This window comes from Ranitomeya imitator, chromosome 2 (genome assembly GCF_032444005.1).
Source record: "Ranitomeya imitator isolate aRanImi1 chromosome 2, aRanImi1.pri, whole genome shotgun sequence".
In the NCBI taxonomy this organism is placed as follows: domain Eukaryota; kingdom Metazoa; phylum Chordata; class Amphibia; order Anura; family Dendrobatidae; genus Ranitomeya; species Ranitomeya imitator.
This window is the reverse complement of record NC_091283.1, coordinates 181,550,464-181,694,642: the sequence shown is the minus strand read 5'-3', so window position 1 is coordinate 181,694,642 and position 144,179 is coordinate 181,550,464. Positions and strand designations below refer to the sequence as shown.

Genomic DNA, 144,179 nt, shown 5'->3' with positions numbered 1-144,179 from the left:
ACCTTTGCCTCCCCTGTTGATGCAGGGTGGGTTAAGTTCTGAAAAACTTTTTTTTTTCCTTTCTTACTACTTTTAATGCATCATCTGGAGTGGAAGTCTCAATATCGGATCTCATTGACATTATTGCCTCTTTCAATTCAGATTTAAGGCCGGACATCAAAGCTACTACAAAAAGGTGTGTATAGGCTTTATTTTACAATAAGAATCCCAGATCTTTAAATACTACCATAAGAAGCCCAGTCCAGGACACATTGGTGCCCCGGGGCCAAGGGACACAGGGCCTACAGTCAAGAGCAGAGGCCCAATCCCCTGGGTAGGGACCACACCATCCAGCAGGGAGCCCCCCCGTTCCAGACCACCACCCTTTCTCTATCTGTCCCTCTAACACACCACCCCCAACCACCCTCCCAGCTCCCTCCCGCACCACAAACATCCAGCTCTTGTCATAGTAATAGACAACTTTCCCCCTTCAACGCAACAAAAACAAATCCGAACTCACCTTCTCTGCCAATCCCCAATCTGCCATACATCAACCACTCAACCCGAAGCAGGTGAATCCTCCACCAATCCCCCAACCACACCGACAACCAAACGATCCCCCACAAGCCTCCCTCCAAAACAAGACACCACACTTCACCCCAAACCCACAATAATTCTTTCTACTTCAATACAACATTGTACTATTGCACATACTACACAAGGATAGAAAATTCCGAGAGGACGCAGCGACTCGCCCCCTCCATACCAGAAACACAGAGATAAGAATTTACAGCATTCCTCAACACAAAAGAAGAAAGGCACAGCGCAGCTGTTTGACCTACCCCTCCCATCGGATATTTTGGAAATCTACACGCAGAAACAGAATACAGCAGTTCTCAGACTTAATTAATTTCTACAAAACCTTCATCACACAATTCACATGCCAGAACACCTTAGAAAAACCAATGATTGAGAATATTTTCAATATTTTCCTGCATTCCTGACAGAGTTCTTTCCCCGTCTTTGGGCTAAAAATATCAGATTCATCACACACACGGAAACTGATTCTACTTTAGAGCTAAATATCCTTACTTAGTTGTGCACAATACCAGAGCAGCTGTATTAGTTTTGTTCCACTAGGTTTACATGTCCCCCTCTGGGACAACCCAAAAACGCGGTACTCAGCGAAAGGAGGAGGGCGTTTCAAACTTTCTCTCCGGATACCTCTAGAAATATACATATATATCTATATATTCCTGAGTTACGCATCCTACCCATCTTCGATCACCTCACCGCGCCTGATTCTAACAGTGATCAGGAATTCAGGATATTTTGACTATAAAGAGAATTTAATCGCTGGTCAATCCGGGGTGTCCGTCCCTTATGAGGTACGGTTCGAGCACTGGGCTCCCAACGGAACTACACCTCTATATGATTCCACCCAAGAATCACCCCACCATCGGGGACAAACCTCAGATCCTCTTTGCAGCAACAAACACAGGAAAACCACACCAAACGGTCAGTCTGAACAGTATAACTGCCAACTTACCGTGGTTGTTGTGGGGGATGATCAGTCCCAATTTTCCAGTGCCTGTGTCCGGTCCGAGGGTCCTTTGTCCTGTTGTCCTCCGGGGGGTAGAGGCGTTCCTGTTTGGGGCCCCACGTTGGGCGCCAACTGTTGAGGGAGGATCTAAAGTGATCCTTCATGGTTAACTCAGTGATTTCCAAATTAATCTACAGGGTGTTGCCGGCAACTGAAAATGACCAGACGGAGACGGATGCCTCTCAAGCAGATCTCTGGGCCCCCGTTTATTGTCTATGACTTTTCATAGTCATAGGAATTATACTTCAACCAATCAGCATAAGAACACGTTCACAGTTCTTAACCTATAAGAATGCAGGAACAGTCTGTACGTCAAAGTCTCGTAGAACAATGCACCCTCAGTCTCATGTCCTGGCAGATTGCAACAATCAAGGTCTCATCAAGGTCTCATAACATCTGTAAACTTTAGTCTACTAACAAAATTTATATTCAAAACAACAAAATGGAGTCGAAAAGCACAAAATGGAGAATCCTTCTTAATTTGTTCCTTCACAATGATACTGTCCCTTCTGGCTAGATGGGGAAAGTGTAATGAGGCTGATAGACCCTGGGAGTAGTGTCTTGAGGATCCCTCCTGAATGTTCTGTGTCGCCTGGAACAGGGTCTAGAGAGAATGGCTCTGGTGGGGACGTTAAAGGATATTTGACAGCCTACCTATACATTGACGCGACTGAAGGGTCCACATACCACGAAGTGATGGTAGTCCCGGACTTACTTTATCCTATGGTAATAGGTCGAGACTTGGAAGCCCTGTGGGATTGGTGGTTAACAGGAAAAGTCTCTGTACAGATAATATGTATAGGTGGTAAAAATATGGATAATGCGTCCCCTTGAGTTGACAGTCCCACGTTAGGCATGACCAGAGGAAAGGTTGTGTCTGCCCAACTTACTGACCTGACGTTACCTGAAGTATACCACAATATGACTGATGGTGTGATAGTTAAAAAGAGTGGAGTTGACACCCAGATAGAGAGAGACTTGGAGGTTCACCATACTGTGGGGTGTGACACAGACTCTGGGGGTGACACTGACTCTGAGAAAGTAAGGGAGTACAGTAAAGAAGAACCCCACAAGAAGTGCAAGTCCTCCCATCGCCGGAGGAGCAAGGGCCACAAAGAAGTTGTTCAGGTGACTCTGGCTGATAATAGAAGGTCTGGTACTTCTACCTCCCAAGTGAGTTCTCTTTCAGATGCTGAAGAGATCGGGAAGGAAGGCGACGTGTCATTGCTCGTAGCAACCGATAGGGACGAATATGGTGAAGGCTCCAGAAAACCTGATGTGGAAGAGCTGGGGTACTCAGATACCCAAGAGAGGGTTGACACTGACAGTCTTGAGTCCGAGGGTACAGAAGTGGAGGAGGCCACCAAAGGAGTGAGGCCTGAAGCAGATACCTCCTCGAGTGATGGAAGCTCAACCAATCCAGAGATTGGAAGAAGCGACTTAAGGAGGATCTAGGAGACCGTAGAAGCCCGTATGAGGAGCTTTGGAGACGGGCTGCTGAGTGCCAAGTGGGTGGCTTGGAGAAAGAGGTGTCTGAGCTCAGAGGTCACCTGTCAATGTGGCAAACTGTGACCAAGCCCCTAAGGGAAGATGTGGAAGTGCTCAGAGAAGCAATAAGAGGTCCTCTACAAAAGAAAGAGGTGGTAATGAAGCAGAGCTGCCAATTCACATCTTGGCGAAGCCTCATGCAGAAGACAAAGCTGAGGAAGAGTTGATGCTAAAAGCAGAACAAGACAGTCACCCAGTCATGGCAGATGTCTTGATGGAAATGTTTGAGGCAAAGCGGGAGCTGTCCATCCATGAAGAGAGTGAGTCTTCGGCTCTTCAAGTTCATGATAGTGTTGAGGGAGGATCTGAAGTGACCCTTCACAGTTGACACAGTGATTTTCAAATTGATCCACAGGGCGTTGCCAGCAACTGAGAATAACCAGACTGAGACGTATGTCTCTGGGGGGATCCAGCAGATCTGACCCCCGTTTATTGTGTCGCACTTCTCATAATCTTAGAAGTTAGGGTATGTACACACGTAAAAAAACGGAAAAAAACGCTAACATCTGCACAAAAAATGCGGAATGCATTCTAAATGATAGGATGCATAATGTTAGCATTTTTTGACCGGATTTATAGCGTTTTTATAGCGAAATTCCGCAAAAAAAACGCTAAAAATCCTGACGTGTGCATATACCCTTATACTTCAACCAATCAACATAAGAACACGCTCACAGTTCTTAACCTATAAGAATGCAGGAACAGCCTGTACGTCAAGTTCCCATAGAACAATTTATCTCAAAACAGCAAGATGGAGTCGAAAAGCACAAAATGAAGCCTGTTTTAATTTTGCTTAGTTTAACCTTTCACAATAGAGGTACCTGAAGAGGTGCGAGAAGCATGTACCAGTAAGGATGTGCATGAGGCCTTTAAAAAGGCGGTCAAAATGTGTGGGGTGCACTGGGCACCAGAGACTAAACATTTGGTGATACTATCGACTAGGGAAGTCACAGTGAAGTGGGTGGCTATCCTGAGGAATATGCACCTACAATACCTCCACAGAAAACGGATGATCCTGTTGAGGAATAAAGAAGCCGCTCGACGTCTGGAGCGTGCAAGGAAAGCTCAAAGTCGGCTGGGCTTGGTGGAAGACATAGTGGAAGTACCTAGAAATCTGGTGGGGAAAGTACCATTTGTCATTGTTGGCTCAATGGAAAGCCTTAGGTATATGCGAATGCTTTTCCAATATCGGGTGAAGTACCTGAAAGAAATAGAGCAGCTAAGACTGGACCCACTGCAGGTTAATAAACAGCTGCAGGACATAAGGTGGCAGCTTCCTTCAACCCAAGGAATAAGGCACAAAAGGGACCCTCCAAATAAAGCAATGGCTGACCGCCAAAGACGTGAGAGAGAGAGAGACAATGAAGTTGACTATCTGAAAGTGTCAGTTCTACTCCCAGTACAAGACTAAGGGACATGAACAGTAGCAGACGTAGTAACGAAGGGTCAGACTCGGATCAGTCACTAGGCACGATTGGACGGTGGACGCATGACCGCAACAACCGTGGGTGGCGGCCATGGAAAGAAAGGTCACGTGAAGGGGCGCACTTGGAAAGTGTGGTTACTAAAGGTCTGGTGACACAGACAAACTGTGACTTAAGGGCCAAAGCTCAAGTCCTACATGTTGACCGCTGGGGCGGAGAAAACCTAACAAGGGTGTGATGTATGATGCTCAAAACCAACAGAGATGGTTCTCTCGACCGGTAGGGCAAGGTAATGTGCGTGACCTGTCTCGAGACCCGAGGTGTATGACAGGTGTTCAACCCCACAAGTTTGAACAGAGGGGGGTATGTGATGCAGTGACCCATGCTGCAGCTAGGGGGCGCTGTATGTGCTCCTCAGGATACGCATGGAGGCGTAACTGTAATGGTGATAATGAGATAGTGACTGGCATTATTGTAAATGGCCGGTATGTGTCATAGAGGGAGTCTGTCCTGTAAGCCAATAATGTTGTTGTTCTGGGACCTGTAGTCTCACAAGTATTTGTATAGTTGTAAAGGGAGGCTTACAGGGTTAGTTGGAGAGCTGGGCGGGACTGACTAACCACACACCTCCCACCAAGGGAAGGGGTTACAGGTACATAATGTGACCATGGTGTGGTCACATGGTGGAGAGTGTTTGGATTTGTTTGGTCCATGTGCAAGGTCCTGGAAGCCTATGTGTGGGGAGTAATATCTCCCTGAATAGCACGTGGTGGGGCTTTGGCACTGAGTGGCCTGTGTGTTGGACGATCCCAGTTGGGGACCGACATCCTGAAGAGCGCACAGAGAGGCCATGTGTGAGCGGAGTCGGTGACAGCACTGAGTTGGGGAGCTACTGACCTTCGGAGGGTTTGGACTGTCGTGAGTGCCCTGGTTGCAAGGACAGTAATCCCCATTAGGCTGCTTACCAGGAGTGTGGACTGACAAGGAGTCAGCATGTGGAGCAGGAGCTCCAGAAAGGTAACTCCAGATAAAGGGGTTTCTATGAACTGTGCGGTCACCCACGGCAACTGGTCAAAGGAGGACCAGCTTTGTTTAGAGACTGTAATTTCATGTCGTGATACTTTGTGAGTAGACATTGATATGGTGCACGGACATCCCAGGGAACTAGTTAGAGGAGGACTGGCGGGTGTAGTGTCTGAACTGTGAGTTAAAGCCGTATATGAAGTATCGGAGTTAAAATATTTATAATGAATCGTGCATGACTCGGTTTATGCTGCATAAAATAAACCGCATGGACTGTTTGTGTGAGAAACCCGTTCCTGTGTGCCTGAATATCGTGGCCAATTGAGTGTCCCCCAACACACTCAGTAAACGCTATCTTACAACACACATATACACACATATATACACATATATGCACACACAAATATATATATATATATATATATATATATATATATATAGACTCATATACACAAACCTATATACAAACACTCATGTATTCACACACATATCCTTCTATATTATTTCAAAACACTCTTTTTCTTTTTCGGTGATTACTTTGTATCTCCATTCATACTGCACCCACATACACAAATGATACACCACTTGAAAAGTAAACTTGCCTCCTTCAGCAAGAAAATAGCCAAACAAACCACACATCCACAATGTGATCACAAAATACAGTTTAAACATTAATTTTCATAAACCTACAGTAAGGAAAAATGACCTGCAGGTGGCACCACACTATCCCAAAGCACACTACCACAAAGCTGCTTACAGACATCACAAAAAAAGACATCACAAACAAATTCTAACATTTGCCTTGGGGGTTTTCCAGCTTGCCGAACTGCTTGCCCAGGCAATTTCAGGAACATTGGAGGATTGCACACTTCACTGCAGGTGAATCACATATGCAAGCACATTTGTAAACATGCACTGCCTATTCAATTGCACACTTACTCCGTTCATACTCCACCGATACACACAAATGATAGACCATTTCAAAGGTCAAATTATCTGCAGGTGGCATTTGCCTTGTGGGCTTTCCAGCTTGCCGAAGAGCTTACCCAGCCTATTTCAGGCAAATTCAAGGATTGCACACTTCAATGCAGGTGAGTCAAATATGCAAAAACATTTGTAAACATGCACTGCTTTTTCGGTGATGACTTCACCCCACACACAAATAATACACCATTTGAAAGATAAACTTGCCCCCTTCAGCAAGAAAAGACACAAACAAACCACACATTCACGATTTGATCAATACAGTTTAAACATTCATTTTCAGAAACCTGAAGTAAAAAAACAACATGCAGGTGGCACCACGACCTCAAGTTCATGATAGTGGTAACATGTCTTTGATATTACCTGCGTTTATTTGTGAAAAAAACGGAAATTTGGCGAAAATTTTGCAATTTTCCAACTTTGAATTTTTATGCCCTTAAATCACAGAGATATGTCACACAAAATACTTAATAAGTAACATTTCCCACATGTCTACTTTACATCAGCACAATTTTGGAACCAAATTCTTTTTTGTTAGGGAGTTATAAGGGTTAAAAGTTGACCAGCAATTTCTCATTTTTACAACACCATTTTTTTTAGGGACCACATCACATTTGAAGTCATTTTGAGAGGTCTGTATGATAGAAAATAACCAAGTGTGACACCATTCTAAAAACTACACCCCTCAAGGTGCTCAAAACCACATTCAAGAAGTTTATTAACCCTTCTGGTGCTTCACAGGAATTTTTGTAATCTTTAAAAAAAAATGAACTTTTAATTTTTTTTCACAAAAAATTTACTTCAGCTCCAATTTGTTTTATTTTACCAAGGGTAACAGGAGAAAATGGACCCCAAAAGTTGTTGAACAATTTGTCCTGAGTACCCCGAAACCCCATATGTGTGGGTAAACCACTGTTTGGGCGCATGGCAGAGCTCGGAAGGGAAGGAGCGCCGTTTGACTTTTCAATGCAAAATTGTCTGGAATTGAGATGGGACGCCATGTTGCTTTGGGGAGCCCCTGATGTGCCTAAACATTGAAACCCCCCACAGGTGACACCATTTTGGAAAGTAGACCCCCTAAGGAACTTAGCTAGATGTGTTGTGAGAACTTTGAACCCCAAAGTGTTTCACTACAGTTAATAACGCAGAGCAGTGAAAATAAAAAATACTTTTTGTGGAAAAAAAAATGACCTTTAACATCCAGTTTTGTATTTTCCCAAGGGTAACAGGAGAAATTGGTCCCCAAAAGTTGTTGTCCAATTTGTCCTGAGTATGCTGATACCCCATATATGGGGGCGAACCACCGTTTGGGAGCATGGCAGAGCTCGGAAGGGAAGGAGCGCCATTTGGAATGCAGACTTAGATGGATTGGTCTGCAGGCATCACGCTGCATTTGCGGAGCACCTGATGTACCTAAACAGTAGAAACCGTCCACAAGTGACCCCATATTGGAACCTAGACCCCCCCATGGAACTTATCTAGATGTGTTGTGAGAACTTTGAACCCCCAAGTATTTCACTACAGTTTATAACGCAGAGCCGTGAAAATAAAAAATAATTTTTTTCCTACAAAAATGTTTTTTTTAGCCCTCCAAATTTTTATTTTTCCAAGGGTAACAAGAGAAATTGGACCCCAAAAGTTGTTGCCCACTTTGTTCTGAGTACGCTGATACCCCATATGTTGGGGTAAACCCCATATGTTGGGGTAAACCCCTGTTTGGGAACACGGGAGAGCTCTGAAGGGAAGTAGCACTGTTTTACTTTTTCAACGCAGTTTGGAGAGCCCTGATGTGCCTAAAAAGTGCAAACCCCAATTCTAACTGAAACCCAAACCCAAACACACCCCTAACACTAATCCCAACCACACCTCAAACCCCAACTCCAACACACCCCTAACCCAAATCCCAACCATAACCCTAACCACACCCCTAACCCTGACACACCCCTAACCCCAACCATAACCCTAACCACACCCCTAACCCTGACACACCCCTAACCCTAATCCCAACCGTAAATGTAATCCAAACCCCAACCCTAACCCTAATGGGAAAATGTAAATAAATACATTTTTTAAATTTTTTTTATTTTTCCCTAACTAAGGGGGTGATGAAGGGGGGTTTGATTTACTTTTATAGCAGGTTTTTTAGCGGATTTTTATGATTGGCAGCCGTCACACACTAAAAGACGCTTTTTATTTAAAAAAATATTTTTTCGTGTTACCACATTTTGAGAGCTATAATTTTTCCTTATTTTGGTCCACAGAGTCATGTGAGGTCTTGTTTTTTGCGGGACGAGTTGACATTTCTATTGGTAACCTTTTTGGGCATGTGACTTTTTTGATCGCTTTTTATTCCGATTTTTGTGAGGCAGTATGACCAAAAACCAGCTATTCGTGAATTTCTTTTTTTTTTTGGGGTGGGGGGGGGTAGGGGGCGTTTATACCGCTCCGTGTTTAGTAAAATAGATAATGCAGTTTTATTCTATGGGTCAGTACGATTACAGCGATTACAGCGATACCTCATTTATATCTTTTTTTATATTTTGGCGCTTTTATACGATAAAAACTATTTTATATAAAAAATAATTATTTTTGCGTCGCTTTATTCTGAGGACTATAGCTTTTTTTATTTTTTGCTTATGATGCTGTGTCATGGCTCGTTTTTTGCGGGACAAGATGACGTTTTCAGCGGTACCATGGTTATTTATATCCGTATTTTTGATCGTGTGCTATTCCACTTTTTGTTCGGCGGTATGATAATAAAGCATTGTTTTTTGTCTCGTTTTTTTTTTTAAAGGTGTTCACTGAAGGGGTTAACTAGTGGGACAGTTTCATAGGTCGGGTCGTTACTGGCACGGCGATACTAAATATGTGTACTTTTATTGTTTTTTTTTATTTAGATAAATGTATTTTTGGGAATAATATTTTTTTTCCCATTATTTAGGATTATTTTTTTTACACATATAGATATATATTTTTTTTACTTCATAGCATCATGTTATGAGGTCAGATCACGGATCTGACACTTTGCAAAGCACTGTGTCAGATCAGCGATCTGACATGCAGGGCTGCAGGCTTACCAGCGCCTGCTCTGAGGAGGCGCTTGGTAAGCCACCTCCCTGCAGGACTCGGATGCAGCCCCGCAGCCATTTTGGATCCGGGGCCTGCAGGGTGGAGACACTCGGTACAAGGTGAGCACATCGCCTTGTACCGAGGGTCTCAGGGAAGCCCGTAGGGAGCCCCCTCCCTGCGCGATGCTTCCCTATGCCCCAGAACGCTGCGATCATCTTTGAGATATATATATATATATATATATATATATATATATATATATATATATAGATATATAATATATATATATATTATACACATATATATACAGGTCCATTTCAAAAAATTAAAATATCCTCAACAAGTTAATTTATTTCAGTTCTTCAATACAAAAAGTAAAACTCATATATTAGATAGATATCCAAGAAGCATCGTTTCTCCTTGCGGAGATCGACATGCTAAGCATGCCGAGATGAGGAGACTTAATGATGCAATGCTCCTCTGAGTAATATGCTAATTATGCAAATTGTCTCTTCAGAGAGGAAGAGAGCTAGAACTCTAGTGCCACCTCTTGGAAGGTAGCAATCCTGCAAGTCAATGTTGACCCTTTAACGAGAATTATCACATGACTTAGGATAGGAATCAGGAGCAAAATATAGGAGTGACTCGAATCATAATATATAGAAAAAAGTACAAATTTATTTAAACAAGTATTTTTTAAAAACACATAAGATATGATAAAGTTTCAGGATATACAGTATATGGTGATGTGCATACAGCAAGCCAATAACAAAGTTTTAACAGTAGTTATATATCAATTAGATATTAGTATAATTATACATATAACTTCAGCCCATTAAGAGCGGCAAAAGCAATGCGACGGACATCCAGACAAGGCTCTAATAAATATAAAAATAAGTACATATCATGCAATAATATAGAGCCCAGCCTTAATAACCACAGCGCAATATTATGTCATAGCAATTATGTGTAGAACGCTGACACAGAAGTTAAATTTTATGGTTGTGGCTATAGTTTGTAAACAGCGGCAGGGGCAGCGGGTAGAATCCAGCATATAGCTGGGTACAACAGCCCAGGTGGGCGTAAAATCAATACATGCTGTGCTATGCTACAGGGCCCTACATAACAAATAGTACGTGCAAATTGACATATAGAAAGCGCTTAAAACGATATCCACAGCACCGATGAAGTATGTTTATAGTTATGGCTATAATCTGCAGAAAGCGGCAGGAGTAACAAATAAGATCCAGCACAGAGCCGAGTGCAGCCCAAATGGGCATGGGATAAAACACGCTATGCCATGCTACAAGTGCTGTAAAGCAAATATGCGAAAATAGCACAAGGCACGTACTGGAATAGTATCCGCAATGCTTACCGCTGTGTGCACAAAGACCCTCTCTGGATGGTGAGAAGCCCGACGCGCGTTTCGTGTCCACGCTGGACACTTCTTCAGGGGGTATACTGAATCAGTATGGACGAGGACCTTTAGTAGTCATGGAGACGCAGCATGTGACACATCACAAGGTCTAAATAGACCAAAAGGAAAGCGGCATGAACGGCGCATGCGCGGTGCGTACCCCAGGTCCCGGCATGGTACATACCGGGCGTCACGCGTCACAGCGCTTGCGCAGGGAAGGGAGGTCCCTGGGCATGCGTAGGAGGCTAGAGATACACCAGGAACCATGTTGGATCCGGGAACAACAGCGCGCATGCGCACAGCCGCACAAACATATATAATCAGGTGATGCATACGATACTGATATGTCTATAATAGTAAAGACCAATCATATGTAGTATATATATTACATTATAAGGACACAGCAAACAAGCAGCAGTCACAATTACAAACATTAACAGAACATCTAAGGTGGTATTACATCCGGACCGCTAGTAAGGCGCTGTAGTTGTCCATTACATATTTTCGTTTAAAGTGACATGCCGAATATCTGGGGTGTTTGTGCAGTCTCCATGATGCGATGATAAAAAGGAACTCCAGAAGTGAAGCTTGACCATACATACTTATCACTAAATAGAACAAATAAAAATAAAAATAATTAAAAACAAACGAAAAAGTACACCATCGGGAGGGACTATGTTGAGCATTATATGGGCCAATGAGGAGTCGATGTGGGACACATATTTACAAAAATGAGGCAAAACTAAGAGACTCGTTTAGACCCCTCGGGGTCATGGTGTCAAGTATTACGATCCATCTGGATTCTTTTTGAGCCAGTATCTTTTTATAATTCCCACCGCAAATCCCAAGGTGGATGGCCTCAATCCCTCTCACTTTAAATGTAATTGGATCACAATTGTGATAGGCCTTAAAGTGGCAAGGGATGGATTTGAGTTCAGCAAAGTGTCCCGCACATGCTCACGTACCCTAATGCGCAGTTCTCTTGAGGTGAGACCAACGTATATCATGGAGCACCCGCATGTAGCGTAGTATATTACGTTGGTGCTACTACATGATATACGCTGTCGTATTTGAAATTGCCTCAAGCCGTCAGATGATTGAAAGGTAGAGCAGTGCAGGACATTTGCGCAGGCAAGACAGTGGCCGAGAGGGAAGCACCCAGGGGTAGGTCCCCTTGAGTTGAATGGATTCGCCACTTTTGGAACGTAGTGACTATTAACGAGTAGATCATTAAGATTTGTTATGTAGGGCCCTGTAGCATAGCACTTATGTACTTATTTTTATATTTATTAGAGCCTTGTCTGGCTATCCGTCGCATTGCTTTTGCCGCTCTTAATGGGCTGAAGTTATATGTATAATTATACTAATATCTAATTGATATATAACTACTGTTAAAACTTTGTTATTGGCCTGCTGTATGCACATCACCATATACTGTATATCCTGAAACTTTATCATATCTTATGTGTTTTTAAAAAATACTTGTTTAAATAAATTTGTACTTTTTTCTATATATTATGATTCGAGTCACTTCTATATTTTGCTCCTGATTCCTATAGTATCTATGGAGTCTGAATCGCCTTTCATGTACCGGGCTACTACTTAGTACCCCCACTCAATGGCATCTATCATGCACCTGGGTTTGTTTGTATACATAATGACTTAGGATAATAGCCAAACCAGAATCTCAATTTGCAGACACTGTGTTTTGGGGTACTGCCCCTCATCAGTGCAAAGCGGAGATCTGGCCGAGATGAGGAGACTTAAAGCCGCAATGCTCCTCTGGTTTGGCTATTATCCTAAGTCATGTGACAAGGCTCGTTAACCCCTTTCTGACATATGACGTACTATCCCGTCGAGGTGGGCTGAGCCCGTATGACCATCAACGGGATAGTATGTCATATGCTATGAGCAGCGCTCTCGAGGGGAGCGCGGCTGGGTATCAGCTGACTATCGCAGCTGACATCCTGCACTATGTGCCAGGAGCAGTCACGGACCGCCCCCGGCACAATAACCCCCGGAACACCGCGATCAAACATGATCGCAGTGTTCCGGTGGTGTAGGGAAGCATCGCGCAGTGAGGGGGCTCCCTGCTTGCTTCCCTGAGACCCTCGGAGCAATGCGATGTGCTCGCGTTGCTCCGAGGGTCTCCTACTTCCTTCTTGCTGCAGGCCCCGGATCCAAAATGGCTGCGGGGGGGCCTTCCGGGTCCTGCAGGGAGGTGGCTTACCAGCGCCTGCTCAAACCAGGCGTTGGTAAGCCTGCAGGCCTGACTGTCAGATCGCTGATCTGACACAGTACTGTGCAAAGTGTCAGATAAGCGATCTGACCCTATAACATGATGTCCCGCCACTGGGGCAATGTTATAGTGTGAAAAAAAAAATCCTAAATAAAGAAAAAAAAATATTGTTCCCATAAATACATTTCTTTATCTAAATAAAAAAAACAAGCAGTAAAAGTACACATATTTAGTATTGCCGCCTCTGTAACGACCCGATCTATAAAACTGTCCCACTAGTTAACTCCTTCAGTGAACACCTTAAAAAAAAAATAAATAAGAGGCAAAAAAACGCTTTATTATGATACTGCCGAACAAAAAGTGGAATAACACGTGATCAAACATACAGATATAAATAACCATGGTACCGCTGAAAACATCATCTTGTCCCGCAAAAAAAAGGAGCCACCATACAGCATCATCAGCAAAAAAATAAAAGTTATAGTCCTCAGAATAAAGCGATGCAAAAATAATTATTTTTTATATAAAATAGTTTTTATCGTGTAAAAGCGCCAAAACATAAAAAAGATATAAATGAGGTATCGCTGCAATCATACTAAACCGAAGAATAAAACTGCTTTATCAATTTTACGAAATGCAGAACGGTATAAACGCCCCCCCCTGTTATGATCTGGTGGCCTTGGAGCCGCATGGAACTTTCTCTGGAGTTGGTGGAAACTATACTGACCGCAAATCCTGAACTTAACACCGCAACTAGAAGTAGCCGTGGGGTGTGCCTAACAAATCCTAGACACCTCGACACAGCCGGAGGACTAAATACCCCTATAGATGGAAGTAGGAATTCTACCTTGCCTCAGAGCAGAACCCCAAAGGATAGGCAGCCCCCCACAAATATTGACTGTGAGTAGTAGAGGAAAGACACACGCAGGCAGGAAACAGGATTTAGCAAAAGAGGCCACTTCTAGCTAAATAGGAAAGGATAGGAGAGAATACTAAGCGGTCAGTATTAAAACCCTTCCAAAAAATATCCACAGCAGATGATACAAAAAATTCCACCATCTAACTAAAGATGTGGAGCGTATATCTGCAACTCCTGAGAATCCAACAAGACTGAGAAAACACTGACACAATCTAAGCTGGACAAGAGAAAACAAATGAATAGCACAAAATTATTAAGCACACAGCATGTGTGCCACAGAAACAAAAACCAAACACTTATCTTTGCTGAATTGGCAGCAAGGCAGGAGGAACCAGACAAAGATCCAAAACCTCCCTGAACCATGGACAACTGGCAAGGACTAATGTTTGTACAGATGGGAGCAGTGGTGTCAAGCAGATTATTGAGCAGTGTAGGTGCCCCCCAGGGAACGGTGCTTGCGCCCTTTCTATTCACACTGTATACTTCAGACTTTCAGTATAGATCTGAACTTTGCCACCTTCAAAAATTTTCGGATGACTCTGTGGTTGTGGGATGCATTAGGGGAGATCAGGGGGATGAGGAATATAGAAGGGTGGTGTCGAATTTCGTGGATTGGTGCAATGGTAACTATCTACAACTAAATGTTAAGAAAACCAAGGAGTTGGTGGCCAACTATAGCAGGATTAAGTTGGAATGCTTACCGATCACTATTGCTGGTCAGGAGGTAGAGCAGGTGGAGAGTTACAAATATTTGGGGGTCCATTTGGATAGCAAACTGGACTGGAGATGCCACTCAGAGTTTGTCTACAAGAAGGGGATGAGCAGATTGTATTTCCTAAGGAAACTGAGGTCTTTTAATGTGTGTAGCAAAATGTTAGAAATGTTCTACCAATCTGTGGTGGCAAGTGCCATCTTTTTTGCAATCACGTGCTGGGGTAGTAGTGTGCGGGCCTCTGATGCTAATAAGCTGAATAAGATTATTAAGAAGGCAAGTTCTGCTGTCGGCTGCAATCTGGACTCTTTTGGGGAGGTAGTGGAGAAAAGAACTCTGAAAAAGTGTATGGCAATTATGAACAATAATGCACATCCACTATATGAGCTATTCATGAGACAGAAGAGCACCTTCAGTAACCGGCTAATACTTCTGAGGTGTAAGAAGGAAAAATATAGGAAATCGTTTGTGCCAACTGCCATGGGAATGTACAACAATAACACTAGGGTTAAACCACCAAGGTGAATGTCTACTTATTTTTCTACATTTCAGTTCACTCGTTGTGTATGTCCTATTCTAATGTATAATGTATAATGTTCTTCTGTCAACTCCACTGTCATGTCAACTATGTAATTCCTTTATGATTTTTATGATTTAAGTCGTGCTGCTGTGATACCATAATTTCCCACGGGATCAATAAAGTGTATCGTATCGTATCGTAATCCTGCACACCTAAATACCCCAGTCAGAACTGCAATCAGCAGATACACCTGACCAGGACTGCAACTCAGGGACAACTGCATTACCACCTACAACCACTGGAGGGAACCCAAAAGCAGAATTCACAACAGGCTGAATCTTGAAAATCACTCCTGCGGGTGCCGAATCTTGAAAATCACTCCTGCGGGTGCCAAATCTCGAAAATCAGCCCCGCGGATGCCGTGTCTTGAAAATCACCGCCGAGGGTGCCGAATCTTGAAAATCACCGCTGTGAGTGCCGAATCTCAAAAATCACCGCCGCGGGTGCCGAATCTCGAAAATCACAGCCGCGGGTGCCGAATCTCGAAAATCAGCCCCGCAGCTGCCAAATCTCGAAAATCTACTCCGCGGCTGACAAATTTTGAAAATCACCCCCGCAGTTGCAGAATCTCGAAAATCACTCCCGCGGCTGCCGAATCTCAAAAATCAGCCCCGTGGCTGTCGAATCCTGAAAATCACCGCCGCGACAGCCGAATCTCGAAAATCAGGCTATGTGCACACGTTCATGTTCTCTCGTGCTTTTTCGTGGTAAAAACACTATAAAAACTCATTAAAAACACATACATTATGCATCCTATCATTTAGAATGCATTCTGCATGTTTTGTGCACATGATACGGTTTTTTCCGTGAAAAAAACGCATCGTGGTAAAGAGCAGCATGTTCATTAATTTGCAGATTTTCGGCGTTTTTCCCGCTATTCTATGCATTTGGGAAAAAACGCACACAAAAAACGCGTCAAAAACGCATGAAAAAACGCGAAAAAAAACCGCATGCGGATTTCAGGCAGAAATGTCCGTTTTTTTGTCAGGAAAATTTCTGCAAGAAATCCTGACATGTGCACATACCCTCAGCCCCGCGGCTGCCGAATCTCGAAAATCACCGCCGTGGCTGGCAAATCTTGAAAATCTCTGCCGTGGCTGATGAATCTCGAAAATCAGCCCCGCGGCTGCTGAATCTCAAAAATCTGCCCTGCGGCTGCCGAATCTCAAAAATCACCACCACAGTTGCAGAATCTCGAAAGTCAGCCCCGCAGGTGCCAAATCTCAAAAATCACCCCCGCGGTTGTCGAATCTCGAAAGTCACTCCCGCGGTTGCAGAATCTCGAAAATCACCCCCGTGGCTGCCGAATCTCGAAAATCACTGCTGCGGCTGCAGAACCTCGAAATGCACCCCCTTGACTATCGAACTTCAAAAACCACCCTCGTGGCTGCCGAACCTCGAAATGCACCCCCGTGATTGCCAAACCTTCGAAAATCACCCTCGCAGCTGCCGAACCTCGAAAATCACCCCCCGCCGGTTGCCGAACCTTGAAATGCACCCCCGCTGATGCTGAACCTTGAAACACACCAGGCACTAGGCAGGATGACTGGGCATCCTTGCTACCGTGGGCCGGGCTTGCGCTAAACAAAGCCGTGGCCGACTCCACTGGATAGACCCTATACCTCCTTAACTACGGCCAGCATCCGCGGGTTCCTATGCCTATGCCCGTGTCTTCCACCGATTCCAGGGTGGCAGACTGGGCTGTGGAGGCACGTGACATTTGGGACCGCACTCAGGATGCCATCAGGGCTTCCAAGGAGAGAATGAGGTCCTCCGCCGATGCACATTGGCGCCCCGCTCCAACCTTTGCTCCTGGCGACTTAGTGTGGCTCTCCGCCCGTAACATCAGGCTGCGAATTGAGTCCACTAAGTTTTCACCTTGCCACTTGGGTCCCTTCAAGGTCCTGGAACAGGCTAACCCTGTGGTCTACCGCCTGGCCCTTCCTCCACGCCTAGGTATCACCAACACCTTTCATGTGTCTCTTCTTAAGCCCATTCACATGTCCCGGTTTTCTGAGCCATCTGCCGGGACATCAGGTTCATCTACGATGATTATGAGGTGAACGCTATCTTGGGGTGTAAGGTGGTACGTGGCAAAAAAATTTTATATGGTGGATTGGAAGGGTTATGGCCCAGAGGACAGGTCCTGGGAGCCTGCTGAGTACATTCGGGCTCCGCAACTCATTGCTGCCTTCGAGCGTAGTGAGGCCCAAGGAGGGGGCCATAGGCGGGGGGTAATGTTAGGTGTCGAGTTCCCGCCGCTGCACAGGGTGAATCTCGAACCACCTCCGCTGCGGTCTCCCATTCTTCTCTGGCCACAGTGGAGCCTGCACAGCGGAGACATCGGTCCCAGTGTCTGGCTCAGGCAGATACTGTGCACTTGGTTACTTCTGATCTTCCAGACTCAGTCATTGTAACCAGCACTGTTCTGCGGCAAGCAGATGCTCCTGGGACAAAGTCCTGCTTTTCCTCTGCTAGGCATACCCAAGGGACGACCTCTCATTGGAGGTCAGGGGTCACATGCTCGGGTCCTGAAGCAGTTCCTATTGGACCACTAGGAAGGTCCTGGAGAGTTTCCTCTATTCATCCAGCAGCTGGAGAGCAGGTTGGCAGCTCTCAAGCGTGCAACCTCAGCTGTGGATGTTACTGCAGTAGCTGTTCAGGCTGCTAGAATGGCTGCAGCAATTTTGTCCACTGCCACCACTGTTCCGACCTTATCCCGCCTTCCACTGCCTGATAAATACTCTGGTGATTGCAAGTCATGTCGGGGATTCATGAGCCAGTGCGCAATACACCTCGAGCTCCTGGCAGCACGTTTTGCCACAGAGCGGGCAAAGGTGGGATTCATTATATCCCTTCTGTCGCACAGGGCGTTGGAGTGGGCTACGCCGTTGTGTGAGCACGACGATCATGTGGTGCAGAGTGCTCCGTTGTTTCTGAGCACTCTGAAACAGGACTTTTTAGGACCTCGAGTCACCCATGATGCGGCCCTCCAACTGCTGGTATTGACCCAGAGCTCATCAATGGTCAGCCATTTTGCCGTCCACTTCCGGACTTTAGCATGAGCTGGAGTGGCCAGATAAAGCCCTCATCCTTATATTTTGGAGGGGGCTGGCTGACCATGTGAAGGACGCTTTGGCCACCAGGGAGATTCCCACCACACTGGAGAAGCTAATAACTGTATCAACTTGCATTGACCTCCGTTTTAGCGAGTGGAGGTTAGAGCGAGCCCAATGTAGGCAGAGGTTTCAGCTGGCTCCCACCTTCGCCAAACCTTTGGAGTCTCCGGTCCGAGCGTCCGAGTCACTTGAGGCCATGTGGGTGACACGAACGGGATCAAAGTCCCGGACCGCTCGTGCACTCAAGGGGGGGTCATGTTTGCCGGCAGTCAGGACATCTTGCCTCCAGATGTTCCCAGCGGTCGGGAAAATGTCAGCGTCTAGTGGTTGTTGGAGGAGGTACACTAGACATGGCGACGTTTTCCTACAAACTGTCCTTCAAGGGGACAATTACCATAGGCCCATCCACTCTTACAGTCGAGCTTTGTGTAGATTCTGGGGCAGAGGGGAATTTTATGTCCTCTGCCTTCACCCAACGCCACGCAATACCCCTGGTGATGCTCGCCAAGCCGGTGACTGTACGAGTGGTGAATGGGTCTACACTGCCCTCACAAATAACACACCAGACCATCCCATTTTCATTATCTATGTCTCCATCCCATCAGGAGATTATTTCCCTTCTTGTTATTCCCGAGGGTATAGATGAGATTCTGCTAGGGACTATTTGCCCTATGTGGACGTATTCTCCAAGAGGGCTGCGGAGACCCTTCCGCCCAACCGCCCCTATGACTGTCCTATTGACCTCTTGCCTGGTGCAGAGCCTCCCCGGGGTCGAGTCTATCCACTGTCTCTCCCGGAGATGGAGGCGATGTCCCAATACATCCAGGAGAATCTGGCAAGAGGATTCATTAGGAAGTCAGTGTCACCTGCAGGGGCTGGGTTCTTCTTCATGCAGAAGAAGAACGGAGAACTACATCCATGCATTGATTACAGGATGTAATCACTGTTAAGAACGAATACCCTCTGCCTCTGATATCAGAGCTATTCGATAGGTTGCGGGGAGCGAGGGTATTTACTAAACTTGATAGGCAGGGTGCTTACAACCTGATTCGCATCCGTGAGGGGGACGAATGGAAGATGGCATTTAACACCAGGGACGGGCACTATGAATACCTGGTGATGCTCTTTGGGCTCTGTAATGCTCCTGCCGTTTTCGAAGACTTTGTGAATGATACAGTTAGGGCCAGAAATATTTGGACAGTGACACAATTTTCGCGGGTTGGGCTCTGCATGCCACCACATTGGATTTGAAATGAAACCTCTACAACAGAATTCAAGTGCAGATTGTAACGTTTAATTTGAAGGGTTGAACAAAAATATCTGATAGAAAATGTAGGAATTGTACACATTTCTTTACAAACACTCCACATTTTAGGAGGTCAAAAGTAATTGGACAAATAAACATAACCCAAACAAAAATTATTTTACTTTCAATATTTTGTTGCAAATCCTTTGGAGGCAATCACTGCCTTAAGTCTGGAACCCATGGACATCACCAAACGCTGGGTTTCCTCCTTCTTAATGCTTTGCCAGGCCTTTACAGCCGCAGCCTTCAGGTCTTACTTGTTTGTGGGTCTTTCCGTCTTAAGTCTGGATTTGAGCAAGTGAAATGCATGCTCAATTGGGTTTAGATCTGGAGATTGACTTGGCCATTGCAGAATGTTCCACTTTTTGGCACTCATGAACTCCTGGGTAGCTTTGGATGTATGCTTGGGGTCATTGTCCATCTGTACTATGAAGCGCCGTCCAATCAACTTTGCAGCATTTGGCTGAATCTGGGCTGAAAGTATATCCCGGTACACTTCAGAATTCATCCGGCTACTCTTGTCTGCTCTTATGTCATCAATAAACACAAGTGACCCAGTGCCATTGAAAGCCATGCATGCCCATGCCATCACGTTGCCTCCACCATGTTTTACAGAGGATGTGGTGTGCCTTGGATCATGTGCCGTTCCCTTTCTTCTCCAAACTTTTTTCTTCCCATCATTCTGGTACAGGTTGATCTTTGTCTCATCTGTCCATAGAATACTTTTCCAGAACTGAGCTGGCTTCTTGAGATGTTTTTCTGCAAATTTAACTCTGGCCTGTCTATTTTTGGTATTGATGAATGGTTTGCATCTAGATGTGAACCCTTTGTATTTACTGTCATGGAGTCTTCTCTTTACTGTTGACTTAGAGACAGATACACCTACTTCACTGAGAGTGTTCTGGACTTCAGTTGATGTTGTGAACGGGTTCTTCTTCACCAAATTAAGTATGCGGCGATCATCCACCACTGTTGTCATCCGTGGACGCCCAGGCCTTTTTGAGTTCCCAAGCTCACCAGTCAATTCCTTTTTTCTCAGAATGTACCCAACTGTTGATTTTGCTACTCCTAGCATGTCTGCTATCTCTCTGATGGATTTTTTCTTTTTTTTCAGCCTCAGGATGTTCTGCTTCACCTCAATTGAGAGTTCCTTTGACCGCATGTTGTCTGCTCACAGCAACAGCTTCCAAATGCAAAACCACACACCTGGAATCCACCCCTGACCTTTTAACTACATCATTGATTACAGGTTAACGAGGGAGACGCCTTCAGAGTTAATTGCAGCCCTTAGAGTCCATTGTCCAATTACTTTTGGTCCCTTGAAAAAGAAGACGCTATGCATTACAGAGCTATGATTCCTAAACCCTTTCTCCGATTTGGATGTGGAAACTATCATATTGCAGCTGGGAGTGTGCACTTTCAGCCCATATTATATATATAATTGTATTTCTGAACATGTTTTTGTAAACAGCTAAAATAACAAAACTTGTGTCACTGTCCAAATATTTCTGGCCCTAACTGTATCTTCCGGGATATGCTCTCCACCTTGGTTGTAGTCTATCTGGATGATATTTTCATCTACTCTCCAGATATAGACTCCCATCGACCTCCTACGGGCAAACTCCCTCTACGCCAAGTTGGAGAAGTGTGTGTTTGAGCAGGAGTCCTTGCCTTTCCTTAGCTATATCATCTCTGCCCAGGGATTGGCTATGGATCCTGCCAAGCTACAGGCTGTGATGGACCCCCATTCTCTCACTGCTTAGTGCAGCGCTTTATGGGGTTCATTAATTACTATCGCCAGTTCATTCCCCACTTCTCAACTTTGGTAGCTCCCTTGGTTGCCCTCACCAAAAAGGGAGCAAATCCCAAATTGTGGTCGGAGGAGGTCTCCAAGGCCTTCCTCTCTATTAAGTCCCACTTTGCTAGCACTCCCATTCTACATCGCCCCGATGTTGATAAACCTTTCATGATGGAGGTGGATGCCTCATCTGTCGGTGCTGGAGCAGTCCTATTCCAAAAGGATGCTCAAGGTCAGAAGCATCCTTGCTTCTTTTTCTCTAAGACCTTCACACCGGCAGAGAGCAATTATTCCATCGGGGACAGGGAGTTGCTAGCTATGAAGTTGGCTTTCTTGGAGTAGAGACACCTCCTAGAGGGGGCTCATTTTACCTTCCAAGTCTATACCGACCACAAAAATTTGGTTAACTTGCAGACTGCCCAATGGATAAATTCTTGCCAGGCTAGATGGTCCTTGTTCTTCTCCCATTTCCACTTCACTCTTTATTATCTGTCCAGGGAGAAGAACATCCGTGCTGACGCTCTCTCCCGCTCTGTAGTATCATCAGTGGAGGAGGAGCCTTGGTTAATTGTCCCTTCAGAGAGCCTGAGGACCGTGTGTCATGTCGGATGCTATTCACACTAGGGCGTCCGACAGACAGCAGTAATTCTGCATTCATCCACTATGCGCTCAGTGGTGCCGGCTAGATTTTATCTAGGTTGTCCAGGGTTAATCTAGCTGGTACTCGGATTGGAGGCTGGGTCACGCCCACGGCCTTTGAATAGTTCTTCTGAACTTTGGGCGTCGCCGATTATAGCTTGTGTCTTCTACCTGGTGATCTCGGTTCAGAGTGGTGGTCTTGGAGTGGAAATATCATATCTGGTGGTGTATGATCCTTTGTCATATTTCTCCTTCCCATATTTGTGTTTTGTTTTGCCCTGTGCACATTATAGTGTTTTCCTGAGTGTGTTTGCGGCATGGTGCGTTTTTGGTTTTTCCTGTCTGTGCTTTCTGTAGGGGTTGGTGTGAGGAATTATCACTGGGTGGAGGGTGGAGGTTTCAGATTAGTACTGAAACAGGAGTTAGGGTCAGGCCTGGCGGCCCAGACAAGCACACCATCAGTGTAATCTCTGGGAGGGGGACAGACAGGGTTTCCCTAGTCTGAGGGATATCGCAGGGGCCCGGGTTATTAGCTTTAGCCTACCTAGGCTCCCCGTGACATTATAATCGGCCTATATTTTTGTATTCCATGGATCCCGTGACTTCCATAACCCGCCAGTTGGAGGCGCTGTCCCTACAGGTCACTGAGTTGAAGGGGGCAGTTCAACAACAGGGTCTAGTAGTAGCTAATGTGCAAGCTGAATCCGCAGGTAGAGTTGCTGAGCCTAAGTTTCCTTTACCTGAAAGGTTTGCTGGGGAACGCAGTAAATTTGTTACTTTTCGTGAAGCTTGCAAACTTTATTTTCATATGCGCCCGATCTCCTCAGGTAATGAGGCTCAGCGTGTGGGCCTGGTGTTGTCATTACTCAACGGGGACTCCCAAGCATGGGCGTTTTCATTAAAATCTGATTCAGCTGCATTTAACTCAGTGGAGAGGTTTTTTTCTGCTCTTGGACTCATTTATAATGATCCTGACAGAATGGCTCTAGCAGAATCTAAAATTTGCGCTATCCGCCAGGGGGAGCGTATGGCGGAGGATTACTGTTCTGAATTTCGCCGCTGGGCGGTTGACACACAATGGAATGATCCCGTGCTGCGGAGTCAGTTTATTCATGGGGCTTCAGGAAGGGTTAAAAAAGCCCTCCTGATGTACAAGACTCCTGCTTCTCTAAAGTCCGCTATGAGTCTTGTTGTCCGCATTGATCGCTGTTTGCGTCAGGGGGAGCAAGAGATGCCGCCTATGGGAGAGGGCGTAGGTACACATGTGGTTGCTGCAGGTGAGCCCACGGAGCCTATGCAAATCGCAGGGGTGTCACATGTTAAATATCGAGCCCCTTTGCTCAGGATGCAGGGAGCCTGTTTTTGCTGTGGTAAAACTGGTCATTATGTTAATACTTGTCCTCTGCTATCTAAGAAAAGCGCAACGGCGGAAAACTACTAAGCTCAGAGGGTGTGGAGGAGGCCAATCTGAGCTTATGCATATCCTCCATGGTGGTTTCTCAATGCATGCTCCCTGCCAAAGTTATGATCGCTGGCAGAGAGCTGCCAATCACTGTTTTTATGGATAGTGGTTCTGCCACTAATCTCATTGATGAGGAGTTTGCGCGCACAGCCGGTTTCAGGATCGAAAAACTGCCTCATCCTATCCGGGTGGTTACCATCAATGCTGCTCCTCTCCTACAGGGGGAGATTACTGAGTTTGTGGCTGAGGTGAAACTCCACGTTGGGGTCCTACATTTCGACCAGGTTACATGTAGGGTACTCAGGAATCTTGCTGCACAAATGGCTTTGGGTTTCCCATCCCATGGTTATCTATGCACAACCCGGTGATTGACTGGAAAACTCAGGACATAATTCAGTGGAGCGAATTCTGCCAGGAGAATTGCCTGGCCACATGTGTGTCCGCTGTGACTCCTAGCATTCCTGAGTCACTGCTGGATTTCGCGGATGTGTTCTCAGAGAAGGGTTGCTCTGAATTGCCACCACATCGCCCCTATGACTGTACTATCAGGTTTAAACCAGGGGCCAAATTGCCGAAAGCTAGGATGTTTAACATCTCTGGTTCTGAGAGGCAAGCGTTAAAGGACTACATTGCTGAAAGTTTGAGCAAAGGGCACATCAGGCCTTCGTCCTCGCCGGTGGCAGCGGGGTTCTTCTTCACTAAGAAGAAAGATGGCGGACTACACCCGTGTCTGGATTTCAGGGAGTTAAACCAGATTATGGTTCGTGATCCATACCCTATGCCACTGATACCTGATTTGTTCAACCAGGTGGCAGGTGCTAAGTGGTTTACCAAGCTTGACCTCAGGGGGGCGTACAACCCCATAAGAGTCCGTCAAGGTGATGAGTGGAAGACGGCTTTTAATACTCCAGAGGGTCATTTTGAAAATTTGGTGATGCCATTTGGGTTGACAAACGCGCCTGCAGTATTTCAACATTTCATAAATGATGTGATCTCGCATGTTTTGGGGAAATTCGTTATTGTGTACCTTGATGACATTCTCATATATTCTTGCGACCGTGATACTCATTTAGAGCATGTCAGGCAGGTGTTACAGCTTCTCAGAGAGAATAAGCTTTATGCAAAACTTGAGAAATGTGTATTTTCGGTTCAGGAGTTGCCTTTTTTGGGTTATATTGTGTCCGCTTCTGGGTTTAAAATGGACCCGCTAAGGTGCAAGCGGTGCTGCGTTGGGAACGGCCTGATAACCTAAAAGCGCTACAGCGGTTCCTTGGGTTTTCTAACTACTATAGGAAGTTTATCAAAGATTTTTCTACCATTGCTAAACCGCTTACTGACATGATGAAAAATGGTACCAATTTCTCCGTCTGGCCTGAGGCTGCTGTGCGCGCATTTGAATTTCTTAAGAACAGTTTTGCTTCGGCCCCCATTCTGGTGCAGCCTGACGTATCGAAACCATTTACCGTGGAAGTCGATGCATCTGAGGTTGGTGTGGGGGCGGTGCTATCACAAGGCTCATCCTTGAGCGAGTTGCGTCCTTGCGCCTATTTCTCCAAGAAACTGTCGCCCGCCGAACGTAACTACGATATCGGCAACAGGGAGTTGTTGGCTATCAAGTTGGCCTTTGAGGAATGTCGACACTTTTTGGAGGGGTCGGTTCACCAGGTTACTGTTATTACCGACCATAAGAATTTGCTTTATTTGGAGTCTGCCAAGCGTCTGTCCTCCAGGCAGGCTCGCTGGGCATTGTTTTTCTCGTGGTTCAACTTTTTTGCTACTTACCGACCGGGGTCTAAGAACACTAAAGCGGATGCTTTGTCCAGGTGTTTTCCGGGGGAGAACCTCAGGAAGAACCCGTACCCATCCTCCAAAAGGGTGTAGTGGTCTCGGCTCTCACAACCGAGGTTGAGGCTGAGATTGCCGAGGCTCAGGAGGAGGTACCACCTGAGCTTCCCATTAACAAATCGTTTGTACCGCTCCATCTTCGCCTAAAGGTATTGGCGGAGCATCATGATGCTGTCCTGGCTGGCCACCCAGGGTTTAGGGGTACTTTGGAGTTGGTGTCACGTCGGTTTTGGTGGCCCAAAATCCGACAGGACGTGGTCTCATACGTGTCAGCATGCACCACGTGCGCTAGGGCTAAGACGCCCCGCTCCCGTCCTGCTGGCACACTACTTCCTCTCGAGGTACCCAGTAGGCCGTGGACGGAGATCTCCATGGATTTTATCACAGACTTGCCCTCCTCAGCTGGGAACACGGTCATCTTGGTGATTGTTGATCGGTTCTCAAAGATGTCGCACTTTGTGTCCTTACCTTCATTGCCTAACGCTAAGACTCTGGCTAAGGTATTTGTGCAGGAGGTGGTCAGACTTCATGGGGTCCCGTCTGACATCGTGTCTGATAGGGGTTCTCAGTTTGTGGCAAAATTTTGGAAAGCATTTTGCTCACAGCTGGGGATCAAGTTGTCACATTCTTCGGCATTTCATCCTCAGTCAAATGGTCAGACCGAGCGGATGAACCAAAATTTGGAGCGGTACTTACGCTGCTTTGTTTCTGACAACCAGGAGGAGTGGTCGACGTTCCTTCCTTTGGCTGAGTTTGCCATAAATAATCACCGCAAGGAATCTTCTGGGGAGTCTCCGTTTTTTTGTGTTTACGGGCACCATCCTCAATTTTATACTTTGAGTCGGGGGGCTCTTCCGGCGTCCCGGAGGAGGACCAGTTAGGAGCACAACTGTCATCAGTCTGGAGGAGAGTGAAACAGCGCCTGTTGAGCGTGGGGGCAAGGTACAAACGTGTGGCTGACTGTAGACGTGTGCCAGGTCCAGACCTGAGTGTGGGTGACTGGGTGTGGTTGTCCACAAAAAAGATAAGACTCAAAATACCATCCCTTAAATTGGGTCCAAGGTTTATTGGTCATTTAGGGTCACTGCCATCATTAACCCGGTAGCCTAGCGTTTGGAGCTCCCTACGGTATATAAGATTCACAATGTGTTCCACAGGTCTTTATTAAAAAAGGGGGTGGGTTCCGTGGACGCGGCGCCTATGCCACCTCCAGTTTTGGTGGATGGCAATTTGGAGTTTGAAGTCTTCAAGGTGGTGGACTCTTGAGTAGTGCGCCGCACTTTACAATACCTGGTACACTGGCATGGTTATGTGCCTGAGGAGAGGTCTTGGGTACCAGCCTCGGACATTCATGGGGACCGGCTGGTCAGTATGTTTCACCGCCGCCATCTGGACAAGCCGGGTCCTATAAGTAGTGAGGGCCCTGGGGTCCCTCGTAGAAGGCGGGGTACTATCATGTCGGACGCTATTCACACTAGGGCGTCCGACAGACAGCGGTAATTCTGCATTTGTCCACTATGGGCTCAGTGGCGCCGGCTAGATTTTATCTAGGTTGTCCGGGGTTAATCTAGCTGGTACTCGGATTGAAGGCTGGGTCACGCCCACGGCCTTTAAATGGTTCTTCTGAACTTTGGGCGTCGCCGATTATAGCTTGTGTCTTGTACCTGGTGATCTCGGTTCGGAGTGGTGGTCTTGGAGTGGAAATATCATATCTGGTGGTGTATGATCCTTTGTCATATTACTCCTTCCCATATTTGTGTTTTGTTTTGCCCTGTGCACATTATAGTGTTTTCCTGAGTGTGTTTGCGGTGTGGTGCGTTTTTGGTTTTCCCTGTCTGTGCTTTCTGTAGGGGTTGGTGTGAGGAATTATCACTGGGTGGAGGGTGGAGGTTTCAGATTAGTACTGAAACAAGAGTCAGGGTCAGGCCTGGCGGCCCAGACAAGCACACCATCAGTGTAATCTCTGGGAGAGGGACAGACAGGGTTTCCCTAGTCTGAGGGATATCGCAGGGGCCCAGGTTATTAGCTTTAGCCTACCTAGGCTCCCGTGACACCAGTTTCGCTAGAGTCTGTGCCCCTGGGCAAGACTTTTGTGCCATCAAATTTGCGACCAGAGGTTCTCTCTTGGGCTCACTCGTCCAGGGTGGGTGGACACTTTGGGACCAAAATGACATCTGAGCCTCTGGCAATGACGTACTGGTGGCCGCATATGGCCCGTGTTTTTGGAGACTACATTCGGGCGTGTAAAAAATTTAAAAAAACTGACTGTCACATCCAAACATAGACTAAGTGTGAACAGGTGCTGAACCTAGAGTCACCACCTCGTATACAGTTAAATAAATAAGGCAGCACGCTGCGGTGCCAAAACATGCAAACATGAAACATGAAAACTGAACTGCATTAGAAATATGAAAAAATGAGAGCGTTTAGCGCATAAATTGTCCAATTCATGTGTACCTGGTAGCCACATTAAGGCATCTCTCATATACCGGGACCTAGACTTTCCTTTCCTCGCTGAGAATAAACGTCTTCATCTGAATGGGAACCTACTGTGAATCCTCTTCTTAGACTAAAATCTCTCTCTCTCTCTCTGTGGAGGGGTAATAGCCACAGGTGTTTTAATAACAGCAAGACCAAGAGGTGGAGAGCTCAGTCAGAAAACTGACCGTCACATCCAAACATAGATTAAGTGTGTTAGGGTTAGCGGAACGCACCAAGTAAATATAGATGATGTTATTGGTGCGTTCGCAGCCCAGGGTCCACCGTGCAGGAGGAACCTGCTGCTAGTACTATACACGAACTCTGTTACCTCACAGAGTCGCTGATATAGAAAAGGACTGTGTCCTGTTAAGCTCACAGGAGAACACGGAAAACTGCTGAGCAGATAGCAGTCAGTGGTCACGTAGTCAGGAAAGCACACAACCAATTCCTCACCGGAGGAGCCGGTATTCTAGTGGCTTATTTCAGCCGGGCCCTGAGTACATGCAACCAAACTCCTGACCGGAGGTGCCGGTATTCTAATGGCTTTTACAGCCGACCCTGGCCACAGGCATACATGACCACACTGGCACAAAGCACATAAAAAGGATTAATACTAGCGCATGGCCGTGCGGTCATGCAAACCTTTTATAGCTGCAGCAACTACAGGACCTTCCCAGAAGGACCAATGGGAGGCTGCCACAGAACTGAAGCAACTTCAGGACCTTCCTAGAGGACCAATGGGAATTGCTGCAGTACCTGAGCATGTGACCCTTGATCTCCAATGAGAGATCTTACCCTGGGCATGCTCAGAAGGGGAAAAGTAGGACTTAGTCCCAAAGACGTCTGCTCGCCGCTGACCAGTACTGGCTGCAATGGCAGAAGCTGGAAAGGCAGCAGTAACCCTTTGCACAGTGTCAGACTGAGCGAGACGCTGGGACCGACGCCTCTGCTGAGTAGGCTCCACTGTGGCAGGAAAAGAATGGGAGACCGCAGCGGAGATGGCTCGAGATTCCCCCTGTGCAGAGGTGGGAACTTGACCCCTAACAAAGTGTGAACAGGTGCTGAACCTAGAGTCACCAACTTGTATACAGTTAAATAAATAAGGCAGCACACTGCAGTGCCAAAAACATGCAAACATGAAAATTGTACTGCATTAGAAATATGAAAAAATGAGAGCGTTTAGCGCACAAATTGGCCAATTCATGTGTACCTGGTAGCCACGTTAAGGCATCTCTCGTATACCAGGACCTAGACTTTCCTTTCCTCGCTGAGAATAAATATCTTCATCTGAATGGGAACCTACTGTGAATCCTCTTAGACTAAAATCTCGGGCGTGTGTCTCCTGCACCAAGAAGAAGTCTCCCCGACAACAGCCAGCTGGGTTACTTTACCCCACCGGTGGTGGACAGGCCCTGGGAGATGGTCGGGATGGACTTTGTGGTGGGCTTACCCAAGTCCCATGGCTGCACCATTATTTGGGTAATCACCGACCATTTTTCCAAAATGGTGCACTTGGTGCCTCTTCCACAGCTACCTTCTGCACGGGTCTTGGCAGCGTTATTTATCAAACACATTTTCCGCCTTCACGGTATGCCGGACAAAATTGTCAGTGACCGGGGTCCCCAGTTTACGTCTCTGTTCTGGAGAGAGCTTTGTCGTCTACTCAGCATCAAGCTGAATCTCTCTTCAGCATACCATTCCAAGAAGAATGGGTTGGTAGAGCGGGCCAACCAGACTTTGGTCACATATCTGTATCTGCAACATTTTGTTTCTGCCAGGCGAGATGACTGGGCATCCTTGCTACTGTGGGCGGAGTTTGCGCTGAACAATGCCGTAGCCGACTCCACTGGGCAGACCCCATTCCTCTACGGACAGCATCCGTGGGTTTCTATGGCTATGCCCGTGTCTTCCGCCGACTCCAGGGTGGCAGACTGGGCTGTGGAGGCACGTGACATTTGGGACCGCACACAAGATGCTATCCGGGCCTCCAAGGAGAATGAGGGTCTCCACCGATGCACATCAGCGCCCCGCTCCAACCTTTGCTACTGGCGACTTACTGTGGCTCTCCTCCCATAATATCAGGCTGCAAGTTGAGTCCACTATGTTTGCACCTCGCTACTTGGGTCCCTTCAAGGTCCTGGAACAGGCTAACCCTGTGGTCTACCGCCTGGCCCTTCCTCCACGCCTAGGTATCACCAACACCTTTCATGTGTCTCTTCTTAAGCCCATTCACATGTCCCGGTTTTCTGAGTCATCTGCCGGGACATCAGGTTCATCTACGGATGATTATAAGGTGAACGCTATCTTGGAGTGTAAGGAGGTACGTGGCAAAAAATGTTATTTGGTGGATTGGAAGGGTTATGGCCCAGAGGACAGCTCCTGGGAGCCTGCTGAGCATTCGAATGTAGCGAGGTCCAAGGAGGGGGGCTCTGGGAGGGGAGGTAATGTTAGGTGTTGAGTTCCCGCCACTGCATCTCGAACCATCTCCGCTGCGGTCTCCTATTCTTCTCCGGCCACAGTGGAGCCTGCTCAGCGGAGAAGTCAGTCCCAGCGTCTGAGTCAGGCAGACACTGTGCACTTGGTCACTGCTGATCTTCCAGACTCAGCCATTGTAACTGCAGCACCCCAGAGTCCTGGTTCGTTGCAGTAATGTTATTCTTCCACCAGGGGGAGTGATGTTACGTCTGAAGGCAATGAAGTAGATCTTCTGTCCAGGTATCACAGCCACACACACACTTCACACTCCAGTCCACCAGGGGGAGCAAAGGTTCTATCTACTAGGCCACTCCTCACACTTGGGTAAAAACTGGTGGGTTGGGGAGGAAGTTAGTGAGAGTTCCTGGCTAGGGACTGACAAGGGAAGGTCTCCAGGTCGAGCTGGCTGGAGTGATCTCCAATCAGATCCAGACTGCGGTCTGAGGAAGACAAGGGTACACGGAGCTGCGCCTGCATCCCATGCAGCAGCATCCCAGGAAAGGACACAAAGAGAATCAGAGGGAGACCAGCTAGAAGCAGGCTGCCTATTTCTGAAGTGCAGATCCGGTAGCCAGAACACCGAGGGAGTAAAGAGCTCTATGCCGTTACTTCAGAGACTGGCAGGACAGTTAATTCCACGTTAGCTGCCCGACCATTTACACAGGAGGCTCGGTGGCAACTTGTGGAGGCCGGGGCGTCTCTAGGGTCCCTATAAAAAGCCTCAGGCCACCGGTCATACGAATTTTGTTCTATCCGACCACGGGGAACAGTAAGAGGAGTAACAACAGTGAGAACCTTATTGGAGCTTATGCAAGTAGGGACCTACTGTATTACTGTGCGCTAGGGGAAGGCTATTGATTTCCACCTGGATAAGGGGACTCTGGATTTGCCTTCAGACAGGCCGGACTCTGCCTACCCTGTGGTCCCTACCCTGGACTGTGGATGCTGAAGCCTTCAGTAAAGGTAAAGAGACTGCAACCTTGTGTCCTCGTTATTCACTGCGCCTCACACCATCCATCATTTACTCACTGGGAAGCCTTGGGGATACACTTCACCTTTGGGAAGGTATACCATCTAGCTGCCTTAACATCACCCCAGTGGACCCCTAAGCAGCGTCGGTCACCCTGACCAAATACCACAGGTGGCGTCATGACCACTATCCAATAAACTGTTGTCCTTTTATTGGACGCCCCTCAAAGGGCCACGGACCGGGTCTAGCCACAGTGACATCCCCACCGACTACAGAAGGGCCCGAATCTGAGTACCCCATTGCCCTGACGTGGGGGCGCTCCATAACCAGCACTGTTCTGCAGTGAACAGATGCTCTTGGTACTAAGTCCTGCTTTTCCTCTACTGGGCATGAGTGGAACCTGTTGCTAGTAAATGGCGGCACTATATGGCAATATTACGCCTCAACAGACACTGGTTCCGTCACCTGGTTTGTATAAGAGCGAACTCTGTTGCTTCACAGAGTCGCCGGGATGAAAGATAACGCTGTACCCTGTTAACCTCACAGAGGATCACAGCTCTCTAATATAAATAAGCCCTCACCCAACCCGAGATCACGAAAAATAGAGATGCTACGGGTATCAGAAAATTGTGCTTTTTTTTTTTTTTTTTTTTTTAAAAAAAACAACAAAGTTTGGAATTTCTTTACGTCTTGGATAATAACCTAGACATGTTTGGTGTCTATGAACTGGAGAATCAAAATGGCAGGTCAGTTTTAGCTTCTAGTGAACCTAGCAAAAAAGCCAAACAAAAAACCAATGCGAGATTGCACATTTTGTTTTTTAATTTCACCGCACTTGGAATTTTTTTCCCCATTTGCTAGTACATGACATGCTAAAACCAATGATGTCCTTCAAAAGTACAACTTGTCCCGCAATAAATAAGCCCTCACGTGGCCATATTGACGGAAAAATAAAAAAGTTATGGCTCTGTGAAGGAGGGGAGTGAAAAACAAAAACGAAAACACCCCGGGTTGTGAAGGGGTTAACATTTCCCCAGCAAAATCCATTTTTGCTTCGTTTTTGGTGCACCTGTTAAAATGGTGTGAATCTCTGACAATATTGTTTACAGCTGTGACCTAGGAGTGAGAAATGATTACAGGGACATTTGCCATGATGTTCCCGTTTCATTTGAGCAGGGTTTAAATCATTTTCTGACCTTAAAAAGGACCCCCCCCGGGGGGGAATCATGGTAAAAATGCTCGGGTCTCCCACAGACTTACATTGGGCTTGTTGTTGTGTCCGAATACCTGAGTATTACAAAATTGTTCGAACCGAGCATTTTAGTGCTCGCTCATCACTACTCTCCAGATCTTCATGTTACCATTAAATGACCAGGTGTTGGGCAAAGCTGAAAATTAGACTCAGAGACCATTACCTTACTCCAGTCCTACATGGTCCAATCCTTATGGTCTTTGGCAAACTTCACCCTGGCTCTCCTTGATGAAAGGCTTTTTTCTAGCTTTACATGACTCGAGTCCTGCCTCTAGGAGCCTGATACGAACTGTTCTTGACATGCACTTCACCCCAGCTGCCATTTGCCATTCCTTTTGTAGGTCACTTGATGTCATCCTGTGGTTGCTTAGTGACATTAGAAGAAGATGACGGTCATCCCAGTCAGTGGAGTAGTTTTCGCCCTCTGACGATCTGTAGCTTCGTTGTCCCCAATGTCTGCTGTTTGACCTTGTTGTAATGGACTGCCATCTTAGAAATTTTAAGGATGTAAGCAACATGACGCTCACTGTGTCCCTCTGCTAGTAAAGCCAGAATTGAGCCCTTCTTTTACTCACTCAAGTCTTTTCTTTTCAACTCCTTTGGCATGGTTAAAAGTTATTTTTTCATTCCCATTACTTTGGGATATTACTAGCACTAGTTTTGCCATCCAGCTTGTCCTATTGCAAGAGGATTGTGAACACCACACCAGTGTTTTTTTTATACTTCCCTTCGTTAATAAGATTTGGTACAGGTGATCACCTAATCAGAAGCACATTAAAGTAGAATGAGGTGTACTCTGGTTGGAATTCAACTGACACTGGAATGGAAGTAAGACATGTAGAGAAGCTGATTTTTATAAAACTGTGCAGTGGCCTCTTAAATCTTGCCAGAGATGGAATATACACACATACGTTGGATTTTATTTTTTTTTCACCATTTAAATAAAAAAAAGAACCTAGACATGTTTGGTGTCCCTGAACTCGTAATGACCTGGAAAATCATATTGGTTCATCAGTTTAGCATTAAATGAATGCTAAAAAAAAAAAAATTGTGGAATTGCACCACTTTTGGAATTTTCTTGCCATTTTCCAGTACACAATATGGTAAAATCAACGGTGCCATTCAAAAGTACAACTCGTCAAGCAAAAAAAGCAAGCCCTCACATGGCCATATTGACAAACGTTATGGCCATGGGAAGAAGGGGAGCAAAAATGGAAATGCAAAACGGAAATACCCCTTGTTCTTAAACCCCTTAAGTGATAGGAGACAGAACCATATTGCTGCCAACTCATGAGCCGAACTTCCTACACAATAGATGATGCCGTTAATTTGAACCAACATCCGCCATCGGGTCAGGGAATATCTCTACAACACTGGAGTGGGGGAAAATCAAAGTCTAAAATACTGCAATGTATTAAAGGGAAGGTACCACATTTGTAGATTAATAAATCAATTAAATGTAGCATAGCATGCTGTTATAACCAAGTTTTGAATGCATTTGAAACATTTTGTGTATTATAGGAGTTTAAAGAAGGCAATAGGGGCTGACATCTTGCTTTCACAGTAGCAGCATGACCCTTTCAGTGTCATCATACGGCACTCCATGTTATAGGAGATTATTATTATTTATTATAGCGCCATTTATTCCATGGCGCTTTACATGTGAGGAGGGGTATACATAATAAAAACAGGTACAATAATCTTGAACAATACAAGTCACAAGTGGTACAGGAGGAGAGAGGACCCTGCCCACGAGGGCTCACAATCTACAAGGAGATAACAGATGGATGGACACCAACCCTATCTATTGTAATAGAACTGTCACTTCTGTGAACTGGGCACACCTCTGTGGGCTGCACAATTCACAGTAGTGGGAGTGTTCTGCTGCCATATTCATGGAGCCCTCGGATCTGCGAACATAAGCAGTACTGCTTCCAGCAGAACAAATCCTAGATTGATGCCTGATGGGAGTAAAACGCAGGAGAAAAGCAGAACAGGGTCATCAAGGAGGAACAGTGTACATTAGCATTATCGGAGGAGGAGCTGTCAGATGCTCAGCAGGAGTTGTGATTTATCCCTTCCTAAGATAAGGAGCTCCAGGTTTGCAGTGAACAGCCAGACATCGTGGAGAGGGGGTGAGAGATACATGTAATCTGGATGGGAGAGACAGTGACTGCTGGTGATAGCAGATCACAGGGCAGTCACCCACAAAAATGGCACTGCCCTGTGATGCTACTCTTCATTCTGCCCCAGGGATGCTAGGCCACCCAAAAGGTGAAGAAAATGGTGATGCCAGCCGTTACTGCCCCAATTTTCCAGCTAACAGTAAATTGGTAAGTCTTACTATAGCTGCTCGAGGTCTAAAATGGAAGATGCTCCCCCTAGTGAGATATAGATAGATATATTTTATTTTTTTAAAGAAAATCTATAATATTTTTCAAAAAGAAATGTTTGCAAACATTGCATTAATGCATTTGAATTACTATTTTAAGCTTAATTTCACACACACAAAAAAAAAAAACTACAAGAAAACTGGTGGCACCTTCCCTTTAAACATTTTAAAGCAAAATTGAGTAAGGTGAGAATCTAGAAGACATTTATTTAATATAAAAGTTAAAATCATCATCTTTAGACGACAGTCTCATTCACCGGGTGCAGAATACATTGAAAAGACTTTAGGGCAAGAATCAGACAGGTAATACTGCACAAGAGTGGTGGTCCTCCTCTTTTATGATGTCATTGAATGGTTGATTGAAGCCCCGCTACGCAGATTATAACGTGGAATCTAAGGAAAAGGAACCACAGTAAGACCTCACATGGGGCCACAGACCACATAAGAGTAAGTGCCACCTAATGGTGGCTGCCAGCAGAGCACACATTCAACTCATTTGCAAGCCTCCCGTCTGAACCCAACCAATCAGACATCCTTTCCATGGAAGCCCTTACTGGTGGCTGGGTGACGGGGATATGGTAGACAACTGGCTCCGTGGATCTAGAGCTCTTCCTCCGACTGCAAGTGCGTGATCGAGAGCATGATCGCCTTTTTGGCGTACTTGTAATTTGTGCTGTGGAAGAGAGAACAGTTTATCCTAGGTGTACTAGAACAATGTGCAAAACCAGTACATTTAATACATACTGTTTATAGTCTTAGGTTAGACATAGGTCTGCATAGGAGCTGTATACACAATACGGTCAAACACACTTCTAAACAAACTTTGTAAAAAGTGGATATACCCTTTCAATTTTCATTCAGGGGAGTAGGAAAATATTAAGAGTTACTCCTCACCGAGTTGCTCGCTGCACATAGACTCCCTCATGCTGTCGCTCACTGGAATATTCTGAATAAATGATGGATCAGGAATCCCAGAATCTTCAAATATCAAATCTTCCTTCAGAAAAACTTTCTCTGAACATTGCGGTTTGTTGAGCAGTTTTTCTACAGGAGGAAGGATAACTAGTAGGATAAACTGCAAAGGTAAAGGCATTTTCTAATTTTCACAACTAGAATTTAAGCCACAGATTTTGCAGATTTGTAGGTTTCAAAGAATTGGGCAAATTTTATGTTGTGCCTGGCATCCAGCTGAAGTTCCATATGGGAGGAGCACAGAGTTCTGTCCCAGCCAATCAGCATTACAGGAAGTGTTCTGAACAATGCTTATTGGCTACAACCAACTGAGGCTCTTCCTCTAGAATTTGCTCCTCCCAATGTCCATTTCAGTCAGATGCTAGGGAAGGAATACAAGGTCTGCAAAGAAAGCTTTTCCCTAAATAAAGAATATTTGAGATATTTTCCCAGTTAGTACATAAGCTAATATGTCTTGCAATTTTTGATCAGTGGGGGTTGAGGTAACGACACTACCTGCTTCCCGTATAATGCTCTGTAGCTCGGCTTTAGTCTCATGAAGTCCATGCAGCACTTCCAAGCTCTCCTTCTGGACATCCCGATATTTAGCAGAGACATAAAGGAGAACCAGTAATCCAAGGCAAACCGAGATCTTTCTTGACATTCCAATCCAGAAGGTGACACTTTCCTGGGTGCAGATTAGGAGATGACAGATCAGAAGCAAAAAATAAATGATTAGAAGTTTTTGATTTAATCCTGCAAAAATTTCCCTCACCGCCTGGTCATAGCTGGGTGGGGAGCCTCCTAATATAAACGAGCAGATCATCCTCTCCATATAGACATTCATCGCTACCAGACCAAAGAGAACCAGCCTGTGGGAAAAGATCAGATTCGCCATGCTGCAACATAGGTGGTGCCAGTGTAACGGGGAGGTCCGGATTACCTGGCACCAGCGGTGCGCTGGGTCGATGTCACTAAGAATACCACTCCGCAGCTCATTAGATTGTACAGGAAGGAGTAGAGGGTGTGCGATTCTCCCACCACAAACTGGTGGAGGTAGGTGATCCGGTTAAAAATTTCAGAGAAGAGGAGGCGCTGCTCGCTGGCTGACTGCTGCATTTCTTCAAAGGCTTGTCTGACACCTAGAAAAGAAGGATGAGCGTAAACCCAAAGTGTCTGAATGTTGTATCATTTTACCTAAGTGATGAGCGGCATTGGCGAGGTAAAAAATTAATATCTTAAGACAATCATTATCCTTGTGCAATAGGTGTAACGACAATGATGCCAACAAGAAGGGGGTCTAACGAGCGACCACAACCATGGTGTGGGGTAGGGGGCCCACCGATGCCATTTTCACATGGATGTGCATGCAAGGATGCACATCCAGGTGAAATGTATTGTGACAGAGACCTTCAGGCTTCATGCACTGCAATACACCCCATCGGCAGTGGCTTGCCAGTGACGTGCAGCGCATGACAGCAACATCATGCGCCGTCTATGCCAGAACACCGATGTCAGATGTCAGCTCCTGACCAGTTACAGGAGAGGATGTTGAGAGGTCTGTTAGAATGGGGTGTTTCTTTTTATTATAGATGTGCTGGAGGAGACCAGTGGCCCAGGATGTGGATATGGCTCTAGTCTGGGGCAGGGAAGTTTACTACAAAAAAGGAGCCAGTACAGGGGACATTAATACATGGAGGGTGAACCCTTTTTTTTTTTTTAATATATATAGGCTTTAGAATGCTACAAGGGCCCATACATCTAAGGCAACAGGCAGCTGGAGGCCCAGGTCCAAATTTTACATTAGGGCCAATTGAACTCTAGTTATGCCACCAAAGTGTCCCCATGTGCAGGGTGGTCCTCATACTGTATAGGGGCAAATGTAAGGAACAGTCCTAAATGTTCAGGTGTGGATGAGAGCCCAAGATGGCTGAAGTTCTGGCTTTACTGCAGGTCCAGTCTCTGGAACTAATGGCATTATTGAATCTTTGGGTCTCCACGTCCGGACCGGGACTTACCATCCCAAGTTAATAATCATTTGGAATATATTTCAATATCAAACTGTGGGGTCAAAATTGATGGAGTGTGTGGTCATCGCACGACAGACACTAACAATGCCCGGAAGAGCTCAGTGACTACAGTGACTAACAATGCTGTCACTAAGGGTCCTTCACCTTGGCCTTAAAAATAGTGCAGCCCGCAGCTCTATCCCATCAAATACGATGGACTATAGGTCAAATGCATTCAGGAGATCCCCCCCCCATGTATGACCCCTGGTTCAGTTGGGTTCTGTATAGGTTTGTTTGTTTTTTTACTTCACCAGAATAATGTGAAAGGATTCCAAGATCCAAGCTCCATTGTTCCTGAAACAATACTCCAATCTGCTGGTGGCGGCTGCAGGAAGCCAGGACTTAGGGGGCAGTGTGGTGGTCTGGGCCCCAAAAAAGTTATTAAGTGTCCATTTCCCCCACGGTGTTCATTTGGGACAGCTTTAAGCTACAAACCCATGGTGGACTCCTGAAGGGTTTTCTTCAGCAGGTGGCCGTTGCGCAGGATCTGCTCCTGTGACTTCAGGGTGGCGTTCTGAGCGTGCATCATTTCTTCCGCCATCAGGTTGGTGGTTTCCAGTTGTTTGGCCACACTGTCTGAATTCACCGTCAACCTGCAGGAAGTACAAGACTTCAGAGGCAGCGAATAGAAGTGGGGAGGACGCATATTCAGGAGGCAGCAGAATGCAATGAAACATGCGCCGGTAGATTTTGAGAAAAGCAATTAACTGAAATGACCAACAGCAGTTATCCGAGGAGCAGATGACGGCTTTTAAAAATGCAGAAAAAAAAAACAATCACCACAAACACACATTGTCAGCAATTTTATATCAGCAAGAAAATAATAAATAATAGAGCATTATCTCCTCAGCTTTCCAGCCCAACATTTTTGACAAGATATCACATACACAAGCAAAGCAGATGTCATGCAAAACCAAAATGGACCACAAGATGGCACTGAAGAGCGGATTCTCTTTTCCTAAATTATTCAGCCCATCACTGCTAGGTTCCAAATTCACATTTCCAAACTATCAGATTATGAGTTTATAATAATAATCTTTATTTTTATATAGCGCTAACATATTCCGCAGAGATGTGATCATTAATACCCCAAAAATTACCTTATTTTGCTGCATGTCACGGGACAGACCTATAGAGATCCTGTCTGCCATAAGACCGTCTCCATATGTAACAGCCTGCTGAGAGATCCCTTTCATTTGAATTATGCCCCATCCAGTACATTCCTGTATGGCCCATACATACAGTACAGAAGGATGCCCAGACAGTAGTGCTGCCATTTGGCAAATAACTACAGTGGTACGAGGGTGACAGCGTCACATACCTGAGGATGATGTCCTGGGTCCTCTCCTGCCACAGCTCATTCTGCAGGTAGTAGCAGATGCTGTGTGTGTGGGTGAAGAACTCCGTGTACGCATTAAATGCCGCAGTATCCATATTGCGTGTACATTCCTGCACCGTGCTCCGCTCTGTACAGATGGGGAACGCTCGCCCCGACCTGTAGAGGACACATGCCACACCTTTACAGATTATTCCCAATTATATGCGGCATAAGATTAACTTATACCAGCAGGTAAAAGAAACTAAAACTAACCTCTCCAAGTGACAGTGGGTGAAGGCCAGAGCTATTCTGCTCTGCTCCTCCTCATTGAGTTCCTTGCATCCCACATCCACTTTCCGCAGAGCTCGTCGCCAGCAGTCTCCATAGCGGGGATGTTGAGCGAAGTTCTGCAGCAGTTGTAGCTGTGTCCTCCCCTTCTCTATGGCACTGGGGTCTGGATCAGATCTGGTGCTCCACAGAGCGAGGGCAGATAATAGCAGTAGGGAAGTGGGAACACTGCAGCCGGCCATGGACTCTCAGATGACAGAAGCTTGTGAGGTGATTATAAGCTGCAACCACAGAGGTGAAGCATTGGGAGAAGCAGCACCAAAAGGTTCAGGTAATGCAGCTGGATTATAGGCCATGGTATTCCCCTGTATTATTGCTTCATGACTTACACAACAATATGCAAGTGTGAACAGATCCATGCAGCAGGTGATTCCCATACGTGATGGCATGGATGGTAATTCGGCAGGTAGAGCGGAAGACCTAGGGCCTTTCACATGTGTTGGATTTAACATTGATGAATTATCACCAGAAAAAAAAAAAAGTGTGGGCATGGTGGGGTGGGATGACTCAGTACTACTGCCACAGAGTCTCCCGTCCAGTAGCGTAGCTACCGGGGGGCAGAGGGGGTTGTCACCCAGCGCTCTGCTGTGCGCGTCGATACAGTTACATTCTGCAGCAGAGCAGGGAGAATCGATCTCCCCGCTCTTCCGCCAAGCCGCTATGGGGCCCCTGAGCAGGAGGAGGGCCCGATGCCAGCAGTTGGCCCCTCGCCGTCATCGGATGATCAGCTGTACCAGCATTTAGCAGATACAGCTGATCGCATTGATTGGAGAAGGAGCGCTGCGCTCCTCCTCCCATCATCCCCCTGTCAGTGTCGGCGTCCGACGTCGCCAAAACTGACAGCGGGCGCGATGACGTCACTGCCTAGCGCCCGCTGTCAGGAGATCAGCGGAGCAGCACAGGAACCAGGAAGAAGAGAGGCGAGTTGTTTTTTTTTTTAATGGGTGCTGCTGCCTTTTTACAGGGTCTGCCTATCAGGGTGCTGCCTCATTACAGGGTCTGACTATGGGGGTGCTGCCTTATTACAGGGTCTGACTATGGGGGTGCTGCCTTATTACAGGGTCTGACTATGGGGGTGCTGCCTTATTACAGGGTCTGACTATGGGGGTGCTGCCTTATTACAGGGTCTGACTATGGGGGTGCTGCCTTATTACAGGGTCTGACTATGGGGGTGCTGCCTTATTACAGGGTCTGACTATGGGGGTGCTGCCTTATTACAGGGTCTGACTATGGGGGTGCTGCCTTATTACAGGGTCTGACTATGGGGGTGCTGCCTTATTACAGGGTCTGACTATGGGGGTGCTGCCTTATTACAGGGTCTGACTATGGGGGTGCTGCCTTATTACAGGGTCTGACTATGGGGGTGCTGCCTCATTACAGGGTCTGACTATAGGGGTGCTGCCTCATTACAGGGTCTGCCTATATTACAGGGTCTGACTATGGGGGCTGCCTTATTACAGGGTCCGCCTATATTACAGGGTCTGCCTATAGGGTTGCTGCTTTATTACAGAGTCTGACTATGGGGGTGCTGCCTTATTACAGGGTCTGCCTATGGGTAGTGCATTATACTATATTGTGAACTATTTGGTGCATTATGCTACTGTATATGGAGGCTATTTAGGGGGCCATCATACAGTATGGAGATTACAGTGTGGGGTCATTATACATTGTTGGAGCCATTAAACAGTTTGGGGTCTACTAAGGGGTCAGTATACTGTGTGGGTGGTACTACACAGTGAGGGGGCATTATACTGTGTATAAGAGAGCATCATGCCATGTAAAGGGGAGCTGTACAGGGGGGAGACTCAGGACATTATTAAATGTAAAGTGGGCATTTATTGTTATAGGGGAACTCAGGTTACTGTGGCTATCAAATGGGCACACAGGGCAAGATTACTTTCTAGGGGGCAAAATATGGGCACTGTTTTCTAGGGCACTTGCACCCAGTATTACTATATTATAAAGGGGTGCTTTAGAATTTAGAGGGCACAGAGAACCACACAGCAGGTGCAGTAATAGGGTCAGATACGGCAGCAGCAGCTCAGTATTGGGGTATCAGGTGCAGTAATAGGGACACAAACGGCAGCAGCGGCTCAGTATTGGGGTATCAGGTGCAGTAATAGGGACACATACGGCAGCAGCAGCTCAGTATTGGGGTATCAGGTGCAATAATAGGGACACATACGGCAGCAGCGGCTCAGTATTGGGGTATCAGGTGCAGTAATAGGGACACATACCCCAATACTGAGCGGCTGCTGTCGTATGTGTCCCTATTACTGCACCTGATACCCCAATACTGAGCTGCTGCTGCCGTATGTGTCCCTATTACTGCACCTGATACCCCAATACTGAGCGGCTGCTGTCGTATCAGGTGCAGTAATAGGGACACATACGGCAGCAGCAGCTCAGTATTGGGGTATCAGGTGCAGTAATAGGGACACAGCAGCAGAGGCTCAGTATTGGGGTGTCAGGGGCAGTAATAGGGACACATACGGCAGCAGCGGCTCAGTATTGGGGTATCAGGTGCAGTAATAGGGTCACATACGGTAGCAGCGGCTCAGTATTGGGGTATCAGGGGCAGTAATAGGGACACATACGCCAGCAGCGGCTCAGTATTGGGGTATCAGCAGGATGAGGAGTTTGTGCAGGTTAGGAATAGAGGTTAATGGCTGGAATATGAAGTTAAATGTGTCTTTATTGTATTCTCTGCAGGTGAGTCGTTGCTGGAAGAAGTTGTCATGTCGGTCTGGGCCAGATGGAAAAGACGGGAAAAATAAATGATTCCATCAGAAAGGATGTCAGCGGTAAGACATTATCTGTAACCATGCTGTTATCTCTTATATGTTCTGATGTTCTGTAGGGCTGGTATCTACCACTGACCATATGGCGGTAATATCCATATTGGTCGTTATATAGAGACTAGATGGTGGCCCGATTCTAACGCATCGGGTATTCCAGAATATGCATGTCCACGTAGTATATTGCCCAGCGACGTAGTAGTCAGCACAAAGCCACGTAGTATTCAGCACAAAGCCACGTAGTATATTGCCCAGACACGTAGGTATATAAAACTGCCCACGCAATATTTAGCAGTGTGTGCACCATATCCCTGATAAAAAAAATAATTAAAATAAAAAGTAGTTGTATACTCACCCCTGGGATCCAGCGAAGCTGTGCGATGCGGCCGCCATCTTCCGTTCCCAGAGATGCATTGCGAACTTACCCAGATGACTTAGCGGTCTCGCGAGACCGCCAAGTCTTCTGGGTAAGTTCGCAATGCATCTCTGGGAACGGAAGATGGCGGCCGGCGCGAGCGCATCGTCCGACGGCGGAAGGTGAGTATAGCAGGTTTTTTGTTTTTTTTTAAATTATTTTTAACATTACTTCTTTTTACTATTGATGCTGCATAGGCAGCATCAATAGTAAAAACTTGGTCACACAGGGTTAATAGCAGCGGTTACGGAGTGCGTTACCCGCGGCATAACGCGGTCCGTTACTGCTGGCCTTAACCCTGTGTGAGCGGTGACCGGAGGAGAGTATGGAGCGGGCGTCGGGGACACTAACTGCGGGGAGTAAGGAGCACGCGCCGGGGATACTGACTGCACCGCGGGGAGTGTGGAGCGGGCGCCAGGGATACTGACTGCACCGCGGGGAGTATGGAGCGGGGAGTATGGAGCGGGCGCCGGGGATACTGACTGCGCCGCGGGGAGTATAGAGCGGGGAGTATGGAGCGGGTGCCGGGGACTCTTGCGCCGCGGGGAGTATGGAGCGGCGCCGGGGACACCGACTGCGCCGCGGGGAGTATGGAGCGGCGCCAGGGACACTGACTGCGGGGAGTATGGAGCGGCCATTTTCTTCCGGTCTGTGCCCGTCGCTGATTGGTCGTGGCTGTTTTGCCGCGACCAATCAGCAACTTGGATTTCCAGGACAGACAGAGACCGCGACCAATGAATATCCGTGACAGACAGACAGACAGACGGACGGAAGTGACCCTTAGACAATTATATAGTAGATTATCTTGAGTAACAGTGCGGTCATCTGCTGAGGCTCTCCTCCATAAGGTGCGTCACCAAGTTGTGATGAAGGTTACCTGGTTAGGGGTTCACTCAGAAGTTTCGCCCCCCCTGAACCAAAACCCTAGCTACGCCTCTCCTCCCGTCCCCACCCCCGCACAATAGTACTGCATCCCCGAGTCTCCTCTCACCCCCTACACACAGTAGTACCACTACCCCGAGTCTCCCCTCCACGCAGTAGTATCGCCACCTGTCTCCTCTCCTCCCCCGCACAGTAGTACTATCCCGAGTCTCATCCCCGCACAGTACTGCCACTTCGAGTCTCCTCTCTCCTCCCCCACACACAGTAGTACTGCCACCCCAAAATCTCCTCTCTCCCGCCGCACAGTAGTACTGCCACCCCAGTCTCCTCTCCCCTGCACAGTAGTACCGCCACCCTGAGTCTCCTCTCCCCCCGCCCAGTAGTACTGCCAAGAGTTCCCTCCTGCCCCCTTACACAATGGGGCAACAACACTATGATTATGTTTACGATGGTGGAGCACAGTAATTACCTTGGTTGGGGGCTTACTCTGTGTGTTCCCCCCCTTCTTGAGCCAAACGCTTTGCTATCCCACCAGCCCTTTCTGTTTTTATCATGTCCCCCTCCACACCACCCATTTTAATAACAGCTACTCTAAGGGTATGTGTACATGGAGCGCCCCCAGATGCAGGGCCGCGGGTTACTCGGTACCGGTCCTCTCTGTCTCAGTTCTTAGGTTGTCACGGTGGCTGGACCCGGTCCGTGACCCTGCTAAGGGGCGTCCAATAAAAGGGGTGATGAAAGTCGGCTAAGGTTTCGTGACGCCACCTGCAGTAATCGGTCAGGTCGACCGACGCTGCTCGGGGTCCACTGGGGTGATGTGATGGCAGCTAGATGGTTTACCTTCCCTTAGGTGAAGTATATCCCCAGGGCTTCCCAGTAGTGTAGGTGGCGATGGTGTGAGGCGCAGTCAATAGCGAGGACACAGGGTTGCAGTCGCTTTACCTTTTACTGAAGACTTCGGGATACTCAATCCAGAGCACTGCTAACAGGGCTGGCTGAGACCGGCCGGTCTGAAGGCACATCCAGAGTTTCCTTTGCAGGTGGAAATCAGTGCCTACCACTAGCACCTGTGTGTTGTAGTCCTTCCCTGCTGAGCATTCGGGATAGTCCTCACACCTTCGGTTTTTGTTCTTTCTTTTTCTCTCTCTCTGTCCCCCAAGTTTATCTGGATAGGACGCACCCGTTTGACGGGAAGGCTCGGAGCTATTCCGGGACCCTAGAGACGCCCCTCTCCACGCTTGCCCCCTATGTCTGCTTAGGTCATGTATGGTAGACAGCCAACCTATAAGCAACTGTCCTGCGGTATTTGAAGTAAGGCATAGAGTCAGTTACTTCCTCGGTGTTCCAGTCACCGGCTACGCGCCTCAGTAGGATGTTGCCGTTCTCGGGGCACGACTCCTACTGGCTCTCCTCTGTGCTTTGATCTCGTTTCTCACTTTCCACAATATCCTTCTCTTCGTGTCCTTTCTAAGGATACCGCCACAAGGTAGTGCAGGCGCGGTTCCGTCACCTTCTACTCTTTCTGCTAGGCCCCTGTCAGGAACCCACCCCTGACAAGTCCTCCCTGGACTCTCCCAGGCTGCGTTCTGTTCTAACTTCCTATCCAACCCCCAGTTTTACCAGTGTGAGGAGTGGCCTAATACATAGTGCCTTTTGCTCCCCTTGGTGGCCGGAGTGTGAAGTGTAATGTGTGACTGTGATACCTGGTCAGGTGAACTCCTTTAGTGCAATCAGACATAACATCACTCCCCTTAGCGGCAGAGCGACATTACTGCAACGACCAGGACTCTGGGGCGCTGCATACACGTTGCGGATTTCCTGCGGATCCGCAGCGTTTTTTGAGGTGCAGAAACGCTGCAGATCCGCAAGTGATTTACAGTACAATGTAAATCAATGGCAAAAAGAAATGCTGTGCTTATGGTGCAGTATAATCTGCATGGAAAACACAGCAGATTCAAAAAAGGACCATGTCAATTCTTTGTGCAGATCTGCTTCGTTTCTGCACCCACTGCATAATAGAAATCTGCAGGGGTAAAAAAAGGAAGAAATCCGCACAACAATCTGCAACGTGTGCACATACCAAAAAAAGGCGCAGATTCTGGCCTGCGTTTTCTGACAAGAAATTCAGAATCTGCACAGAAAATTCCAGTCAAATCTGCAACATGTGTACATACCCTTAAGGTTTTGCTGCTTGAAAAATTTTTTTTTTGGGGGGGGAAATGCTCAAAAAAATGAAGATAAAAACACCTGGGGTTTTGAAAAAAAAAAAAAGTGTCTCACACACACAACTTTTCCAACACTACTCAAGAAAAGAAAAAGTCCAAAAATCAGTGAACATTTCCTAGAGCAGTTTGCACTTGGGAGAACTCCAAGTTTTGTTTAAGCATTAAAAAAAACTGTGACCATCACCTTACCGGAGCAAGGTGTCACCATTTTTGGGGGATTCTCCCAGACATTGCAAGATAGTGGGAAGCGGCTTGTTAGATGGAAGGGCCGGGGGCGCCCTAATAAACTGGTCACCGTGCAACTCCCCAGAATGCTTATATACCCAGCCTATTCTGACCATACATTTAATTTTTAACAAAAGGAGAGAGAAAAACAAAAATCTAAGAAATCAAACTTCAGTACATTTGCAAAATGTGAGTTCAGTCCCCAAACATTGCATTACCTCCTCTGTACTGATCCACACAGGAGCATTGATCCCGGCACCTGCTTCCATCCCATCAATTAATGCACTTCCAGCCCCACCCAGCTCAGAAACCTCATTGCTTCATCTAGAAAAGGTTTTTGCATCTTGGAAAAGAAATAGTTAAACACATCTGAGATTAGAAAAAAAAGGGTCTGCAAAATGTTTACAGAAACAGCGCCACTCTCCTCCATGGACTGATCTGGTATTGCAGCTTAGCCTCATTTATTTCAATGGTCTTGAACTGTAATACCAGACCGAGCCTGTGAACAGGAGTGGCGCTGTTTAATTTATTCGATGAACAAAAAAGGAAGTGGAGGGCACCATCAAGGCATAATAGTAATACCGAAAAACAGGGGGTCAACCCAAAGAAAGACATAAATGGGATGCAAGATACAAAGAAAAAAAGAGCGTCAAGCTATAAATAGGGGACCACCACTAGAGTATTAACATAACTATACAAAATATTTTATTAGTCAACCAAAAAACAAACAAACACCACACTATTAAAAACACTTAAAAGCCAAATAAATCATGGGTTCCACATAAGGAACCACCCCCCTGGACATGGAAATGATGGGAAACAATGTGCAAACAACTGAAGAATATATGTAAAAGATATATAATAGTATATAGACAGCAACAATAAAACTGTCATAAATACCGATGACAATAATCCGACTAGCAAAATATGACAAGTACATAAATTACATATTGAGACATGACACAGCTAGCAGAATAACTGGCACTAAACTTCAAGTGATGTGCAGACCATGTGTGAATAAATTCTAGCTACTAATCCACATTTTGAACATGATAAGATAGAGCAATATACATACAATTACATAAATCACACATGGAGATATGGCACAGATCACAGCATGGATGGCACTAGACTTCAAAATGATATATAAACCATGTACAAATAAATTCTAGCTACTAGTCGGCATTCTAAACATGACGGGACATCTATATACATAATTGTCTAAGGGGTACTTCCGTCTGTCTGTCTGTCCTTCTGTCACGGATATTCATTGGTCGTGGCCGCTGTCTATCATGGAAATCCAAGTCGCTGATTGGTCGCCGCAAAACAGCCACGACCAATCAGCGACAGGCACAGTCCAGAAGAAAATGGCCACTCCGCTCCCCGCAGTCAGTGTCCCCGGTGCTCCACTCCCCGCAGTCAGTGGCCAGCGCCGCTCCATACTCCCCGCTCCCGGATCCACATCAGCTGTGGAAAAAACGGCATGGTGGCGAGAGACGGCAGACATGCTGGCGGTTTTCCAGACGCCGGAAGTGGATGCAAGCAGGGGAGTACCAAGATGGCCACAAACGACGTCACCGCGCATGCGCGAACGCTAAGTTCAGGAATACAAGGTTACATGGTGGAGTAGAAAGATGGCTGAAAAGGTCATTACTGCGCATGCGTGCGTACCATACCATGGACCTTCAATTTACGGAGCACAGTTCCAAAGGGACTTAATGAAGAAATGTTCTATTATATATTTAATGTACGCATGCGTAGTTTTCCCCATTCAAGAGGCCCTTCATTACTCCTCCTAGTCATCTCTGCCTCCTCCACGGGCGGAGTATGGTACGCATGCGCAGTAATTCTACTTATATACTTATTTGACCGTGTCATTGATGTATTTTTTAGGCACACTTTTCTATGTATAAGTGTACTATATAGTCTCTGGGCATTTCTAGTGGGCTGTACATTGTTCTTATTGTTACATTCCTAGGGAACAGTTGACTTAAGGTACCTTCACACTCAGCAACTTTACAACGAGAACGACAACGATCCGTGACGTTGCAGCGTCCTGGATAGCGATCTCGTTGTGTTTGACACGCAGCAGCGATCAGGATCCCGCTATGACATCGCTGGTCGGAGCTAGAAGTCCAGAACTTTATTTCGTCGTCAGGTCGGCGTGTATCGTCATGTTTGACAGCAAAAGCAACGATGCCAGCAATGTTTTACATGGAGCTAACAACCAGCGAGAACGATAAGTGAGGCGCCGTTACGTCACAGGATCGCTCCTGCATCATTCTGGAGCTGCTGTGTTTGATGTCTCTACAGCGACCTAAACAGCGACGCTCCAGAGATCGGCTTGTTGTCTATATCGCTGCAGCGTCGCTGAGTGTAACGGTACCTTTAGGCTGCCGTCACACTAGCAGTATTTGGTCAGTATTTTACATCAGTATTTGTAGCCAAAACCAGGGGTGGGTGATAAATACAGAAATAGTTCATATGTTTCTATTATACTTTTCCTCTATTTGTTCCACTCCTGGTTTTGGCTACAAATACTGATGTAAAATACTGACCAAATACTGCTAGTGTGATGGCAGCCTTAGGCCGGTGTCACACTACCGTGTTTCACGGACGTATGAGAGGTGCTGAAAATACAGATTGCATATGGTACAATGCTTCTCTATGCCCCAGCTCCTATCAGCCGTATTTTACTAATCCGTATTATACGGGCTTCTACGGCTGTAGAAAATCGCAGCATGCTGCGTTTGTCACCGTATTGCGCAAAAAAATCGCCAATGAAAGTCTATGGGGGCCAGAAAAATACGGATTACACACGGACCAGCAGTGTGACTTGCGAGAAATACGCAGCGGTGTTGGAAAAGCCGGCAATTCAGTGCGGTGTACAGTAAAATCACACTGACAGCTTACAATAGAATAGGTAGAATAAATGTGTACACATAGAATAGGGGTATATATATATATATATGTCAGTGAGACACATATATGTATATATATTAATATTTCATACAGCGCTAGATAGCTTAAAAGCCGGTAATTCAATTGACGGCTTTTGCTATCTCCTTCACAAACCCGACATGATATGAGACATGGTTACATACAGTAAACCATGTCATATTCCCATTTTTTTTGCATATTCCACACTACTAATGTTAGTAGTGTGTATGTGCAAAATTTGGGCGCTCTAGCTATTAAATTAAAGGGTTAAATGGCGGAAAAAATTGGTGTGGGCTCCCGCGCAATTTTCTCCGCCAGAGTAGTAAAGCCAGTGAATGAGGGCAGATATTAATAGCCTGGAGAGGGTCCATGGTTATTGGGCCCCCCTGGCTAAAAACATCTGCCCCCAGCCACCCCAGAAAAGGCACATCTGGAAGATGCGCCTATTCTGGCACTTGGCCACTCTCTTCCCATTCCCGTGTAGCGGTGGGATATGGGGTAATGAAGGGTTAATGTCACCTTGCTATTGTAAGGTTACATTAAGCAAGATTAATAATGGAGAGGCGTCAATGATGACACCTATCCATTATTAATCCAATAGTCTGAAATGGTTAAAAAAAAACACAAACACATTATTAAAAAGTCTTTTAATGAAATAAAAACACAGGTTGTTTGAATATTTTATTATCCTGGTAATCCACCTGAAGACCCTCGCTCTGTAACAAAGAAAAAATAATAAACCAACAATATACATACCTACCAATGATCTGTCATGTCCCACGACCCTGGACCCTCTCCAGGCTATTAATATCTGCCCTCAGTCACTGGCTTTACTACTCTGGTGCCCACGCCAATTTTTTCCGCCATTTAACCCTTTAATTTAATAGCTAGAGCGCCCAAATTTTGCACATACACACTACTAACATTAGTAGTGTGGAATATGCAAATGTTTACTGTATGTAAACCATGTCTCATATCATGTCGGGTTTTGGAAGGAGATAGCAAAAGCCGGCAATTAATTACCGGCTTTTAAGCTATCTCGCGCTGGATGAAATATTAATATATATATAAATATATATATATATATATATCTCACTAACATATATATATATAGACAGTACATATGTTTTTATTATTTTTTGAGCACATGGATCCCTTGTATATCCGTATGTCGGTTTTGCAAGCCTGCGAGAAAATCTCGCAGTACGGATGCCATACGGATTACATACGGAGGATGCCATGTGCAAAATACGCTGACACACCCTGCCTACGGAGGATATACGGACCACTATTTTGGGGACTTTTCTGCATATTACAGCCATATATTACGGACCGTATTTTTATACGCTGAGTTTGATGCCGGCCTTAGTCTGACTCTAGTTGCTCAGCATATATCTATATTATGTCCCGTCATGTTTAGAATGCCGACTAGTAGCTAGAATTTATTTGTACATGGTTTATATATCATTTTGAAGTCTAGTGCCATCCATGCTGTGATCTGTGCCATATCTCCATGTGTGATTTATGTAATTGTATGTATATTGCTCTATCTTATCATGTTCAAAATGTGGATTAGTAGCTAGAATTTATTCACACATGGTCTGCACATCACTTGAAGTTTAGTGCCAGTTATTCTGCTAGCTGTGTCATGTCTCAATATGTAATTTATGTACTTGTCATATTTTGCTAGTCGGATTATTGTCATCGGTATTTATGACAGTTTTATTGTTGCTGTCTATATACTATTATATATCTTTTACATATATTCTTCAGTTGTTTGCACATTGTTTCCCATCATTTCCTTGTCCAGGGGGGTGGTTCCTTATGTGGAACCTATGATTTATTTGGCTTTTAAGTGTTTTTAATAGTGTGGTGTTTGTTTGTTTTTTGGTTGACTAATAAAATATTTTGTATAGTTGTGTTAATACTCTAGTGGTGGTCCCCCAGTTATAGCTTGACGCTCTTTTTTTCTTTGTATCTTGCGTTTAATTTATTGGAGAGATTGGAGCACAAATCTCCCTTCCCTGCTGGATGCACTGATGTCCATTTGCCTTGTCTCTTCCAATGTCGCCCCTTCTGCTCCGCTTTTACTAATCCTCCTGTGACTTTGTGTCATTAGTTACTGCAGGTCTGGATTATATTCATGTACCAGGAAGCCCAGCATGAACAAACAAGGCTTAATTCCCACACACAAAAAATAAAAGGGTGCTAGTAAAAAAAAAAGCTGTTCCTTTTGTTTTAGGAATATAGGGTCAATCAGAATCACTGAGGACCCCGGAGGATACAGCGAGGTGTAGTTATGCCGAACCTTCTGCATTTTTCCCATTTTTCCACATTGGGGCCACATTGTAGGATGTTTATTTATTTGTCGGCCACCTTGTACCTGACACTTGCACGGTCGTCAATGATTTCTCTGTTCTTGGAAAAGAGGGAAGAAAAATAAAATGGCGCTCAGTGTTTATGCTGCGAATGTCTGCTGCGCTCCCAGAGATCCTCAGGTTACAATGCAGGAAGCCGAGGTGTAAGGATCATACGGAGTGGAGGGCGTAGGGGGCCGCATCACATTCACACAAGAAAAAGTTAAAGGGGTCGTCCACTTTTACATCAGGGTGCGAGCGAAAAGTGACCACAAAGAGCGTCTCCCACTCTGGAGGACCAAACAGGTCCACGTGTTACAAGGACCACTGATTTCAATGTGCACTGTGTAATGCTTCAATTCTCCTGCGGGGGAGCTGTAGGGACATTGAATACTTGTATTCTGGGCTAAAAAGACCTTTTGCAATTAGGTTTTATTAAACATTTCACACCATGTGGCTTATACAGGCTATTTGTTTCACTGCACATTGTTGGCCGCAGAATGATTTAACTGAGACTCTGTCAGTGAGCTGGTTCTTCTTTATCTTCTTATCTGTCTTTTATTGATCTCTACTCAGCTGGTTTAGGAATACAATCCACATTAAACAAAAGCTGAATTTTCATGTGTTCATAAAGTATCTGAGAAACACCGTGTCAGAACGAGCTCGCTGACAGATTCTCAGTAAACTCATTCTGCAGCCATTAATGAGAAAACATAAATCAAGTCTTAAAAGCCAAAACATACAATTTTTTTTAATGGAACCTGATTACAAAAAATATTTTAGCCCAAAATACATGAATTTTATGTAAATAAAAAAAATATTTTCAAAAGGTGTTTGTATCTTTTAAAACATATATTGTAAAGCCTTAAAGGGACATTTCCATATTGGGAATATATAGTAAATCAACATCTATTCTTGGATTTCCATCGAGAACTGAGTCCTGTCTTAGAACTACAAGAAATAAAAAATGAATGGACATGTTTGACTATCCATTTACTATTATGGTAGTTTCTAAAAATTATTGTGCAGGGGAAGCAACGGAGAGGGGACACAAGACACCGCCTGTGCAGGGGAATCTCTATTCATGTGGATTCAATACATCACATACTTCCTGCAGTTACCACTAGGGGGAGCTCATTGCATATGAACATATACAGATAGTATTAAATTGGGATCTGTAAGAGTTTGAATGCAGTGAGCTCCCTCTGGTGGTGTATGTAGGTATCTGCGCTGTCACAACCATCAGTAGAAGTACGTTACCGTATAGTTACATCTTTAAGTTTATTTCAACCCTGCCGTAAAATAATACACACACACACACACCTCACAAAATTAGAATATCATCAAAAAGTTGAATTATTTCAGTTCTTCAATACAAAAAAGTGAAACTGATATATAGAATCATTGCAAACAGAGTGATCTATTTCAAGTGTTTATTTCTGTTAATGTTGATGATTATGGCTTACAGCCAATAAAACCCAAAAGTCATTATCTCAGTAAATTAGAATACTTTATGACACCAGCTTGAAAAAATGATTTTAACATCCGAAATGTTGGCCTACTGAAATGTATGTTCAGTAAATGCGCTCAGTACTTGGTCTGGGCTCCTTTTGCATCAATTACTGCATCAATGCGGCGTGGCATGGAGGTGATCAGCCTGTGGCACTGCTGAGGGGTTATGGAAGCCCAGGTTGCTTTAATAGCAGCCTTCAGCTCTTGGTTTTAACCTGCGAGACTCGGCTGTATCTTGCTGTGTGTGATCCTGGCCTTAGCCAGCATAAGTACATGTGGGGGTTGCCTGGTTGCTAGGGAATTCCCACATGTAATCAAGCTGGCTAACAGATGTAAATCATTCAGCTACGGCAATGAAAACTAAATCTCAGAGCACTAAAGAATACCCGGAGGTCAGCCGAGCATGCTCGGGAAATCTCGAGTAACGAGTATATTCGCTCATCACTATTTGTAATGACTCTATCTAATATAGGAGTTTCACTTTTTGTATTGAAGAGCTGAAATAAATTAACTTTTTGATGATATTCTAATATTGTGAGATGCACGTGTATTTCATTTGGGCACAGAATGGGTTATAGCTTCTTGTGACCAGCAGGGGTCACTGTTGCTATTACTATCTCAGTATATAGGAAGAAGCGCTTGCTGTTCATGAAAGACATCACAACAATGTGGGACTCGCTTTATTAAGATATGGAACACATTTTTGAGTCTATATCAGGGGTGGCAACCTGCGGCACTCCACCTGCTGTGCAACTACAACTTCTTATATGACAGACATGCTGGGACGTGTAGTTCCCCAACAACTGGGAGTGGCGCAGATTGTGCCCCCTGGTCTATACAATAAAAATATATTTTTTAATGAAGGGTTCACTTACTTACTTGTTGGTCTAGTTATGATGCATTTTCCCATCCCCACCCTCCCCCCAAAAATGGTCTCATTCCTTTATGGAAGCGGGTCTCCAAATCTGTGGATCAGGTCATGCTGGGAGTTGTAGTTCTGCAGCCTCCCGAGGTTGGAGACGACTGCTGTACTGTATAGGACCTCATTCATTCTCATTATACTTTTGCTTTACATTTTATACATATTAACACTTCTCTCATATACATAGACATTTTCGTGTTATGATACAGTTATCTAAATCCTGCGGCTTTGCGGATCCTCCTGCCAATACGTCGTCAGACGCCAGTCCTTTAGACAAAGTTCTGTCCTTGAAACAATTGTCAGATTATCAGACTCTCTGGATTATGGGACGCTGTATGTAGTGATTGAGCAGAGCTGAGTTTGTCGATGTAGCAGAGTTGCTGATCACATCAGCAATCATAGGTTCAGTTCCCATGTTGCGTGGTACGGCATTCTCCCCCAGCGTAATCGTACCTGTTACATGTGGATTTTGCAACAAATTTCATATGGTGAAACCTGAGTTGATTCTGCACCAAAAAATGCTTTTGTGCTGATTTCACACAAAAAGGGACATTTGGAAGAGATTCAATTTAAACTCATCCACTTTACTGGTTCTGATGCTGTGGATTTTAGGTGAGTAAAATCCGCGTCTAAAATCAGCACCAAATACACAGTGTGTAAACCTAGCTATAGGGTAAAGGTAGGCTCACAGGTTGGTGTGGATTTTCCTCACAGATTAGCATACAGAAAATCCACGGAAGACCGAATTCAGATGTCCGTATAGCAAGGTCCGGGTGCAGCCTGGACGAGGGTGTCCTGACCCGACCTCTACAGTTCAGTAGGCAGATATGAGGACTCTCAGTCGGTCCGTGCATCGCACTCTGTACTGGGACGCGATATATGGACGTCTGAATTCGACCTAACACAGCACCAGATAAGCAGAAAACACAAGTGTGGAAATTAACCTGCGGTGTGGATTTAAAGATCTGCAGAATGTCAGTTTTTTTGTATGTGGAATCAGCACAGATTTTGCATTTTACAATGGAAAATGGGGAAATCCGCATCAAATCTGCAACAAAATCCAAAGCAAAATCAGCACGGATTTTGTCTATAGAAAAATCAGCCCCAAAACGCAACTTGTGATTTGGCTCTATGTCTCGGTTCACATGTTGTTTATTGGTGCAGATTTGCTGGACTTAACATAAAATCAGCAGCATCAGCAAAAGTGGTTGAGTTTTAGTTTTATGTCATCTGCCCGATTTGGTTTTTTTGTGTGCGGAATCCCCTTGGAAATAGTTTTTATTTATTTATTTATTTGTTGCTGTATTTTTGGATCAGAATTAGCAAGGATTTCAACCTTTGTAATGAAAAGAGTGAAATCTGCGCCAAATCTGCAGCAACATCTGCGCGTGTTACCTGCAGATTCTGCTGCACATTAACTGCACATACAGTACAGACCAAAAGTTTGGGCACACCTTCTCATTTAAAGATTTTTCTGTATTTTTATGACTATGAAAATTGTATATTCACACTGAAGGCATCAAAACTATGAATTAACACATGTGTAATTATATACTTAACAAAAAAGTGTGAAACAACTGAAATTATGTCTTCTATTCTAGGTTCTTCAAAGTAGCCACCTTTTGCTTTGATGACTGCTTTGCACACTCTTGGCATTCTCTTGATGAGCTTCAAGAGATAGTCACCGGGAATGGGTTCCAATTCACAGGTGTGCCCTGTCAGGTTTAGTAAGTGGGATTTCTTGCCTTATAAATGGGGTTGGGACCATCAATTGTGTTGTGCAGAAGTCTGGTGGATACACAGCTGATAGTCCTACTGAATAGACTGTTAGCTGATTTTTTTGTTGCCATAATACAAATACAAAAAGTAAAGAAAAACGAGTGGCCATCATTACTTTAAGAAATGAAGGTCAGTCAGTCCGAAAAATTGGGAAAACTTTGAAAGTGTCCCCAAGTACAGTGGCAAAAACCATCAAGCACTACAAAGAAACTGGCTCACATGAGGACCGCCCCAGGAAAGGAAGACCAAGAGTCACTTCTGCTTCTGAGGATAAGTTTATCCAAGTCACCAGCCTCAGAAATCGCAGGTTAACAGTAGCTCAGATTAGAGACCAGGTCACTGCCACACAGAGTTCTAGCAGCAGACACATCTCTACAACAACTGTTAAGAGGAGACTTTGTGCAGCAGGCCTTCATGGTAAAATAGCTGCTAGGAAGCCACTGCTAAGGACAGGCAACAAGCAGAAGAGACTTGTTTGGGCTAAAGAACACAAGGAATGGACATTAGACCAGTGGAAATCTGTGCTTTGGTCTGATGAGTCCAAATTTGAGATCTTTGGTTCCAACCACCTTGTCTTTGTGCGTTGCAGAAAAGGTGATCGGATGGACTCTACATGCCTGGTTCCCACCGTGAAGCATGGAGGAGGTGTGATGGTGTGGGGGTGCTTTGCTGGTGACACTGTTGGGGATTTATTTTAAATTGAAGGCACACTGAATCAGCATGGCTACCACAGCATCTTGCAGCGGCATGCTATTCCATCCGGTTTGTGTTTAGTTGGACCATCATTTATTTTTCAACAGGACAATGACCCCAAACACACCTCCAGGCTGTGTAAGGGTTATTTGACCAAGAAGGAGAGTGATGGGGTGCTACGCCAGATGACCTGGCCTCCACAGTCACCAGACCTGAACCCAATCGAGATGGTTTGGGGTGAGCTGGACCGCAGAGTGAAGGCAAAAGGGCCAACAAGTGCTAAGCATCTCTAGGAACTCCTTCAAGATTTTTGAAAGACCATTCCCGGTGACGACCTCTTGAAGCTCATCAAGAGAATGCCAAGAGTGTGCAAAGCAGTCATCAACGCAAAAGGTGGCTACTTTGAAGAACCTAGAATACAAATCGCTAGTTAGACCGCAAATGGAGTACTGTGTCCAGTTTTGGGCACCGATGCTCAGGAAGGATATAATGGAACTAGAGAGAGTACAAAGGAGGGCAACAAAATTAATAAAGGGGATGGGAGAACTACAATACCCAGATAGATTAGCGAAATTAGGATTATTTAGTCTAGAAAAAAGACGACTGAGGGGCGATCTAATAACCATGTATAAGTATATAAGGGAACAATACAAATATCTCGCTGAGGATCTGTTTATACCAAGGAAGGTGACGGGCACAAGGGGGCATTCTTTGCGACTGGAGGAGAGAAGGTTTTTCCACCAACATAGAAGAGGATTCTTTACTGTTAGGGCAGTGAGAATCTGGAATTGCTTGCCTGAGGAGGTGGTGATGGCGAACTCAGTCGAGGGGTTCAAGAGAGGCCTGGATGTCTTCCTGGAGCAGAACAATATTGTATCATACAATTATTAGGTTCTGTAGAAGGACGTAGATCTGGGGATTTATTATGATGGAATATAGGCTGAACTGGATGGACAAATGTCTTTTTTCGGCCTTACTAACTATGTTACTATGTTACTAGAATATAAGATATATTTTCAGTTGTTTCACACACTTTTGTTAAGTATATAATTTCTATGTGTTAATTCATAGTTTTGATGCCTTCAGTGTGAATGTACAATTTTCATAGCCATGAAAATACAGAAAAAAATTTAAATGAGAAGGTGTGTCCAAACTTTTGGTCTGCACTGTACGCTGTGAATAATCAACAGTAAATCGCCTGAATGCACATAACGCCATCGGCTGTATACCCCCCCCCCCCACCCCGTTTGAATGCTCAGCTTAGTCGAGCATGCATATGTTTTCAACAGGGAGAGGGATGTAAATTGCTGTCAGACACCTATAATGGCAGATGGGCAAGATGAAATTCAATATGTCCAATCCTTCTTTTCCCACAATTATCATCTATCAGGTGAGAAACAGGAGTAGGCCCACATACACATAAGATATTCGGGGGTCCGGCCAAAATCGTCAGGTTCAACCGACTTTGATCCAATGGATATAGGGGGCCTTATTCGTGACAAAATATAAAGATGAGTATCAGGTTCAGTTCCAGTACATCCGGCAGGAGGTTTCACATCTCTTGGAGATCAGATGCCACATAGGAGAGGTAGTTTCCCTGTAGAATCTTCTCGATGTCGGTGTGTTTCACCAGCCAACATTTGGACATGTGTGTGTGTGCCGTCGAGTCCTTCAAGGACCTCACAACGAGAGTCGCTGGAGCGGTGTGATTGCCTCTTCTGAGTTTTCCGGTAAAGGTCACGTCATTGCCCGGCTTCTTCTCAGTGACTTCTATGTGGGCGTTTTGGAATTGTCCTGAAAAACAACAACATTGTCATTTTCTGTTTTCTCCAGAGTAAGTGGGGCAGGTCTTTTCTATCCAGTGTAAGTGGGGGTGGGTCTATTTCTCTCCACATAAAGTAGGGATGGGTCTTTTTCTCTCCACAGTAAGTGTGGGTTGATGTTATCTAGCCACAGTAAGTGGGGGTGGGTCTTGTTCTCTCCACAGTAAGTGGGGGTTGATGTTTTCTATCCACAGTAAGTGGGGGTGGGTCTTGTTCTCTCCACAGTAAGTGGGGGTTGATGTTTTCTATCCACAGTAAGTGGGGGTGGGTCTTTTTTCTCTCCACAGAGAGTGTGGGGGGGTCTTTTTTCTCTCCACAGAGAGTGTGGGTGGGTCTTTTTCTCTCCACAGAAAGTGGGCATGGGTCTTTTTCTCTCCACAGAAAGTGGGCATGGGTCTTTTTCTCTCCACAGTAAGTGGGGCTGTTCTTTTCTATCCACAGAAAATGGGGGTGGGTCTTTTTCACTCCACAGCAAGTGGAGCTGGTATTTTCTATCCACAGTAAGTGAGAGTCGGTCTATTTCTCTCCACAGTAAGTGAGAGTCGGTCTATTTCTCTCCACAGTAAGTGGGGATGGGTCTTTTCTATGCACAGTATGTGGGGGTGTGACTTTTTCTCTCCACAGTAAGTGGGGCTGGTCTTTTGTATCCACAGTTAGTGGAGGTGGGTCTTTTTCTCTTCACAGTAAGTGGCGGTGGTATTTTTTATCCACAATAAGTGGAGGCAGGTCTTTTATTTCCAAAGTAAGTAGGGGCAAATCTTTTCTATGCACAGTAAGTGGGGGCTGGTCTTTTTTTCTCCACAGTAAGTGGGAGCAGTTTTTTTCTCTCCTCAGTAAGTGGGGGCTGGTCTTTTCTCTTCATAGTAAGTGAGGGCTGGTCTTTTTCTCTCCAAAGTAAATGGAGGCAAGTCTTTTTGTCTCAACAATAAGTGGGGGTGGGTCTTTTTCACTCAAAAGTGGGACCATTTTTTTTTCTTTCCATAGTAGGTGGGTCTTTTTCTCTAAAACGTGGGGCTTTTTTTCTCTCTAGCATAAGTGGGGGAAGGGTTTTTTTTTATAGCTAGTGGGGGTGAATAATTTCTCTCTGTGGGTCTTTTTCTCTGCATATTAAGTTGGGGTGGGTCTTTTTCTCTCAAAAGAGAGGGATTTTTTATTCTGCCTAGCATAAGTTGTAATAGGTCTTTTTCTCTATAAAGATGATAATGTGTGTAAAGCGCTGCGGAATATGTTAGCGCTATATAAAAATAAAGATTATTATTATTATTATAAAGTAAGTGGTGGCGGGTCTCTTTCTCGTTATAAAAAGGAAGTGGGGGGTGTCTTTTTCTCAATATAGGAAGTGGGGATGGGTCTTTTTCTCAATATAGGAAGTGGGGATGGGTCTTTTTCGCAATTCAGGAAGTGAGGGTAGGTCTTTTTCTTTCCAAGGGAAGTGAGAGCGGGTCTTTTTCCTCTGATGATGCTTTGTTACCTATCAAATGGAATAAAGTAAACTTTCAGCTCAGGTCAACCTGGGAAGTAAAGCAAGGGAACTTACAGCACCTGTAATGCTGGCAAAATACTTATAAAGAGGAAGGACCCGCATGAAAGGAGTGGATGGCAATTTACAGCTCATGAGACTGGTGGACAGTTCCTGGAGATATTAGCTAGGTATGTGCAGCTGGTAGTGTTTATCAAGGGGTACCTTACCAGACACATGTGATATGGTGTCCACACTGATTTAGCATTGTCCCATCAGAGCTGCGTGATATAATGTAACAATGGACACAGTGTCAATAAGGTCCAACCCTATCTGTGTCCATTAGGTTGTGTTCATAGAAGGAAATATGGGGCAAATATGGGACAAACCTTCTCAACCATGGCCAGATTTACTCTGGAGGTGAAGCCAAAATGCAGGGAAAATAATATTACTAATGTGACTTCCAAATATACGCAATCTTGTGTGCGTTTACCTAGCAGACCTCCGGAGGTGGAGGACAACCCATCTCCTCTCACAATGTAAAAGCCCAGGTGGTTCATCTGCAGGTAAGTGGGATGCTGGTAGCGGTGGAACAGTATCAGCAGCTCAACCTTACGACCAATCCAAACGCTGATGTTGGAGGATGGAGAGATTTTGATGGTCAATTTGGGCTTTCTGATTAGAGACGGTCGGGTTATGGGGAGAACCATCACTTTTTCTCCCTTGAGCATCAAACTGTCCAGAGAGATATTGACTAAGTAGTTGATCCGTGGCTGGTTAATGGTGATGGTGATGACATCTAGGTAGGTCCGTAGTCGGTTTTCATGGCCAATTCTTAGAGGAGCCTTCATCAGATGTCCATTTACTGTGATACCTAAATAATAGACATACTGGTAATTGCAGAAGGATATTTGGATTATAGTTGGAAGCTGCATTCACAATTCTGCAGGCTATGGAGCTAAAATCTCTCAGCGTTCCTTCCTAGTTTAATGCCAGCACAGAACTTGCTCTGGCAGTTGGTAAGGGGGGGATAAACATTATTCTCCTCCCTAAAGGGTACCTAGCATTTTCATTAATTTTGTATATGACAATTGGTGGGGATCCAGGTCGTGGACCCCCAACCATCAAGTGTAATAGAGCCACCCAGTCTGTACTGCAACCGCAGGCAGATTATAATGAGGGCAATCTGTGCTACTGCCTGGTCTATTGAGGGCCAATTTGATTGTGGGAGCTAAAAGATTACCCAGTGCTTGGGCCTTTCTAAAGACAAATTTGGGGTGAGATGGAAAATGTTCCCCGATCAGTTTATCCCTTTGTAGGATAGCCCAGTGCCTGCAGATTATACCCTGAAATTGCCTGTAGCTCGCATGAAATTGTGTTATAATCGGTAATCGGTTAATTTGTTCCAGGATATTTGGGGTCTTATGGACATTCGCTTTTGTCCTATGTACTAGGGTACTTCTTGGCACCCCCTTACTTCACTTTTGGCTTGCTCTAGCATTGGTTGTGCATATCCTTTTTTGAGAAATTGCTGTGTTAAATACTCAGATTCATTCTCAAAATCATTCATGTTAGTACAATTGCGTTGGATTCTAGTGAATTGGCCTTTCGGAATATTGGTGAGCCACATAGGTAAATGGCAACTTGCTATATAAATACAACTGTTGGAGTCCACCTCTTTGTGATAGCATTTCGTGTATAACTGGCCGTAGGCTATCCTACAAAAGGATAAACTGATCGGGGAACATTTACCATCTCACCCCAAATTTGTGTTTAGAAAGGCCCAAACACTGGGTAATCTTTTAGCTCCCAAAACCAAATTGGCCCTCAATAGACCAAAATCCACCCCCAGAACATCTTCCTGTTCGAATATGGGATTCACACCATGTGGGGGATGCTTCTGTTGTATAATTACACCATTCAAGAAAACTCGCCAATTAAGGTTCAAAGACTCTAGTGACACGAAGGAAATCACCATTAGAAAAAATACATATATGCATATTTGCTGCATGTCGGAAAGCAATTTATGTGTTAAATATGTGTTATGTGTTATGTGTTAAAATGTGTTAAATATCTCCTGCTTTTCTACGGGAGTTATTTACCTTATCTAATGCCCATGCAAGAAAATATACGTGGGTCGGACTAGGAGGAGACTTATGGTACGGGTCAAAGAACATTTAACCAACATTCAAAAAGGATATCTGGGTCATCCTCTATCGCGCCATTTTAAGGAGAAGCATGATAGAACAATGAAAGGCGTATTTTTCTGTGGCATTCAGAAGGTGCAACCAAATCCAAGGGGGGGGGGGACTTCTTAAAACAAATGTCCAAAATTGAATCACAGCGGATATTCCTTTTCGACTGTCTAACCCCCAAGGGTTTAAACCATGAACTAGAATTATATGCTTTTTAATCCAATATGATGAATACACTACATCTATATTTGTAGTATATGACCACAGAATTGTTTTAAAAGAATTATTTTTGAAATAATTAATTTAAAAAATTAGTTTTATAATTACAAAAAATCCTTTGTCATTTTTTCATATATTTTGCTTTTATCTGCTTCCCTTGTTACATTTTAGGACCCAAAGGTTTTTATGAAGGGCCCCTTGTATATAAGATTTTTAGATATCCCTATCAGGGAGTCTTTGGTTTAATTTTATTTAGCAATCTTACACATGGGACTATTCCGATGACAGTATATGCCCATTTTTTAAAGCACACACATATACATTTTTTAACTATGTAATATTTAATAAAGTTTGGTTTTTAACACATAAATTGCTTTCCGACATGCAGCAAATATGCATATATGTATTTTTTCTTAAAACTATTAATTGCAAACGTTTGTCCTTGGAACGGGAATCATATATCCATTTTACCCGGCATATCCACAGTACAGTAGCTGCACCTAAACATACAAACATATATAGAATTAAGGCTAGGGCAGAACAGAGCAATTTAGGGGCAGGGATATAAGCGCTGCCACAAAGTACATAGAGGAGACCAGACGGTGGGTATTAATCCTGATGAAGAAGGTCGTTCACCTTCGAAACGCGTTAGTTACCCCTTTTTGGTCCTAACATCGCTTCGTAGCTTTGTGACATCACATCCGAGCACACGCGAGCAGGTACTGGCAGCCATTTTTTCAGCTGTATCCAGGGACGCCTTCGGCCGGGGCTCCTTTGGTAGTGCACAGTTGAGGCGCTCCCCACTTCTTACCGCTAGTAAGAAGCAACCTACATTCAACCGTCCATTACCGCATAGCCGAACGAAGCACCGTGGATCGTGGGACACAGACAGACATTCACCACACTTAGGGTAAGCGCTAAACACTGCATATACCTGTGTTATTTACAGAACATTAAGGGGTGGCTTCTATCATTGTGTTTTTTCCCTGCACATCATGTATTAGTTTTTTCTTTTACAAGAGTAATATCTAGCGTAATGATTTAAGCAGGGAATTAATCAGTTCCATTGGTTCATTCTCAATGTAGACTCCTTGAACAGTTTACCCCCAAGCTTGGCATCATATACTGTAGTATTGAATCTTTATTCATTTACAGGATTGGTACATGTTCTGTTTAGATTCCAGCAGCTGGGGGCTGTCTCTGTTCTACTAACCCCTTCCCTGGGGTAGTCAGTTTACCTAGTGGTGAGCGCCAGTGTGACTCAGTATTTCTCACGTGTGAAAAAGACTTGCGTGTACTAATAGATCACAGACTGCACATGAGTCAACAGTGTGATGCAGCATCAAAAAAGGCAAACACAGTTCCAGGATGTCTTAAGAGAAGTATAGAATTTAGATCATGTGAAGGAATTATCCCCCTCTATTCCTCCTTGGTCAGGCCTCATCTGGAATACTGGGTTCAGTTCTGGGCACCACATTTTAAAAAAAGATATTGAAAAACTGGAGCAAGTTCAGATAAGAATTTAAAGAAGTTGTCCACTACTATAAAGTTTTTTGGGTTTTTTTCATAAATCTTGCTGTTATGTGCCACTGAAAACATCTACTGTGTTTATTTTAGCAATATTACCTGTTATCATGCTGCAGCAGCACATCTTCAGTGCTGGATTCAACTCTCATGGGGTTAATCGACAACTTCCTTTCTCCTGAGTTATTGTGCTTTAATACTACAAGTTCCAAGATGCATTGCAAAGGGGACTAAGCCTGAACCTACCACACCCACTCCAAAACACACCCAAACCCCTCCCTCCTCTCCCCCTCTCTCTTCAAAAAGATTTGTGGTGTCATTTCTGTCCAACCTCCTCTTTTACATTTGTCCAACCCACACTCCATTACACACAGAAAGATAGATATTAGATAGATAGATAGATAGATAGATAGATAGATAGATAGATAGATAGATAGATAGATAGATAGATAGATAGATACAGATATATCTATATCCATGTTTCTAAACCCCTTCACCCCTGGAGCTTTTTTCGTTTATCGCTCCCCTTCTTTCCAGAGCCATAGTGTTTCCGTCAATTTGGCCATGTGAGGGCTTATCTATTGCAGGACAAGTTCTACTTTTGAGCAACACGATTGGTTTTAGTCGTGTAACAGAAAATGTGAAAAAAATTCAAAGTGTGATGAAATTGCAAAAAAAGTGCAATCCCACACTTGTTTTTTGCTTGGCTTTTTTGCTAGCTTCACTAAATGCTAAGGCTGTGTGCACACATTTCGGATTTGATTGCAGTTCCGCAGCGTTTTTTGCCGTACAGAATTGCATCAAATCCGGAGTGTAGTGCACAACCAATGTAAGTCTATGGGAGCTGCAGACTTGTTGTGCACATGCTGCGGAAAAGGCCAAACCGAAACGCAGCTTTTTTTTTTCTCCGCAGCATGTCACTTCTTTTGTGCCGAACTGCAGCGTTTCTGCACCCTTAGGCCGGGATCACACACAGCGAGATACGGCCGAGTCTCGCAGGTTAAAACCAAGCTCTGGCACGGCACTCTGGAGCGGAGCGTGCGGCCGCATAGCAATACATGGAGCCGTTCGCTCCGCTCCGGAGTGTCAGTGCCAGAGCTTGTATTTAACCTGCGAGACTCGGCCGTATCTCGCTGTAGTGTGACTCCGGCCTTAGACTTTCATTGAGTTGTAAAAAATATCTCCAGTTTTGCTGCGGATGTGGGTCCGAGAAACGCTGCAGTTCAGGAGAAAGGAAGTGTGTGGGCGGTGACCAGGGCCGGACTGGCCATCGGGCACTTCTGGCAAATGCCAGAAGGGCCGGTGCCAGTAGTGGGCCGCTGCACTCTTTCCCCCCTCCTCCCACTGCCGCCGCATTCAACTATACCGGCATCTATGACGCCGGTATAGTTCAATGCAATGATGGAGGAGAGAGCGTCCGCTGACGCTCCCTCTCCCATCATTCCCCGCTCTGCCTCTGACACTGCGGGTGCGCGATGACGTCATATCATCGCACACCTGCTGTGTCCCGGGCAGACTGCAGCCACCGAGATAGGAGCCAGGAGCAGCGCGGGCAAGAGGAAAGGTGAGGAGAGTTTTTTTTTTTTTTTTACTGGACTGTGGAGCCAATTATCGGGGGGGGGGGGGGGGGGGGTGAGATGTGGGTTGTGCTGTATATACCACTGTGTGGGCTGTGCTGTGTATATACCACTGTGTGGGCTGTGCTGTGTATATACCACTGTGTGGGTTGTGCTGTGTATATACCACTGTGTGGGCTGTGCTGTGTATATACCACTGTGTGGGTTGTGCTGTGTATATACCACTGTGTGGGCTGTGCTGTGTATATACCACTGTGTGGGCTGTGCTGTGTATACTACTACGCGAGCTGTGCTGTATATACTACGACCCGGGCTGTGCTGTATACTACTACACGGGCTGTGCTGTATACTACCACGCGGGCTGTGCTGTATTATGCAGGCTGTGCTATATACTATGCAAGTTGTGCTATATTATATGCGGGCTTTGATATACACTATGGGCGGTATATTATATTCTATGGGGGAGGCCGTGTTATATACTATGTGGCTGTGTTATATACTATTACGGGGGTATATTCTATTCTATGGGGGAGGCTGTGTTATATACTATGGGGGGTATATTATATTCTATGGGGGAGGCTGTCTTATATACTATGGGGGGCTGCATTATATTCTATGGGGGCTACATTATATATTATTGGGAGGTGGGCTGCATTATATTCTATGGGGGGCTGTATTAGATTTTATGAGGGATGATTGCATCATACTGTTTGATGGGGCTGCATTCTATTCTATTCGGGCTACATTATATTCTATGGGGGGCTGTATTATATTTATATTCTATGAGGGGTGATTGCATCATACTCTTTGGGAGGGCTGCATTATATTCTTTGGGGGGTTACATTATACTCTGGGGTGGCTGCATTATACTCAGCAAATTCAGATGTAAGGTTACTTTCACAGTTGCGTCGGTACAGGACCGTCGCAAACCGTCGGCCCGACGTACCGACGGACGTTATGCTAAATTTAGCACAACGTGGGCAGCGGATGCAGTTTTACAACGCATCCGCTGCCCATTGTGATGAGCGTGGAGGAGGTGGCGGAGTTCCAGCCACGCATGCGTGGTCGGAAATGGCAGACACGTCGCACAAAAAAGTTACATTGAACTTTTTTTGTGCGTCGCGTCCGCCAAAACACGACGGATTCGTTGGGCGACGGACGCGACGTGTTGCAATCCCTCGCTAATACAAGTCTATGGGTACAAAACGCATCCTGCAAGCACATTTTCAGGATCCGTTTTTTTTCGCCGGATCTTTTTTTTACCGCCAAATCCGTTTTTTCCACCGGATCATTTTTTTGCCGCCAGATCCGTTTTTTTCATAGAGTTGTATTAGCGCCGGAGTGCGCCTGATGGCCACACGTTTCATCCGTTTTTTGCTAGATCCGTCGCTGTGCGTTTTTTCGACGGACCGAAAAAAAACGTTCCTCTGTATGTGTTTTCTGGCGGAAACAGCATTTTTAACGGATCCTGCAAAAAACGGATTAAACGTGTGGCCATCAGGCGCAATCCAGCGCTAATACAACTCTATGAGAAAAAAACAGATCTGGCGGAAAAAAAATGATCCGGTGGAAAAAAACGGATCCTGCGGAAAAAAACAGATCCAGTGGAAAAAACAGATCTGGCGGAAAAAAACGATCCGGTGGAAAAAAACAGATCCTGCAAATGTGCTTGCAGGATGCGTTTTACCCATAGACTTCTATTAGCGACGGATCGTGACGGATGGCTAGACGTCGCGTCCGCCGTGCAACGGATCCGTCGTGTTTTGGCGGACCGTCGGCACGAAAAAACGTTCAAGTGAAAGTTTTTTTGGCCATCGCGCCCGCCATTTTCTAACGCGCATGCGCGGCAGAGACTCCGCCCCCTCCTCCCCGCACTTCAGAATGGACAGCGGATGCGTTGAAAAACTGCATCCGCTGCCCACGTCGTGCACAAATTTCACAACGTGCGTCGGTACGTCGGCCCAACGCATAGCGACGGACCCGTACCGACGCAAGAGTGAAAGAGGCCTTAATGAGTGTTGAATTTAAAAAAAAAAAAAAGCGGAAAAAAACGCCGTGGGCTCCCGCGCAATTTTCTGCGCCAGAGGGGGGAACACCGACGGCCGGGGGCCAATATTTGTAGCCTGCTATGAATACCAGCCCGCAGCTGTCTGCGTAGCCTTCACTGGCTATTAAAATAGGGGGACCCCCCCAAAAAAATGACGTGGGGTCCCCCTATATTTTATAGCCAGAAAGGCTACGCAGACAGCTGCGGGCTGATATTGATAGCCTAGAGAGGGGCCATGGATATTGGCCCCCCCGGCTACAAATACCAGTCCGCAGCCGCCCCAGAAATGGCGCATCTGTGAGATGCGCCAATTCCGGCACTTAGCCCCTCTCTTCCCACTCCCGAGTAGTGGTGGGATATGGGGTAAAAAGGGGTTAATGTCACCTTGCTATTGTAAGGTGACATTAAGCCGGGTTAATAACGGAGAGGCGTCAATAGGACGCCTATCCATTATTAATCCAATAGTAAGAAAGGGTTAATAAAACACGCACACATTCGGAAAAAAGTATTTTTAATATTCTTCATTTAACCATACTTACCATACTTCAGCGCCTGCAAAAAACGTAAAATAATAAACCGTATACTACCTGTCTGCCGTAGTCCAATTAATAACGAGTGTCCCACGACGATCTCCCCTATAGAACAGTGACATCGGGTGATGTCACCGCTCTATAGGAACCTCAGTGACACACTGACAGGAGACAATGGCTCCTGCAGTGCATCATTGAGGTTACTCTAGTTCACTGGTCTCACTTTATGGCATTTGCTGCATGGGAAAATGTCTCACCCAGCAATGGCATAAAGTGAGACTAGGGACTATTTTCTCACAGGGGCGTAGGAATACCTTGTGAGGAATACATTATGGAAGGATACCTTACATTATGGAAGGATACCTTTCATCATTGTGTTGCTGGAGCCCCTGGCAAGCGGTCGCATCAGCTGATGTTCCTGCTCTCCACGGGAGATCGTCGTGGGACACTCGTTTTAATTGGATTTCTGCGCATCAGGGAGTATATTGTTTGTTTATTATTTTAATATTTTTTACAGGTGACAATGGCTTCGGGGAACAAAGTGACAAGTGATGGTGAGTATGTACTCTGTTATATGTACTGTATGTATGTTATATGTATGTACTGTATGTCGCATGTCGTCGCATGTCCCATGACGCATGTCGCATGTACCATGACGCATGTTATCGCATGGTGCATGTCACATGGTGCATGTCGTCGCATGGTGCATATTTGTCGCATGGTGCATGTCACATGTCGTCGCATGGTGCCGCATGGTGCATGTTGCATGTCGTCGCATGGTGCATGTCGCATGTCGTCGCACTGTGCATGGTGCTGCATGGTGCATGTAGCATGTCGTCGCATGGTGCATGTCGTCGCATGGTGCATGTCGTCGCACGTCGTCGCATGGTGCATGTCGCCGCATGGTGCATGTAGCATGTCGTCGCATGGTGCATGTCGCATGTCGTCGCACTGTGCATGGTGCTGCATGGTGCATGTAGCATGTTGTCGGATGGTGCATGTCGTCGCATGGTGCATGTCGTCGCACGTCGTCGCATGGTGCATGTAGCATGTCGTCGCATGGTGCATGTCGCATGTCGTAGCACGGTGCATGGTGCCGCATGGTGCATGTAGCATGTCGTTGCATGGCGCATGTCGCCGCATGGTGCATGTCGTCGCATGTTGCATGTTGCATGTCGCAGCATGGAGCATGTCGTCGCATGGTGCATGTCGCCGCATGGTGCATGTCGCATGTCGCCGCATGGTGCATGTCGCCGTATGGTGCATGACGCATGTCGTCGCACGGTGCATTGTGCCGCATGGTGCATGTTGTCGCATGGTGCATGTCGCATGTCGTCGCATGGTGCATGTTGCATGCCGCATGGAGCATGTCGTCGCATGGTGCATGTCGCCGCATGGTGCATGTCGCATGGTGCACGTCGCTGCATGGTGCATGTCGTTGCATGTGTTGCATGTTGTCACATGTTACGTCACATGGTGTGTGTTATATGTATGTACTGTGTTTTTTTGTTTTTTTTACATTCAACACATTAGCCGGATGATGGGATTACTACTGTCCCATCATCGGCTAATGTGTTACTCGCTGTCACTGTAGCAGGCAGAGCCCGATGGGACTTGTAGTCCCATCGGACGATGCCTGCACACAGAGACGCCGCCGCCACCGCACACTCCAGCACCTTCGGCACAGACCTTCACCGCGCAGACCCCCGCCGTTGCACCGGCCGCCGCACTGGCCGACGACGATGACGCACCGGCCGCCGCTGCACCGGCCACTGCACCAGCCGCTGATGCACCGGCCGCCACGGGACCGGCCGCCGACGCACCGGCCACCGCATCAGCCGCCGATGCACCGGCCGCTGCTGCCGACACAGCACCAGCCACTGCCGCCACCGCACCAGCCGCCAACACGGCACCGGCCGCTGCCGCCGATGCATCGGCCGCCGCACCAGCCGCCGATGCACCGGCCGCACATCTCGGCATATGAGCGCTGCCGACCAGCAGATCCTAGCACAGCCCAGCCCCGCCCGCCCCTAGCACAGCCCCGCCCGCCCCTAGCACAGCCCCGCCCACCCCCAGCACAGCCCCGCAGGCAGCACACAGCCACGCCCACAGCCCTGTCACTCTTTGAGTGACTACTGCCTGTGGAGCCTTGGTCACGCCTGTTGGCGACGTCACGTCAATTTCCAGAGTCTGGAAATTGACGAGACGTCAGCGGAAATTAGCGGTGGCTGCAGCCTAGGGTTCACGTGACCCGGACTCAGCCGCTGCCATAGCGCCGCTCACAGGCGAAAACGGCAACAGAAGGTATTTACACAATTCATTAAGGGGCCCTGGGGGGATACATTGGGGGGTTACATGAAAGTAGTGGAAACCCCTTTAAGGAAATCCCTGATGAACCCCCGAATAACCAAAAGAGGGGGAAATGCGTTGGAAGAAGATGCCATTAAGCTACGTACACAACTGTTCAGGCCATATAGGGTCTATGTATACACAGTGGAGAAAATAGGTATTTGATACACTGCCGATTCGGCAAGATTTCCCACCTTCAAATGATGGAGAGGTCTGTAATTTTTATCATAGGTACACTTCAACTGTGAGAGACAGAATCTAAACATACAATCCAGAAAATCACATTGTATGATTTTTACATAATTAAATTGCATTTTACTGCCTGAAATAAGTATTTAATACAATTGAAAAACAAAACTTAATATTTGTATAGAAACCTTTGTTTGCAATTACAGAGGTCAGACATTTCCTGTAGTTCTTGACCAGCTTTGCACACACTGCAGCAGGAATGTTGGCCCACTCCTCCATACAGATCTTCTCCACATCTTTCAGGTTTCAGGGCTGTCGCTGGGCAACATTGAAGTTCAGCTCCCTCCAGAGGTTTTCTATTGGGTGCAGGTCTGGAGACTGGCTAGACTACGTACTCCAGGACCTTGAAATGCTTCTTACAGAGCCACTCGATAGTTGCGCTGGCTGTGTGTTTCGTGTCATTGTCATGCTGGAAGACCCAGCCACGATTCATCTTCAATGCTCTTACTGAGGGAAGGAGGTTGCTGGCCAAAATCTTGAGATACATGACCCCTTTATCCTCCCTTCAATATGGCAGTCATCCTGTACCCTTTGCAGAAAAGCACCCCCAAAGTATGATGTTTCCCACCATGCTTCACGATTGGGATGATGTTATTGGGCTTGTAATCATCCTTCTTCCTCCAAACACAGTGAGTGGAGTTGATAAAAAAAGTTCTATTTTAGTCTCATCTGACCACATGACCTTCTCAAATGCCTCCTCTGGATCATCCAGATTAGCACTGGCGGACTTCAAAAGGGCCTGGACATGTGTTGGCGTGGGCAGGGGATATTGTGTGCCCTGCAGGATTTTAATCCATGATGGCGTAGTGTGTTACTAACAGTAATGTTTGAGACTGTGGTCCCAGCTCTCTTCAGATGACCAGGTCCTATTGTGTAGTTCTGGGATGATTCTTGACCTTTCTCAGAATTATCCTTACACCACGAGGTGAGATCTTGCATGGAGCCCCAGACCGAAGGAGATTGACAGTCATCTTGTGTTTCTTCCATTTTCTAATAATTGTGCCAACAGTTGTTGCCTTCTCACCAATCTGGTTGCCTATTGTCCTGTAGCCCACCCCAGCCTTGGGAAGGTCTTAGACAGCTGTTTGGTCTTGGCCATGGTGGAGGGGTTGGAGTGTGATTGAGTGTGTGGACAGCTGTCTTTTGTACAGGTAATGAGTGCAGAGTAGGAGGGCGTCTTAAATAAAAACTAACAGGTCTGTGAGAGCCACAACTCCTGCTGGTTGGTTGGTGATCAAATTCTAATTGAATGCAATAAAATGCAATTTCATTATGTAAATATCATACAATGTAATTATATTGTTTTTTTTTATTTTTTAGATTCTGCCTCTCACAGGTGACGTGTACCTACGATAAAAATTACAGACCTTTCCATTCTTTGTAGGTGGGAAAACTTGCAAAATCGGCAGTGTATCAAATACTTACTTTACCCTATGTATATACACAGTTGATATCCATAGGAGCGTGACTATGAGGTATATGGATGCTTTGTGGTGTTAATTGCACTGCCACTTGACTATCATTTATGATATGAAGGATTATTCTTTGTTGTACAAGGACATCATATATGTTTCTTCTTGGACTTTGTTGGGGTTTTTTTCTGGTCAGACTGTTGAAACATATTGATGATATATATACACCCTTCAACCCACTAGTATCTATACTGTATATCCACCACAATGAAAGAGAAAAAGTGATCCGCACCGCTAGAACCACAATAGCCTAGTTTGCCAGCTTGGTGTTTAATACTAAGACGTCGGGTGCTCACCAAGAGAAAACACAGTACTATAAGTCCAAGTATGTAGAAAGCAGAGGTGGCACTCACCAGTCTAGAAAATCCATGCTTTATTGAAGAAACACAAACGGTTAAAACATCTTCAACGGGAGAATGGGAGATGGAGTATGCGAGTCACTACATACTTGGATCTTTATTATATATATTCATATATGTCCATTACATCTTATCTGATCCCCTATAGAGGATGCCTGGTTAGTCAGGGGCAGTCGGCGAGGAGCGGGGGTGCCATACCGTTACACCTTAGGGTTCCAGCCTCCGCTGTCAGGAAGGGAGATAGGAAAGTCTCCCCTCATTTCTCCTCTTTTCTTTAATCACAGTTTTTCTGTGCAGAGTGTGTATTTATTTCTGTATGGATTGGACTTTTAAACTAACTAAATAAAGAAAATGTTGTATATTTTGTTTTGTTATGATCTACATGTATAAGGGCTCCATAGGTTGATTGCTTTGGTTGTTGATTGAGGGGGCTATGTGGGGGCTCATATTGCATGTAGAGGGCTATGTGTGGGCTCACACTATATATAGGGGATGTCGGCATACTTAATTCTGCTCAGTATTAAGTCATACAATTAATATAAAAAATATATAATTAATATGTTGATATTAATATTGAGCCAAATTGATTTCATCCTATTGGTTCGGCCTCCACAACAGTCACGGTCTGTCATGTGGCCCCTTGGGAAAATTAGTCTACCACCCCTGCTCTATTATGTATAGCGCTATATTATTTATAGTGATATGCATAAAAGAAAAAATGTGTGCGGCTCGCTACATGCACGGATATCTCTGTCGTTTTCTACCAGAGCACCTGTGTGTTACTCACATGACCTATCACATGATCTATCAAAGGGGATACATTAGGAACCTGGGGGGCCCACTCCTTCCAAACTGCCCGGGGCCCCGGCTACTCTTAATCCGCCCCTGACTGCAATCGCTAGTCTGCACCTTATATGTCAATTACCACCAAGTTTTCGTATCACCGAAGTGTGAAGAAAGCGAAGTTTTCTATTTAATAAATTAGGACTGACACTATTTAAAGGGGACCCCCGAGCGCGGGAAAACTAAGTGACCCCTTCATTTATTAGCTAGTAGGAGAGCATGTGAGTAGCTTGTTACAAGTTCTAATCTTTTTCGGTTCTTCACCTTTTTTCCAGGTCTCAGTGGCATAATTTGGCTTCATTAAACTTTGTGGCTTATGGGGGAACCTGATCCAGCCACAGAGGGATCAGCGGATTGCATCGAAAGTAGGTAAAGGTACGAGAACGATACCTGTGACCGGATCAGAGAGGAGCTTCAGAATGTCCCCCGGTCGGCCATCGAGAGTGAAGCACAACTTCTCCCGGATTGGAAGCAAGTTCACCACAAAGTGAGGATCGCCATCAACTGCGACAACAGAGTCATAGAAGGTCATGAATATATATTACACTGGGGAACACAATTTTTTAAGAGTTAGGTCAGACAACTGTTCTTAATTAAGTTTTGGATGTTGAATCCAGAAATGATCTCAGTTTTTCTCTATCACGTCAAGTTTTTGAACTATAGGATTATTGTCTTCTCAAAACTATGTAAACTACTGTACCTAAAAAGTGTTTTTTTTTTTATTAAATAGTACAAATATGAACAAAAATGAAATATATAAGAAATAGGCATGACAAAGTTGTGACTACTCTTACAAGTTGCCACGTAGCTCTATATGAGTCGAATTGTAATCAGATAACAAGTCTTATTACAGATATCAGTGCAATTGTGCTTCTCTGGCAGGTAAGTTGTGTAGGAAAAACTTGACGTGCTAGAAAAAATCTGACTACATTTTTGGAATCAGCATGCCAATTTTAGTATAAATCAGCTCAAAAACCTAACTCAACAGAAATTTTTTTCAAATTGTTCCCCTGTATTATTATTTCTCAATTTTTTTTATAAGTTTTAAAATTTAATACGTAATTAGAATTAGTCACCAGATGACATGAAGGTCTGAAGTCCGGGTACTCCGCGGGAAACACCTGAAAATATAAAAAGCAACATTCAGAACATAATGAATCTCAGTGCAGATCTTAGCTGCAATTCCAGGCGTGGCCCATGCACAAGAGTGGCGCTGTTCGTCCTGACCCTTAGTCAAACAACATTGTTCCAAAAAGAAGACTTGCCCCAAGGCAGGGGGCTTCCATTATCCCAATATGACCATGGTGTAAATGTGCACCAGGGGGCCTGTTATGGTACTGTTTCATAGCTCTGTTATGTAGGAATCATACTAAGCACCAGAGATGCCGTGTCCCATGCTGTTTTCCTTCCAGCCCTTGGTTTGCTGTCCGTCCCATGTAGGCGTGGGGCATGGCTAGGCGCCAGCACGCCCACGTGATCATGGAAGGACGTCTCTCTCACGGACTTGGTCGGCATGATGATGGGACGCGGTGCGCATGCGCACTTCAGCCTGGCACTGATAGGCAGCCGTGCGGTCATGGGACCGGAACGGCTTACTATTTATGCCGGACTGACATGTCACTTAAACCACGCCCCCTGAGGAAGCGACACTACGAATATGCAAAACGCGCGTCGGGGTCTATGACGGAGGTTGGAACGTGATTAGGACTTATTTATGGGTAATTATTGCCATTATTTAAATGTATACATGGAGGAATTATGAGCACGAAATATAATACGCAGGTGATGTTGTTGTGCAAGCATGAGGAACTGCAAAGGAAGCCTATTACATAGCATTTTTGAGCTGATACATCATCACCTGGTATAACTTGACAAATGGATTACAAGTGTTCATTTTTTCAGTCCTGCACGCTCTTCCCTGGGTCATGTTTTACACTTTTGGTGTGATTTCACAAAATATTGTATGAGACCCGTGCAATTTATAATGGTTATATTTTTTATTTACTAAATACAAATATTTATTGTTTATAAAAATACTTGTGGTAATCGTTTGACTCAATGTCCTCCTGAAAATTGATTGTTACAAGCACTGTTGCAATTTACTACTTATTAAAATTTGCTGCCATTCTTGTGGTCAGTTTCCTAGGCAACGAACTGTAAACAAAAGAAACGTGTTAATATCTCAAGAACGGCTGCAAATTTTAACAAATAGTAAATTACAAAAATGTTTTCTTTTACAATCACTATCCGACAATATAAATAACTGAAAATGGGAATAACCTTTTGAAGATTGTGGGTCCCAATTTAAAATCTGTACCAGGGCCCCCATATACTAAGTGCCACATTTAATCCTCTTAGTATTCGTTAGGTGCCACAGCTACGTCTGCACCCCCACAGTATAAGAATAGCCCTCATGGAGCTACTATTTGGCACCGTATGGCTGCATTATTTTGGTACTATACTGGTATACAGGTAGCATTACTCTCTATCTCCCATGTTACAAAAGGCAGCCCCAACATGTTCATCCAAGGACCTCCATAACTATTCAGGTGGTCTTGCCCCCAGCTCCTATTTTCTCCTTGTTTCCTATGTCTCAATACTAAACTGATACAATTGCATTGATCTACATAGAACTGATAGACCGTCACAACACTCACTGACATAGTCCATATCCTGTTCCACTATTAGGTCTTCCATGTCATAGTACCCGTCTGCTTCTTCATAAATAGGATCTGCAAAGTGAAGACATCATATTTTTTGCAAGCTAAAAAAAAAAAATATTCTGCAATACCAGAAACAGCCTAAGGATAAGGGGGGCGCTGATTGTAAAATAAAACAGCACGTCCTTTGTAGTCTCAGACTGGTCAGATTTTGGGTTGAGGTAACATGTTTACTGGTTCGGCTACTTCTTTTCACACCTGCCTGCTGACTTGCAGAAGTGGCCGCAGAACACATCGGCAGAGCGGGGAGTTTGCACTGCATACAAAATGTGTTGAGTTGGCAATAGGTGCGATCTGCAAACACAGAACCATTCTGGGGCTTGCAAATAAGCGATTATTGAGGTCATTTAATATTCGCTACCTCCGTACTTTGACAACTTTGACAGTTGTTTGTTATTTTAGCAGATGTTGGCAGTGTGTGCCAACAATATCCCAGCGTTTGCCAATGATGTTCACTGTTTGACAAGGCTTAGGAGGAGGGTCCTCCGGTGGGCACCAGTGCTTACGGACACTTTTGGAACCACTGGACGTGGCATGGACGGCACAGCAGAGGGGCCTCCGCAGGATCATTAATTATTCTGTACCTCCATACATTTACAGGGGGTCTCTACATGAGACTGATGTCCGTTTTAGTAAATATTTGCATTCAGCACGAAATAACAATTCTAGAACACCTTTTTTCAGAGCTCTGCATTGTGCCATTCCTCTATTATTCCTCCTGGAAATGTATAAATAAATGGACAGATGGATGTTACCAGTTGGGGTGTGTGTCCGAAAACAGTAAGCGCTGATGGGACAGCGTCAGGAGTACAGGAACACACCCCTAATTGCTAATGCAGCGCCCCAGAGACCTGGTCGTTGCAGTATGGCACTCTGCCACTAAGGAGAGTGGCGGTACGTCTGATGGCACTAAGGAGTTCTCCTGACAAGGTATCACCAGAACACATTACACTTCACACTCCGGCCACTAGGGGGAGAAAAAGGCTTTATTTATTGGGCCACTCCTCACACTGGTAAAACTATGGGTTGGGGGGGAAGTTAGTCAGAAGCTGACTGGGTTGGAACCAGGCAACATCCCGTGGCAGGGGGTGTTGCAGGGAGAAGGCACAGGGGGGTCCCTGTCAGGCGTGGGAACCTGGCAGGTGCCTAGCGAACAGAACAGAACGTAACGGAACCACGCCTGCACACCCTGCGGCGGTATCCAGGAGAGAGACACGAAGGGAAGGATATTGTGGAACAGTGTAAACGAGATCAAGCACAAAGGAGAGCCAGTAAGAGTCGTGCCGAGAGAGAGAGGCAACATCTTAATTATAGGTTGGCTGTCTACCTTAAATTTCCTAAGACATAGGGGGCAACATTGGGAGAGGGGCGTCTCTAGGGTCCCGGAAGACCTCCAAGCCTTCCCGTCATACGGGTGCGTCCTAGCCAAAACATACTGGGGGACGAGAAACTAGTAACATCTGGAACTGAAGAGAGAGAGAGAGAGCTGTAGAGAACGAACGAACGAGAACAGAAGTTGTGAGGACTATTCCGAATGCTCAGCAGGGTAGGACTACAACACACAGGCGCTAGTGGTAGGCAACAATTTCCATCTGTGAAGGAAACTCTGGATGTGCCCATCGGACCGGCCGGTCTCTGATAGCCCTGTTAAACGTGCTCTGGATTGAGGATCCTGAAGTCTTCAGTAAAGAGGTAAAGAGACTGCAACCCTGTGTCCTCATTATTGCCTGCACCTCACACCATCACCATCCATCTTATTGGGAAGCCCTGGGGACACACTTCACCTGTGGGAAGTTAACCCATCCAGCTGCCATTCCATCACCCCAGTGGACCCCACAGCAGCGTCGGTCACCCTGACCGAACACCACAGGTGGCGTCACGAACCCCTGACAGACTGTACCACCACCTTCATTGGACGCCCCTTAGCAGCGTCGTGGACCGGGTCTAGCCACTGTGACAGCCTCAAAACTGAACCAGAGGGGCCCGGTACCGAGAACCCGTGGCCCTGTGTCTGGCAATCCACTAACACCCAGTTGTCTGTATATTCATACATTCCCAGGAGGACTAACACAGGTACTGCACAATGCAGAGTTATGAGACATGATCATCCATGAAGAATACAAGTATTTAATAAAATAGACAAGCCCTGAGCACTGACAGCTCCTATTTAACATGAATTATTACATGGATTTTCCATCAAATTGTAAGGGGATAAATTGCTGATAGCTGGAGAACCCCAACGGTCCAAGAAAGGGGCTTTGGAATCTTGAGAACATTGCTCTGTATTCCATCATGAATGTAGCAGAGGTTTACATGATGGACCTCTCTACTCCATTTATTATCTACTAGATGGCAGCCCGATTCTAAAGAATCGGGAGTCTAGAATCCATACATACTTTATTTATTCAAATGTAAAAATAATACAATTAATAAATAAATAATAGTAAGAAAGAACAAAAAATGGCTGCACTCACCAGCTCTTGACAATTCTTGTTATTTAAGGTACAGTTACACAGGATCCATGAACATGCTTATGAGGGGAGGGATGAAAGACATCAGACGACAACTTTGCGTGTTGTGGCAAATGCCACAACAACGGTTCTTTGCTTAAGAACAATGTCAGGTAGTAGGAAAATACCCAGTTAATAATAGGCAATAGTTCTTTGCAGGAATGCAGATATTAATAAATAGGCAGTTTATATTGCAGAGAAATTGCTGGGCAATAATGGACAATGTCCTTATGTGGCAAATAATAGAGCAATATACCCAATGTGGCAAAGAAGAGGTTAATAAACGGCAGTCTCTCAGTATAACAGTCAGTGAATAATAGGCAGTATATGGAGAAAACACCAAACAAAAGTTCAAAATTGGTGTGAAAATGTCACTGAACCACTTCACAACTAAATATATATAGTTTTGGTAAATGGTATTATCATTTTTTTTGACGAAATTCGGCAGGAGCTTGAAGAGCAACGTCACTGGGCCCGCCTCCACGCAGTAGAAACTTGCTGTGAGGTAAAAATTCAAAAATCACACCAAAATGGCGGGCGGAGTGTGTCACAGTACGGCACGTTTCTGATTGGTCGCTCGCAGCAGGCGGCAACCAATCAGACACTGGACACTGTTGACGTCACTTATCTCCGGACATTAGCTCCGGACATTAGCTCCGGACATTAGCTCCGGACATTAGCTCCGGACAGGAAGTTGGCACAAATTGCAGGAAGTAGTATTCTAGGCAATTATATATTAGATGGAACTGCTGGAAAAAGTTGAGTGAAGGGCTCTGCTATTTCCAGTTGTCCCATTGACAATGAATGAAGCAGAGGATGGGCATGCGCCTCTTATTGGGTTCTGGGATGCCATTCTTGGGATCGTTAACCGTTCCAAATGGTAGGACCTCCAGTAATTAGCAAGTTATCCAATAAATAGGGCTTAAGGTGCATTTTTTTATCCTAAAAAAAGATAGTATCGTGAGAGAATTCCTTGGGTCCACCAGAGGAAATGACTCTGGTGAATCTTCCTCCATCTATACAGAACATGTGTATGCTCCCAATTGATTGCATTGTCATGTACCCCTGTGCTCAGCGGAGAATCCTCCAATGGGCTAGTCTGACTCTTTCTCATAATACCTTATAATATTTGGCCTGAAAACCTGAGGTAGACACAAAGACAAAGTGAGCCCCTATATAAGAACAGAATATGAGCCCTTTGCTCTTCAATATTTCATCGAGCACCTCTTTGTGTATCAGGCATCAAATTCATGAACTCAGTCCCTTCCATGCAATCTAATAGACAGTCAGAAGAGACTATGAAGGTGGCAGTGGACCCCCCTGACCTGACAGGCTCCTGCACTGGTCACACATATGGTATGTCTTCCCCTGCTGACACCCTCCTTTTGTATAAGAACATGTGTACAAATTCATATGTTCCACTTGTACACAAAGTACCTGCAATTTCCTCAAAAAAGCTGTAAACCGGAGGAGGATTTAGGGATTCCACAAATGATGAATATGAGAAAGTTCCAGGCAGAAGTTCAGTGTCATCAGGAAGAAGAAGCAGCCTCAGGGAAGTGGGGTTCACGGGAACAGACGTCGGAAACATTGTGTGGAACGCCTCTTCCTCCTCATCCCCATCCCATTGATCCTGCGTAACAGGACTGACCGAAGAGTCAGAAAGATTACCAGTCACTGATTCTGGGGCCACTTCTGTGGTTGAGATGTTGGGTCCACTGCTGGGAATCATTGAGATGTTTGGAGATGCAGACGTCATGGTTAGAGTAGAACTGTCTGGACGTGGTGTGGTGGTTGGGGACAGAAGCTTTGGTGTGGTGGATGGGGACAGAAGATTTGTCGTGGTATTAGGGGAGAAAGGCTTTGATGTGGTGTTAGGGGACAGAGTCATTGGTGTGATGTTAGGGGAGAGAGGCTTTGGTGTGGTGTTAGGGGCGAGAGGCTTTGGTGTGATGTTAGGGGAGAGAGGCTTTGGTGTGGTGTTAGGGGAGAGAGGCTTTGGTGTGCCATGAGGGGAGAGAAGCATTGGTGTGGTGTTAGGAGAGAGAGGCTTTGGGGTGGTGTTAGGAGAGAGAGGCTTTGGGGTGGTGTTAGGAGAGAGAGGCTTTTGTGTGGTGTTAGGGGAGAGAGGCTTTGGTGTGGTGTTAGGGGAGAGAGGCTTTGGTGTGGTGTTAGGGGAGAGAGGCTTTGGTGTGCCATGAGGGGAAAGAAGCATTGGTGTGGTGTTAGGAGAGAGAGGCTTTGGGGTGGTGTTAGGAGACACAGGCTTTGGGGTGGTGTTAGGGGGCACAGGCTTTGGGGTGGTGTTAGGGGACACAAGGGAATTGTGGTGGAAATTTGATTGAGTAGTTGGAAGTGATCTAGAGGCAGAGGCCATAGTTGTTATCTTTCCTAAGACACCAGCTGTGGTTGTTCCAGTAGATACAATTGCTTGACCTCTGGTTTCTGCAACTTGAGAAATTGTTGATTGGCTTGATGTGGTTGGCCTGGTTGTGCTTAGTTTGGCCGGTGTTCTGGATGTTTTATTGGCCTGCTTTGTGAGTCTGGTGACAGTAGTGGCCTTGGCTTTTACTGGAGGAATACTCGGAGGAGACGCTGTAGTACGGGAGGGCATTGCAGTCAGCTGAGTTGCAGTACTAGGCATTGAAGTAGTAGAAGTAGTGGTTGCTGGAGTTGTTTTTGGCTCATATGGATCATCAGGCTTTACAATGATCAGGGAAGTGACTGGTGTCACAAAGTTATACTTAAGGGACAAGTTGGTAGCTTTTTCAGTGAGTATCTTCCGAGCGATAGTATCGTTGGCCTTGAACCTTGCCTGCAGTAAGTCCTGAATGGTGAAATAGGCCCAAAGCCTTTGGACAAACCACTGAATTTCATCCACATTGCCTGAACATCCAAAACTGGATTGTGTGGCATTGTCCTCCAAAGTGATGTCATTTTCCAAGCTGATCTTCTCTTTCTGGTCATGGGCAGTCATCCTAACCTGAAGGTTCTTGGAGCCAGATTTTAGTTTCCCAGTGACGACCAACTCAGAGCCGTCAAAATAGTTGGGGAAAAGGGTCTGAGTTACATTTTGAGCTGTTTCTCCAATGTAAGCTAACTCGATATCAAAGAGGAGAGGACTCGCAATCTCATCGTAAAACCCTTTGAGCTGCAGGGTGGCATCAGAATACTCATAAATGCGGCGCGCTATACCGCGGTTCTCCAGGGACAGTCTGCGCATTAGGCTGTAGTCCGCATCCTCACCAAATGCCAGGCAAAACAGTGAGATGGTTCCCTTGAGAGCCTTTTGAGCATTTTGAAGTATTCGGGTGGATGCAGTAACTCCAGAGGTGGCCTCTCCATCCGTCAGGAAGATGATGAGAGGTATCTTTTGCTTTCTTCCACCTCTCTCCAGTTTAGGCAATGTCTGGTTGAAAATGGAAGCAGCGGCCAAGATTGCAGCATTAATATCAGTCCCTGAGAAGACACAATATTAGTTTTGGTCAGTGCTTCCATAATTTTGTCTCTGCAAATTCATCATTATCTTATTTGCCACTATCTTATCCAGGAAAGTCATTACAAAAGCTATGTAATGCTATCACTGACAACAAGTATGCTGCCTATTCCATATATTTAACGGGACTGTTAAAGAAACTGTGTTATACTGTCTGACTGTCTTATAGTGCCTGACTCAAAAATAAGTTCTGGTCTGCACCCACCAACATCCCAACATCTCATTAGGCAAAACATAGTGAATCAATTTTAACTGGAGTACGCCTATACAATGCTTTTCCAAATGATGACCCCTCTTTCTAATACTTTATTAGGGTTTCCGGATTAAAGGGATTGTCCCCTTTTTTACATATTTGGTATTTGCACAGAATATGTCATGAATTTATGATACAATTGGGCCACATAATTATCTCGAAAACGAGGCCCCTTCACACTCCTTCCAGGAATTTATTGGTGGCCATTAACTGATGAACGAATATACTCGTTACTCGAGATTTCTCAAGCATGCTCGAGGGTCCTCCAAGTATTTTTTAGTGCTTGGAGATTTAGTTTTTCTTGCCGCAGCTGAATGATTTACATCTGTTAGCCAGCATAAGTACATGTGGGGGTTGCCTGGTTGCTAGGGAATGCCCACATGTACTTATGCTGGCTAACAGATGTAAATCATTCAGCTGTGGCAAGAAAAACTAAATCTCTGAGCTCTAAAAAATACTCGGAGGACCCCCGAGCGTGCTCGAGAAATCTCGAGTAATGAGTATATTTGCTCATCACTAGTGGCCATGTATGTGTAGGGGGTCAAAGAGACTTCCCTGTATCCCAAACATGTCTCGGTTAAGTGACTACTTTATTGGTCTGTAAATATTGTCATGTATACCTTATATGTCTTGATGTGTTCATGTTGCCCTGTATGCTGCTATATGTATATAGAACGTTAGGGAAAGCGTAGTACCTAAGTCGGTCCATAAGAGGGGCACGTTAGGATTAGCTAGTTTAACCCTGTAAATAGTTAACATAGGAGGAGCTAACTGACGGAAAGTCGGCGAGCATCCGGCATTAGGACAGTAGGGCCTTAGAGCCCGGACAGGGCGGTTAGCTCCGCAACTGTCACACTGCAGCACTGCAGGTAAATGCAAACTCCACTAGATGGCAGTAGAGTGGAGAGAGGGCTGAAATCCTGCTCAGAGCAGACCAGCAGAACTGCAGAGAGGCTACCACCAGGTCGCAGCAGAATAGTCAGACAAGCCGGGTCAATATCAGAGAGTAGCATAGTACCAAGGGGAATCTCCCAAACACAGAGTCAGAGGAGCGCCAAAAGGTCAGTACCGGTCTGTAGCAGAAGTACCAGAAGGAAGAGACAGAATCAGGTCAGAGCCAAAGCAGAGTCAAGTATCGGGGAATCCAAACACACAGGGACACACAGAGTCGGGGCGGGAAGAGAGGAATGAACAGAAACGGGCAAAGACAGCTACATGCAGCAGGGCAAATCAGGGTCTCACCAGAGCCAACTACACATGCCATAGGCAGGAAATATAACTGGCACTGCCTGTAGGATGCAGTGCAGAGAAATAGTAGACCTGACACCGGAACGAGGCAGAGAAAGTTTACCCCTGACATGACCGGGAAAGGAGAGACAAGACCCAAAACCAGGTCTGGATCATGACAGCAACATTTTATGCTAGAAGCCCAGTCATCCATGGCCAGCAGGCCCGAAATTGCAGCAGCTCAGGAACGCAGATGGCTCTATTATGTGGCCACTTACTTTGTGGGCAGATGCCCTTATTGTTGTGAACAGGTAATTCAGAACCACAATGGACCTTGAAGTTCAGAGCACACAAGGTGACCTGACATTTACCAAAAACATAGGACAAGCTCTGAGACGTGGAAACTCTGCTGACCGCAATCCCTAATCCTAACACACCACACTAGAGGTAGCCGTGGATTGCGCCTAACGCTCCCTATGCAACTTGGCACAGCCTGAGAAACTAACTAGCCCTGAAGATAGAAAAATGAGCCTACCTTGCCTCAGAGAAATTCCCCAAAGGAAAAGGCAGCCCCCCACATATAATGACTGTGAGTAAAGATGAAATACAAACACAGAGATGAAATAGATTTAGCAAAGTGAGGCCCGACTTACTGAATAGACTGAGGATAGGAAAGATAGCTTTGCGGTCAACACAAAAACCTACAAACAACCACGCAGAGGGGCAAAAAGACCCTCCGCACCGACTAACGGTACGGAGGTGCTCCCTCTGCGTCTCAGAGCTTCCAGCAAGCAAGAAAAAACCAATATAGCAAGCTGGACAGAAAATATAGCAAACAAAAATAACACAAGCAGAACTTAGCTTATGCAGGATAGAGAGGCCACAGGAACGATCCAGGAGGAAGCAAGACCAATACTAGAACATTGACTGGAGGCCAGGATCAAAGCACCAGGTGGAGTTAAATAGAGCAGCACCTAACGACTTAACCTCATCACCTGAGGAAGGAAACTCAGAAGCCGCAGTACCACTCTCATCCACCAAAGGAAGCTTATAGACAGAACCAGCCGCAGTACCACTCACGACCACAGGAGGGAGCTTGGCCACAGAATTCACAACAGTACCCCCCCTTGAGGAGGGGTCACCAAACCCTCACCAGAGCCCCCAGGCCGACCAGGATGAGCCACATGAAAGGCACGAACCAGATCGGCAGCATGGACATCAGAGGCAAAGACCCAGGAATTATCTTCCTGACCATAACCTTTCCACTTAACCAGATACTGCAGTTTCCGTCTCGAAACACGAGAATCCAAAATCTTCTCCACAATATACTCCAATTCCCCTTCAACCAAAACCGGAGCAGGAGGATCAATAGATGGAACCACAGGTGCCACGTATCTCCGCAACAATGACCTATGGAACACGTTATGGATGGAAAACGAAGCCGGAAGAGTCAAACGAAAAGACACAGGATTAAGAACCTCAGAAATCCTATATGGACCAATGAAACGAGGCTTAAATTTAGGAGAGGAAACCTTCATAGGAATATAACGAGATGACAACCAAACCAAATCCCCAACACGAAGTCGGGGACCCACACAGCGCCTGCGGTTAGCGAAACGTTGAGCCTTCTCCTGGGACAAAGTCAAATTGTCCACTACATGAGTCCAAATCTGCTGCAACCTATCCACCACAGTATCCACACCAGGACAGTCCGAAGACTCAACCTGCCCTAAAGAGAAACGAGGGTGGAACCCAGAATTGCAGAAAAACGGCGAAACCAAAGTAGCCGAGCTGGCCCGATTATTAAGGGCGAACTCAGCCAAAGGCAAAAAGGACACCCAATCATCCTGATCAGCAGAAACAAAACATCCCAGATATGTTTCCAAGGTCTGATTGGTTCGTTCAGTCTGGCCATTTGTCTGAGGATGGAAAGCCGAGGAAAAAGACAAATCAATGCCCATCCTAGCACAAAAGGCTCGCCAAAACCTCGAAACAAACTGGGAACCTCTGTCAGAAACGATGTTCTCTGGAATGCCATGTAAATGAACCACATGCTGAAAAAACAATGGCACCAAATCAGAGGAGGAAGGCAATTTAGACAAGGGCACCAAATGGACCATCTTAGAGAAGCGATCACAAACCACCCAAATGACCGACATTCTTTGAGAGACGGGGAGATCCGAAATAAAATCCATAGAGATATGTGTCCAAGGCCTCTTCGGGACCGGCAAGGGCAAAAGCAACCCACTGGCACGAGAACAGCAGGGCTTAGCCCGAGCACAAATCCCACAGGACTGCACAAAAGAACGCACATCCCGCGACAGAGACGGCCACCAAAAGGATCTAGCCACCAAATCTCTGGTACCAAAGATTCCAGGATGACCAGCCAACACCGAACAATGAACCTCAGAGATAACTTTATTCGTCCACCTATCAGGGACAAACAGTTTCTCCGCTGGGCAACGGTCAGGTCTATTAGCCTGAAATTTTTGCAGCACCCGCCGCAAATCAGGGGAGATGGCAGACAAAATTACCCCCTCTTTGAGAATACCCGCCGGCTCAGACAAACCCGGAGAATCGGGCACAAAACTCCTAGACAGGGCATCCGCCTTCACATTTTTAGAGCCCGGAAGGTACGAAACCACAAAGTCAAAACGGGAGAAAAACAGCGACCAACGAGCCTGTCTAGGATTCAACCGTTTGGCAGACTCGAGATAAGTCAAGTTTTTGTGATCAGTCATGACCACCACGCGATGCTTAGCTCCTTCAAGCCAATGACGCCACTCCTCGAATGCCCACTTCATGGCTAGCAACTCTCGATTGCCAACATCATAATTTCGCTCAGCAGGCGAAAATTTCCTGGAAAAGAAGGCGCATGGTTTCATCACCGAGCAATCAGAACTTCTCTGCGACAAAACAGCCCCTGCTCCAATTTCGGAAGCATCAACCTCGACCTGGAACGGAAGCGAAACATCTGGTTGGCACAACACAGGGGCAGAAGAAAAACGACGCTTCAACTCCTGAAAAGCTTCCACAGCAGCAGAAGACCAATTGACCACATCAGCACCCTTCTTGGTCAAATCAGTCAACGGTTTAGCAATGCTAGAAAAATTAGCGATGAAGCGACGATAAAAATTAGCAAAGCCCAGGAACTTCTGCAGACTCTTCAGAGATGGTGGCTGAGTCCAATCATAAATGGCCTGAACTTTAACAGGGTCCATCTCGATAGTAGAAGGAGAAAAAATGAACCCCAAAAATGAAATCTTCTGAACACCAAAGAGACACTTTGACCCCTTCACAAACAAAGAATTAGCACGCAGGACCTGGAACACCATTCTGACCTGCTTCACATGAGACTCCCAATCATCCGAGAAGACCAAAATATCATCCAAGTATACAATCAGGTATTTATCCAGGTACTCTCGGAAGATGTCATGCATAAAGGACTGAAACACTGATGGAGCATTAGAAAGTCCGAATGGCATAACCAGGTACTCAAAATGGCCTTCGGGCGTATTAAATGCTGTTTTCCATTCATCGCCCCATTTGATAGGCACAAGATTATAGGCACCACGAAGATCTATCTTGGTGAACCAACTAGCCCCCTTAATCCGACCAAACAAATCAGACAGCAGCGGCAAGGGGTACTGAAATTTTACCGTAATTTTATTTAGAAGGCGGTAATCAATTCAAGGTCTCAGTGAACCATCCTTCTTGGCCACAAAAAAGAAACCCGCTCCCAATGGCGACGATGACGGGCGAATATGACCCTTCTCCAAAGACTCCTTCACGTAACTCCGCATAGCGGCGTGCTCAGGTACAGATAAATTAAACAGTCGACCCTTTGGAAACTTACTACCAGGAATCAAATCGATAGCACAATCACAATCCCTATGCGGAGGTAGGGCATTGGACTTGGGCTCATCGAATACATCCCGGTAATCAGACAAGAACTCTGGGACCTCAGAAGGGGTGGATGATGAGATAGACAGAAATGGAACATCACCATGTACCCCCTGACAACCCCAGCTGGACACAGACATTGATTTCCAATCTAATACTGGGTTATGGACTTGTAGCCATGGCAACCCCAACACGACCACATCATGCAGATTATGCAACACCAGAAAGCGAATATCCTCCTGGTGCGCAGGAGCCATGCACATGGTCAGCTGGGTCCAATACTGAGGCTTATTCTTGGCCAAAGGCGTAGCATCAATTCCTCTCAATGGAATAGGACACTGCAAGGGCTCCAAGACAAACCCACAGCGCCTAGCATACTCCAAGTCCATCAAATTCAGGGCAGCGCCTGAATCCACAAATGCCATGACAGAATAGGAAGACAAAGAGCAGATCAAAGTAACGGACAAAAGAAATTTCGACTGTACCGTACCAATGGTGGCAGACCTAGCGAACCGCTTAGTGCGCTTAGGATAATCGGAGATAGCATGAGTGGAATCACCACAGTAGAAACACAGCCCATTCTGACGTCTGTGTTCTTGCCTTTCAGCTCTGGTCAAAGTCCTATCGCACTGCATAGGCTCAGGTTTATGCTCAGATAATACCGCCAAATGGTGCACAGATTTACGCTCGCGCAAGCGTCGACCGATCTGAATGGCGAAAGACATAGACTTATTCAGACCAGCAGGCATAGGAAATCCCACCATGACATCCTTAAGGGCTTCAGAGAGACCCTTTCTGAAAATAGCTGCCAGCACACATTCATTCCATTGAGTGAGCACGGACCACTTTCTAAACTTCTGACAATAAATCTCTATCTCATCCTGACCCTGACACAGAGCCAGCAAATTTTTCTCTGCCTGATCCACTGAATTAGGTTCGTCGTACGGCAATCCGAGCGCCAGAAAAAATGCATCAATATTACATAATGCAGGATCTCCTGGCGCAAGGGAAAATGCCCAGTCTTGAGGGTCGCCACGTAATAAAGAAATAATGATTTTACCTTGTTGAACTGGGTCACCAGAGGAGCGGGATTTCAAAGCCAGAAACAGTTTACAATTATTTTTAAAATTCAAAAACTTAGCTCTATCTCCAGAAAATAACTCAGGAATAGGAATTTTAGGTTCTAACATAGGATTCTGATCCACTAAATCTTGAATGTTCTGTACTCTTATAGTGAGATTATCCATCAAAGAGGACAGACCCTGAATATCCATGTCCACACCTGTGTTCTGAACCACCCTGATGTAAAGGGGAAAAGAAAGACAGAACACAGTGCAAAGAAAAAAAAATGGTCTCAGAACTTCTCTTTTCCCTCTATTGAGAAGCATTAGTACTTCGGGCCTCCGGTACTGTTGTGAACAGGTAATTCAGAACCACAATGGACCTTGAAGTTCAGAGCACACAAGGTGACCTGACATTTACCAAAAACATAGGACAAGCTCTGAGACGTGGAAACTCTGCTGACCGCAATCCCTAATCCTAACACACCACACTAGAGGTAGCCGTGGATTGCGCCTAACGCTCCCTATGCAACTCGGCACAGCCTGAGAAACTAACTAGCCCTGAAGATAGAAAAATAAGCCTACCTTGCCTCAGAGAAATTCCCCAAAGGAAAAGGCAGCCCCCCACATATAATGACTGTGAGTAAAGATGAAATACAAACACAGAGATGAAATAGATTTAGCAAAGTGAGGCCCGACTTACTGAATAGACCGAGGATAGGAAAGATAGCTTTGCGGTCAACACAAAAACCTACAAACAACCACGCAGAGGGGCAAAAAGACCCTCCGCACCGACTAACGGTACGGAGGTGCTCCCTCTGCGTCTCAGAGCTTCCAGCAAGCAAGAAAAAAACAATATAGCAAGCTGGACAGAAAATATAGCAAACAAAAATAACACAAGCAGAACTTAGCTTATGCAGGATAGAGAGGCCACAGGAACGATCCAGGAGGAAGCAAGACCAATACTAGAACATTGACTGGAGGCCAGGATCAAAGCACCAGGTGGAGTTAAATAGAGCAGCACCTAACGACTTAACCTCATCACCTGAGGAAGGAAACTCAGAAGCCGCAGTACCACTCTCATCCACCAAAGGAAGCTTATAGACAGAACCAGCCGCAGTACCACTCACGACCACAGGAGGGAGCTTGGCCACAGAATTCACAACACCTTATGTCTGGTGCGAAATGGACAAAGGAACTCCTAAAAGTAGTGAAGCTGGATAGGGAGGATTCTGTGATCCTGGACAAGATGTCACGACCCGGGAACATGCTGAAGGACATGTGGGAGAGTACAGGGAAAGTGAAGGATATTAGCTGTATGGGACCCTAGGTCGATGCTGTAATTGATTTGGATGTGCTGAGGAAGGAAGCCAGTAAAGTTAATCGTTTAAAGTTGGAACTGGATTCTGTCTCTATTTGTGTGCAATCGTCAGGAGTGAGCCTGCAACAAACCAGAGGCGGCCTCGATGGCTTGGAGAATAGAGAGACAGGTATGCTGACAAAGGGACACTGTATTCATGCGGTGGGAGACCAGGGCGCGTATAAACAAATACTCTCAGCCACGACTGAGGGGAGGTGGCCATATATGTGCGGCTTTCTTCATTCTCCGCAAGGACACACATCTATCTCAAGAATGAGGCACAGTCACACTCCCACGCGAATTTAGAGGTGGCCATGTAATGTGTTCTCATTTCACTCCGCTGGGACCTATAGCTATCTCAAGAACGAGGCCCAGTCACACGTCGTCCAGAAATGGAGAGATGACCATAAATCCATGGCTCTCCTCATTCTTCACTGGGACCCACAATTATTAAAAATAAGGTCCAGTCACTCGTAGTAAAGGAATATAGAGGTGGCCATGCATGTAACGCTATCGACATTCTTCCCCGAAACCTACTACCATAAGAAAGGAGCCCCATCACATGCCATCTAGAAATGGAGAGGTGGCTATGTATGCATGACTCTTCTTATTAATTTTAATGAGAGTTCTGGAGAGAGCAACAATGCAGCACGCAACAGGGCCCCATCTCTAGATAGATGCCAGTTTCTCCTATCTTGAGACAGGATATGCATGTGCATGGGCCATGAATGTATGAAATGGGAATACCCATTTAATAGAAGGAAACACCTAATTTGGCACTCCATCACTTTATAGGAAGTGACTTTAAAGAGTCTCTGGAGGACCCAGCATATTAGTGGATTATATGAGCACCATGCAATACTCCATTTATCCTGTGGTGGTGCTGCACTGGAATTAATCACTTGGTTTCTGGTAGATTCAGCTGATCGCTGGAGGTCCAGCTCATTTTGGAAATATTGGAAAAGAGAATGGACACTTTTCCGGCTTGGTTTTCTGGGACTTAGGCCAGCATTCTTTGTCTGCTTTTAAAGTACATTACTAAGTGACAACTCCCTGCAGCTGGCGTAGGACTACTGGGTAGAAGTAAGTAAACTTTTACTACTTCTTCCACCTACACTGGAGAGTTCCTCCATAAAGGCGAGTTTACCAGTGAAGCTACTTGGCCCTTACTCTGCAAACATGAAAGCTGAGATTTCCAGGAACGCATGGTGTTTGCGTTCCTCACTCACAGAATAAATACTCCAATATCCTCCAGTATTCATTTTCCAGACATTTTTTTTTTTACTAATGACCTTTTCTTAAGACTTAACCTGAACGTCTCCTCAGATTGGTGACGTACTCTTACTTACATCCGTCGGCTTCAATCTTATTCACGTACTCCTTGGCGCTCTTGATGTTCTGATGTGTCGCCTGGATGGATGTGTCGGGTTTCCAAACTTTTACCACATCTGAGAAGGTGATGATATTGAAGGAGTCATCTCGGTGGAGGTCACTTAAGATCACATGCATCGCACTTTTAGTCTGAGAGAGAAAAAATAAAAAAAAAAATAGGAAAGGTATGGTGGTGTACATGGTGTTATACAGAGAGGTTGTATACACCTTAATCAGAGAATGACCAATTGTGTAAATTAATATTTGAGTTACAAGTATTTTTTTAAATACATTTGTAATATTGCAATTTCCACTAGAAATTAGACTAATTCCTACTGTCCTTTCGGGAAGCCTTTTCATCAAGCTCAAAAATATCTCCAGAATCCGTTCTTTCCTCAACCCTCAATCTACTAAAATGCTTGTGCATGCCCTAATCATCTCCTGCCTAGACTACTGCAACATCCTTCTCTGTGGCCTCCCTGCTAAAAGTCTTGCACCTCTCCAGTCTGTCATTTACCCGAATAATCCACCTCTCTCCTCGCTACTCCACTGATTCTCCCCGCTGCAAATCTCTTCACTGGCTTTCATTCCCTCAGCGCAGCCAGTTCAAATTACTAATACTGACCTACAAAGCCATCCATAACCTGTCTCCTCCATAGGCTATGTGCACATGTTGCGGATTCCATTGCGGATTTTACTGCGTTTTACCTGCGGATTCACCGCGGATTTTCAGCAGATTTTGTGCAGATTTCCCCTGCATTTTTACACTTGCGGATTAAGGAATAGGTGTAAAACGCTGCGGAATACGCACAAATAATTGACATGCTGCAGAAAATAAACTGCAGAATTTTCCGCAGCATGTGCACTGCGGATTTGGTTTTCCAGAGGTTTACATGGTACTGTACAACGCATGGAAATCCGCTGCGGCTCCGAAGCCAAATCTGCAACATGTGTGAGTCACCCACCAGGGCAATGGGGATACTCAGGTACCGGGTCCGGTCGCTCTTAAAGGGGATGTCACGGTGGCTGCGACCTAGTCCGTGGCCGTGGGCGCTCACATAAAAGGGGGGTAAGTATTTAAAGTGAATTTGGTAATAAAGTTTATTCGTGATGCCACCTGTGGTTCTCGGTCAGTGGGACCGACGCTGCTTAAAGGGGTCCTCTGGGGCGATGTTGCAGCAAGATGGTGACGCTTCCCACAGGTGAAGTGGGGTCCCCAGGGCTCCCAAAGTATATGGCAAAGATGGTGTATGCCGGAAAATAAGTGGAGGACACAGAGTTGTTAAGTCTTTACCTGGTTTACTGGTAGGAGCAGTCCTCAGTCCAGGATATCAGGCACGGGTGGTGATGTAGTCTGGCTGGCTTGGAAGCAAAGGTGATCCCTCTTGAGGTCCGTAAGCCTTCCTAATGCGCTAATATGTGAGGTCCCTGCTGCCGGCAAAGTCCTCTTACTCCTGTCCTAGAACAGGTACCCATATGATGGGCAGCTTGAGCCATTTTACAGGGTCTCTATCATGACTCAGGCTCTTCAAGTGCTGCTTCACCTCCAGGCGTAGTGTGGGCAAATAACATACAGTTCTGCTAAGTGTCCTAGAGTCCCGCTAAAGCCTCGGGCTCGTGATGCTGGTCTGTGCGCTTCGGCTCTGAGGGTGCCCGGTCACAGTTCCCCTCTGAGCGCTTTTCCACTCCTGTGCTTCTTTCCTCATTTGCTCCACTGCATACAACAACCCCTCGGGTTCTAGTCCTTTCCTGAAGCTGCAGCTCAGTCCTGGCTGCACGACTCCGTAGTCTGCACTCTTTTCCAGACGTCCTTTTTCCTCAGTGTCTCACTCCAACTAACCTAACTCCTCCTCCAGACCAGAATACTTAAAGCTAAGGGAAGCTCCCCTGAATCCGGGTCCTGAGCTCTCCCTTCTGGCCTGGATTCAGAATGTGTTGTGTGTACATGCTTAATGCTTACCTGATAAAGAGAATCCTCCTTGCCTCTAAGCATGATATCGCCCTCCCCGAAAGGAATAATAATAATAATCTTTATTTTTATATAGCGCTAACATATTCCGCAGCGCTTTACAGTTTTTGCACACATTATCATGACTGTCCCCGATGGGGCTCACAATCTAAATTCCCTATCAGTATGTCTTTGGAATGTGGGAGGAAACCGGAGTGCCCGGAGGAAACCCACGCAAACACGGAGAGAACATACAAACTCTTTGCAGATGTTGTCCTGGGTGGGATTAGAACCCAGGACCCCAGTGGAAGGCAACATCACTGTAACAACCGGTTACCTGGGGTGTTACATGTGCACATACCCATATATCTCTGACCTAATCTCCCGATATCTTCCCTCACATAATCTCTGGTCCTCCCAAGACCTCCTTCTCTCCTCCACACTTATTCGCTCCTCACCTAATCGCCTCCTAGACTTTTCCCGAATATCCTCTGGAATTCTGTGCCCCAACACATCCAATTATCCACCACATTTAGATCCTTCAGACAGAACCTGAAAACCCACCTCTTTAAGAAAATTGCCAGCCTGTAAGGACCCGGCTGCCTCCTCACCACCACCCGAGTTGCCACAACCCCCCAACCTATTGTCTCCTTCCCCACCATCCTATAGAATGTAAGCCCACAAGGGCAGGGTCCTCTCTCCTGTGTATCAGTCTGTCATTGTTAGTCTGTTTACTGTAATGTGTGTCACGCTCACACGCTGACTGGTGGGCGTGAGCTCGGGGGGTTTGTAGCCCCACTGTGCCATGAACCAAACTACCCTGGAAGGGGCGTGACTATGACAGCTGCCTTGGTCTTCTCTGGAGCCTCTGATGGTGAGGTAAGACTTTTGCTGCAGGCAGCTGCCAGGTGCTACTCCAGGGTGGTGTCTGGCTGTGGCTGCTGATCCCACTTGGAGAACAGGAACACTAGGACAGGTGCGGGCATCAGGCAGGACGGACAGAAGAGCACGGCTGAAACTCAGACGAGTAGGCTGGCACGGCTGAAACACAGGGCTGGCAGAGACGGCAGGGACACAGGGCTGGCTGGTACGGCAGAGACACAGGGCCGGCTGGTACGGCAGGGACACAGGGCCGGCTGGTACGGCAGAGACACAGGGCCGGCTGGTACGGCAGAGACACAGGGCCGGCTGGTACGGCAGAGACACGGGGCCGGCTGGTACGGCAGAGACACAGGGCCGGCTGGTACGGCAGAGACACAGGGCTGGCTGTCACAGCAGAGACACAGGGCTTGCAGGTTGGTGTGGTGTATGAAGGAACAGGTATGGACCTGTTCACACAGGAGATGCAGGTAAGGAAACTAGCAGGAAGGAATGGAGTATGAAGGAATAGGTTGGGACCTGATCACACAGGAGGGGAACCGCAAGGTATGCGAAGAGGAGCTGCAGCAAGAGATTCTGCAAGAGCAGAGCGAAACCACAATGTATGCGGAGAGGAGCTGCAGCAAGAGATTCTGCAGCAGCAAGAGCAGGGTGAAACCACAAGGTATGCGGAGAGGAGCTGCAGCAAGAGATTCTGCAGCAGCAAGAGCAAAGCAGAGTGAAACCACAAGGTATGAGGAGAGAAGCTGCTGCAAGAGATTCTGCAGCAGCAAGAGCAGAGCAAAACCACAAGGTATGCGGAGAGGAGCTGCAGCAAGAGATTCTGCAGCAGCAAGAGCAGAGCGAAACCACAAGGTATGCGGAGAGGAGCTGCAGCAAGAGATTCTGCAGCAGCAAGAGCAGAGCAGAACAGAGTGAAACCGCAAGGTATGTGGAGAGGAGCTGCAGCAAGAGATTCTGCAGCAGCAGAGTGGAACAGAGCAGAATTGCAGGAGTGCAGAGCAGAGGTAGAAAAGTGGTTCAGAGTGAACACAAGAAAGGACACAGTAGGGAAAGAAGTACAGACAAGGAGACAGTGGTAGGACAGAGTTCAGACAAGGTAATGGAAAGAGACAAGGTACTGGAACAAAGACCAGGATATACAGCCACCTGGAGGGCAGACAGACAGGTACAAGGCAAAGCAAAGAGAACAGCCTTAAGAGAAGGCAAGACACAAAGCAAGGCCTGACATCTCAGAAGCAACACACTAACTGAGTTAACACATTGCACAGGGTGGAACTGCCCTAAATACTGTATAAAGTAATGTAGCGGCGCTAGTGACACAGCATAAAAAAGCAGCAAGTACCTCCTTACCACATAGGAGGAAGCAAGGGGAATAATGTATAAATGATGAAATAATCAATCAAACTTGCGCTAAGAAATGCATGCAAAGGAAGCCAAAAATAATAATTATAATTTACCTGGTGGGGAGGAGATAGTACTAATGAAAGTAAAATGGACGATGAAGTTGCTTGCATATAATTATGAGTGCACTATTCCAGGTCTGAAAGTGGAGACAAATAAATATAAAAAGTATATTAAGGTATCAGGTAGCGTGAATCCCTATGAGTAGATATCTGAGATCATGTACAAGTCTAGCAATGAAATAGTCCCGTCCTTGTAAATGCACGTACATAAGAAACTGGGGAGGAATCGTACCTGCCACAGGATGCACACACGGTGAATGTAGAAAATGCCAGTAAAAGCGATACACGTAAGTGCTGTAGATAAAATACTATACTTAGCTTCACTGTCCTTCGTGGAGGTTAAAGATGCTGACGATAGTACATGGCACGCTGTCCCGGCCGGTGACAGCCGCCTCAAACGCGTTTCGGAATAACACGGATTCCTTCTTCACTGATTCCTGAAGAAGGAATCCGTGTTATTCCGAAACGCGTTGGTTAATCTTGGCTCCCCCAGTGCTCCGTACCGCCGACAGGGGCACCACGTGACTTACTGGACACGTGACCCGAACAGAACGCAGGTCCTGCCAGCTGCAGCATTATCGAGCGCCGCGCTCTCCACACACGCTCTCCTGTCTGAGGCGGCTGTCACCGGCCGGGACAGCGCGCCATGTACTATCGTCAGCATCTTTAACCTCCACGAAGGACAGTGAAGCTAAGTATAGTATTTTATCTACAGCACTTACGTGTATCGCTTTTACTGGCATTTTCTACATTCACCGTGTGTGCATCCTGCGGCAGGTACGATTCCTCCCCAGTTTCTTATGTACGTGCATTTACAAGGACGGGACTATTTCATTGCTAGACTTGTACATGATTTCAGATATCTACTCATAGGGATTCACGCTACCTGATACCTTAATATACTTTTTATATTTATTTGTCTCCACTTTCAGACCTGGAATAGTGCACTCATAATTATATGCAAGCAACTTCATCGTCCATTTTACTTTCATTAGTACTATCTCCTCCCCACCAGGTAAATTATAATTATTATTTTTGGCTTCCTTTGCATGCATTTCTTAGCGCAAGTTTGATTGCCCTAAATACTGGAGGCCTCTTGGTAATTGGTCAGGAACAGATTAGACAGGTGCGCCCTGATTCCATAAGAACCAGAGAGTTCAGGCGCCGCCCCCTAAACACACAGCTAGGAAGCATGCAGAGAGCAGAGGCACAGAATATGGAGCTGGCAACAGACTGAACACAACATGACATGGAGCAGTGAGTAAGAAGGTGTGTGAGGGATGGGAGGCCATGTAGTGATGCCAGCAGAGTTGTTACAGTACTCCCCCCTTTACGGCCCCTCTTCTTCAAGCCCGCCAGAATTACTTGTAGAAGAAGGCTGGGAGCACACATAGTCAGAGCCATCACGACATTCCTCAGGTAGGATGAGGTAGGTGTGACATTAGAGATCACAGGTTGCCCAGTCTCTGAGTCCAGGAAGATCAGCTTCCCACACTGAAGATACAAGGGCCAGGACTACTTTCATTTAGTTGACAGAAAGCATGGACTTGGAAACTTCTGTTTTGACCTCAACATTATCTGATTCTTTGGAAACTGAAGACACCTTCACTGGATCCAACTTAAGTCCTCCATCACAAGAAAATTGAGCCTCCTCCTTTAGACTGGTGGAAAGCAGAGATGAACTCACTTCTGTCTTGGAATCTTGACCCAATGGCCACATGGAAGCATACGTACAGGAGACATCTTCAGCCTGGTACCCTGAGAAAACTGGACCTCCTCTTCTGGATTAGAGGATGAGTAAGTCGCTGTCTTGGTATTTTCACCAGGTAGCCAGTTGGCAGCAGAAGGCATACATTTAGGAAGCACTTTCAGCCTCTTACTCTGAAAAAACTGGACCACCTCTTCCTCTGGATTGGGAAAAACCGGAGATACATAGGTCTCAGTTCCTACCTCTTCATCCACCTGCCACATGGAACCTGAAAGCATCTTTACTGGATGCATCTTCTGGCCATGGTCCAGAGGAAAACTTTCAAGTGACAGGGATGTTCCTGGGAACTGGTCACTGGTATTGTCGCTGGAGGTGTGCGGAGAGGGCGCCACTGCTTCCTTATCTTCAGTGGCATCAGCACACCATGACTTAACCAGCAGATCAGGTAGAGAAGTTGACATCACTGTATACTTACCTTGCATTATAGGAACTAAAGACCTTTGGAGACTAGGTAGTTCAAAATGCAGCATCATGCTGGGTCTTCGGACCGGACAGTAGAGTACCTGGCTCAGAACGACCGATGGGCAAACTGGTCAGCAAGTGGAAAACAAATTTCTTTGAATATAATGCTCCGATTTGGAGCTGTAGTAGTCTCTTTGACACTGGACTGTTCATAAGTAGGGCTCGGCATTCACCAAACACCTTCACAGGATTTTGGAGCTGTGGAACAGGAACCACGCATAGACTCCGTCTGGTTTGCAGCTTGAATATATTTGCAGAGCCGAAGCTCCCACAAGGCACCGGAACAGACATAAACTTTAGTGGAAGGGAGTTATTCTCACCAAGGGCAGTTTCTCCTACTGGCCCAAGGTTCTGGAGCTTTAGATCCTTTGGACAGAGACTGTCCGGGTGTTCCTCACAACCGCAGCAATATAGTAAGCCCTTCTTACGGCTGGTCTTAGACTGGTGCTTTGCCAGTCCACTCTTGACAGTCTTTTTGGGTTCTATTTGAGTAGCTGCTTTTTCAGGGAGAGGAACGGGAGGATTTCAGATGGTCGTGGTCTGACGTGGCGGTTTCCTCACTGGTTTCACCCGTCTGGAGCGCCTCTCGGATCTGGAAAGGGAAGACATAGTAGGCGTAGCTGGACCAGGTACATCAAAGGCTTTATGGAAGGCCACAAGGAAGGCCTCAAAGTCCGAGATGATGGGATACCCTGCTTCCCCAAAGGGGAGTGATCAATATTAGAGCATCTTCGACCAGATGGGACATGATGTATCCCACCTTGACCCAGTCGAAGGGGAAACAGGCTGCATTCCCCTGGATGTAGTGCAGGCAGTGATCCAGGAACCCTTGACACTCTTTAGGACTCCCATAGAACCTAGGCGGCTCAGCTGGGTCACGCTGCTCCTCCTAATAGGCCAGAAGTTGCTTGTAGAGAGCATTTGAAATTATGATTGGGCCCGAGGTCTCCTCAATTTGAACTACACAGGGCGGAACAAATTCTTTGGGTTGCTCGTACAGGTAAAGAAAAAGTTCATCATGCTCTGCGAGCAGTAAGACATGAGATATTGCGGAGGCCATGGCCTGTGCAAACTGTCACGCTCACCCCCTGACTGGTGGGCGTGAGCACGGGGGTTTGTAGCTCCACTGTGCCACGAACCAAACTACCCTGGAAGGGGCTGGACTATGATAGCTGCCTTGGTCTTCTCTGGAGCCTCTGATGGTGAGGTCAGACTTTTGCGGCAGGCAGCTGCCAGGTACTACTCCAGGGTGGTGTCTGGCTGTGGCTGCTGATCCCACTTGGAGAACAGGAACACTAGGACAGGTGCGGGCATCAGGCAGGACTGGCAGAAGAGCACGGCTGAAACTCAGATGAGTAGGCTGGCACGGCTGAGACACAGGGCTGGCAGAGACACAGGGCTGGCAGAGACAGCAGAGACACAGGGCTGTCTGGTACGGCAGAGACACAGGGCTGTCTGGTACGGCAGAGACACAGGGCTGGCAGCTATGGAAGAGACACAGGGCTGGCAGGTATGGAAGAGACACAGGGCCAGCAGGTACGGCAGAGACACAGGGCTGGCTGGTACAGCAGAGACACAGGGCTGGCTGGTATGGCAGAGACACAGGGCCGGCTGGTGCGGCAGAGACACAGGGCTGGCTGGTACGGCAGAGACACAGGGCTGGCTGGAACGGCAGAGAAACAGGGCTGACAGGTTGGTGTGGTGTATGAAGGAACAGGGAGGGACCTGTTCACACAGGAGATGCAGGTAAGGAAACTAGCAGGAAGGAATGGAGTATGAAGGAACAGGTTGGGACCTGTTCACACAGGAGGTGAACAGCAAGATATGCGAAGAGGAGCTGCAGCAAGAGATTCTGCAGCAGCAAGAGCAGGGCGAAACCACAAGGTATGCGGAGAGGAGCTGCAGCAAGAGATTCTGCAGCAGCAAGAGCAAAGCAGAGCGGAACCACAAGGTATGTGAAGAGAAGCTGCAGCAAGAGATTCTGCAGCAGCAAGAGCAGAGCGAAACCACAAGGTATGCGGAGAGGAGCTGCAGCAAGAGATTCTGCAGCAGCAAGAGCAGAGCGAAACCACAAGGTATACGGAGAGGAGCTGCAGCAACAGATTCTGCAGCAGCAAGAGCAGAGCAGAGTGAAACCACAAGGTATGCGGAGAGGAGCTGCAGCAAGAGATTCTGCAGCAGCAAGAGCAGAGCAGAGTGAAACCGCAAGGTATGCGGAGAGGAGCTGCAGCAAGAGATTCTGCAGCAGCAGAGTGGAACAGAGCAGAATCGCAGGAGTGCAGAGCAGAGGTAGAAAAGTGGTTCAGTGTGAACACAAGTAAGAACACAGTAGGGAAAGAAGTACAGACAAGGAGACAGTGGTAGGACAGAGTTCAGACAAGGTAATGGAAAGAGACAAGGTACTGGAACAAAGACCAGGATATACAGCCACCTGGAGGGCAGACAGACAGGTACAAGGCAAAGCAAAGAGAACAGCCTTAAGAGAAGGCAAGACACAGAGCAAGGCCTGGCAGCTCAGAAGCAAAACACTAACTGAGTTAACACATTGCACAGGCCCAGTCCACAGGGAGGAACTGCTCTAAATACTGCAGGCCTCTTGGTAATTGGTCAGGAACAGATTAGACAGGTGCGCCCTGATTCCATAAGAACCAGAGAGTTCTGGCGCCGCCCCCCAGAGGCACAGAATATGGAGCTGGCAACAGACTGAACACAACATGACATGGAGCAGTGAGTAAGAAGGTGTGTGATGGGAGGCCATGTAGTGATGCCAGCAGAGTTGTTACAATTTGTATGTAACCCCTTCTCATGTACAGCACCATGGAATCAAAGGTGCTATATAAATAATAATAATAATCATCATCATCAGAGACAGGGTTACGCCTCTACACACAACTTAGCCAATCTCAACGGGCGATGTCACAGCTTCTCCTCCCTTCACAATGACCTTAACACATGCTCATTAGATGTTCAATATAAAAGATAGGGCCTGTGCTGTTCATTGTGTAAGATTGCTCTTAATGAATGTATTGGGGGACACTCGCTTGGCACGGGATTAACATAGTCAGGCACGATTTTTAGTTTAAACACAGTCTATGTGGTTTATTAAAGTGTCATAAACCAGGTTGTGCACAGTTCATATTAAACATTTCATAAAACACAACAGGCACCAACTGGTGATATTAACTTGCAGCTTAATCTTAAACACTTTTTATACGGCTTTGTATCACAGACACTAAACATGCTGGACCTCTCACTTCGCCCAGTTACCATGGGTGTTGTGAATTCCGCTCTTGGGCTCCCTCCGGTGGTTGTAAGTAGCATTTTTGTGAGTTCTGCTCTTTGGCTCCCTCCTGTGGTTTTGAGTGGTATGGCTGCTTCTTGGATCTAGCTTCTGCAGCTGTTTTCACTGATCGTCTTTCTGGCTCGGCTATATTAGTCTGGCCTTATCCCTCATTCAATGCCAGTTGTCAATTGTTCCTGCCTGGAGTCATTCCTCTTAGGACTTTCCTGACACTCTGACCAGTTCATCAAAGCTAAGTCCTTGCTTGTCCTTTTGCGGTTCTCTTGTTGTGGACTTTGTTGTTCAGCACTTTCTTTGTTTTTGTTCATTTGTCCAGCTTTTCAGTATGGATCTATTCCGTTAAGCTGGAAGCTCTGGGCAGCATAGTTTGCCTTCCACACCTTTAGTCAGGTGTGGAGATTTTTGCATTTCTTTGCGGTGGACTTTTTCTAGTTTTTTTTACTGACCGCACAGCGTTCTGTTCTGTACTATTTCTATTTAGCTAGAAGTGGCCTCCTGTGCTAAATCTTGTTTCATACTACGTATGTCATTTCCTTCTCCTCTCACAGTCATTATTTGTGGGGGCTAATCTATCCTTTGGGGATTTTCTCTGAGGCAAGATAGTTTTCCTGCTTCTATCTTTAGGGGTAGTTAGCTCTTAGGCTGTGACGAGATGCCTAGGCCGAGTTAGGAGCATTCCACGGCTACTTCTAGTGTTGTGTTGAGCTTAGGGACTGCGGTCAGTATAGTTGCCACCTGCTCAGAGCTAGACGCATGTCGCTCCCTAATCACCAGATCATAAAAGTACAACTGGCCAAAAATGAGCTGAATGCCTCTCAAAAGAAGGAAGAGAAAAAGAGTTCTGAGCCATTTTTTTTTTCTTTAGTTTGTTTTGTCTTTTTCCTTCCTCTTGATCTCTGGGTGATTCGGGATTTGGATGCAGGCATGGATGTTCAGGGTTTGTTTTCTCGTGTGGATCAGCTTGCTGCAAGAGTACAGAGTATTCAAGATTATGTGGTTCAGACTCCGGCCTTAGAGCCTAGAATTCCTACTCCGGATTTGTTTTACGGGGATAGATCTAAGTTTTTGAACTTTAAAAATAACTGCAAATTGTTTTTTGCTCTGAAACCCCGTTCCTCTGGTGACCCCGTTCAGCAAGTAAAGATAGTTATTTCTCTACTGCGTGGCGACCCTCAGGACTGGGCATTCTCACTTGAGTCAGGGAATCCCGCATTGCTTAATGTAGATGCATTTTTTCAATCGCTCGGATTATTGTATGACGAACCTAACTCTGTAGAGCATGCTGAGAAAACACTGTTGGCCCTGTGTCAGGGTCAGGAAGCGGCAGAATTATACTGCCAGAAATTTAGAAAATGGTCTGTGCTCACTAGATGGAATGAGGACGCTCTGGCAGCAATTTTCAGAAAGGGTCTTTCTGAAGCCCTTAGAGATGTTATGGTGGGGTTTCCCACGCCTGTTGGTTTGAGCGAATCTATGTCTCTGGCCATTCAGATTGATCGGCGCCTGCGCGAACGCAAAGTGGTGCACCATATGGCAGTGTCCTCTAAGCAAAGTCCTGAGCCCATGCAATGTGATAGGATTTTGACTGGAGCGGAACAGAGGGGATACAGACGTCAGAATGGGCAGGAATCAGCGCTGGGGAAGCCATATGTGTCCCTGCTTAGGTGCAGTATTCATTTGCTGCTCCTGGCTCACCGCTCAGCTGATAGGTGGGCGGGGAGCCGCTAATGAATAAGCCAAGCACCGCATTGTGGTCTTGACCGATCATAAGAATCTGATTTACCTCGAGTCGGCCAAGCGGCTGAACCCTAGACAGGCTCGGTGGTCCCTGTTTTTCTCCTGTTTTGATTTCGTGGTCTCATATCTTCCAGGATCTAAGAATGTTAAGGCGGATGCCCTCTCTAGGAGTTTTTTGCCTGATTCTCCTGGAGTCCTTGAGCCGGTTGGCATTCTTAAGGAAGGGGTGATTCTTTCTGCCATCTCCCCTGATTTGCGGCAGGTGCTTCAGGAATTTCAGGCTGATAGGCCTGACCGCTGTCCTGTGGGGAAGCTGTTTGTTCCTGATAGATGGACGAGTAAGGTGATTTCTGAGGTCCATTGTTCAGTGTTGGCTGGTCATCCTGGGATTTTTGGTACCAGAGATTTGGTTGCTAGGTCCTTTTGGTGGCCTTCCTTGTCGCGTGATGTCCGTGCTTTTGTGCAGTCCTGTGGGACTTGCGCCCGAGCCAAGCCTTGCTGTTCCCGCGCTAGTGGGTTGCTTTTGCCTTTGCCCGTCCCGGAGAGGCCTTGGATGCATATTTCCATGGATTTTATTTCGGATCTTCCTGTGTCCCAGAGGATGTCTGTTATCTGGGTGGTTTGTGACCGGTTCTCTAAAATGGTCCATTTGGTACCTTTGCCTAAATTGCCTTCCTCCTCTGATTTGGTTCCATTGTTTTTTCAGCATGTGGTTCGTTTGCATGGCATTCCGGAGAATATTGTGTCTGACAGAGGTTCCCAGTTTGTTTCCAGGTTTTGGCGGGCCTTTTGTGCTAGGATGGGTATTGATTTGTCTTTTTCTTCGGCGTTCCATCCTCAGACCAATGGCCAAACTGAGCGAACTAATCAGACCTTGGAAACCTATTTGAGATGCTTTGTGTCTGCTGATCAGGATGATTGGGTGACCTTCTTGCCGTTGGCCGAGTTTGCCCTTAATAATCGGGCCAGTTCGGCTACTTTGGTTTCGCCTTTCTTTTGTAATTTTGGTTTCCATCCTCGTTTTTCTTCAGGGCAGGTTGAGCCTTCTGATAGTCCTCGTGTTGATTCTGTGATGGACAGGTTACAGTGGATTTGGGCTCATGTGGTAGACAATTTGACGTTGTCCCAGGAAAAGGCTCAGCGTTTTGCTAACCGCCGTCGGTGTGTTGGTCCTCGGCTTCGTGTGGGGGATTTGGTTTGGTTGTCCTCTCGTCATGTTCCTATGAAGGTTTCTTCCCCTAAGTTCAAGCCTCGGTTTATTGGTCCTTATAAGATTTCTGAGATTATCAATCCTGTGTCTTTTCGTTTGGCCCTTCCATCCTCTTTTGCCATCCACAATGTTTTCCATAGAACTTTGTTGCGGAGATATGTGGTGCCCGTTCTTCCATCTGTTGATCCTCCTGCCCCGGTGTTGGTTGAGGGGGAGTTGGAATATGTGGTTGAGAAAATTTTGGATTCTCGTTTTTCGAGGCGGAAGCTTCAGTATCTTGTCAAGTGGAAGGGTTATGGCCAGGAGGATAATTCTTGGGTTGTTGCCTCCGATGTTCATGCCGCCAATTTGGTTCGTGCTTTTCATTTGGCTCATCCTGATCGGCCTGGGGGCTCTGGTGAGGGTTCGGTGACCCCTCCTTAAGGGGGGTACTGTTGTGAATTCCGCTCTTGGGCTCCCTCCGGTGGTTGTAAGTAGCATTTTTGTGAGTTCTGCTCTTTGGCTCCCTCCTGTGGTTTTGAGTGGTATGGCTGCTTCTTGGATTTAGCTTCTGCAGCTGTTTTCACTGATCGTCTTTCTGGCTCGGCTATATTAGTCTGGCTTTATCCCTCATTCAATGCCAGTTGTCAATTGTTCCTGCCTGGAGTCATTCCTCTTAGGACTTTCCTGACACTCTCACCAGTTCATCAAAGCTAAGTCCTTGCTTGTCCTTTTGCTGTTCTCTTGTTGTGGACTTTGTTGTTCAGCACTTTCTTTGTTTTTGTTCATTTGTCCAGCTTTTCAGTATGGATCTATTCAGTTAAGCTGGAAGCTCTGGGCAGCAGAGTTTGCCCTCCACACCTTTAGTCAGGTGTGGAGATTTTTGCATTTCTCTGCGGTGGACTTTTTCTAGTTTTTTTTACTGACCGCACAGCGTTCTGTTCTGTACTATTTCTATTTAGCTAGAAGTGGCCTCCTGTGCTAAATCTTGTTTCATACTACGTATGTCATTTCCTTCTCCTCTCACAGTCATTATTTGTGGGGGCTAATCTATCCTTTGGGGATTTTCTCTGAGGCAAGATAGTTTTCCTGCTTCTATCTTTAGGGGTAGTTAGCTCTTAGGCTGTGACGAGATGCCTAGGCCGAGTTAGGAGCATTCCACGGCTACTTCTAGTGTTGTGTTGAGCTTAGGGACTGCGGTCAGTATAGTTGCCACCTGCTCAGAGCTAGACGCATGTCGCTCCCTAATCACCAGATCATAACACATGGGTGTCCGTACGCCGTACAGTTCACCCTTATCCTAAGTCACATACAGCGTACATGATACTGGGTCGTGGTCTGTAAACACGCCGAACCTCACTCCGTTCAGTCACCGTGGGAGACCACACAGTTGATAGAACATCACAAGCACCAACTGACTGTATAGGTACCTGACGGGAGCTCTTGCTCCACCTGCTGACTCCTTGTCAGTCCACTCTTCCGGGAAAACTGCCTCACAGGGATCACCAACTTGCCTGGCGGCATACCTTTAGTCAGTCCAGACCCACCGAAGGACGGTAGCTTCCCCAACACAGACCATCCAGAACCATAGTCTTACTGTGCGCTATTCAGAGATCCGGTCCTACTCCCAGGACCTCCCAACACACCAGCATGTGCTTCTTCAGGACTCCTACTCCCAGGAAATCCAACACATACTTCCAGGACCTTCCCCACTCAGGTCCAAACACTGGAACCACACAGAACCATGTGACCCACACCCTGGTCACATGATATACCCTTAACCACTCCCCTGGGTGGGAGTGTGGATGCGTGGCTAGTTTGTCCCGCCCATCTCACATAACTAGCCTAGTAAGTCTCCCTTACAACTTACACAAACACTTGTGGGACTACAGGTCCCAAAACCACATTACATCAGACTTACCACGCAGACTCCCTCTGCGACACATATCGGCCACTCACAATTCTGCCAGTCACTGTTTCACCACCATTATCACAACAGATACGCCTCCATGCATATCCCGAGGAGCACACACAGCGCCCCCTGGCTGCCACAGGGGTCACTGCATCACAATTGCTACAAATCTAAAAAGTGCATTGAAATGAGAGGACATTAAAAAAAACGGAGACCAGTGTGAAAACTGCAACATTTATACTTTTTTGCAGATAAAAAAAAAATAAAACCTTTGGTGATTTTCTGATAATAGCTTCCCTTTAAGGTCCTACGTTGTACTCATAGAAAACACCACACAGAGCTTACCGTATTTTACGGACTATAAGACGCACCGGACTATAAGGCGCACCCAGGTTTTAGAGGTGGAAAATAGGAAAAAAAAATATTTGAAGCAAAAAAATGTGGCAAAATATTTAATAACATAAATAACATACTATTATATGTGGCGTTATTATATATAATAGTATGTTATTATGTTGGAAGCTGCGGGACCAGTGTGGCACCTGTACAGTACTATATGAAAATGCTGGAGGGTGAGTATAAGAATGGGGGCACAGGGCTTGTATTGAAAGCACCACTCCAGCACTGCAAAATAACACTGGAGTGCTGCTTTAAAATCCCATGGGAGAACTATAACTCCCAGCATGTCCTGCAGATCCTATGACATGCTGGGAGTTATAGTTCACCAAAGGAGTGGCAGAGTGCTTTATTGTGTTTTGGAAAGACTAACCTCTTAATTGTGGCAGCCAGCCACTGTGGTGAGGTAAAAGCATCCCATGACTGCACACAGAGCCCTCCCTCTGGTTTCCTTTACACAGCACAGGTTATGAGAAAGCTGCAGATTCTAGTGGGGAGCCTGAAGGACCTGTGATGATGTCAAGAAGAGGGAGGGCTCTGAGCTGCCATGTGATGCTCCAGCCCGCCCACTTCTGACATCATCACAGGTCCTGTTTGTGCACGGCACTCAGCGTCCAGCCCAGGCATGGCAGGCAGGTATGCAGCGATCTCCTCTCTCCTCTGGCCCCTGCTGCTGCTGCCTCCTCCTCCCCCAGACATACAGACCTCCCCAGCTGGTGCAGGAATCAGCGCTGGGGAAGCCATATGTGTCCCTGCTTAGGTGCAGTATTCATTTGCTGCTCCCGGCTCACCGCTCAGCTGATAGGTGGGCGGGGAGCCGCTAATGAATAATAATAATAATAATCTTTATTTTTTATATAGCGCTAACATATTCCGCAGCGCTTTACAATTTACACACATTATCATCGCTGTCCCTGTTGGGGCTCACAATCTAAATTCCCTATCTGTATGTCTTTGGAATGTGGGAGGAAACCGGAGTGCCCAGAGGAAACCCACGCAAACACGGAGAGAACATACAAACTCTTTGCAGATGTTGTCCTGAGTGGGATTAGAACCCAGGACTCCAGCGCTGCAAGGCTGCTGTGCTAACCACTGCGCCACCGTGTTGCCTATTCACTGCACTTAATCATCGGGACCACATGGTTTCCCCAGCACTGATTCAGGGCAGCGGGGACATCCTGAAGTGGCATAACAGTGCGATCCCACTCACTGCTGACCCCTCCCCACATGCTACATCCGTACCATAAGACGCACCTACACTTTCCTCCCAAATTTGGAGGAAAAAAAGTCCGTCTTATGGTCGGAAAAATACGGTAATTATATGCACCGTGCAGAATAATGCCCAATGACCGTGCCATAGATTTGCCAATGAACACCTCATACAATGGCAGAAACAATGTTGCCATACAGTGCCATGCTACATGGCGTAACTACCACCAACTAACATACAATGTCCAAATAATAGTTCCATACATAAGTGTACAGCATTTTTGTGTTACTTTAACATTGAGACAGCAAATTCCAAAATGTGGCTCCAAGGGCGATCGTCCGAGATCTCTGATAGCATAATCGTATCACTAGTATCAGATGGATGCAGCTTGGTGGCAGAAATTAAGGGCATCAAATTGACAAATTCTTACAAATTTAATTTAAAAAAATTGTTTACACCCACATATTCACCTGCTTCATCTTGGTGCCAAACATTGACCCGCTGATGTCTATAACAAAAATAACGTTCTTCTGGATTGCTGGAAGTCCCCGAGGAGCGAAGTAGTGAACGAAATATCCATTGTAGATCTGGATGACAAGCATGAAATTTGGACAACGTTTTCACTTTATGTCACGTACTAGAAGTCTAGGAGTCGATATATCATATTACTTACCTGGACATCACCTGCAAGGTCTTTCAAGGTCACATCATACTGAATGACAAAATCGGCAGCAATCCCGGAGTTGGATTGGGAAGCCTGTTCCTCGGGGGTGGGCTGGAATGTGATTCGTGCACAGTGTGGACTTTTTTCGATCTCAGTAGATGGAGGTGTGGCGGCCTCACCTGTAGGAACCATAGATATGTTTATCCAAAATCAATTGTTTTGGGGTAATTTTAGGTCTCTGTTTGGTTATTGGTTCTCACCTCGTACAGCGTTTGTAAGTAAACGACTAGACCGCAGAGGTAGTACCCTAACGTAGTCTATCCCTGTCCTTTCAGAGATGGTCACCTGCACGGTGAGGTTCTGGACTATCTGACCAGGCTTCACACTAATAGAGTGCTCATATTTGCCCAGTTGTCTTCTCAGCAGCTCTTCGTAGGTCAACGTGAAGGTAATTTCTCCACCAGCCTCAACACTCATAGAAACGCGGAACTTCTCCGTCTCTCGATCTCTATAGGAATTAAAGGCCAGTTACAAAGCAGAACAAAGGAAGACCCATTGACACCCCCACACTCTAGTGATCATCTTTCCTTCTCTTTGGCCTAATATGGAAGTTGAAGCCTTTACAGAATTACAAAACGGTCCAGAAAGAAATTCATTGATCAACTGCACCACTGCAAGTCCATATTCTTTTACTCCCCAGAGGTCAGATATGCTTGGTAGGGAATCTTTTGTGCATTTGCCCCTGGTCCTCCGGCACCCAGCATACGCAGACCGGCATCCTTGGTGCCTGTGGAGCTTACTAGGCTCTATGACATGATGCCTGTTGTGAATTCTGCTTTTGGGTTCCCTCCAGTGGTTGTAGGTGGGAATGCAGTTGTCCCTGAGTTGCAGTCCTGGCCAGGTGTATCTGCTGATTGCAGTTCTGACTGGGATATTTAGGTGTGCAGGATTCATTAGTCCTTGCCAGTTGTCCATGGTTCTGGGAGGTTTTGGGTCTTTGTCTGGTTCCTCCTGCCTTGCTGCTAATTCAGCAAAGATAAGTGTCTGGTTTTTGTTTCTGTGGCACACATGCTGTGTGCTTAATAATTCTGTGCTATTCATTTGTTTTCTCTTGTTCAGCTTAGATATTGTCAGTGTTTTCTCTGTCTTGTTGGATTCTCTGGAGTTGCAGATATACGCTCCACATCTTTAGTTAGATGGTGGAATTTTTGTATTTTCTGCTGTGGATATTTTGGAAGGGTTTTAATACTGACCGCTTAGTATTCTGTCCTATCCTTTCCTATTTTAGCTAGAGTGGCCTCTTTTGCTAAATCCTGTTTCCTGCCTGTGTGTGTCTTTTCCTCTACTACTCACAGTCAATATTTGTGGGGGGCTGCCTATCCTTTGGGGTTCTGCTCTGAGGCAAGGTAGATTTCCTATTTCCATCTATAGGGGTATTTAGTCCTCCGGCTGTGTTGAGGTGTCTAGGATTTGTTAGGCACACCCCACGGCTACTTCTAGTTGCGGTGTTAAGTTCAGGATTTGCGGTCAGTATAGTTTCCACCAACTCAGAGAAAGTTCCATGTGGCTCCAAGGTCACCGGATCATAACAGATGTCATCATGATGTCAATAGGCCTCATGCAACATCATGATGTGCTTTTCGACACAATTTCATCACATGGCCTAGTAAGCGTCAGAGATGCCTAGGATGCCAGGCCTTAGGATGATGAGAGCAGGTTTGAAAACCGGATGCCATGAATAAACAAATTGGGCGACCAAACATCCCTTGTTTCCATGTAATACGTGGTCCTAATGTCCTATGATGTCCTAGTTGGGCATGTGGAAAGGACAGATCATTTTATCACTGGAGGATCTCTTGAATTGAAAGGGTTACAGGTGGGCGTTAATGAAGACTGTAGGAGACTTTTTAGCCTCACGGCTGGAGTGCTTTTTTAAGAATTTGGAAAAATGTAGGTTCAATGATATCACTCGTGCATTTTACTAAATATTGGAGAAAGAGAACATTTCCACTCTATCAGTAAGGTTCGTAGACATAAGTAAAGATGAGTCTTTAATGTACAAGGTGCCTGTGATGTACGTGGTGCCCATGATGTACGTGGTGCCCATGATATACGTGGTGCCTATGATGTACGTGGTGCCTGTGATGTACGTGGTTCCTGTGATGTACGTGGTGCCCTTGGTTACTTCACTCTTTATATTCTTACCTGGTCCCAACATGAGCTGTAGTCTTTCCCTGACGTCTGGCTTCATCATACATCTTCTTGGCCTGGTGTTTTTCTTTGACCTCGGCTACATGGGTCTTACCATTAACTGTGCTGTAAGTATAGAAATCTATGAGTTTTTTTCATATTAGATTATCTGGTTTACAAAACCGACTCTGAAATATTAAGACAATTTGAAGAGGGTTCCCCTCATCCTAATCAGGATCCTCCACTATTTGCCAAAATGATCAGTGGCTAAAAAGGCTGCAGAATCTTTCTCACTCTGGAGAATTCTTTGCTCTTGTGGTCTCCATGAGTCTTTGCTTCCTTTTGCTGCAGTGATGATTTCACTTACATCCGTGCAACTGCTGCAGCCAATCACTGGCCTCACGGTTTTGTTACATACATGCAAGAACCACTGCTAAAGCCAATAATTGGCGGCAGCGGTCATGTGTAAATATGGAGTGTCATCACTGCAGCAATGAAAACAAAGACTGCCACGGTCCACCAAATCATCATCAGCAACTTATGTGAACCATGACAATGGCTAGTGTGAAGTGGCTTCATCGCTAGAAAAGGGTTGTTCCAGCCTTTTTATCAGCTTCACTTGGCTTTACTTGGAGGTCATGCAATGTTACGAAATGGTCTAATTCGGACCCCTTCTTAGCCAAAGCGGAGAGCAGCTACAAAATGTCCCTCCTGCTAATTATATGGTCACCATCTCACTTTCAAAAAGAGGTAGTCCAATTGAGACAACCCCTTTAATTCACAACATTTTGTTCTCTTTGTTCTACTACTACAGAAAATGGGAAATTTTTCAGTGGCTGCACAAGCCTCTTAAAAACTCCTGTGTGCAGCCAGAAGTTATTTTTGCACCCAAAGTTGGGATGCTCCGTCATGAGACAGAGCCCTGCAATCAATCGAATTTTCAGGGGTGGGAAATGGGGCACAGAGAGGTCTAGAGTGGAGGTATAGCTACGAGGAAGAAAAATCATCTGCCCCACAGAAGGCCATAACTGAAAGTTGGCAAATAGGGGACAATCCTTATAAAGTGGATCAGTCATAAATTAGGCTATTTAATAGATCTCTTAGACCTAATGGGTCTGGTGTACTTTACTTTCCTTGAATATTCATATCAGAATGGCTGTGTAAAAGTGTAAAAGATGGCATAGCAGCCCATCTGAAGACCCTTGTTGTTTTATTGTGTGTAAATTGTATTTTATTCTGTGTTTTAGGCTTCTTTCACACTAGCGTCGGGCTCGGCCCGTCGCAGTGCGTCGGGCCGAGGTTACCGACGCTAGCGTTGCCTCCGCCGCACAACGGGTGCAGCGGATGCTGCTTTTCAGCGCATCCGCTGCCCCATTGTGAGGTGCGGGGAGGTGGGGGAGGAGTTCCGGCCGCGCATGCGCGGTCGGAAAAGACGGTCCGTCGGCTGCAAAAAATGTTACCTGGAACGTTTTTTGCGGCCGACGGTCGGCCGAAACACGGCGCAACCGTCGCGCGACGGTTGCGACGTGTGGCAATCCGTCGCAATGCGTCGCGTAATGTTAGTCAATGGAGAAAAAACGCATCCTGCAAACACTTTTGCAGGATGCGTTTTTTCTGCAAAACGACGCATTGTGACGGATTGCAGTTAACGCTAGTGTGAAAGTAGCCTAACTCTCATGTAGGCTGCAGTTTCCTATTAGTCAGGGATGACAGGGTTAACTGTAGGGCTGGCCGAGAGTAATGGGCACTAGTGTTTTAGTTCCTGGTTTTTAGGAGTTGGAGAGAAAGAAAGGACATCCTCAGAGAGTTCTGTCATCATTGGGTCATGTGGAAGTAACAGACTGTGAAGGGAGTAAGTTATTCAGTAAGAAATCTACAGTGGCGGCAGGTTTCCTCATAGCAGGCATGTTGGGGCACCTTAGAGGAAGAGTTAAAGCAAGTCTCAGTGTTTGCCAGATCTGGAGATCAGCGTGAAATAATATGGAGTCAGCCAGTCTGGGGGTGAGAGCTCCCTTACATAGTTCACAACAGGGCCGGACTGGGACTAAAATTCAGCCCTGGCATTTGAAGTCACACAGGCCCACTTGTCGCATGGTGACGGTATAATATCTTTGTACACTTGTAGGTTAGAAGAAGTGAGGGGAGTATAACACAACTATATAACATATAATTACAGCTGTATCCACCATTACAGCTCAGTCCCCATAGAATGTAATACAGCACAGCCCCCATAGAACGTAATACAGCACAGCCCCCATAGAATGTAATGCAGCCAGCCCCCATAGAATGTAATACAGCACAGCTCCCATAGAATGTAATGCAGCACAGCCCCATAGAATGTAATACAGCACAGCCCCCATAGAATGTAATACAGCACAGCCCCCATATAATGTAATGCAGCACAGCCCCCATAGAATGTAATGCAGCACAGCCCCCATAGAATGTAATGCAGCCAGCCCCCCATAGAATGTAATGCAACCAGCCCCATAGAATGCAATGCAGCACAGCCCCCATAGAATGTAATGCAGCCAGCCCCCATAGAATGTAATGCAGCCAGCCCCATATAATGTAATACAGCACAGCTCCCATAGAATGTAATGCAGCCAGCCCCATAGAATGTAATGCAGCACAGCCCCATAGAATGTAATGCAGCCAGCCCCCATAGAATGTAATGCAGCCAGCCCCATAGAATGTAATGCAGCACAGCCCCCATAGAATGTAATGCAGCCAGCCCCCATAGAATGTAATGCAGCCAGCCCCATAGAATGTAATACAGCACAGCTCCCATTAAATGTAATGCAGCCAGCCCCCATAGAATGTAATGCAGCACAGTCCCATAGAATGTAACGCAGCCAGCCCCCATAGAATGTAATGCAGCCAGCCCCCCTAGAATGTAATGCAGCCAGCCCCCATAGAATGTAATGCAGCCCCCCCCATAGCCCCACAATCACTCATTGATGTATATATAAGAAAAAAAAACACTCTACTCACCTTTCCTCTTGCCCCGCGCTGCTCCAAGCTCCGGTCTCAGCAGCTGCAGTCTGCCCGCCCGACACACAGCGGGTGCGCGATGATATGACGTCATCACGCACCCGCAGTGTCAGAGGCAGAGTGGGGAATGATGGGAGAGGGCGCGTCAGCAGATGCTCTATCCTCCATCATTGCATTCAACTGTACCGGCATCATAGATGCCGGTATAGTTGAATGTGGGGCGCCGGGGAATGTACCGAGAGCGGGGGGAGTGTGCCGACAGCGGTGGGAGTGTACCGACAGCGGGGGGAGTGTGCCGAGAGCGGGGGGAGTGTGCTGAGAGCGGGGAGAGTGTGCCGAGAGTGGGGGGGGGGGGGGGAGTGTGCCGACAGTGGCACACTCGAGCGGCCCACTACTGCCACCGGCCCTTCTGGCATTTGCCAGAACTGCCCGCTGGCCAGTCCGGCCCTGGTTCACAAAGTGCAGTTAGGGTGCAGTGGGCACAGCGTAACACACTGACCTGTGTGGTCCTGTACTGGGAAGACGGAGATCCCCAGTGTAACCTGTTATGTATATGTAATGCTCTTCACAAGTAATGTGCCTGCGTCCATAACCACTACGAATGTGCCTCTGTATTGTGCAGTAGAGAAAGTCATGCATTGTTCCTGCTACCCCAGTATATGTGTTTCAACCTCAGAAAACAAGACTTTATTTTGGCAAAACAGTCTGTTTTCTTCATGGTAAAGTTTAAGGGGTCCGGTGCCACACAAATTGTACCAGAACATATCCTGAAGGTATCCGTAACAGAATGGCAACAGCATGCGCACACCCAGGGACCCCTATGCAAGGTGTTTAGGAGCAGAAATAGATGTCGGCTGATTCCACGCACCACCTTACACCTGTATAATCCTCAAATTAAAATGAGCATTTTGTGAGTCCAGCCCTCATAAAATGCTTATTGTAGTATCAGACAGGAAAACTTTAAGAAATGATTAAACAGCTATTCTGATATGGATTTTTTTTAGCCATAAGTATACCAGCCTCATCGGGTGTAAAATACCTATTTAATAATGTATGCAGATTTTATTATGAAATCTGATGCCAAATCTGCTCTAAAGGGGTTATTCCCATCTTCATAAATGGGTATTGTCCAATAGCTCTTGTAAGGCCGGGATCACACATGTGAGAAATACGTCCGAGTCTCGCATGGTAATCCCCGGCCCTGCACCCGACACTCAGGAGCGGAGCGTGCGGCTCCATGTATTGCTACGCGGCTGCACGCTCCGCTCCGGAGTGCAGGCGGCAGGGCCGGGGATTACCATGCAAGACTCGGACGTATTTCTCACATGTGTGATCCCGGCCTAATACAAGCAATCTTGCAATTTACTGCTTGTTAAAATGTTCACCCATTCTTGAGATGTTAACCCCTTAATGTCATATGACGTATAGCAGGGGTGTCAAACTGCATTCCTCGAGGGCTGCAAACAGGTCATGTTTTCAGGATTTCCTTGTACTGATAATTTAATCACCTACACAAATAATGAGTTGGTGATTAAATTATCACCTGTGCAGTACAAGGAAATCCTGAAAACATGACCTGTTTGTAGCCCTCGAGGAATGCAGTTTGACACCCCTGACGTATAGTTACGTCATATGTCTTGTCCCTGACATCTTTCCCTGGACATGACAGCTGATTTAATTAACCATCATGTGCCTTTAGCAGCCGAGGGTGGATCAAAGCTCATTCTGGCAGCCCATCGTTGTCCCTGTCACATGATCATGGGATATCGATGGCTTGTCATGACAGCCAAGGGTCTGCAGAAGACCCCATGCCTGTCATTACGATACACCTGTGAGCGGAGATCGTCATGTCAGTATTTCAGTATACATAGCAGGGCTGAAGCACTGATCTGTACAGCACAAGCGATCAGATGACCGCAGCTTCAAGTCTGATAAGGAGACTATTAAATTCAGTAAAGTGAAATAAGTTTTGAAAAATATGAAAAAAAATTAAAAAAAAGTTGAAATCACCCCCCCTTTTGACCCACTGAAAATAACAATTTAAAAAAAACACATATTTGGTATTGTTGCATTCAGAAATGAACAGTCTATCAAAATATAAAGTAAATTAATCCAATCCAATCGGTAAACAACGTAATGAGAAAGGAATTTGAAAACGCCAGAAGTACGGTTTTTATGGCCACTACAACATTGCAGTAAAATGAAATCAATCAGAGGCGATCATAACATTGTATCTACCCAAAATAGTATCAATAAAAACTTCAGCTCAGGGTGCAAAAAATAAGCCCTCACCGAGCCCCAGATCCCAAAAATTGGAAGCGCTATGGGTCTCGAAAAATGGCGACAAACTAAAAACATTTTTTCATACAAATTTCTTAACTTTTTTTTACCACATAAAGAAAAAATAAACTACGGTATACATGTTAAGTATCTGCGTACTCGTACTGACCTGGGGAATCATATTGCCAAGTCAGTTCTACTATATACTGAACATGGTAAATTAAAAAGCAATTGTGGAATTGCACTTTTTTTTGCCATTTCTCCGCACTTGTAATTGTTTTCCGTTTTCTAGTACACTATATGGTAAAACCAATTGTGTCATTCAGAAGTACAACTCATCCCTCAAAAAACAAGCCCTCACATGGCCATATTGACGGAAACATAAAAAAGTTATGGCTTTTGGAAGAAGGGAAGGAAAAAACGGAAAATGACCATAGCGTGAAGGGGTTAACAATTTTCCTTTGTTTACAGCTCGTTGCCTTGGAGACCGACCACGGTTGCTAGACAGCAGACCACGCACTTTGCTTAAGGCCGGGATCACACATGCGAGAAACATGTCCGTGAAGCTGGGTCGTGCTGTTACAACCCAATCCCCGCCAACTTCAGTCCAGTGATTATAACTTAGATAGCAGTGGTGGTCGGTCTCCGAGGCAACAAGTTGTAAAAGTGTTAATATCTCAAGAATGGCTGCATATTTTAATAAGCAGTAAATTGCAAAAGTGCTGGTATTTGAATGCACTATCCGACAAAATTAATCTACGAAGACAGGAATAACCATTTAGGCACTCTTCAAGCTGAAGTACACGGATTCTTGAGGACTAGAAATCTCTTAAGCAACAGGCCACCCATATTTCAAGCAAAATTAGTCCGTGTACGCCAGTATTTTTGTTGTTGAGAAAGCCACATTTGATTGAAAAGGAACAATGTTTGTTCCCGGCAGTAATTTACGATCCGGAACACTGTGTCCTGAATTTTGCCAATCTCTGGAGTCGCTAGAATTCATTAATGATGGACGTTTGGGACACAAACATCTCGGATCGGTCATCGCTGTCCCTGACATTGCAGGCCATGTTGATTCCTTCTTGATCCGGCATCTGAATACAAGCGGCTCCTCTGTCTCTGCGTCTCCGCGTCTCCAGGCAAGATGAAGTCTTAGAGAGACACGCATAGACGGACGGCCAGCGTAAACTCCAGGGCAGAGGCCGGCCAAGATTAACTTGGCCGCAGTGACAAAACCTTCTCTTGTGACAGCGAGCTGTGTGCGGCGATGACTTGCACGATTTCTTTCCTCTTTTCTGTTTATTCTTGGTGCTTTTCCAGGCCTGACTTCAAAGCTCGAGGTTATTCCTGAATTATTATTTTGTGGCCAACATCAGCAAAGTGGGTAGAAAACGGCAGCAACTTTCTCCATATTAGATTTATATAGCGATAGGACTACTTACTATGGCTACTCATGAGTGAAATCCTCAGGGAACACAGAGAAAAATCAATTGTGCTCATTAATGTAACCTTGTTAGAGCAGCAGCTTGTGCTGCAGAGCTGCTCTTCCAACTGTAACTAAAGAAGTGGTGATCACGGTCAGACCTTTTTTAATGGAGCTGAATCTCTTCATAGTGTGGTGCGGTGACCCACGTTACAGCCAGGGGGCGCTGTGTGTGCGCTTCAAGATGCGCTTGGAGGCATAAATGTGATGAGACAAAGTCCGGCAGGAGTGTAAATGGCCGGTGTGTGTGTTGCAGAGGAAGACACTCTGCGCTGTCAGTCTAAAGTTATGTTGTGTTCTGGGACTTGTAGTCCCACAAGTAATGGTGTAATGCTAATGGGAGACAGGCAGGGCTAGTTATGAGGGATGGGAGGGTCAAACTAGCCACACACACCCACACTCCCACCCAGGGGAGTGGTTACAGGTATGTAATGTGACCAGGATGTGGGTCACATGGTTCCTGTGTTTGGATCTGAGTGGTCCAAGTGCAAGGCCCTGGAAGCCTGTGTTGGAAATCCTGGGAATTCCTGAATAGCACATGGTTGGGCTTTGGCACTGAGTGGCCTGTGTGCTGTAGGTCCTGGATGGTCAGTGTTGGAGTCTCCTGGGAGTGGAGACGTCCTGGAAGCACCTAGAGACCGTATACCTACAGAGCCTGGGACGGCTTCTGTGCTGGCGAAGCCAGGACTGACATGGAGTCAACCTGTGGAGCAGGAGCTCCTAAGAGGTAACCCCTGGTATGGGGAAAAGAACTGTGTGCGCTAACATAGGACAGTTGCTGAACTGTGCAGTCACCCGGTGACTGGAGAGATACAGGCTTGAATAATGAATGATTTGTAAAGCCATGTATGATGAAGTAAAGGACTATGTGAGGTCTGTGAAAAGTAACATGGCCTACAGTGGTTTATGCTGAGAGTATAATAAACCACATGGACTGTTTATCTGAAAAAAACGTGCCTGTCTATGATTATTCTGCTGCCAAGCGAGTGTCCCCCAAGACACGTAGTGGGTGAAACGCTATGATAGGAATATATGAAGTTGCGGATTTCAGGTGAAGAGACTCGGGGCCAGACTGCGAGAACAAGGTTTTAAAGTCAACTGTTTGAGTGGAGTGGTACTGAGCATGTGCGACCACCCATCCTATCGCTGGTGCATGGATTACTGGTCGCACATGCTCATTACAGCTCCATTCAAGCAAAGGACTTTGGACCGCCCCCTTCCATTAATCATTGATTTACCATTGGTCGGATCTGCAAGGACAGTACAGTCATATCAATAGGAGGTATATATTTTGTGGGATGAACCCTTTAATGCCTAGTTTTAGATGGATTCCCATATTTCTATGAGGAATAAGAGAGGAACAGAACAGTGCAGAATTAATTAAAAGGTGCCGCACCCTTGATATATGCAAGGTAAGAGTATTTATAATGACACACATGTCAGCAGAGCTTTCTTGTCCTGTTTTGAGCAAATAGAAAGGCTCGTCTTCACTGATATCAGTTTGCCCACATGCAAATGAAAACTCATCTTCTTATAGTTTTCAATCATTCTAATAAAGGCCTGGGAAAAATCATGAAATGTATATATATTTTAGTATGTAAATAACAGCGATATGTGGTAGGAAAACCTATCTACTTACAGTGTGAAGTTAGAGATGAAGGCTGAGCTGGGCAACTCCAGGTCAAAGATTGCCTCCTTAGATTCAGCGTGAGGGTTGACCATAAGAGTCTGCACCTTGGTAAAGGCATAGCGGGAGACTATGGTAGACTGGATGCAGAGGCTGCTGATCGTCAGCTAGGAGACAATAAGACACACATCAAAAACATCGTCCACTGTTCAATTCAGCAGTTTGTTCTTCAGAGCTGTACTTCCAATTATAACTTGAAGAAAAGTTGCAACCATTGAAAACTAATTTTGAAACGATTAAGTGGAGTCAACCAAATGCGAGATGGGTCCACATCACGTTTCATAATATCTGGTCCTGACCATGTGGATACTGTTAAAAACTGCATCTGATCAGATCAGAAAGCTATCGGCAACCTTCTCTGCCACTCGCCCTCAAGTAAGCAGCAGGGATGTCAGGCGACACAATGACAGCACTTCATTGTGCAATCTGAATTGTGCTGCATGGAGGAGTAAGAGGCCACCACTCTTTGTGGGAGTGGGGTGTGGGGCGATTACAATTGTATGCGGGCACTACTACTGAATGGAGGCAGTATTACTATATAGGAGGCATAGAGGGGGTGATATTACTATGGTGAGGCTCTAAGGGGACACTAATACTATATAGAGTTGCAAAGAGGCCATCATTACTTTATGGAGGCAGAGTATGGGAACCATTACTATATGGAGACACAGAGGGGCACTATTACTATATGGAGGCACAGTATGTGAACCAATAATTTATGGAGATACAGAGGGGCACTATTACTATATGGAGGCACAGTATGGGAACCATTACTGTATGGAGGCACAGAGGGGCACTATTACTATATGGAGGCACAGTATGGGAAACATTACTATATGGAGGCACAGAGGGGCACTATTACTATATGGAGGCACAGTATGGGAACCATTACTATATGGAGACACAGAGGGGCACGATTACTATATGGAGGCCGAGTATGGGAACCATTACTATATGGAGACACAGAGGGGCACTATTACTATATGGAGGCTGAGTATGGGAACCATTACTATATGGAGACACAGAGGGGCACTATTACTATATGGAGGCCGAGTATGGGAACCATTACTATATGGAGACACAGAGGGGCACTATTACTATATGGAGGCCGAGTATGGGAACCATTACTATATGGAGACACAGAGGGGCACTATTACTATATGGAGGCCGAGTATGGGAACCATTACTATATGGAGACACAGAGGGGCACTATTACTATATGGAGGCCGAGTATGGGAACCATTACTATATGGAGACACAGAGGGGCACTATTATTATATGGAGGCACAGTATGGGAAACATTACTATATGGAGGCACAGAGGGGCACTATTACTATATGGAGGCCGAGTATGGGAACCATTACTATATGGAGACACAGAGGGGCACTATTACTATATGGAGGCACAGTATGGGAACTATCACTATGAGGGCACAGAGGGGCACTATTACTATATGGAGGCACAGTATGTGAACCAATAATATATGGCGATACAGAGGGGCACTATTACTATATGGAGGCACAGTATGGGAACCATTACTATATGGAGGCACAGAGGGGCACTATTACTATATGGAGGCCGAGTATGGGAACCATTACTATATGGAGACACAGAGGGGCACTATTACTATATGGAGGCACAGAGGGGCACTATTGCTGTATGGAGGCACAGTATGGGAACCATAATATATGCAGATACAGAGGGGCACTATTGCTATATGGAGGCACAGTATGGGAACCATTACTATATGAAGGCACAGAGGGGCACTATTGCTGTATGGAGGCACAGTATGGGAACCAATACTATATGGAGGCACAGAGGGGCGCTATTACTATATGGAGGCACAGTATGGGAACCATTACTATATGGAGACACAGAGGGGCACTATTGCTGTATGGAGGTACAGTATGGGAACTAATACTATATGGAGGCACAGAGGGGCACTATTACTATATGGAGCCACAGTATGGGAACCATTACTATACGGAGGCACAGAGGGGCACTATTGCTGTATGGAGGCACAGTATGGGAACTATTACTATATGGAGGCACAGAGGGGCACTATTACTATATGGAGGCACAGTATGGTAAACCATTACTATATGGAGGCACAGAGGGGCACTATTACTATATGAAGGATTAATGGGCGCACTATTACTATATGTAGGCATAGTGGGGGCACCATTACTACAGTTTTGTGGAAAACTGTTTGCCCCCTTCCTGATTTCCCATTCTTTTGCATGTTTGTCACACTTAAATGTTTCAGATCACGAAACAAATGTAAATATTACAGGGCCCTGAGGGAATTTGAACTCAGCTTCCCAAAGATTATTATTATTATTATTCATTTTTATAGCGCCATTTATTCCAAAGATGTGATAAACCACAGTTACAGTAATTTATGTTTGAAGGGGAAAGTGGAGCAATCACTTTTTCACACAGGGCCCTGTAGATTTGGATTTATTTTTCCCTTAATAATAAAGACCTACATTTAAAAACTGCAGTTTTGATTACTTGTGTTATCTTTGTGTAATATTTACATTTGCTTGAAGGCACAGTGTGGGAAACATTACTATATGGAGACCCACAGGGGCACTATTGCTATATGGAGGCCCACAGGGGCACTATTACTATATGGAGGCCCACAGGGGCACTATTACTATATGGAGGCCCAGAGGGACACTATTACTATATGAAGGCCCAGAGGAGCACTATTACTATATGGAGGCCCACAGGGGCACTATTACTATATAGAGGCCCAGTATTACTATATAGAGGATTAATGGGAGTTAATAATTACTATATGGAGGTACATAGAGGGCACCATTACTATTTGTAAGCACAGAAGCACACTATTACTATATAGAGGACTAATGGGGACACTATTACTATATGGAGACGCAGAGAGGGCATCATTACTACGCATCGGGTATTCTAGAATATGCATGTCCACGTAGTATATTGCCCAGCCACACAGTATATTGCCCAGCCACGTAGTATATTGCCCAGCCACGTAGTATATTGCCCAGCCACATTGTATATTGCCCAGCCACATAGTATATTGCCCAGCCACGTAGTAGTATATTGCCCAGCCACGTAGTATATTGCCCAGCCACGTCGTATATTGCCCAGTTACGTAGTATATTGTCTAGTGACGTAGTATATTGCACAGCCATGTAGTATATTGCCCAGTGACGTAGTATAGAGCACAGAGCCACGTAGTATATTGCCCAGTCACGTAGTATATTGCCCAGTCATGTAGTATATTGCCTAGTGACATAGTATATTGCGCAGCCATGTAGTATATTGCCCAGTTACGTAGTATATTGCCTAGTGACGTAGTATATTGCGCAGCCATGTAGTATATTGCCCAGCCACGTAGTAGTATATTGCCCAGCCACGTAGTAGTATATTGCCCAGCCACGTAGTAGTATATTGCCCAGCCACGTAGTAGTATATTGCACAGCCACGTAGTAGTATATTGCGCAGCCACGTAGTAGTATATTGCGCAGCCACGTAGTAGTATATTGCGCAGCCACATAGTATATTGCCCAGCCACGTAGTAGTATATTGCCCAGCCACGTAGTATATTGCCCAGCCACGTAGTATATTGTCCAGTCACGTAGTATATTGCCTAGTGACGTAGTATATTGCGCAGCCATGTAGTATATTGCCCAGTTACGTAGTATATTGCCTAGTGACGTAGTATATTGCGCAGCCATGTAGTATATTGCCGAGTGACGTAGTATACAGCACAGAGCTACATAGTATATTGCACAGCGAAGTAGTATACAGCACAGAGCCACGTAGTATATTGGCCAGTCACATAGTATATTGCCCAGCTACGTAGTATATTGCCCAGCCAGGTTTGTCACAGTTTAAAAAATAAACATATACTCACCTTTCCGAGGGCCCCTTGTAGTCCACGGCAGCTTCCGGTCCCAGTGTTGGTATGAGCGCAGGACCTGTCATGACGTCGCGGTCACATGACCGTGACGTCATGGCAGGTCTTTCTAGCGCAGGCACGCAGGGCCTGTGATGACGTCGCGGTCACATGACTGTGACATCGTGGCAGGTCCTTCTCGCGCAGGCGGGCAGGGCCTGTGATGATGTCGCGGTCACCTGACCGTGACGTCATGGCAGGTCCTCCTCCCATACCATCTTTGCCACTGGAACCTGCAACGGAAGATGGCGGCCGGCGCGAGCGACTACGGAGGGTGAGTATAGCAGGTTTTTTTTTTATTATTATTTTTAACATTACATTTTTCACTATTGATGCCGCATAGGCAGCGTCAATAGTAAAAAGTTGGGGACACACGGGGTTAATAGCGGCGGTAACTGGGTGCGTTACCCGCGGCATAACGCGGTCCGTTACCGCCGGCATTAACCCTGTGTTAGCGGTGACCGACCGGAGGGGAGTATGCGGGCGACAGGCACTGACTGCGGGGAGTAAGTAGCGGCCATTTTCTTCCGGACTGTGCCCGTCGCTGATTGGTCGCGGCAGCCATGGCAGGCAGCTGGCGAGACCAATCAGCGAATGAATAACCGTGACAGACAGACAGAAGGACAGATGGAAGTGACCCTTAGACAATTATATAGTAGATGGAGGCACAGAGGAGAGCTACTACTATATGGAGGACTAATGGGGGCACTATTCCTATATGGAGGCACAGTGGGGGCACCATTACTATATGGAGGCACAGAGGAGGCACTGTTACTAGTTGTGGACACTGTTACTATATGGACATACAGAGGTGGGACTATTATTATATGGATGCACAGAGGGGAGGCACTATTACTATTTCGAGGCACTGAAGGGGCATTATTACAATACAGAGGGGCACTAGTTCTATGGAAAGGCACCATCAGAAGACTTTTATTCAGTGCCCATATGTTTAAGCTGTCAGACAGCTGTCTAAGTAGACAAACATGAGAGTCCTGCGGCCTCCACTCCCCGGCGTCAGGGGAAGCATTAAAACACCTGCTTCCTTTACTGTGACTTCATTACACATAGCCGCTGGAAAACCATCTGCTTGCCCAACATCTTAAACACTCAGGATTATGACTCGCTGTTCCCTCAGGTTCTCTAGGGTATTACGGGTATATATACTTCATTTACTGACTCCTAATGCTCTGCCTGTGTAAGTGCCAGTCTTTACTGACACGCTGCTATTATATCCATGGGGCAGGAGTATCAGGATATAAGCCCTGCTTAGACTTGGTGGATGACCTGGCACCTAAAATTTGGGACTCCTCACCCCAATATTATGTTAGGGAATAAGCATTGCTACTAACGCTTGTTCCCCGATCAGCCCTTCAAAATTGGCCTTAAATGGGGTTGTCTCAACGTCTATAATTGTCTAAATTTCTTTTAAAAACAAGCAGCTTTGCAGTTTTAATATTATTAAAAATCATCTCTATTCACAAGATCAGAGGGATTTTTCTTTATTAAAGACCTTATTAAAGAATAAAGCCTCCTATAAAACGTAAAGAAAAAGATCGACCAGTTATATCCTTGTTCAGACAACTAGCAAGTGACATATCTAAAGGAAGTGGATCGCCCCCCAAGGGCTGTGGGGTACTCGGTACCGGGTCCGAGGTTCACTGGGGGATGTCACGGTGGCTGACCCGGTCCGTGGCCCTGGAACGTCCGTATAAAAGGGAAAGGTCCTTAATGGGATAAAGTTTGTTCGTGAAGCCACCTGTGGTATTCGGTCAGGGTGACCGACGCTGCTTTAAGAGGTCCGCTGGGGTGATGTTATGGCAGCTAGATGGTATACCTTTCCACAGGTGAAGTATGTTCCCAGGGCTTCCCGGTGTGTAGATGGTGGATGGTGAGAGGCGCAGAGAAGAACGAGGACACAAGGTTGCAGTCTCTTTACCTTTACTGAAGACATCCACAGTCCAGGGTACCAGATCACAGGGCAGGCAGAGTCCGGCCAGTTTGGAGACAAGTCCAGAGTTCCCTTGTCCAGGTGGAAATCAGTAGCCTTCCCTTGCGCTGCAGTGGTGTAGTCCCTTACTGCCTATGGCTTCACATAAGGGTCTCACAGATGTGTCCCCCATTTAGGATAGGACAAAACCCATATGACTGGTGACTTGAGCCTGTTTATAAGGTCTCTTAGATAACCTGGCACTGTAGGTGTCACCGTGCCTCCTGGGTGTAGGTGCGGACAGGTAACCTGCAAATAGCTGTCCTGCCGGTCTCTGAAATAAGGCGTAGAGGTCCTTACTCCCTCGGTGTTCTGGCTACCAGGATTCTGCGCCTCAGAAGGAGGCACCCTGAGCGTGGCTGGTCCCCTTCTGGTATCCTCTCCTTTGCTTCGACTTCCTTCACGCTCGCTGCAATACAATTCTGCCTTTCAATGTCTCTTTCTGGGAGCTGCAGCTCTGAGGGCATGCACAGCTCCGTTAACCTTCTGTCCTCCTCAGACTCCAGTCTGGAACTAACTGAGCTGAGCTCAGCCAGCAACCAACTTCTGTCTGGAACTCACTAACTTTTCCTACAGACTAACAGTTATATATATATGGAATGACCTAACAAATAGGAGCAGGAGCTCCCCCTGGTGGCCTGGAATGTGAATGTGTTGCATGTTTGGGATACCTGGATGCAGTTATCCTTTCTTGCCTCCAAACGTAGCATCACTCTCCCCGAGAGGAAAGCAATACTACTGCGACGACCAGGACCCTGGGGCGCCGCAGAAGTATATATATATATATATATATATATATATATATATATATATATATATATATATAAAAATAATAATAATTTTAAAGTACAAATGACAGAATGAGATTGCCAATTAGAAAATACCAACATAATAAATGGGAAGAAAGCAAAAAAACAAACAGTCATAATACAATACATCTAGAATAAATCATCAATCTCAATGTAAGAGCGTGAAGAAAAGGGAAAAGAAGGGAGTAATGAGGAAGGAAACACAAAAAAATAAAATAAAATGCTCCTTGCCTGCTACTAAGTGCTATTTTAATCTGACCTTAAGGGTATTTTATTTATTCAACCATCTACTGAAGAGTGAGCCATCTTTAAAGGGGTTGTCCATTACTAGGACAACCCCTTCTCGATCTGAATGTTTGGCGTTGACAATACTTTTACTCACCTCCGATGCCGGCGCCGTTCCAGCTGTGTCGGCACTCAATTTCCCAGGGCTCTCGTGCACCTTTGGACGTATTGAACATCAACAGGAAGCCAGGGCTGCAGCTGATCTCTGACGTTCGATTTGTCCAAAGGCGGGGACAGTGACGCTAGCGCTGATTGAGTGATGGGTTCACATGTCATATCGCACAAGAGCCCCAGAACCGCGACTGCTGGAATTGTGTCGGCACCGGAGGTGAGTATAAGTGTTTAAAACACCAAACATTCAGATTGAGAAGAGGATGTCCTAGTAGTGGACAACCCCTTTAATAAAACTAAACAATTCTCATCAAATAAGCTCTACATGATCCCCTGCTATTAACGTGTCAATCTGGTAAAGGTGTTCAATTCAACCACTCCCTCCATAAAGGAGAGTGGAACAGTGGTTTTCCAATGACTCGGGGTGAAGGTGCGTGCAGCAGTCAGAGAATGCCTTAAAAAGTCCTTCTTTAAGGGATAATTGCCTCTGGGAGGCTCCAGGGAAAAAAAAAGGAGAGATTTCTCAGACTCCTAGAAGAGTGTGCTAATAAACGAGACCCTGCCTATTACAGTTTTCAGCAGAATCATTCAGAATGAACTGTTTCAGCTGGGACATGCAGCAACCATTTATCATCACAACATGGGGAAATCGGATACATGAAGAAAGCTGTGACACAGGCACAAAGCTAAGCGATAACACAGTATGGTAGAAAGAGGAACTGCTGTCCACTTATGATTGTCCCCTACTATCAGCTGTTGTATCCGCAACTATGCCAAAGAATGTCCAGTAATAAGTGATTTGAGAGACTTTGAGTCCTAGAGGATGAAGATCAAGATGTGGAGAAGGCGGAGAATGGCAAAAGAATAGGAAATTGGGAAGGGGCAAACACCTTTTCACACAACTATATGCACATACACATGTGTATGTAGTCAAAATTAGCCAGATCCACCTGGCTAGCTTTGACTAAGAACCAGGAGATGAGTTGACATTGTGTCAGTCTGCTGAATATTGAGCAGAGTGGGATGTGTTGAAGCTGGTGAGTGACCAGACAAAATGTGAGTTGTAGCTGGAAGAGAATCCAGCCAGAATTTCTCTCTGAATGGAGACTGCACCGGTCAGCTAGGTAAGCTGAGCAGTCTGTGTGTTGGAGCTGCAGAGTAACCTGTGGAAGCTGCAGCCTGTTCAGTGTAAACTGTGCATAGAGTTGAACACTTCTGTTTGGAGCTGGAAGCTGCTGGAGCTCAGGCTGAAGGTGATACCGAGACTGGTAGGACTGACTAACATCCAAACAAGTTCAAGCTGCCCTGCAGTCCGAGGGTACAACAGTGTCAACTCGTACTATCCGTTGGCATCTGAATGAAACGAGACTGTATGGTAGGAGACCCAGGAAGACCCCACTTCTTAACCCAAGACATAAAAAAGCCAGGCTGGAGTTTGCCAAAACTTACCTGAAAAAGCCTAAAACGTTTTGGAAGAATGTTCTCTGGTCAGATGAGACAAAAGTAGAGCTTTTTGGGCAAAGGCATCAACATAGAGTTAACAGGAGAAAAAAAGAGGCATTCAAAGAAAAGAACACGGTTCCTACAGTCAAACATTGCGGAGGTTCCCTGATGTTTTGGGGTTGCTTTGCTGCCTCTGGCACTGGACTGCTTGACCGGGTGCATGGCATTATGAAGTCTGAAGACTATCAACAAATTTTGCAGCATAATGTAGGGCCCAGTGTGAGAAAGCTGGGTCTCCCTCAGAGGTCATTGGTCTTCCAGCAGGACAATGACCCAAAACACACTTCAAAAAGCACTAGAAAATGGTTTGAGAGAAAGCACTGGAGACTTCTAAGGTGGCCAGCAATGAGTCCAGACCTGAATCCCATAGAACATCTGTGGAGAAATCTAAAAATGGCAGTTTGGAGAAGGCACCCTTCAAATATCAGGGACCTGGAGCAGTTTGCCAAAGAAGAATGGTCTAAAATTCCAGCAGAGCATTGTAAGAAACTCATTGATGGTTACCGGAAGCGGTTGGTCGCAGTTATTTTGGCTAAAGGTTGTGCAACCAAGTATTAGGCTGAGGGTGCCAATACTTTTGTCTGGCCCATTTTTGGCGTTTTGTGTGAAATGATCAATGTTTCGCCTTTTGCTTCATTCTCTTTTGTGTTTTTTCATTGAAGACAAATTAAATGAAGATAATAATACCAAATAATTTGTGTTTGCAATCATTTTCAGGAAGAAACTGAGTATTATCTGACAGAATTGCAGGGGTGTCAATAATTTTGTCCATGACTGTATTTGCTGAATTAACTGTTTATTGGCTCCTATACCTTTATGCCCAGAAGAGGCTGTTTTGGTTTTGAATCCATTGGAATTTTATCAAAGCAATAAACCTGAACAAGTTTGGACCAAACTGCATTGCCTGTGTGAACGCTACCTAATGCCTACCTGGGAGAGTGAATCCCTACAATATGTGAGTCATGTAGCAGCTATCTGTGGCCCCGTTCTTGATCCTTCTTTGTAAGCGCTGTGTGTTTCTCCAACTACACTAGGAAATTCCTAATGTGTCACACGATTATATTACTGGGATATATAAAAAGAAAGAGCCTTTTATAAAAGTGTGGACTCCGTGCAGGAAAGAGGCTCCATACAACCCAAATCTCCTGAAGTTATGGAAGAAAGTGCTGTAGTAATTACTTTATTACTAGGAAACAGTCTTGTTGGGAATAGTAAGACGAGAGCTACACATTTTTCTACTCGAACACCGACATTTCTTTTGATCCAAAACTTGTACAAGTATTTCAGGAATACTCGTCAATGACCTGGCTACAGGATAAGCATGACTGATGGGTGCCTGACACTAAAGAACACAGCAATCAGCAGAACAAAGCGTCTCCACAACCCCGTTGGCCATACACATTAGATGTGACTGTGCCCGGCACTGCAAGGTGATTGGGATAGGCTAACAAAGTGGAGATCCCCTTAAAGGAGGGATCATACATTTTCATAAGTGGAGGTAGTCCGTAGTTCATTTTAAGTGATAGTTATTGAGCCAGGGTCTGGACTGATATGATCTGTAACTGGGAAAGTTTTGGGATTTGCCTAAATTGCATAAAATATGACTTCCTGTTGGTACAACATTTTGCAAGCACCCACATATGACCTGTCCATCAAAATCAGCTCTTCACATTAAATATGGCCCCTTCTGGCTCATCCTTTTCTTGTATATCATAAGTTTACATCACAGTTCTTTATTGAAACGTTAGGTGTGTACCATATACAAACAGTGCAAAAACATGTTATTTGCATATTTATTTGGGTATCTTTGACTTTTCAAAGACACCCCAATAAAATATAAAAAAAAAAAGAGTTAACTACTTTTTTAGAAGGGACCCCAAATTATAAGTTTCCATCTAGGGGGATTAGCTTTAATTTGTGGAGGGAACTGATCAGAAAGTATTACATTTTCCTGCAGTGCCTCCGCAGGGGAAATGAAGTACTACGCAACTGAATGCTGTCAATGCGATGTGCAGATTAGTTGGATCCTACAGAGAGACGTCCACTTTTTTCACCCAGCTTGCTAGAATTATGACAGGTTAGGAGACGCTAGTCCGTTCCCCAGGTTTGTGTGCAGGGGACGTTGACACAGTTTGAACTTCAATCATTGGGACTTTTATACCTTTTTCCAGCAGTGAGGACCACAGGGTAAACATCCTGTCACATTCCTGAAATGTTTCTCCTAGGTTGAGAAACTGCAAAAATCTTTGCTAGAGATATTATATTATCAGAATGCAAGTCCGTGCTGTATGTGCATACAAGATGGAAAGAATAAAAACAGCAGTGATGTGTACGCCATCAAGATTCATGCTGAGATGCTTACGAAAAAAAAAATATTTCTGCACTGATGTCATCACTTTAATCAAAGCCGATCATAAATTCTTTCCTGGTTCGTGAGTTAGGCTGTATTCATCATAAACATACATATATAATAGGAGGAAAAGCAAAAGTCAGACCCCCAACATTGTGCTGAAATAAATTGTATACATCATACCTCCCCCCATCCTCTGAGAACCATGTGCCACGTTTCTCTAAGGGGTAGTGGGTTCAACCTCTTGTGCATGTCAACCCCCGGGTTGGGGTTTTGTGTCTCAAAAGCCCCCCATAGCTATTGCCAGGGCTGATCCTGTAGTATAAATGCCCATGTAATTCTTTCCCAGACTTCAAAAACTCTTGAGAAAGACAGTTATGCCAAAATAAAAGACAGAGCCCTAGTTTAGGGAAGTTTGGTGAGCGCTGTTCTGACTATGGTCAGAAGTCCAGGAGGTTGGACCTAGTTGACAGGTCATAGGAGTAACCCACAGTTTGCATTGGATGACCCCTTTAAACTCAACAAGTTGCAGGGATTTTAGCAGTGTAGACTGCAAGTCATGAGTGTTTAGGTTGCCCAATAGCTAGTTGGTATACAACACACTGCCTCTCTGTGCTCCACAGGACTGATGTCCATCCCCCCTCTCAGGCTATGAGATGACTAGAAGGAAAAAGCATATGTATTGAAGATGCACAAAAGAAATGTGAAAGTACAAGAAATGCTGTTATGTTATATTTGTTTCTGAAGGCACTGCACCTTTAAAATATGTACATGTGTTCATTGCATGAAAGGTGTCTTTAAGGCAGTACTATATTTGTAGTACTGGGGACACAAGTCGGTTGGGTCAGAGGTGACACATGGAGACACTGCAGTATTGTGCGTTGTGGTGAGGCCATGATATATATGGAGGCAGCTTCGCGAGCGTTATGGGCCAACGGATAGATAGCAATACTGTCAGAGAAGGAGTACATTGTGCGGGAGAATCTGTGAATGTGGATCTTGCTGAGACACTCCCATGTCCCTGGGTACTGCAAGTAGTTGTAGATCACTCTCAGCTTAAAGTCAGTAACATGGCAGCTTCAAGCTTTACAATTCTGTTCTAACCAGTGACGGAGGCAGTCTGCTAGACTATGTTATGAACTGTGCAAAGAAACTATTAACGCATAAACACCAAACTCTGTGCCACATCTATAATGTGTATCTGTGAAACTGTGTGCTACATCAATAACTACTGACAGTCAACTTTAATATCTAACCACAAGCTTTGTGCCTCAACAGTTGTGTGACTATTCTGTAACCACCAAGCTGTGTGCCTCAACTCTGATGTAACCACAAGCTTTGTGCGTCAACTCTTATGTGACAACTGTGTAACCACGAAGCTTTGTGCCTCAACTCTGATGTATCTGCAATATTTGTGCCTCAACTCTGATGTAACTACAAGCTTTGTGCCTCAACTCTTATGTGTGACTACTCTATAACCACTAGGTTGAATGCCTCAACTCTGATGTAAACACAAGCTTTGTGCCTCAACTCTTATGTGTGACTATTCTGTAACTAACAAGCTGTGTTCCTCAACTCTGATGTAACCACAAGTTTTGTGCCTCAACTCTTTTGTGTGACTACTCTGTAACCATCAAGCTCAATGCCTCAAGACTGGGAATTTGACAAGATTGTGTCCTCTTATTTGCCTAAAATATATTTTGTAACTGTTAAGCAGTCTACTGCAACTCTGATTTGTAAGCTCTGTGCCACAACTCTTTATAAATAACTTCCAAATTCTCTACCTCAACACTGATGTGTAACTACCAAGCTGTGTACCACAATTCAATTCTGATATGCAACTGACAAGTTGTGTGCCACAACTCAGATATGTAACTGAAAGCTTTGTGCCTTAAATTTTATGTGCAACTATTGTGTAACTGCCAAACTCTGTGTCTCAAAAAAGGGTCTATTAATCAAGGTTGTGTCCTCATTCTTGCCTCATCTCTAATGTGTAACTGTCAAGCTGTGTGCCACAACTATGATGTCTAGTTCTTTGCCTCAACTCTTATGTAAAAGATCTGTGCCTCAATACTTTATGCATTTGCCAAGATTGAACAACCAAAAAGACAACAATATCCTAAAAAATATCTGTTTAATGAATAATATTAAAATCTAAAAAAATAATTACCACTGACATCAAAAACACCTAGATCCGAACTGGGTAGAAAAAATAGAAAACATACCACAGGAACTCTTTGGATAAAGAAAAAATATTCCTGACACAGTCCCTGTTAGTGGCCCTAATAGAGCTCACACCTTCCTAACAGCGGAGGTTGGCACCCTAAAATTCGATGTGGCGGCCCCGCTCCACGTAGACTGTCCCTTCTTGCCCTCGCTGGGCCCTACCAACTACCCACGCCCGAACCCCAACATCATACACACACAAAGACCTAGGTCACACTAACAAGTGAAAAAAGTGAAAAAACAAAAACCTAAAAACAGGGCAGCAAAATAGTGCTGCAAAAACGTCACGCAAAATATGTACCCTAAGTGCTGAGCTGTTTGAGACGTGTAGGTCTCCAATATATCTATTTTTCTGTAGTAAAACAGTAAAGATACTATGATCTAATAATACCTATAATATAGGATGAAGCTAAATATACAAAGTTAGGCCGGCTTCACACTCAGCGTATGAAAATACGGTCCGTATATTACGGCCGTAATACGCTGAAAAGTCCCGAAAATAGTGGTCCGTAGCTCCTCCGTAGGCAGGGTGTGTCAGCGTTTTTTGCGCATGGCATCCTCCGTATGTAATCCGTATGGCATCCGTACTGCGTGGTTTTCTCGCAGGCTTGCAAAACCAACATACCGCTATAGAAGTGATCCATGTGTCCCAAAAAGAAAAAAAAAATATATATATATACTGTGTATATATATATATATATATATATATATATATATATCTATCAGTAGACACATATGTGTATATATATTAATATTTTTTCCAGCGCTATACAGCTTGAAAGCCGGTAATTCAATTACCGGCTTTTTCTTTCTCCTTCCTAAAACCCAACATGATTTGAGACATGGTTTACATACAGTAAACCATGTCTTCTCTCCCTTTTTTTTGCAGATTCCACACTACTAATGTCAGTAGTGTGTATCTGCAAAATTTGGCCGTTCTAGCTCTTAAAATAAAGGGTTAAATGGCGGAAAAAATTGGCGTGGGCTCCCGCGCAATTTTCTCCGCCAGAGTAGTAAAGCCAGTGACTGAGGGCAGATATTAATAGCCTGGAGAGGGTCCACGGTTATTGGCCCCCCCCCTGGCTAAAAATATCTGCCCCCAGCCACCCCAGAAAAGGCACATCTGGAAGATGCGCCTATTCTGGCACTTGGCCACTCTCTTCCCATTCCCGTGTAGTGGTGGGATATGGGGTAATGAAGGATTAATAACCGGATGACCCGGATAGGAGATACACCATATGAGATATCTGATGGAAAATATATGTACCTATATGCAACACTAAGGTTGATAATAATTTTTTTCACTGTGTTGTTTTTTTTCATCTTTTCTTTAATCTTTTTTTTTTTTTTCATTTTTTTATATATATCTGAATGCCTCAGTATAAGTCAGCCTTGATGACTTCTAGGTCATAACTAAGCTATTGTATCTATTTTTGAAGACAGCGGCGTGTGAATATACACATAAGAGGTCTTTGTTACATGATCTCTTAGTCTTTTGAGCATAAGAGATTTGTGCTCTATTTGTACCCTCTGGCCACTGGCTATGAGTAACTTTGTATATTTAGCTTCATCCTATATTATAGGTATTATTAGATCATAGTATCTTTACTGTTTTACTACAGCAAAATAGATATATTGGAGACCTACACGTCTCAAACAGCTCAGCACTTAGGGTACATATTTTGGGTGACGTTTTTGCAGCACTATTTTGCTGCCCTGTTTTTAGGTTTTTGTTTTTTCACTTTTTTCACTTGTTAGTGTGACCTAGGTCTTTGTGTGTATGATGTTGGGGTTTGGGCGTGGGTAGTTGGTAGGGCCCAGCGAGGGCAAGAAGGGACAGTCTACGTGGAGCGGGGGCGCCACATCAAATTTTAGGGTGCCAACCTCCGCTGTTAGGAAGGTGTGAGCTCTATTAGGGCCACTAACAGGGACTGTCAGGAATATTTTTTCTTCATCCAAAGAGTTCCTGTGGTATATTTTCTATTTTTTCTACCCAGTTCGGATCTAGGTGTTTTTGATGTCGGTGGTAATTATTTATTTAGATTTTAATATTATTAATTAAACATATTTTTTAGGATATTGTTGTCTTTTTGGTTGTTAGATAGAATATATCCTTTTTTCATTTGGTTCGGTAGTTTGCCAAGATTGAGAAACTTAAACCTTTACTTAAGTTGACTCCAACTGGCTTAATATCTCTCCTACTTGAACATTGCTGAACTAAAGCGCCATTCCCAAAACAGGTAATAAATTTAGGGCCATAGGCCACGCAACCAAAACTCACTTTCTTACATACTTAGGTGCATGGCTATAGGAACTTCAAAAACAGTAATCGTTGCCAAGGCCTTAGTGCATGAAAAGACCCCAAACCTCCTTTGCCACACAAGAAGACACCACTACGAGGTTGATAATGGTGTCTAAGAGCCTAAAACTACATCTATAGGGATGTGGTAAGAGACAGTAACAACAGCATATCCTTTTCTCATTGGAACTTACAAGATCATTGGTGTGAATTTATACGTCTTTTGAAGCAGTTTTCTTTTTTTTTCCTTTCTTACCTCGGTCTTGGCTGCTCGGAACTGACGCTTGAATCTCTATTTGCACAAAAAAAAGCAAATTTGTGTAAAACTTCCTGTGAATAATACCATCTTTACATTAGCATTTCCAGGCTAATGACAATTCTTAATGCAGTTAATTCTGTGGGTACAGTGACAGTCGTTTTGTCTTATATTTGTCCTTACTTTTTGTCATAGCCCGTACCCATGCAAAACAATTATGAGCCAGAAACCAGTCTATTTCCGTAATTTATAACAAAGCCCCTTGGGGATGGCTCAGGAGCGGTCACCGGTAAACACAAGAAAGTTGTGATGCTTGGAAATGTGCCAGGAAATAATTTGCAATACTCAAGAGATAGAGAAGTAAGAATCTCTGGTTACAAACTCTTCCACTGATAAAGCCGCATAAATCATTGAGAAAAGCAGGAATTTTAAATTTACTGTTTACACATATTTTAACTAACCCAAAGTTTAAGACTTTTACTATGGCCTGAAGACGAATATTGTAAATTTAATTAGATTGTTCAACTATAACATAATTTTTTTTTAATTAAATGCATGTATTTGGGGCTAAAAATCATTTTTGCAATTGGGTTTCATGAAATATTTTGCATTGTTTGGCTTTTACAGTCGATTTGTTTTCCTGCACTTTGAACTTCCATGTGATCATAAATCAGCTAAAATTAGCTTAAAAAAAGACAGACAAGAGCTAAAAACTCTTGCCAGATGTCAGAATGAACTCACTTTTGGATCATCAGTTAACTCATTATGTAGCCTGAACTAGACAGTGCAATACAGAGATTATAGAAGGCAAACAGTGCAACATTTTTCATTACATACATTTAAGTAAAAAAGAAAGTGTTCCCAGAAGTTGACAACCCCTAACTTTATATAACAGCCCATTGTATAGCATAAGTATATACAGCGGCATGTAAAAGTTTTGGCACCCCTGGTCACAATTACTGCTATTGTGAACAGTTAGGCTATGTGCCCATGTTGAGTAAAATTTCTGCACCACTTCTGTAGCTCTTCGCAGCAAAAATGAAGCTGAAAAATAGCGCATTTTTGCCTGCGTTACTGTCCTGCGTTTTTTTTTTCAACGTATGCACACAGCCCTTAGCAAGATGAAGATGAGATGATCTCTAAAAGGCCTAAAGGTAAAGATTACACATTTCTTTTGTATTTTAGGCCCCCCCCCCCCAAAAAAAAATATACTGGATGGTTGCCCGATTCTAACGCATCGGGTATTCTAGAATATGTATGTCCATGTAGTAGATTGCTCAGCCACGTAGTATACAGCACAGAGCCACGTAGTACATTGCACAGCCCACATAGTATATTGCCCAGCTACGTAGTATATTGCCCAGCTACGTAGTATATTGCCCAGTCACGTAGTATATTGCCCAGCCACGTAGTATATTGCCCAGTTACATTGTATATTGCCCAGTTACATGGTATATTGCCCAGTGACGTAGTATATTGCCCAGTTACATTGTATATTGCCCAGTGACATAGTATACAGCAGAGCCACATAGTATATTGCCCAGTGACGTAGTATATTACGCAGCCACGTAGTATATTGCCCAGTGACGTAGTATATTGCCCAGTGACGTAGTATATAGCACAGAGCCACGTAGCATATTGCCCAGCTATGTAGTATATTGCCCAGCCACGTATGACACAGGTTAAAAAAATAAACATATACTCACCTTCCGCAGGTGTGTTGTAGCACTGTCGCCTGTGTGGGGTGCAGGCGGCATCTTCCGGTCCCAGGGTGTGCTGATGTCGCGGTCACATGACCGTGACATCACAGCAGGTCTTTGTCGTGCAGGACCTGTCATGACGTCGCGGTCACATGACCGTGACGTCACGGCAGGTCCTTTCCGCGCTGGCGCGCAGGACTTGTGATGACGTCGCGGTCACATGACTGTGACGTCATGGCAGGTCCTTCTGCCAGACCATCCGTGCGACCGGAACGTGCCAGTTGCATCGCGAGGAGCGGGAAAGGCGGCGTAGGTGAGTATATAATCATTTTTTTAATTATTTTTAACATTCGATGTTTTTACTATTGGCGCTGCATAGGCTGCGTCAATAGTAAAAAAACTTGGTCACACAGGGTTAATAGCAGCGGTAACGGACTGCATTACACCGCGGCATAACGCGGTCCGTTACCACTGCCATTAACCCTGTGTGAGGGCAGACTGGAGGGGTGTATGCGGGCGCCAGGCAGTGAGTGCGGGGAGTAAAGAGCGGCCATTTTCTTCCGGACTGTGCGTGTCGCTGATTGGTCGCGGCAGCCATGACAGGCAGCTGCCGAGACCAATCAGCGAACGAATAACTGTTACAGACAGACAGACAGAAGGACAGACGGAAGTACCCCTTAGACAATTATATAGTAGATATATATACCGTATATATATTCTTTTACGTTTTAAAAATTACAAAAAGGAAAAATGGGCCGTTGCAAAAGTTTGGGCACCTTGCATGGTTAGTACCTAGTATCACCCTGTTTTGAAAGTATTACAGCTTGTAAACACTTTTTGTAGCCAGACAAGAGTCTTTCAGTTCCTGTTTGTGGGATTTTCATCCATTCTTCCTTGGAAAATTCTTCCAGTTCTGTGAGATTCCTGAGTCGTCTTGCATCCTCTGCTATTTTGACGTTCAGACAAAGATTTTCAATGATGTTCAGATCAGGGGACTGAGAGGACCATTGTAAAACCTTCAGGTAGAGGTCATCTATTGTGGATTTTGACTTGTGTTTAGGATCATTATCCATTTGTAGAAGCCATCCTCTTTACCTACTTCAGCTTTTTTTATAGATGGTATTGTGTTTGCATCAAGAATTTGCTGAAATTTCATAGAATCTTTTTTTCCCTCTTCCCATGAAATGTTCCATGTGCCATTGGCTGCAACACAACCCCAAAGCGTAATCGATCCACCTCCATGCTTAATAGTTGTCGATGTTCTTTTCCTGAAATCCTGTGCCCTATTTTCTCCACACATACCTTTAATCATTGTGGCCAAAAAGTTCTACTTTATCTTCATCGGTCCACAGGACTTGTTTCCAAATGCAGCAGGCTTGTTTAGATTTCTTTTGCATACTTTTAGCACTGAATTTTATGGTGAAGACACAGGAGAGGTTTTCTTCCGATGACTCCTCCATGAAGGCCATATTTGTGCAGGTGTCTCTGAACAGTAAAACAATGTACCAGAACTCCAGAGTCTGATAAATCTTTCTAAAGCTCTTTTGCAGTCAAGCGGGGGTTCTGATTTGCGTCTCTAGCAATCCTACAAGCAGCTCTCACTGAAATCTTGCTTGTTCTTCCAGACCTTATCTTGACCTCCACTGTTCCTGTTACCTTCCATTTCTTAATTACATTTCAATCTGAGGAAAGGGCAACTTGAAAATGCTTTGCTATCTTCTTATAGTCTTCTCTTGCTTTGTGGGCCTCCACCATTTTCATTTTCAGAGTGCTAGACAGCCGCTTAGAAGACCCCATGGTTGCTGTTTTTTTTAGCACAAAGTTAGAGGAGGCTGGGTTTTTATAAAGCTGGGAAAGTTGCATCACCTGGCCTAACAATGAGGGTGAACAAATCATAACCCTAACAGACTAACTAAGGGCTCAAACCTTGGTCAGTTATCTGAGCACACAAATCTCAAAGGGTGCCCAAACTTTTGCATTGGCACATTTCCCATATGACAATATTTTTTTTTTTCTTTGTTTGGATAAAATACAAAGGAAATGTGTCATCTTTAACTTTAGGCCTTTTGGAGATAATTTAATGTTTAACTTGGTTAATTGTTCATGGTAGCAGAAATTTTGACCAGGGGTGCGCAAACTTTTACATGCCACTGTAAAGTAGCATTCAGTGATTGACTTTTAGATGATGGTTCTCTGTCCAATGGTGTAACCTACATATTGCAGGGGATCCTACCACCAGTGGTCTACTGGAAATTATTTAGGGCTTAGGGAACCCCTCTAATATAAATTATTACTTGCCTAGTAGGACAGCTATTAAAAAATCTCATTGTTATGTACAGTTAAACAGGATATATACAATATATTTTCAAAAATTTTGAAAATTCTGATTCCACTTTCTTATAACTCTGTATTTAGCTGTTCCTCTGTCACTCCTCCTGGAAGTAAACTGATAGAACGGGATGTTACCAGATGGGGAAAAGTCCCTACACAGCCCTACCAGTGTTAACATTGACAGACTGTCTAGGGACACGTCCCTTTGACAAGGGGAAATGGAGCCATCCAGATGTCAATGTATCCATACATTTCTAGGAGGAAAAACATAGTAATGGCACTGCACAGCGTTCTGAAGGGATTATTATAAGTATGTGCGGGGAAAAAAAATTGTCAGGAGAGCAGACGGCTACTCAGAAATGAACTGAATGCAGTGAGCGCCCTCTGTTGGGGTCCATTGGGAGCCAGAATCTCATTTTTTCCTTGAGCATGTATGTGGCTGTTTCTTCAGCGTGGTGGGCACACAGGCCTCCTAAGGGTCCTCTTCTACTCCTCTGCCTCAATGACAGCCCTATGCCTCAAACCCTTATACACCTCCCTCTGTGGTTACGGCTCATTTCTCTCCTCCTGTGTTGCGGCTACTTCTCTCCACCTGCATTTTCTCTCTTCCTTCTTTTGCTAACCTGCTTCTTGCCTTCTTCTGCAGAGCCCCATTTTCAGGATCAGTGTGGGGTGGTCCAGCTGTCAGACCTTCACCTATCATTAAGTTCTCCCCTATGCTATGGATAACTTCTAAAGATGGGAGTAACCCTTCAATATATTTATATCAGTTTTTATTAAGGAGCTTGGGCAGTGCACCCCATATAGTCTCAATGGGTACTGGGGCTCCCCTTGAAGCTGTAGGGATTCTTAAAGGCCATGATCCTTGGCAAAAAAGGATGCTAACCAGATCTCATCCAGATGACAGAACAGTCACCCCCAAAACTGGGACCCCATCAATCCAGAGAACAGTATCTCGAGACTGCCAACGATCTGCCACCAAAGAATACGTGATATCTTTTTATATCGGGAGTAACCCTAGAATGTACCAATGTAAAGACCTATGCTGCATCATATAACGCCCATGCCTCCTAGTACTGACAACTGTAGTGGTTATTTTATATCTTTGGATTCTATTTAAACTTTATTAAAATGGTATTCCACAGTGGAAAATGACATTGTTGATTTGTTGCAACTTTAACCCCTTCATGCCATGCCCATTTTTCCATTTTTTTTTTTCCTCTCCTTCTTCCAAGAGCCATAACTTTTTTTAGATTTTGTTCAATATAGCCGTATCTTGTCTTGTTTTTTTTTTTTGCAGGATGAGTTGTACTTTGGAATGACACCATTAATTTTATCATATAGTGTACTGGAAAACGGGGAAAAAAATCCAAGTGCGATCAAACTGCCAAAAAAGTGTTTTTTTTTTTTTATTTTTTTTATTTACCATTTTCACTATATGGTAAAATTGACCTGACAGTATGATTCCCCAGGTCACTACGAGTACACAGATACCAAACATGAATACTTTATTTTTTATTTAAGTGGGAAAAAAAAATCAGATATTTGTATGAAAAAATCGTTTTTTGCGTTTTTATGTTTTGGGACCTGGGGCTGGATGGATGAGGGCTTATTTTTGTTTTGTCATGAATATGCGGCTCCACCCCTATGGGAGGTGGAGCCGCATATTCATGACTGTAATCGGCGGCACCACGTGACCGCTCATACAGGAGAAGCTGGCGCTGAGAGGAAGCTGCGAGGGAGTCGGGTGAGTATTTTATTAACAGCGGGCGGGCGCACAGGGGGTGGGAGGGGGGAGGGAACAGGGATCTTTATTTTAAACACGAAAAATTTTAAAAAAAGGATTTTTCTTATCTTCTCTCCAGCGAACGCTGCTGGAGAGAAGATATGAATGGCGGCTTCAGCACCAGATGCAGGGGACAGCGCTTACTGTAGCGCTGTCTCCTGCACGGCACACGGACTGCACACGGACAGCGTCCGTGTGCGGTACGTGTTTTACACGGACCCATTGACTTTAATGGGTCCGTGTAATCCGTGCGCTCCCACGAACACTGACATGTCTCCGTGTTTTGCACACGGACACACGGTCCGTGAAAACACGCTAACATATGCAGAGACACATTGATTTCAATGTGTCTACGTGAGTCAGTGTCTCCGGTACGTGAGGAAACTGTCACCTCATGTACCGGAGCCACTGACTTGTGAAACCGGCCTCAGGGAGAGGGAGTCTTTTATACAGGATGACTTCCAGCAATTAGCTGAGAGCCATCCAGAAGGTAAACATGTTATGCTAAATGCCTCTCAGCAACAGGCTGAGGGCATTTAGCAATATGCGCGCACTGCCCCTTTAAGACTAGGGGAGCGGGTCGCCCTGTGTGTGCCACTGGAAGCTGCAGCACGCACCACAGCAGGAAGCAGGAGCACGCTGTAAGACCATGCCGTGGGACCGGGAAGCGGGAAGGTGAGTATGCCGGCACCCCTGCATGGATAGGAAAGGGAACACTATGCAGGGGTGCCGGCCATAGTGCTACACACTCTACTAGGAAAAGTGTCCCCAATGGGGTGGCCTCATAATTTGGAAAAATATTTTTTTTAAATAAAGGCATCTGCTTCAAAGATGGCCAAAAATAATGGTCAGCTGGGACCCCCGCCTGTTATCAGAACGGGGAACGTTTACTCATTAGAATAGAGTGCACATGCTTGAGCGCCACTCCATTCATTCTCTATGAGGACTACTGCCATAAGCCGAGGGCAGCGCCCAGCAGTCCCATGAGTGCGGGTCCCAGAGATCTTTTCACTGTACAGCCTCTTTGAGATATTACACAGAAAGTCTATTATTAAAGTTTTTTTTATTATTTCTCATAGCCCCTTTTTATAAGTGCGACTTGGTGAGGGTTCAGGATCTCAGTCCTTCCTCCATTAATCTCTAAACCTATCGGCAGAAGTACTCTGCAAACGGTAACTACTGACCCCACACCCCTTGAGCTGAAGGATAATCTGAACAGTTCAGCTCATTTATTTGAGTAATCACTGGAGGTCTCAGGATCCAGATCCCACTTTTCATTTTTTTATTAGAGGCTGTAACATATCAAAAGTTTAGCTAACTTTTAACACACTTTAATGGGGATCAATATTTTGCAGATCAAATACGTCATGAATTTTTCATATAACTTCTGAAATGTATATTTGAAGCATAAGCCAAAAAATTAGAAACACATCCCCCATGCAAAATGCTATTCAGAAAGTCAGCCATAATGTCTTTTTTTTCCAGCCAGCATAAGTTATCTCACATATCTTTGTGAAAGTCAACACACAAGGAGTGCCACGTTGACTTACCTCCTGGTAGGGACCTGCCAGTCTCTTCTGATCAGTGAAGGTCACATCCAGTAGGAACAGGAGCACCATCAGTAGAAAGTAGGTTCTCGATAAGTTCCCCATCGCTGACACTATAAAGTTGCTGGTGACACACCTAAGGAGCATCACTAAGAAGATGCTGCTCTTTGAATTGACTTCGTACGGATGGACTTTCCTTTGCACTTTTAAACCTCGAGCATTTTTTCTTTTGGGTGTTAAGTTCTATAAAAGATGCATTCATTCCTTTACAAGCCATGATTGTCCAGATGAGTTAGGCTCGGGACGCTTAATTGGAGACAGGCCAAGTTCTTCCAAACCTTCCCCCTTGAGCTAAATGAAACCAAAATATTTTGAAGTTCAGCCCAGTTACTGAAGTGTGTCAATAGCTCTTTAAATGAAGTCGAATGCAGCTCTGCACATCAAAGCGCCAGCGAGAAGGTAGGCAGCTAAACGATATATTTACTTATTTACTGCTGGGTCAAATTTGACAACTGCCCTAGCTACCATTCAGGAGATTAGTGGTTACAACGTCTTCACAAGGTGACCCATCCAAACCACCATCAACCATAAATATCGTCTTCTGAAGTTTCTAAAACTTTTTTTTTTTGTATTTTTAGACACATTTGTTCCTGTGGAAAATAAAGAAGTGCTGTTTAAGCCATAATGAAAACTGTCACTACGTTGCTCCACACAATAAATATTTATGGGCTTTGCCAAAGCCCTCTGGAGGCGAACCTTCAATCCACTACCCATAGGCAAAGAAGTCAAGGCTATTAAAGCAAAGCTGTAATTTCAAACACATTTTCAGAATAACCTGTGGTTACATGATAATATTTCTGGTCATTATATGACTTGTATCTTGCATTTTTCACCAGTTTTCCCCTCTGCAGGCTCTCTCTCTCATTTTCAGCTGACTCTGAGCTAGTGGGTGGAAATTAGCTATAACCAATGCTTCCTATACACAGTACACACAGTCATGAGGGATACCTGCACTCCTTTCTCAATGGAGCTCACAAACAGAAGCAGTAGCAGAATGGAGGACACTGTGCAGCTGTACTGAGCAGTATAGCTGTCAATCCAGAACTGAGGTGAGATAAAACACTTAGTAGAAGGCAACAGTAACAGTCTTTGTGCCTGTGTCTCTCCCTGTCACTCTTCTTCTCCCTTACCATAGACTTTCGGTCATTATATGACCTTATATCTAATGTTCAGTTGTCTCTGAGTTAGTGGGCAGAGATGAACTACAACATGTCTACTATACACAGTCATGAGGGATTCATGCACTCCTGATGTAGCTCACAGGCAGAAGCAGCAGCATAAAAGAGGACATTATACAGCTGTACTGAGCAGTGTAACTGTGAATCCATAACTGAGGTGAAATAAAACGACTACTAGAAAACAGTAGCAAAAGTATTTGTGTCTGTGACTCTCTCTGTCACTCTGCCCCTCCCTTCTCCATACACTTTTAGCAATTATTTTACCTTATTGCTAATATCCAGTTGTCTCTAAGCTAGTGGGTCATGACTAGATGCTATAAGATCTTCTATACATAACACACAGACAGAAGCAGCAGCAGAATGTTAGATTTTACACAGCAATACTGAGCAGTGTAGCTTGGAATCCAGAGCTCAGGTGAGAAAAAAAAAAACAAAAACAATTAAATGTCCACTACTAGGACAACCCCTTATCAAACAAAGTGTTTTTCCCCATTAAAATAAAAACACTTATACTCACCTCCCATGCTGGCAATTTTCCAGTGGTGTCGGCACTCGATCACCAGGAGCTTAGGTGAAATGTTTACATCATGTATGTATCAGCCCTGGTTTCTCTCCCCGCCTTTGGAAACTTAAGTAATTGACAGGAAGTGAGCGGTAGTCACAGCTCTAACTTCCTGTTGGTTACTTAACGGAGGCCAGATCTCAGGAATGGAGAGATCCAGGAGGAAAATAAAAACAGAATTCGATCCAGAACGGCGGAATTTACAGCAAATAAAAAACATACATTTTTATGGAAAGTGATGGGTCCTCTTCATGAGCCAAACATTCTATGCAACCAGGGAAGATAGCATGGCTCGGCCTCAGTAGCCTAATCTGGTACTGAAAAGATGGGAGGGTGGGTGCTTTTTTTCCCTTCCCCTGAGCCCCTTAAATACCTCCCACCGACCCACACCAAAATCTCATAAACTGGCCTCCACAAATAAATATTGGCATTGGCTGATGATCCTTTGTGTATGAGGGTCTTC

General features: G+C 45.5%; 1 protein-coding gene across 1 annotated transcript; it reads right to left on the bottom strand.

The window, feature by feature from the left end:
* Positions 1-57,917: 57,917 nt before the first annotated feature.
* On the bottom strand, positions 57,918-142,164 carry ITIH6 (inter-alpha-trypsin inhibitor heavy chain family member 6). Its single transcript, XM_069748191.1, has 14 exons — positions 141,920-142,164; positions 134,553-134,588; positions 118,733-118,887; positions 110,355-110,465; positions 108,410-108,657; positions 108,159-108,328; positions 107,956-108,072; positions 91,196-91,367; positions 79,984-82,005; positions 75,974-76,048; positions 74,393-74,437; positions 73,707-73,820; positions 60,446-60,826; positions 57,918-58,464 (listed from the first exon to the last, which is right to left on the bottom strand). The coding sequence occupies exons 1-14, from the start codon at positions 142,061-142,063 to the stop codon at positions 58,223-58,225; spliced, it is 4,032 nt and encodes a 1,343-aa protein (XP_069604292.1). The 5' UTR covers positions 142,064-142,164; the 3' UTR covers positions 57,918-58,222.
* Positions 142,165-144,179: the final 2,015 nt, after the last annotated feature.

Coding starts and splice junctions, on each gene's coding strand:
- ITIH6 (XM_069748191.1), bottom strand. CDS start 142,063: ATGCTCCTTAGGTGTGTCACCAGCAACTTTATAGTGTCAGCGATGGGG. Junction 108,329..108,409: donor ACTTACAAACGCTGTACGAG/GTGAGAACCAAT, acceptor TGGTTCCTACAG/GTGAGGCCGCCACACCTCCA. Junction 76,049..79,983: donor CTTTTTTGAGGAAATTGCAG/GTACTTTGTGTA, acceptor TTCACTTTGCAG/ATCCTATTTATGAAGAAGCA.